Source organism: Apium graveolens, chromosome 3, assembly GCF_009905375.1.
Source record: "Apium graveolens cultivar Ventura chromosome 3, ASM990537v1, whole genome shotgun sequence".
Lineage (NCBI taxonomy): Eukaryota > Viridiplantae > Streptophyta > Magnoliopsida > Apiales > Apiaceae > Apium > Apium graveolens.
In genome coordinates this window covers 295,086,855-295,217,628 of record NC_133649.1, presented here as the reverse complement: position 1 = coordinate 295,217,628, position 130,774 = coordinate 295,086,855, and the positions used below count along the sequence as shown (strand labels likewise).

At 34.0% G+C, this 130,774-nt stretch overlaps 11 protein-coding genes and 1 long non-coding RNA gene across 16 annotated transcripts; 6 read left to right on the top strand and 6 right to left on the bottom strand.

Annotated features, from left to right (window-relative positions):
* The first annotated feature begins 11,982 nt into the window (after nt 1-11,982).
* On the top strand, nt 11,983-16,366 carry LOC141713658 (DEAD-box ATP-dependent RNA helicase 52-like). Its single transcript, XM_074517167.1, has 6 exons — nt 11,983-13,095; nt 13,181-13,264; nt 14,242-14,484; nt 14,815-14,982; nt 15,095-15,208; nt 15,464-16,366. The coding sequence occupies exons 1-6, from the start codon at nt 12,406-12,408 to the stop codon at nt 16,034-16,036; spliced, it is 1,872 nt and encodes a 623-aa protein (XP_074373268.1). The 5' UTR covers nt 11,983-12,405; the 3' UTR covers nt 16,037-16,366.
* A 1,472-nt stretch (nt 16,367-17,838) lies between these two features.
* Nucleotides 17,839-19,423, top strand: LOC141711160 (uncharacterized protein At2g34160-like). Its single transcript, XM_074513585.1, has 5 exons — nt 17,839-18,012; nt 18,244-18,292; nt 18,735-18,797; nt 18,895-18,959; nt 19,123-19,423. Exons 1-5 carry the CDS (start codon nt 17,890-17,892, stop codon nt 19,237-19,239), a joined length of 417 nt encoding a protein of 138 aa, XP_074369686.1. The 5' UTR covers nt 17,839-17,889; the 3' UTR covers nt 19,240-19,423.
* A 1,208-nt stretch (nt 19,424-20,631) lies between these two features.
* Nucleotides 20,632-24,516, bottom strand: LOC141713657 (adenine nucleotide transporter BT1, chloroplastic/mitochondrial-like). Its single transcript, XM_074517166.1, has 4 exons — nt 24,360-24,516; nt 23,394-24,006; nt 21,379-21,540; nt 20,632-21,287 (listed from the first exon to the last, which is right to left on the bottom strand). Exons 2-4 carry the CDS (start codon nt 23,964-23,966, stop codon nt 20,814-20,816), a joined length of 1,209 nt encoding a protein of 402 aa, XP_074373267.1. The 5' UTR covers nt 23,967-24,006; nt 24,360-24,516; the 3' UTR covers nt 20,632-20,813.
* Nucleotides 24,517-26,154: 1,638 nt separating this feature from the next.
* LOC141713656 (ribosome biogenesis regulatory protein homolog) lies at nt 26,155-30,417 on the bottom strand. Its single transcript, XM_074517165.1, has 8 exons — nt 30,209-30,417; nt 29,047-29,197; nt 28,460-28,511; nt 28,207-28,335; nt 27,911-28,028; nt 26,982-27,165; nt 26,773-26,886; nt 26,155-26,662 (listed from the first exon to the last, which is right to left on the bottom strand). The coding sequence occupies exons 1-8, from the start codon at nt 30,295-30,297 to the stop codon at nt 26,498-26,500; spliced, it is 1,002 nt and encodes a 333-aa protein (XP_074373266.1). The 5' UTR covers nt 30,298-30,417; the 3' UTR covers nt 26,155-26,497.
* A 6,067-nt stretch (nt 30,418-36,484) lies between these two features.
* Nucleotides 36,485-39,808, top strand: LOC141711159 (uncharacterized). Its single transcript, XR_012571251.1, has 3 exons — nt 36,485-36,601; nt 36,756-36,825; nt 39,589-39,808. It is a non-coding gene; the product is annotated as an uncharacterized LOC141711159 (long non-coding RNA).
* Nucleotides 39,809-54,764: 14,956 nt separating this feature from the next.
* Nucleotides 54,765-58,443, top strand: LOC141713654 (chaperone protein dnaJ 49-like). The gene is made up of 2 exons (XM_074517163.1): nt 54,765-55,988; nt 58,308-58,443. The coding sequence occupies exon 1, from the start codon at nt 54,895-54,897 to the stop codon at nt 55,975-55,977; it is 1,083 nt and encodes a 360-aa protein (XP_074373264.1). The 5' UTR covers nt 54,765-54,894; the 3' UTR covers nt 55,978-55,988; nt 58,308-58,443.
* A 543-nt stretch (nt 58,444-58,986) lies between these two features.
* Nucleotides 58,987-62,169, bottom strand: LOC141713655 (uncharacterized). The gene is made up of 8 exons (XM_074517164.1): nt 62,011-62,169; nt 61,312-61,424; nt 60,495-60,566; nt 60,278-60,313; nt 59,883-59,928; nt 59,669-59,756; nt 59,405-59,462; nt 58,987-59,198 (listed from the first exon to the last, which is right to left on the bottom strand). Exons 1-8 carry the CDS (start codon nt 62,087-62,089, stop codon nt 59,148-59,150), a joined length of 543 nt encoding a protein of 180 aa, XP_074373265.1. The 5' UTR covers nt 62,090-62,169; the 3' UTR covers nt 58,987-59,147.
* Nucleotides 62,170-62,634: 465 nt separating this feature from the next.
* Nucleotides 62,635-69,514, bottom strand: LOC141713652 (pentatricopeptide repeat-containing protein At4g32430, mitochondrial). 5 transcript variants are annotated; one of them, XM_074517158.1, is made up of 4 exons: nt 65,642-69,514; nt 64,464-64,706; nt 63,213-63,424; nt 62,635-63,115 (listed from the first exon to the last, which is right to left on the bottom strand). In XM_074517158.1, exon 1 carries the CDS (start codon nt 69,388-69,390, stop codon nt 67,078-67,080), a length of 2,313 nt encoding a protein of 770 aa, XP_074373259.1. In that variant the 5' UTR covers nt 69,391-69,514; the 3' UTR covers nt 62,635-63,115; nt 63,213-63,424; nt 64,464-64,706; nt 65,642-67,077. The 5 variants fall into 5 exon arrangements, with proteins under 5 accessions (XP_074373259.1, XP_074373262.1, XP_074373260.1 ...); XM_074517161.1 differs by having other exon boundaries at nt 63,213-63,418; XM_074517159.1 differs by having other exon boundaries at nt 64,468-64,706.
* An 18,398-nt stretch (nt 69,515-87,912) lies between these two features.
* Nucleotides 87,913-90,963, top strand: LOC141713651 (protein NRT1/ PTR FAMILY 6.2-like). The gene is made up of 6 exons (XM_074517157.1): nt 87,913-88,069; nt 88,190-88,292; nt 88,863-89,080; nt 89,167-89,714; nt 89,809-90,152; nt 90,251-90,963. Exons 1-6 carry the CDS (start codon nt 88,067-88,069, stop codon nt 90,781-90,783), a joined length of 1,749 nt encoding a protein of 582 aa, XP_074373258.1. The 5' UTR covers nt 87,913-88,066; the 3' UTR covers nt 90,784-90,963.
* Nucleotides 90,964-102,981: 12,018 nt separating this feature from the next.
* LOC141713650 (uncharacterized) lies at nt 102,982-105,593 on the top strand. Its single transcript, XM_074517156.1, has 2 exons — nt 102,982-103,285; nt 105,298-105,593. Exons 1-2 carry the CDS (start codon nt 103,100-103,102, stop codon nt 105,487-105,489), a joined length of 378 nt encoding a protein of 125 aa, XP_074373257.1. The 5' UTR covers nt 102,982-103,099; the 3' UTR covers nt 105,490-105,593.
* Nucleotides 105,594-113,994: 8,401 nt separating this feature from the next.
* LOC141713649 (heme oxygenase 1, chloroplastic-like) lies at nt 113,995-117,649 on the bottom strand. Its single transcript, XM_074517155.1, has 4 exons — nt 117,040-117,649; nt 114,717-114,940; nt 114,405-114,512; nt 113,995-114,298 (listed from the first exon to the last, which is right to left on the bottom strand). The coding sequence occupies exons 1-4, from the start codon at nt 117,515-117,517 to the stop codon at nt 114,203-114,205; spliced, it is 906 nt and encodes a 301-aa protein (XP_074373256.1). The 5' UTR covers nt 117,518-117,649; the 3' UTR covers nt 113,995-114,202.
* Nucleotides 117,650-122,513: 4,864 nt separating this feature from the next.
* On the bottom strand, nt 122,514-124,985 carry LOC141713648 (SPX domain-containing protein 1-like). Its single transcript, XM_074517154.1, has 3 exons — nt 124,514-124,985; nt 123,703-123,829; nt 122,514-123,177 (listed from the first exon to the last, which is right to left on the bottom strand). The coding sequence occupies exons 1-3, from the start codon at nt 124,796-124,798 to the stop codon at nt 122,741-122,743; spliced, it is 849 nt and encodes a 282-aa protein (XP_074373255.1). The 5' UTR covers nt 124,799-124,985; the 3' UTR covers nt 122,514-122,740.
* Between the last annotated feature and the right edge of the window lie 5,789 nt (nt 124,986-130,774).

The following is a 130,774-nucleotide window of genomic DNA, read 5'->3' as shown; positions in this document are numbered from 1 at the left end:
TATTTATCATTAAATCATGTTATTTAAATATTAAATGAACAAATTTAAAAATTATATTCAGATTAAAATTTTGAAAAAATTATGCTATATTATAAATCGTCCGTGCATCATACGGGTTTTAAGTTAGTTTATAACCAAGGTTAAAAGTGAACAATTAATTTGAAATAATTTCTTTTTCCCAAAAAATGAATATATAATTAAAAACGGAGGAATATAACTACTCCCTCAGTCCCGACCAATTGTTATTGTTTTTGAGAAAGTGTCTGACACGCATTTTAAGATAAATATAAAGTATTGTTCTAAAAGTTTTTTTAAAAATTTGTTTTTCTCGAATAAAAATAGAATGTTTAAACTTTTATTCAGAATTATTTTTTTAAAAAAAGAAGTTATAAAACTATAATTTCTACTTACCTTAAAATGCATGTACTGTTCTAGAAATTATAATAATTGAGAGAGACGGAGGAGTACAAGATTGAGAAATCAAGCATAAAAACATAACGCGCACGGCTTGGGCATTGCAAAGTCAATAGTCAACAAAATAGAGGCTAATTGAAATTTTTTAATTTAGACGCTTGCTGTTGCTTTTTAAACTGGTTAAGCCTTTCCTTTTTCTTGGGAAGACTGGTTTATATAATAAATCTCGTCACGCAAGATGTGACCCGCCTGAACTTTGATTTGTGATCCATTATATGTTTCCTGGATTCCAACAATTTATTAGCAATGAAAATGCAAGGCCGGAAAAATGAGTATCAAAATAATAAATTTCAAATAAAATTGCTTGTTTGATAACTTTTGACACCATAATCGAAAATAAGTTTTAATAACAAACCAAATATAATTTCTAATAAATGTCATTATTTTCTTAAAAAAACTAAAACGTAGATAATTTGACGTTTATTTTTTTCCAGTATATTTTTAATAGAAAATAAAAAAAGTAGAAAGTCAAACTCGGATTTGACCTCGAGTACTTTAAATCGAGTTTTTGCCAATTCTTTATAAAATCGTCTTGAATTCGATTACTTGAAATTTTAGGCATTATATTTCAGTAAATACTTTTTATTTTTATAACAAGAGACTGACATTTGTAATTCGTAAAATAAAAATGCATGTGATCATGAATTGTTTATCCTCGTTTAAGAAATTGATTGAGATCTATGAAAATCTAAATAGTAAATTACAGAGGCAGTGATAGAATTTATGATTATATCTCTGAGTCAGAGTCTTTCGTTTAAAAGGATAGCGGCTGCGGGTTACCTATCATAAAAAAAACACGAAAGAGGGAGTGATAATAAAGGCCAGGAACAGATTACACAAAACAGTGTTGGATACAACTAGGCGGCCCAATATGAGCGGACAAGGTCTATGGGCGTTACATATTCCAATTTCCAAACGGCAATTTACCTTTTAAACTTTTAAAAACATGCAAGAGCATGCTCAATAGTGGTGTAAAAATACGTATAGTTTTTGGTGTTAAAATAAATTATGACTTAAATAATTGGTTTTATATTTTGTTTCAAATTTTATTTTCATCAACTCCCCGATACCCACTATTTTGCATACAAAATTAATTTTTCTAGCTAATATTTTACTTTTTGATGAGGTGGGATGATATCTGAATTATAGTTCCACCTATCTTTTATTCTATATTTAACACAAATTATAGTATTGTACTACTTTAGCACAAGATATAGAATACCATTGGAGTGATAAATTTTAGTTTTTGTTCTATAATATAGGTATACAACAAGATATAACACACTATTGGACTTGCTGTTGAATAATACAAGGTACAACTTCAGAATTAAATAAAAATTGAGCTTTTTTGAAAATTATCTAAGGAGAGAATTAATTTTTTTTTTTTGCAAAAATGTTGTTAACTTTTAAAAAAAATATAAAAATACTTTTTTCTTTGCAAAAAAATCTTTTTTGTTTTTTATTTTGGCAAAAGTAGGGTTTTCTGCAACTCGATTCAACTAGATGTAATATTCGACGAGTTTCTGCAATTTCATGTAATCTCGTACAACCTAAAATGTAACAAAAAATACCCGATTCAACTAGTTGTATGTATGTTTGATTTTTGTTGATTCAGTTTTTTAACAAAAATTTCAGAAGATAGTGAAATAACAAAAAAGAGCTTTAAAATATAGCATTTTTGGTATTTATTTCAATACAATTTACGTTTTCTCGTAACTATAATATGGTTTTAGAATTAAAAAATAGGAACTAATAGGGTGAGACATGTAATAGGAATTTATAAGTTACCAGACAATTAATTGAAATTATGAACTAAAATAAATATTGGGTAAAATTGAATATTTTCCTAATATTTAATATTTGTATCAAAATTTATTATATTTAAATAACTTATAATCATAAATTGAATTTTTAAATTTAAATTAACCGGATACTTCTTTTGAATAAATTCAACCAATTATTAAAAACTGCATACACACTAGGGGAGTGCATGAGCCGGTTCAGTTCCGGTTTTATGGTTCGGCTCGGTTTCGGGATAAAACCGGAACCGCAACTATATATTTTCAATTTCTAAAATCAAAAATCGCAATCGCCGATTCGTATCCGGTTTAAAAAATTCTGATTCTGTTGTAGCCGGTCCGATTCTGGTTATAAAACCGCTAAATATAAAATTAAATAATATAACATTGTAGTGTGCCACAAATAACCTGAAGAGTGCACGTGGTGGTCTAACAAAAATAATAAAGTTAGTCTTTTACAAGACATAAATTAAAATTGTCATGACAAACCTATTCCAATTACAAATATCTTCTGTATTGTAATCAGATTAAGGCAAGGCAGTAAACAACAAACATCAAACAACAATTAATAAGGTGTTTTAGCATAATCTTCGATGTTATTTGAAACTTGTCAAGATTTGTGCGCAACGGTGATTTAGCACATACTGTTTTTAAATAGTTCATCATCACTTATGTTCCATTTCTATTTGTGTTGGATCCGATAATCGCACCACAAAATATGTACTTGGATCTTTCAAAACCTTGTAGACAACCTTTGATTTCATCGAAATAATCTCATACTTTTAAACTCCTCTTCCCCTTCTTTTCACAGTTTTTTCTCTGCTGCTCTGTCTTATCAATATGTTCTCCATCTTTTAAGTCCACGTGAATCTGTAAATGAAAATTAATATTTTAAATTGACACCACACACACAACAACTATATTAAGGAACACGTACACAAACTAGTGCTCGAATGATCACCACTTAAACGAGAACTATAACAACAATTGATTTAAATAACGTAAAACGAGAACCAATTGATTCGTTTAAGGAAACTTATGATTCAGATGCAATCGCACATATTTCAATTAATTTGCATCAAGATCACTAGTTTCTCATGTACGAATCAATCGTTAAACTATTGGGCTTGTAAACTTAAATAATCATGTTTACAGTTCAATAGTCCCCTCAGTGTCATCCCCCAGTTGATCAAAGATGAATTAATTCCCAACTCAATTAGATGAATTGTAAATATTCATTTTTCCAAAGGATATACAAACGCTATCCATTTTCCCATTTTTAATTGACAAACTTAAATTCATAAAATTAATAGCTTTAAATTACACAAAAAAATAAAATTCATAAAGACTCATATACACAAAATCATAATTTTAAAAACACAAGTATGTCATAGTCAGAGATATATACACGAAATACAAGTACAATATCAAATTCACACATATGTATAAACATATAATCATATATTAATACTTGTCCAGATGTTTGATGTTGAGCTTCTTCTTGCTGATGAGCTCCTTTTTAACGAATTTCATTCCCGGACATGAGCTCCTTCTTGAGAAATTTCTTCAGTTGTTTCTAGCGTAGCTTGTAGCTGTTACTGTGAGATCGAGAGTGAATGACCTAATCTGTAATCTGTAATAACTGATTGAACGGTGTTGGACTACTGGATAAGATTGTAATTTGGTTTGGGTTCAGTCCCAGTAATTTGTAAAACAAGGCTCATTGTATGTCTTTAGTCTTTATAAATTACAGATTGGTTTTACAATATAATAATACTTATAATTTTTAGAAAAATCATAAATAATATATGTATTATATATGTAAAATATAATATTATTTAGACTTATTTGCAGTGACGTGGCCCCAACTACTTTTTTTAGCAGAAAAATAGCTCAATTACAGAAACTATCATAAAAGTGGTTGAGCAATTATTTTTTTAACACACGATAGCATTCTGTCAACTGGTGTAGACGGACGTTAATTTTAGAAGGGTAAAAATGTAAAGTATATATAATGACAAAATCATGTATGTATACATCCCCACTTACATTACCAAACCCTAAATTACAAAATTTTATCTTGGATTTACATTTTTCGTGTGCTACATTACAATATCAAGAAGCATATCCCTTATAGTATACATGTCACCTACTTTAGTATAACTGCTTTCCATAATTTTTTAGAATTCATGACCTGAACTTCTACAACACGCCATACCTTTTTGGGCTGAGAAAAGCTTTTTATGATGAACTTGAATTTCTTTTCTCTCCATATAATAGTTTCCATATAATAAGTTTCTTATGATCGTGCTCTCAGTGTCTCCAAGATATACCTAAATCTGTCATTGAAGTTGACGAAAAGATAACTGAAGCAGCTGCTGTAACTGTTACTGAATTCGTAGTTATTACAAGTTGTAGGGATCAAAATTTATTCCCAAGGTCTTGATTAACTTTGTTGCAGACCACCCATTTTTGTACGTCATTAGAGAAATCGTACGGGAAGTGTACTTGATTTCATGTTAATACTTAATGCCATGTTAATATATGCTGATCTGCTTCAAGTCTTCTATGAGATTTCAATTTGAAATTTCTTAAGTTGTGGTAATGAATCATAGTCTGTGTTTCCCCGATGCTCATTTTTAAAGCCTCTCCCATCTTAAAGTTTGTAACATTAATGTTGAAAATTTGGATGATTATAGCCTTTTCTTCAAACTCAGATCTTTGTATCAACCATCATTCTTTGTCGAACTTTTGCAGTTGTTCTCTCCACGACAGTCCTTTCCGCCCTTTCTCTTGCCCCGACAACTGCCCTGTCACGAGCTTCCTGAATTGCTCTTTCAACAAATATCCTATTTCTTTCACGCTATCTCTCCCTTTTTCTATCTTCATAATTTTTTTCGGAAACTAACCCCATTCATCTGTGTCTAGGTCCAAGAGATGCTTTTAAATTCTTTAAAATCACCACATGTCGTCCTTCCGTAATAGATATCAGCTCCATAAAATTATAGCACATGATGTTATTCGACAAATCTACTATTTTGAGAGATGAACCACCACAGATCATTGGTGGTATTTCTCCGCTCAGTCTGTTATGAGACACATATTACAATATTGTATTCGGTGGTGGAATTGGGAGATCCTCTTCCAGCTACTTATGTTTACTACTCTTAAGCTCTTACTTTGATGAACACCCCGATTCTTTGCAATGGTTATCAGGAAGTTACTAGAAAGGTCAATTGCTTTCATATGATCACTTACATTCCAAGTCCGCTGTGGTATACCATTCAAGTAAAGAACCTGCAAATTATTCTAAAATTGAAAAAATATGGGATTTCAATTAAGTGACATGGTTATTGGAGTCACTGTGAGTGAGAATGGCGTGCTCCATATTCGGGCAACACACATTGGTTCAGAGAGTGCTCTTTCGCAAATTGTTAGGCTTGTTGAATCAGCACAGATAGCTAAAGGTCCGGTACAAAAATTTGTTGATCGCATCTCCAAATATTTTGTGCCTATGGTAAAAACTTTGTGATGGTTTCTAAAATAAAGAGAGTACACTATACACTTGAATTTAGGTCTCACAATTTTGTTAACGATTCTTAATTTCTACAGGTTATCGCCCTATCTGTTATCACCCGGCTCTCTTGGTTTTTAGCTGGCAAATTTAACGGCTATCCAAAATCTTGGATTCCATCTTCGATGTATAGTTTCTAGCTTGCGCTCCTGTTTGGCATTTCTGTCATGGTCATAGCATGTCCGTGTGCTCTTGGTTTGGCAACCCCAATAGCTGTGATGGTTGGTACATGAGTTGGTGCCACTCAAGGTATTCTGATCAAAGGCGGCCAGGCCCTAGAGAGTACCCATAAGGTCAGACTTCAACACCATTCACTGCTAGAATTTCATGATGATATATATTAGAAGTTTACATTTAACAGTATGATGAACATCAGAGAGATTGAGAGAGAGAGAGAGAGAGAGAGAAGAGTTGAATCAGTTACATTTTATTTTAGCAATTGTGCCAGCTATATATGACAACCCTCATCTAACTAACTGTCCTTTACAGTCAGCGATGGTAAACTATAGTCAACAGATTTTTATATTGACTACTTAACATCCTCCCTCAAGTTAGAGTGGGAAGAATGACAGACCACTCCTAACTTGGACAGTAAATACACCAGCTGAGCAGATGACAAAGCTTTGGTAAACAAATCAGCTGGTTGCTCATGAGTAGAGAGATGCTGAGTAGAGATAAGTCTTTCCTTAAGTTTCTGATGAACCAGGTGACAATCAATCTCAATGTGTTTGGTTCGTTCGTGAAACACTGAATTTGAAGCAATATACAATGCAGATTGATTATCACAAAAGAGAGGAATAGGAGTGAGACTTGAGATATGCAACTCAGTGCACAAAGAAGTCAACCAGGAGAGTTCACAACAAACATCAGCCATGCTATGATATTCCGCTTCTGCAGAGGAGCGTGATATCGTCTGTTGCTTCTTACACTTCCATGATATCACAGAACCGCCAAATAACACACAATATCCTGTAAGAGACTGTCTATTAAGTTTACAATTGCCCCAGTCAGCATCACAATAAGTTGTCATGACAGGATTAACTACAGTAGAGTACAGAATGCCTTGAGATCCAGTTGAAAACAAATAATGAATTAATTTCAAAATAACATACCATTGTACAGACTTAGGATAAATCATATACCGAGCAAGGACATGAACATGATATGCCAAATATGTATGAGATATAGTTAGATAAATGAGACGACCAATCAAACGTCTGTATCCAGTGACATCTGCAAGAAACGGACTATCTAAGTCTTTAAGAAGTTCATGATGTTGATCCATGGGAATGATAGCAGACTTTGAAGATAAATGTGCAAAATCCTTAAGAATTCAGCTAAGTATTTTGACTGATGCATGAACAAACCACAAATATAATGTTAAACTTGAATACCAAGAAAATAGTGTAAAAAAACCAAGATCTTTAATCTTGAAATGAGAGCTTAGAAACTGTGTGATGTGAGTCATAAGTGCAGGATTATTACTTGTCATCACCATATCATCAACATAGATCAAAAGATACACGATATCTGATCCTTCAGAGAAGACAAACAGAGTAGGATCACCACTGGTTTGCTTAAAACCAAAGGATAAAAGAGCATTACTCAAGGCACTAAACCACCGACGTGGGGCTTGTTTTAAACCATAAAGAGATTTCAATAATCTGCAGACAAGCCTTTGAGTAGGAAATTTAGACTTGATGTGATCAGGAACAACATAACCAAGAGGGAGAGACATATACACCTCCTCGTCTAAATGACCATGCAAAAATGCATTGGTCACATATAACTGAGTAATCTGCCAGTTCTTCATCGCAACTATGGACAACAATAGCCTGAAAGATGTCATCTTTGCTACAGGAGCAAAGGTCTCAAAATAGTCCATATTTGCAATTTGGGTAAAACCCTTAGCCACCAGTCGTGCTTTGAAACAATCAATTTGACAGGTTGCTAGATATTTGACTTTATAGAGCCATCTACATCCAACTGCTTTCTTTGTAGCTGGTAAAGGTACTACTACTTCCCAAGTAGAGTTAGCCTCGAGAGCAGCTAACTAAATTGACATAGCTTGACACCACTCTGGAGATTGAATGGCGTTTTTATAAGTTTGTGGTTCTTGAATCTGGGCTGGAGCACATTGAGCTGAACTAGCAGAGACATCAGCTGAAATCTCATGTTTATTAGACTGAATATTCTCTGTTTGCTGAGAAACAGTCTCTACTTGATTGAGTAAATGAGCTGGTAAACCCGTAAATTCCAAGAACTTGGTAGGAATATGTCTGACTCTTGTAGGTCTAGAGACGGGAACTTGGCTCATAGGATTAATTGAAGGTGATTCTATCTCAAGTACATGCACTGTGTCATCCTGATGCTCGGATAAAGCAGTATCCAGATTATCACCAGTACTAGGAGCAGTATCAGAAACAGAAATTTGAAGTGGATCATCCTCAACATAGGTAGGTGATGGAGGGAATAAACATTGAGGAGCCTGAACCTGAATGTCTGTAAAAGGAAAAATAGTCTTAATACATCTGACATCCCTTGAAATGAGAATTTGCCATGTTGTCAAATCCAAAACTTTATAACCCTACTTAGCATAAGGGTAACCAATAAATATTCCCTTGACTACTCTAGCAGCAAACTTATGACCCGATTGTTGAAGAACAGTAGCATAGCATAAAGAGCCAAAAACTCTTAAAATACTATAATCAGGAAGTTCATTAAACAAAATCTCAAAAAGACTCTTTCCATTGAGAAGAACTGAGGGAGTTCGATTAATAAGATAGGTTGCAGTTAAGATACAGTCACCACAAAACATAACAGGAATAGAAAAATGAAACCTTAGAGCACGCGCACAATTTAACAAATGTCGATGTTTCCTTTCTACCAAGCCGTTTTGTTGAGGTGTGTAAACACAACTTGCATGTTTGATGAATAATACCTTAATTCTGCAGAAAAATGTAGACATCCTTGTTGCAAAATTCAGTGCCATTATCTGTTTGTAACAGTTTGATGGTTTTGTGAAAATGTGTTTGCACATGTTGAATAAACTGCTTGATAAGAGAAGACACGGAGGCCTTATCAGACAGTAAATAAACCCATGTGGTTCTGGATTTATCCTCCATCAGTGTCAGAAACATATTGCATTGATCTTGAGTCTTAAATTTGTATGGTCCCCATAAATCTGCATGAACCAAATCAAATAAACAAGCACTTTGACTGGTACTGTGAGGAAAAGTAAGTCTTGTCTGCTTGCCAAGAAAACAACTATCACATACATCAAGTACCTGATTTGTGTAAGTCACAGGTAACATTTTAAGAATTTTAGTCGGGACATGTCCCATTCTGGCATGCCAAATGTTGCTATTAGTCACACGAGACACCAGTGACACACTATTTCCAATCAAATTTTGTGTAGTATCTGCTGTTTGCAATATATACAGACCATCCTTCTCTGTTCCTAGTTCAACAATCTTATCTTCAACAGAACTTTGCAAATAACATTTACCATGATTAAAACTGACTTGCCAATCAGTATTTTTGACAAGTTGAGAGATAGAAAGTAAATTGTAGGAGAATGTAGGAGCACATAACACATTCTGTAAGGTAACTGTAGGTGACATAGTGAGATTACTAGTATGAGTAACAATAGATGTTGCTCCATTTGGAAGTTGTAGTTGAGAATCACAGCTCTTAATTTCATGTAATAGATGCAGAAACGAAGTAACATGATCTGTTGCTCCAGTATCAATAATCCACTGAGAAGAATAACACGATTGTAAAGCATGAACCTGACTGATAAAATGACGTGTCATTCCTGAGAAATGTACTGAGTTTATGGAAGGCCAATCATAACTCATTCCAATTGATGGAGTTGATATATCACATGACTGTTGAGAATCACTCATGTTTTTCTGCAGCATCTGAATAAGCTGTCTGCATTGAGACTCAGACAGATTCTTATCAAACTGAGAGGAACTCTGAAAACCTGCGCTAACAAACTCAGAAATGCTACCAGATTGAATCACATTTGCAACTGAGTTTCTTAAATTCAGCAATTTAGGTTTTGGCTTTGGTTTACCAAATAGTTTATTCCAGGATGGATATCCATGAAAACAATAACATTTGTCTTTAGAGTGCCCTGGCATATGATAATATTCACAACTCACATGCGAATCAATTCCTCTTTTCTGAAGCACACTCTTATTCTGAGGCCTACCTTGCACATTACTCTTTACTGTCATAGCAAGATTTTCAGAACCAATATTAATTCCACAGTGAGTCTCTCTTTGACCCTCTTCTTGCAAAAACATAGCATATGCCTGATTGAGAGTAGGTACAGATTTCATCATTAGTATCTGTCCTCTAACACCAGTATAGACCTCACTCAGTCCCATCAAAAACTGTGTTAATTGAACACTCTGCTCCAATTCATTCAACTTGTTATTCACAGAACACGTACACAAACCACAAGTACATCTAGGTTTGGAGGTCAAGCATTCCAACTCATCATGTACTGTTCGAAACTTTGTAAAATAAGCTGAAACTGTCAAAGTTCCTTGCGTAAGATGTGCAATTTCTTTACATAGATGAAACAGTTTTGGAATATTGCTCACAACATACCGAACTTCTAAATCAGTCCATATCTCTCTTGCTGATTGAATATATACAATATTGTTCCTGATTTCTAACATTACTGAGTTTAATATCCAAGACGTTATCATATTATTACATCTAGTCCAATGAATCAGTATTGGATGATTATTAGCAGGCTTCGCATAAGTACCGTCAACAAAACCTAGCTTTAATTTTGATGATAATGCTAATTTCATAGATCTACGCCACTGATTGTAGTTGTGTTCATTCAGTATAACAGTTGTTATTTGCATACCAGGACTGTCAGATGGATGCATATAGTACGGATGATTACAATCTAGAGTAGATGACATAGTTGTAGATCCTACTGTTGTGGATGAGTAAGAAGCACTAGTTGACATATTTTGGGATTCTATCAATCAATGATACAGATCTTAACCAGAAAACACATACCGAATGATCAAACACTTTGTAATCAGCGGTGAATTAAAGAAATATACTTTGATTAGACTTCAATTATGCGTCAATTTCATCTTGATTGTATGGAACTTGACTGCTTCCTTTCGCTCTGATACCATATTAGAAGTTTACATTTAACAGTATGATGAACATCAGAGACATTGAGAAAGAGAGAGAGGGAGGAGTTGAATCAGTTAAATTTTATTTTAGCAATTGTGTCAGCTATATATGACAACCCTCATTTAACTAACTGTCATTTATAGTCAACGATAGTAAACTATAGTCAACAGATTTTTATATTGACTACTTAACATATCCCTTTGAACTTTAAACTGATATAAGATATTCTAGAAAATGCTCCTTAAGCTACCTGAAACTTGATTTCTATTATTATATAGATGAATTGCATTGTATTTGACAAGACCAAGACTCTCACAATGGGCAAGCCTTGTAACTAAGAGAAAACTTCTTAGAAATATGTACACATGTGTTTGTTTGTAAGGATACAATCTTCAAATTACGTATTTATATTTTACCCTTATGAAAATAACGTATATCTACACCAGTTGGTGGAATGCTATTGAGTATTAAAAAAAAAATCAGCCACTCCTCTAATAGTTTTTGTAGTTGAGCCATTTTTTTGTTAAAAAATAATAGTTGGGGTCACGTCACTGCAATTAAGTCTATTATTTATTAAAATTAGTAACCGATTCGGTTCGATTTTTACCGGTTCGATTACAACGTATAACCGGAAACAAGCCATTTAAAATGATTTAATTTTTTATTTTTCAATTTTGATTTCAAATCAAAATTTTCAATTCAATTTTTTTCGATTTTCTTCGATTTCGGTTTTAAAACAATTTTTTTTTCTCGGAATGAATCGGTACTCCTCGTATTATTGCTACATAACAAAACCGTGGGATTAGCAGGCAACATTCACATTTCACAACACTCACGTAAAGCTTGCTTGGGTGTACCAAACGCGCTAAATGTTTGCTATTATTTTCAATTCACGCACGTAATATGAACGTGAGTTTGTTTTGAATTGTACGGAATAAACCTGATAGGCCACCTGTCTGTCTCTCTTCTCATTTCCTACACCTCCGGACCATCTCTCTCCCCCTCTCTCTCTCGATCTCTCCCCCAATCTCTCTCTCTCTCTCTTTCCCATTATTTGAATGCAAACAAAAACAATGTCACCACTTTCTCCTTCACCTTAATTTCCCAAACTATATTTCCCTCGATATCTGTGCCCCAAATTAGGGTTTCATTATTCCTTTTCCATGCCATTTCATTCCTCCTGAATCCTGATTGCTCCCTTCACTCTTCACAACGCATCTCTCTCTCTCTCTCTCTCATATAAACACATTTGTGAAATCTCTCCAAGTCATTCTCTCCAGTGTTTTTTACTTGTCTAGCTATTTCACTTTACATTTCTCTCTAATCTCTCTCTCTCTCGCTCTCCGATCTCTCCCATCTCTCTCTCTCTCTCAAATAACAAACATGTACGCGACTGATTCATACACTACGAGTCCCCAAACACGGCGCAGTCGTCCAAGCCGATCCACCTACCTCCCTCCACATCTCCGCACCACAAACACACACTCCACATTCTCCGATCACAACCCTAACTCGTTCATCCCTGACTCACCTAGTCACCGATTCACACCGAGTCGAGGCCGAGCCTCTCTCCGAGGTCGCGGCCGTGGCCGCGGGCGAGCCCGCACCTATCTCCCCCACACCCGACCCACATTTCACCCAAACCCTAACCCGAACCCGTTCGAAATCTTCGAAAAATTCGACGATCTCGAAATCTCCGACTCAGAAGAAGAAAAAACCGGAATAAACTTCGACGTTTATAACGACATTCCGGTCGAAGCAACCGGTTCAGACATACCTGAACCGGCAAATTCATTCAACGAGATTGATTTAGGCCAAGCTTTAAATGAGAATATAAGGAGGTGTAAGTATAATAAACCAACTCCGGTTCAGCGTTATGCTATTCCGGTTGTGATGGCTGGGAGAGATTTAATGGCTTGTGCTCAGACCGGTTCAGGCAAAACGGCAGCGTTTTGTTTTCCTATTATAAGTGGGATTCTTAAGTACTGTAATGTGGGTAGTAGTGTGGATTATTCAGGGGTGGTTTCTCCTTTTGCTCTTATTTTGTCTCCAACTAGAGAGTTATCTTGTCAGGTATAGATAGTGTTGTGTATGTATTTATGTGTGTGTATGTTATATGTGTTTGATGTGTGTTTTTTTTGTGTTTGTTGTGGTGAAGATTCATGAGGAGGCTAGGAAGTTTTCGTATGAGACTGGGATTAAAGTTGCTGTTGCTTATGGGGGAACACCCATTGCTCACCAGGTTCTTTACTTCATTTTTATGTTTTGTTCTGGTTTTAGTTTTCATTTTTGTTTCAGAAGTAGGGGGGAAGAGAGAGGGGAGAGAGAGAGAGATAGGGGAGAGAGAGGGAGGGAGGGAAGGAGAGGGAGAGAGAGAGAGAGAGAGTGGGGAGGGGAGGGGAGGGGGAGAGAGAGAGAGAGTTATGCATATTTCAGTTGGGTCTAGTGTTGTTGTGTCAATTGTTGGATGGATACTGCTGTTTTGGCGTCTACTATGTAAAATGTTTGTTATGATGAAGCCTTTGGTATGTTGGTGTTTTACATTCATTGTTTGTGTTAATTATTTAAGGACTTTAATTTAAGGTTTTTGGTTACGTAGAGCTGTAGGATCAGATGGGCCTGCTAGCAAACGAAAAGTTGAAGTGTAAAATCAACACTGATATTTGTACTGTGCTTCTGTATTGTTTGATGTAGTACTATGTTGATTTGATTGTAACAACTCTATTTTATTGGTTGGACTAAGAAGGTTTTTTGTAATCAATGTATTGAATAAACTAGTTACTGGTTAAGTAGCTGTCCAATGTAATTAAGTTGTTAATTACTTATATTAACATTATTTTAATTCCTATCTTGGTGTATGTGTTTTACTATGCTGTGTTCATGCTAGTTGTTTTTTTTTGATATCCTCTTTATTCTTGGAAATAATATCTACTTTAGATAGTTTGTTCTCTTTATATGAAAATTGGTACACATGCCTCATGACATATGTGTATGCTTCCATTATGTTAGTTGTTTTCTGGTATCCTCTTTATTTGGAAATAATATAGATATTAGACAGTTTGTTCTGTTAATTAACAAAAATTAGTGCATTTTTAGGCAGTGAGTTAGCTTAATGCATGCCCCACGATATATGTGTATGCTTACATTATGTTAATTATATCTATACTTTTGCTTAAGAATATTGCTAATATCTTCTTCTGTCTCCGTTCATTTTTTTAGCTGCATAAATTGGAAAAGGGTGTTGACATCTTAGTTGCTACTCCTGGCCGCCTGCTGGATATGATTGAAAGAGCAAAAATATCTCTGAAGAAGATTAAGTATTTAGCTTTGGATGAAGCTGATCGGATGTTAGACATGGGTTTTGAGCGACAAATCCGAAAAGTTGTTGAGCAAATGGGGATGCCTCCACCAGGAGTAAGGCAGACAATGCTTTTCAGTGCAACTTTTCCAAATGAGATCCAAGTTTGTTCTCTTAAACCCTTCAACTCTTTTTTACTATGAAATGAGTTTTAGATACTAATGACATGTTAATATCTTAGTAATTGTTATGCTAATCCAGCTATAGAGATGTGATGTGTGCTTTAATAGTAAGGGGAACATAGTTTTTGTAACTATATATTGTGTATAGTTTTTCATGGCCAATGTTTTGGGCTGTTGATATAAATATATGCTTGTGCGTAGAGCTCTGTTATTTTTGTAAATTGGCTTAGATTCGTAGTGATTTCCTTCTCTTGGATGTTACCACTATCATCTCACTACGTTTCCTTGTCTTTTCAACTTTCATTTGTGTAGAGGCTTGCCACAGATTTCCTCTCAAACTACATATTTTTGACTGTTGGAAAAGTTGGTTCTAGCACAGAGCTGATTGCTCAAAGAGTTGAGTTTGTCCAAGACATAAACAAAAGAGATCGTTTGATGAATCTCCTTGTTGAGCAAAGTGCAAAAGAAAATAATGACAGGGTACGTTTAAGTCTTTAAGCAGACACTACTTTATTCAATATCAGTCATTGTTCGCACCTTAGTTCCAGTGACTATAATTTTCACATTTAAGCAACTTAATTTCATAATATAGCGTGCTTTGACATTGATCTTTGTGGAGACCAAGAGGGGAGCTGATTCAATGGAAGGCTGGTTGTGCAGAAATGGTTTTCTAGCAACAGCTATACATGGTGACAAAGCTCAGATGGTAAGTGTAATTCTGTCAGGATTGATTTATCAAACTTTGGTACTGATCAGGTATTAAATGACTTGTCCTGATGAGTAATTATGCAAACTTTTTTATTAAGGTCTACTACATTGTAAACTATGTTTTAAATTTATTATAAACTTGAATATCTTCTTAATTCTACAACGAACATCTGTTTCCATATGCTTATTTATTTATGCTATTATCTGAAGTTAACCTTACTATTCTGGCATGGATACTTTGTGACCATTGAAGGAGAGAGAACGTGCTTTGAGATCTTTCAAAACTGGAGCAAGGCCTATTTTGGTAGCGACAGATGTTGCTGCTAGAGGACTAGATGTTCCACATGTTACCCATGTCATTAACTATGACTTGCCAAAGGACATAGATGATTATGTGCATCGGATTGGCAGAACAGGCAGAGCTGGTAAGTCTGGGTTGGCAACAGCATTTTTTTGTGACAGGAACTCGCCCCTGGCAAAGTCACTTGTGCAGCTCATGCAGGAAGCAAAACAACAAGTTCCTTCATGGCTCACTCAATATGCTGAGACATCTGCATCTCATGGTAGTTCCAGGTCCTACCGACATGGAGGCAGCAAGTTTGGTGGCCATGATTTCAGAAGTGCAACAAAAATGGGCGGTGGCAGTGATTATTATTCAACTGCCTACTCCAATCAAGCTCCTTTTGGTGAACCTTGCAGAGCTCCTTCTGGTGCATTCACTTCTTACTATGGTTCTGACGCCGCTTTTCCTGTTGATGCCTACACCGCTGGTGCATATGGATATCCATATAATCACGGTTCTCTTGTTGCTGGTGCTTGGAATTAACCCATCACTCAGGCTTTTTAACTCTACTTTTTGGCACTGCTAAATCAAAAGATGGAGTAGCTGATTAATATATGCACTGATACAGAGTAGGTATTTTGTTCTTAACCCTTTAGCGGTTAGAAAATTAAACAGGGAAGAATATAGTTAAGGTAACTGATAGATTCTTCATAGTAGCTAAGGTTACAGACCTCTGGTAATCGGTTTTCATTTTGAACTTAATATCCATTGCCGGTGCTATATAACAACAATGATACTTTATCTAGAAAGAATTGTACAAACAATGTGTTACAGTTTGCTCTATTTTAATGCTGAAGTGCAAAGTCTTACCTATATCATGCTATCGTAGCCTTATTTCGTGCTGAAGATTTACTATCTTATATAAATTCATAGAAGAAATTCTGTTACAGTCATGTGAATGCTGATGTACATGTATCAGTTGCTCTAGAATGATATATAGTAACTCCCAAAATTTGTGTTATATCTGAAGGACCTGTTGGCTGTTGCATGCTGTTACTTGTTGTAAGTTGCAAGTAAATTTTTATACGGGGGTGAAAAATAAAACGAGCAAGTCCATTAACGAATAAGCCCACTAAAGAAGTAGACGAGGTTCGATCCAGTATAACAAAGGAGGGTCCCAATTGTTGGATCAAAAGACCCACTTCATCCGTTGGTGTTTCTTGATTTTGGTTTCATTTAGTCCTGGTCCTGAGTTTTAAAAATAGTTTTCCTTGGGAGGAAACAATTGAATGGAATTCAAATCCACGGTCTTTCTAATGTGTGATCATAATGTGTGATCAAGGGCATATAATAAATACTAAATTTTATGAGTTTGATACATTTTTATTGGTGGAGTTGTTATAAATGCAGGGGTCCATCAATATTTATGATTTGGTTTTTCCAGTGTGTGCCAAGGGCACATGGTAAGAATCCGTGTTTGATGAGTTGTCAAAATTTTATTGGTGGAGATTTTTGTGCATGCACAGGGTTCATCATTATTAATAAGCTTCCCACTAATAAAATTTTGACAACTCATCAAGCACGGATTCTTAACATGTACACTTGGGCTCACACTGTGCCCTAGAAAATTCGTTTATAATTAGAGGACCAATCAAAATATACCGAGAGTTAGTACTTATTGTGTGTCCTCGGGCACACAATAGAAAACCCAATAGAAAACCCGTCAAAACAAACTAGGGATTAGTGTCTTTGTCAAAATAAATAAAATATTATTGCTACTATTTTATAAAGTATTATATTTTTGAGATTTTACTATGTATATTATCTTCATCCGAAACTAGTTGTCCCGTTTACACGTACTTTAAGGTGTTTTGATTGTATACCTCTCTTGTTTTTTTTTTAAAATTTGTGAATAAAAACTTAACTCACAAAAAGAAAATTCGATAAATAATTAACATACATATGCCGGTTAAAATATCATAAATTACGTGCAAACATCAAATTAAATAATTAATTTCGGAGGCAAGGAGTACATAAGTGGGAGTCATCAGTATCACTGTCACTGTTCAACAGGTTTTTTTGCTAAGTTTATATATTTAAAAAAAATATCATTAATTTATATAAAATTGTCGCCCTATTTTATTTACATTCATTAATGACTGTACTTAAACTAGAATTATATTTACACTGAAATTTGAATTTTATTTAAAAAAGCATGGGTAAATTAAAGATTTTTTTTTGGAAAAAGGGTAAATTAAAGATAAAAACAGGTAAAAGGAGTGAAAAATATTAATTAATTTACTTTCACCGTAGGAGAAAACCATAAATACTTGTCCCCAGAGTTAGGGTTTTGTTTTACGCACAAATACACACACCAAGCAACAGCAGCTGCAACAATGGAGAAAATTACAGAGGGAGTAAATAATATCAACATAGCCGCCGGTGATTCTCTCAAGAAGAATCGAATTCAGGTCTCCAACACTAAGAAACCCCTGTTTTTCTACGTCAATCTCGCTAAGGTAATCTCTCTCTCTCTCTCTCTCCCTCCTCTCTCCTCTCTCTCTCTCTCTCTCTCTCTCTCTCTCTCCCCCCCTCTCTCCCTCTCTAACCTTCTCTCTCTCCCTCTCCCTCTCTCTCCCTCCCTCTCCCTCTCCCACTCCTCTCTCTCTCTCTCTCCCCCTCTCCCCCTCCCACTCATCTCTCTCTATCTCTCTCTCTGTATTGTGCTTAATCTGTGATGAATTATGCAGAGATATATGAAGCAGTACAATGACGTTGAGCTTTCTGCCTTAGGAATGGGTACTCTTTCTCTTCCCCTCTTTAATTCTATTATTTTTCTTCACATCTGTGTCTTATTTTATTTTTTAGATTTTTAACTTGACCCCTTGATTTACCGAAATTATCTGCTTCTGCTTCGAGTCTGATATGTCCTGTTAGCAATTAAATGTCATTGGTGTGGGTAATTGGTATAGTGTTAAAGCTTTTCGGATTTTTTTAACTACGTAACGAGGCTCGAATCATCTCATTTTGGACTGGAACCTTATTATAAAGAATAATGTGTATTGTAGTTTCGTACCGGTGTATATGTTTTTCTGTTATTTGTATTTCGTTCTAGATTTGTTGATTTATTTTGAAGTGGTCAGGTTTACGCTATAATCTGTACTATGGATTGGTTGATTTTTGTAATCTTTTACGTGTCGGAAATTTATATTCGGTGATGAATTGTTCTGTACATGTGCAGCTATTGCCACAGTTGTCACGATTGCGGAAATTCTTAAAAACAGTGGATATGCTGAGGAAAAAAGTAAGACTATTCTTATGTATACATTCGAGGGTTTAGCAATGTTAGTGTTGCATTAACTTCCCTACAATGTCCACTAAATTAATTGTTAATGTTGCAGAGATTCTAACATACACTGTTGACATTAAGGCTGAAAACAGGGTGCGTCCAGTTCAAAAAGCGAAGGTTAGTCTCGTTAACTTATAAGTTTTAGGAAATATTAACATGGTTTCACTTTGACATATGCAAGAATGACATGTGAATTTAACTTAAAAGAAAGGAGGATAACACAACATTATTGTTTGGCTATATACCAGAAGGTGATAACTCAAATTATTTTATATCTCAGATGGAAATTGTGTTGGGGAAGTCTGCAAAATTCGATGAATTAATGGCTGCTGATGCAGAGGAGCGAGAACTTGCAGCAGGAGATGGTGAAGAGTGGGAGATGGTGGCAAAGAGTTAACCTTTTGTGTTTGTGATTTGGTCTATTAGTCTTCTTGTCAATACTTATTCCAGTGGTACTAGCTTATATATTTTGATAGCTGCAAACAAGAGGGTTTTTTTAGTAGGTAGTAAACGCTCAAATCTCAATTCTTACTACTGAATTTAGTCATTAATATTGAAATATCAAGTTTCTCCTTCGTATTTGTGTCTTCTGGTATTGTCTTATGCCTTGTTTCTGCATCATAATCTTGTGCGTTTTGTTATATGACATTACGAATATGTTTTCTCTACATTGACCCTTTCAATCTAGTAAACATGCGTGGTATTCATTAGTAAACAGCTCTGTACTTTGCTTTACCGTAACTTTTTGCTGCTCTACATTATTTTGAAAATGACCTTGGAAATCGTAATAGAATTCAAGAAAAGACAAGTGTTTATCTTCTTTCTTTTTCCCCCTTGGGCCAACTACAACTATATATCTTTGGTTTAGCAGGGGGGCCAAGAGAAGTTAGGGAGACAGAAAATGTGTGTAAAGAAAACATTAATTCTGGCTAGATGGATGAGCAGAGGGGAAGAAATGAACTAGCTTCTGTCGCTATATTTGCATCACAAATCTGTCGATTCTCTGCTGATGCTTCAAGCTACTAATTATGTTCCCTACTTGAGTTGTGCAAACTCTCTGACTGATATACAAATAGTGAATCAGAACTGACTTAAAATGTGAGCAAACTTAAATCCATGCCACAAGTTTAGAGATTCATCAAACTAGTAGGGAAATATGTTTCAACAAGTATACTATTGCTAGGAAAATACTAATAGCATACCATTTGGCATTGAATGACAGCTGAAATGGGTTATGGGGCAATTTGATATATTGTGCTATTATGAAATTTTTTTGAGGCTTTGCTTATTTGGGGAAATATTTCATGATTAGATTCCATGCATTGTAATTTCTTCATAATTTTCCTCAGAATTATACTATGTTTGTTTTGAAGTAAGAAGTTCATGAATAGCTAGCTTATAATACTTTAAATTCTTATGTTGCAATTTGCTTATTATCATTTAAATTTTAATCATATGTTTGTTTTTAAAATTAATTTATTAGAAAAGGATAAATAATACCCTACTCAACGATACCAAATAAGAATATAATCATGTTCTTTCAATCAATCAAACAAAAATGAGAAATAAAACAAACAAGAATGAGATTAATATGTTAAAGAACTAATTCTTGAACTAAACCCAAATAATTTTTTACAAAACCATCTTTAAAAGGATTAAATAGAGTTTGTTAGTATCACTCACTCTCCCCTCGTTCACAGGACGTCGAGGGTTCGAACTTTGTCATTTACAAGATACGTGTCTCAGTGTGTTAAGTGTTAACTATATATAAAATAAAGAAAACATAGCCTAGAAGAACTTGGCAACAACTAATTTCAACCAACCCCTAGTTATAGGATCTGGAGTTCAATCAAAAATGGTTTAAAAGCATACAAGTGAAGTTGTATGAACCTAATATTATTGTTTTCCTAACCAAAAGTACAAATGCTTAATGCAAAAACATGCATCTTTCCACTAGTTTCTCAAAATGTCTTATAAGTTATCATCATCTTTCTCGACTAATATCTTTTTGCATGCCTCGTAGCACATGAAAGATATTCCGGCAGCAGGCACCAATTTTAAACAGCTCGGGCCTAAACCCTTGTAAAGGCCTGGAACACCTTCCTTTTCAAGAATAGACAAAAGGGCATGGAGCATGTTGTTGTACTGTCTCCCGTTAATGGCTCCGGCTTGCATATGTTTTCTAGCCACTTCAAGGGGAAAAGTTGCACTACTTGATATTGCGCCAGCTGCTGATCCTATTAAAAGAGTTGCTAAATTTTCAACTTCTTCCTTTTTGAAAACCTTCTTGTAAGCCTTTCGCAATGAATCATATGCAAAATAATTAGTAGCAGCATATGGGATCACTCCGATTACACTTGGTGTGAGGCCTCTGTACAGTTCTGCTGGTCCCTCCTCTTGCACAATCTTAATGAAGGCATCTACAAGATTTTTATAGACACCCCTCTGCCAAAACGTGTACAAGTAAATAATAATTACAAGAACACAGCTCATTTCGAAAGCATGACACTTTGATTCTACTCCGTATTTCCTTTACCTGGACAGTCAGTCGAGTTTTCAGCAACTCAAGGGGGTAGGTACATATAGTGGAGCTGATACCAGCAACAGCACCAGCAATAAGGGAAGCTGGTATAGGCTGTACAGGTTGTTCTCCCGATTTAGGCGTCAGATGTTTCTTCACAGTTTCATAGGCAAACAACTGCACACAGTTTTTAGACAATAAGATAAGACGACAAACCTCTAATTTAAAACAATTTATAATAAATTACATAGGAAGTTGACCTTGTTAATTGCGAAGGTAAAATAAATCTTTTACAACTCAAAAGTTCAGTGGTAACTCGTCTGACCCCAGGAGAGGGGAGACACTATGTCTATGTGCTGCAAACAGCTCCATTTATAATGCTGTAGTTAGTAGTTACTAGTTACGAATATTTGTAAAACAATTTATAATAACCGAGTCAAAGAACTTTGTGCTTTTCAATTCATATCGAAAACGTCCGTGAAAGCTCTTTTAATTGCATTAATTCATCTAGGCTATGTTCGTATTGGATTATAATACATACACGATAATCCCTTCAATATTATACAGAGGATTATAATACTTTAAATTGTCCAATCCTCTACTTCTTTGGAAGGATTAAGTTTAGGATTAGATTATAATCCTTTAATTCTAATCTACGTTTGTTGCAAGGGGTAACATATGGATTGGATTACTATCTTTTCATTTTCTAATTCTATGTATGTTTTACATGTGACGGGATTATAGTCCTGTAAATAAATGACTTGTTCGCAAGGATTAAATAATACCTCCTCCAACCAAGTATAAAAGATGATTATAATCCTATGCCTTACTCCGACAAAACAGACATAGGATTAATAATTTAAATGACTACAATCCTTGATCTAATCCTAGATAAGTTTTTACAAAACAAATATGGGATTAAAAATTTTAAAGGATTATAGTCCTACTCCTATCCCTACTTAATCCTATGAAACAATTAAACAAACATGGCTAGTGTATTGGTACATATGACTAAAATCAAGTTGTTCCTAAATGTTGTTGATTAGTTTGCTGGCTGCTATTTTCTAGCAATCAGTGGATCAGTAGTTACAAAATTTCAGAATTTTTTATTTCTGATTTGCTGTATGTAACTAAGTTTCAGTTCCCATAAAAGACGAGCAATATTAATCAATTATTCTCCCTTATTTTATTGTTAAGTATTATTCCCTCTTTTGTTTTCGGTATCTTTAGACATCTTAAAGAGATTTTAAAACCAAAACAATATCCTTACAATATATATACAGGAACAGAGCTGCCAAAGACTAGTTCTTTACAGCATAAACTGGGAGAAAGTAGGTCACTTTTATAATGTAGATAAGTCATAATAATGTTGCAAGGTATTTGCAGACCTTGATATTACTTGAAACTTAATTGCATAACTCAAAGACAATTGCAGACTTATATTCATTGTGTGGAAAAAGAGAATGAAAGTCCTACAAGCTTACATTACCAACTGGCTTCTTACGGCTGACAAAACATAGTAGGGGACAAGTGTTCACCAAAATGAAAAATGAAACTTAGAAGTCATATAAATGTACCAAAAATCATGTTGTTGAATGGAAGTACAGTTACATGAATTACCATTTTGCCAAAATGCCAAGAACAGGTTATGGGAACTTTGATGAGAGACATAAAAGAAAACCATATGCATATGTTCGGAACTGGTGGGATTTTTAGACTAAACAGCAATTTACTAAAACAAAGCTAATAAAGATTCCCAAAATAATTATTCACTTGCACTATTAGCTTTCTTTAACCGCAGATTCAGAGGTGAGTGATCAATAGGTTACATAGTCTATTGTAGTGCAATATCAAGTTGCTGGAGCACCAATCGCATAATCTAGACGAATAGGACAAAAATTACTAACATTACAAGAGCATTTAACACATAAATTAGCAACAATTTTCAAATTCAAAGGGGGGTCTCCTTATCTCCGAATAGCTATTGCATAAGGCACCAAAAGAAGCATAATAAATTACCCCTAAATTACCTCTATCGCCTTGCTTGGGGCAACCCGGATGACGTTGACTAAATTACCCCTAAATAAGCCCTTCCATCCTTCTGTCTTCATGATATCTTGAAACACTTCTGTGCTTGAGTGTCCACAACTTCCAACCATCAAATGTGTCCTAATGGTCTCCAATGGAGCAACGGATGTTCGCGACACTGCCCCTGCAATTGCCCCACTCACCAGTCTCCTCAACGATGGATTGCCAATCTTAACCTTGAATTTAAGTCCACCTTTCTTCTTTTTGTTTTTCAACATCCCTTCCTCTCCCAACTCCCACTCCTCATTAACCGCCAATTCAGTTGCCCCTACTGTCCGAAAACCAGATTCAGGCATCGACATATACTTATTACTATACGAAAGCTTCAATACACTCTCACTCGTATTAGAACCATTCGCAGATATCCCAACTCCCCCTCCCATCTGTCCAATGCTCGCAAACAATGCACCAGTATGAAAAGAACCATCTCGCGGACACCACAAAAACCCAACTCCAGGATTCAAGAACAGCCCATCTCCATTACTTCCCAAAGATTCAAGATTTTTCAACTCCATCTAAAAATATCGATAAAGAACTGAACTTTGCCTATTAATCCTGTAAACAAGTTCTTATTAGCCTAATGGGTACGCAAACAATACCTTAAAAAAACTTAATGGGCAAAAAAATGGAATCTTTAAAAGTGCAACTTCATATATACCCAAAAATAAATTGTAAACAAAGTTATAATCTTTACATATATAAAGCAAACCCATAAACAAGAATTAATGGATATAAGCAAGCAAGAATCAACAAAAGTGAGTGCCCAAATTCTTGAATAGCATTTTTTATTAATATGTATTGAACAAGAATCATACAAGAAACAAACAAGAATTAATAATGATGTAGTATGTTTATAATCAGAGAGAATAAAGATAAATACAAGTAAAAATGAAGGGGAAGAATTATACCTGTGTGTAAGTAGAGAACAAAGTTTAAGGAAGGTTGTTAGTTTAGTTTGTGTTGTGTCCCTTCCTAGGCAGGAGAAGCTGTATGTAAACTATGTATGTAACTGCTGTTTATAAACTTGTTTTATTTGTCTTGTCTTGCTCCTTTATGTAAAACTTACTCCAGTCTCCACAGCCCAGTGTTAACAAGTTTTAACCTAATCTTATGCCTCAAATTTGACTATTTTACCCCAGCTATGTGGGTCCAGTTTTAAAAATTTTAAAATAATGAAATATGGGATATTAATTTATTTATTTTTACTAATTTGGCTTATATACCTTACAATTGAGTATCTGTTAGTCCTAACAAATCTCGGGGGTGAGCGAGAATCGACCTTACAATTGAGTATCTGTTAGTCCTAACAAATCTCGGGGGTGAGCGAGAATCGAATCCAGAACCTGGGTTGACAAGAGATAAACTTTAACTACTTGAGTTATCTTATCGCGATCTATGGGATATTAAATTAATTAAGCCCCAGGTCATAAAAAGATAAGTGAAGTGGCAAGGATTATCCCTTGCCTCGCCCACCGGTCGGTATTTGATTTGATTCTCGCTCACCGATCAAAAAAAGTATGAAATATTAGAAAGTTATTCTTTAATACTAAATAAAAAAATTTATGTCTTATTATTTTTTTAAATTTCTTTTAACATTTTCTAAAAAAATAAATTTTATTAGATCTTGTCAATTTACTCCTTTTTTTCCTCTCTCTTGGAATTTTGTGTTCGTCTCGAATGTAAAGAATCAAACAAATTTTTGTGTTCAAATGCGAGAACTCTATGTTCGTAATGTAAACATCAAATAAAATTTTGAATCTAAACTAAAATGTTAAGAAATAAATAAGATAGAGTGTATTATGTATTTTTCGTAAAAGAAGATGTTGTATCAAAAGAAATAAATCGGAGGATTTAAAGCTACTTATATATACGGACTTTTATACACTCCGTGATTAAAAACTTTGTACTAGATAATTTTATTAATTTGATTAAACAGAAAAATATAATGACCTTTTTGGTAAATAAAAAAATTCATCTGAGTCTTACTTAAGACACGTGTACCTTTGTCATCATCTCAAAATTACTCAAAGATGTAACGAAAATCACCCTTGCTAAGATTTAAATCTACGCCAAGAAAATGACGCATTTCTCGTAATTATCAACTACAAAGAAAAATTAAATTGGTTTCTAAAAAAACTCACTTATAATACTCAAGTGCACATCTCTTCGAAATAAGCATTTTAACTTATATTTTTGTCAGCTCAGACCCACTATGTGGATGGGAGAAGTACATTTCATTTTATATGATACGCAAATCGCTACGAAAATTGAAATTAATCGATTAAGATAACGCTTAAGAATAAAAATCGGATATATTTGGTCACCTCAGCTTTATAATGTGGTATTAAGAGCAAATTATCTCCAAAACCATGCTGCTTCAGCTAGAAAATAGACGTTTATAACATCCATGATGAAAAGCCATCGGTGCAGTGATTGGACTCTTGTACTCCTTGCGGGAGGTTTAGAGTTCGATCTCTGGCGTGTGCGTGTGTAATTAATTAGCAAAAAAAACATCTATGATGAATATGCACCATAGAAACCAGATAAACTTTGATACTGACCACTTGAGCTCTTGTCTGAAAGGGAGAAGAATGTTTCATGTGGATCACACATCTCAAACCCTGGCCATTATCCTCACAAAAAATTGTTAGGATTTAGCTAATACTCAAATATATATGTGCATGTGTTCTATTGTGTGTACCATAAACCAACAAAGTAGATGCATATATAGGTATAAGAATACAAAAATAAAAACCTAACCAGTAACCAGAAATCGAGTTCATTTTCGGAGGGAACCAACTGGTAGCAAACATTGATCTCAGAGGCTGCCATATGCCTTCCCATGACATCTGATTACTACTATGCCCTTTTTCGATCTAAACTGTTAAATAACAAACATTTGAAAGTTTCCAGTGCTCTTCCTTCTTAACATTATGATTCACTAAATTTTCCCGGGGCAATGAAAAACAAGTTAAATTAGCGTATATTCTTCCTATTTGGCAAATTGCAGTCCAAGTATGAACAAACACTTCATGATGCCAGATGCTCAACTTCTTTTTGACTTCCTCTCAGATGAAGATCCTTTCTTTAACATTTTCTTGTAAGGACTTTTCTTGGATTTCAACTTGCTTGACGTCGATGAGATTTTCCCTTGATCCTTCCCTTGATGTTTTCGCTTCTTGTCCTTCTTCACATTGTAAAAGTTAACGGCCTGTATTACAAAAAAAACAGATATACTTGTAGTCATTTAAGGGATAATATGCAATGAATAAAAGTTCGATTCAGCCCAGAACCTGAAAAATCATTCAAACTATTATATACCTTGTTAACGTCAAGTATATTGTGGGAATTGGCGGACAATAACTTGTTTAGAACTTTATTGGTTTGTTGCCTTTCTAATGAGCCCATTCCTGTTCCTTCAACCACCGGTAAGAACTGAATCCACCAAAAAAATAGAGTTTACATCCAAAACTTATAAAACCTAGATACATAAAATTGGAAATGGCCTAGGATTTACAGGGCGCACATACCTTTCGATATTTCTTGTCATGTTTTGGTGGCTTCTCACCCACCAATTTCTTGTCAAACTTACCACCACTAGCGGTTGCCGTTGCAGCCATACCCGCAACATTCCCTAGTTCATCCTTGCTAATCTTTTTAGGTGCAGCTTGTGTCCCTGTTATAGGCAAGGCTGTGGCAGCAAGTTGAACATGGCTGCAGAAGAAACCCCATTCAGATCTTATATTACATAGCAAGAATAACAAATACATTGTAACTGTAGTACGGTCAAAAATCTTATCAGATGATATACAAACACGAAGAAATAGCAGAGAGCAGCATTTAGTTCTCACCGACATTAAAGAGCAGAAAACTTTTAGCACCCAAAAAAAGAGGAAAACTAATAATAAAATGAGAAATTTGTTAAATAAGATCGTGCAATGAGTAAATTTTTTACTGTTACTATGTAAACAACTGGACTATCAAACAGAGTCGTGACTCGTGCGGTATGCTCAAAATATATATTAATAGATGTATACGTAAATGAACACATATAAGAACAGACCTGTTATTATCACTATCAGAAAAGAGTGAAAGTTTCAAGAAATTTGATACAGGATAAACATAAAATTACTAACTTTTTCTATAAAATTATGACAACGTACTGAGAAACACTGTCAAAAGCAAACGGCATAAAAAGCGCCTATGTGCAAAGAACCAATTTATTATCAAACTGTAGACCACTGAACCAATCAAAATTTATGTCATCAGTTGACACCAGAAAACTTAGATGAGAGGCTTATTTGGCCCGAGGCATGAGCAGAGAGACTACGTGCAAATACGCCATTAAAATAGATAAAGGGATTAAACAAACAAAACATGTATCAATCGTCTGATGTGACATAGTTCTCACTTAGTAAACTGCAATCTAAGGATAATTGTACAGAGGAGAAGGATAAACCTTGGCAAAGCACCAACTTTGGCGGCATCTTTTAAGTTATGTAAGCGGTTTTTCTCTTGCTTTTCTACTCGTTGCTTCTTTTCTGTACGCCTCTTAGCAAATGGATCCTGTCCTGGCTCTGTGAAAATATATTTACCGTAGTCAGACAGTGAACACCAGGGAGGGGATATAAACGGCATGCAGATTAAAACAAACAAAATACAATCTCTGATCGATTTTTCCCCGGAGACACTATCATTAAATAACAAGTCCAGATATAACCCAAATAAAATAGAAGTAATTAATTCATTTTATACCATCAGTCAACTTCGCTTCGATAATCGGAACATCATTGTCATCGTTTACACGGTCATATCCATAACGACGCTTCCAGGTACCAGTTTGTTCATCAAACACTTGCTTGTCCTTCTTGTAGTTCTTGATGCCTTTGTTATCGAAAATAACATAATATAATACGGTTAGCCACATGCAGTATTGTAGGGCAAGGGTAATCACAAAGAACAGCGTACAGTTGATAAAAAAAATCAGATAATACTGTTATAAACTTACCTTTCTTCTTGGCAAACTCTTCCCATTTTGTTGGAGGTCTAGGCTTTGGCAGCTGAATTATTTAAGGCAAGTTAAAGTTATGGGGAAAACTTAGTATTTAAGAGAATGGTAAATTAAAAAATGCTGCTATTTCAAATGAAAATACAGAAGCATCTCTTCAGATGTTTTCCTATTTATATCTTCTGCTTAATTCCTGCAAAAGCTTGTGTATGATTGTTGGGACTTGGGATATCAAATTTTCAATAATTAGTTAAGTACAACAGCCATCAAAGCCGCAACATACACCCAGTTCTCTGTTTTCAAGTGTTCCACTAACCATGGAGGTGTTCATTCAAAACTACCACGGACAACAAATATGCACAGGTACTCAAATTCTCTGCATCATGTATAAGACACTTAACAAATTTGTGCCATTCATTTTAATACTACAAAAGATAGGACTTATTAGGCGAGTGGTATTTTGCTAAATAACTGTCTGTTCTTACAATGGGCATTTAAAAAGAAACACAACCCGCATATATAGGTGCATACAAAATGCTTTTGCCTTAAAAAGGTGATAACTGCATAAGAATGAAAGAAGAGCATACCGGCTTCTCTCTTGGCAATCTTGTTGTTGGTGGAGGCAACTTGACAATGGGTCCATCTCGATCTTCAGTAGAGGTTAAGCTGAATAGAGAATCAGCAATTGCTTGAACAAGTTTGGTGCCTTGCTGTAAACTCTCCTTTACTAGTTCCTCCCTAAGTATACATGTTTGTAACACGGAAAAGGAAAGGAAAATTTGTTTATATTTGTATATATTATATACAGAAGTTTCAAAGAAAACTTATTTGTGGAAAACCAAAATCCTCGAAAATGAAAGAAAGATGAGCAAGCTTTGCTTCTTAAAAATGAGCACCCATAAACACAAATACACAATAGAGTTATAAAGAACCTCTTCTTCTAGGAAAGACAATGTTTCAAGACTTAGGAGATGTTTGGTTCATGGTTAATGAGCCGGTTAACGGGAATCACAACATTAAATCCATGTAATAGTGTTTGGATTAGTATGTTAATTGTGTAGAATGGGAACCTCATTCCCTATTGGCGGGCAAATAAACCCATCATAACCCTTGGGATTCCATTTCATTCCCATTTCCGATTCTAATTCCCATTACATTAAGTTTGTAGCTAGAATCACAGGGGTACATTTCTCTGAGGAAAAGTGTTAATCTTTAATCTAACAGTATCAACAAATCTTTGTTTTAAAATATATTATTTAGTAGATGTTACCCAGAACCACTGTACTGCATATGCTTAGAAAAAGATGTTATCTTTCAAGAACCCTTGTCCAATTAATAATACTGATATATAGAATAAGCCCCCAAAGAGAAGAAAAATTAAAGAAGCTAATTAAATTGGGTGAATTGAGGCAATAGTTAAAAGTAAACATACAAGGTAATAAAGGCAGTTGAAAGTTGAGAGAGAGAGGGAGAGAGAGAGGGGGAGAGAGAGAGGGAGAGGGGGCGAGAGAGAGAGAGAGAGGGAGAGGGAGAGGGAGAGGGAGAGGGAGAGGGAGAGGGAGAGGAGAGAGGAGAGAGAGAGGGAGAGAGAGAGGGGGAGAGAGAGAGGGAGAGGGGGCGAGAGAGAGAGAGAGAGAGAGAGCGAGAGGGAGAGGGAGAGGGAGAGGAGAGAGAGAGAGAGAGAGAGAGAGAGAGAGAGAGAGAGAGAGAGAGAGAGAGAGAGAGAGAGAGAGAGAGAGAATGGCAGACCTGGAAGGTGGAGATGAGAAATGGTGGTGAGGGTCGAAAGCCATTAGATTGCCAAGATCAACCTCGAAGTTGGTGCTTTGCTCACCCATTTTAATGTCTTTTTTTTCTCCTTCTCTGCTGAAGAAAGCAAAGCGAGGAAGAGGGGAGGTTTTAACAGGGGTTTATAGTTGTTGTATACTCTACTCCAGGACTGAAGTTTAGGTCAAATGAAGCCCAATTCCCCCAATTGTTTCGTCAAAATTTTATATATATCGACTACTTTCGGTGTGACGGTAACTGTTCATGTTAATGGGTCGGGTTGCTCCGATATTATATATATATATAAAGGAAGAATCATCCGGTAACTCTTTTTATCGGGTAACTAAGTAATTCAACTACAGTCGTTAGATTGATTGTATATTGATGGTTGAGATTATCTAAGAAACATAAAATACAGTTGTTAGATTGATTGTATATTGATGGTTGAGATTATCTAAGAAACATAAAATATAAATGTAACTTAATGAACTGACGTTTTCACCGCACACACAAAATAGTGAAAACACAAAACAAAACATGTACATTACAATTTACATATTTTGTCTGTTTACTTTTCATATGTACATGTTAAATTTTAATTTTTTTTCGTCTTCTTGCTATATATTGTAATCTAATTTATCTTTTTTAAACACATCATGATCAATATTTTTATTATTAAATTTCTAATTTCTGAAATTACAAATATTACATTAACTAAAAATTTTAAAATACAATGTAACATGCTTGAAACTTTTTTAGATTATCTTTCTTTTCAAATATAAATTTTAGTAAAAAAATTCCTTTAAATTCAATATGTATTTTTTAAGTTTAAATTTTAATATATTTAATTCAAAAAAGAAAGATATATATTATACGTATATCATACAAATTTTAATATATTAAAATAAAATACAGCATTTTAAACACTTTTACATGTTTTAATGTTTTAATTGTAGAAGACATTTTATTTTTTATTTTTGATCATAATATGTTTATTTGATCCAAAAAATAAGTTTTTAGTTATAACACCATAAATTACCTTTTACAATGAAAAAAAAATATTTGTTTAACACTAATGTATTTCTTAAATTTTTATGTTGTCATCAATTTATTTTTCACATATTTTTATTCCATACTATAAAGGATTACCAAATAAGAAAAACCTAGAAAGAACATTAAATAAATAATTCAAAAATATATAATGTAAATAAATTTAATTAAAGAACATAAAAATAATACAGAACACAACATTAATAAAAATACAGAACACTAAATAAAAATTATAGTACACAAATAAATACACAACATACAAAGAGATACAAAATGCTAAAAAATTAATGATCACATGCAAAATAATTACACAATAATAAAAAATTAATTAACACTTAATAAAAAATTATAGTACATATGCAAAATAGTTAGAGAACATGTACACAATTTACTTGACATGTTTTAATATTCTGTATCTCTTTGTGTACTATAATTTTTCTTTAGTGTTCTGTATTTTTATTAATGTTTTATTTTGTATTTGATCCAAAAAAATAAGTTTTTAATTACAACACAATAAATTACCTTTTACAATGAAAATAAAAAATATGTGTTTAATGTGTTTCTTAAATTTTTATGTTGTCATTAATTTGTTTTTCACATATTTTTATTCCATACCATAAAAGATTACCAAATAAGAAAAACTAGAAAGCACATTAAATAAATAATTCATAAAAAAATACTGGACATGTAAATAAATTTAATTAAAGAACATAAAAATAATACAAAACACAAAATTAATAAAAATACATAACACTAAAGAAAAATTATAGTACACAAATAAATACAGAACATACAAAGAGATACAGAACACTTAAAAAATTAATGATGACATGCAAAATAATTACACAACAATAAAAAAATAACGAACACTTAAGAAAAAAATTACAGTACCTATGCAAAATAGTTAGAGAACATACACAAATTTTACTGGACATGCAATAATAGACGCTAGATATATACAATTTTGGAGTAAAAAAATTAGTAGACCATAATACAGAAAATATGTGTTCAACTATAATCTAATGTAATGTGCCTAAAATAACATTAGTAAGAATATAAATAGACTCGGTTACAGAACACTACACATACAAATATTGTATACACAGAATATTAAAGAACTAAAACACTGAACATTAAAAATATATATAGAAACGTTGTATAAAAAAAATAAAAAGTACAAAATAAAAGATAGAAACAACAACAAAAATGGTAAATCATCAAAAAAGTTAGGTGTAAACGTCGTTAACTAGTGAAGAACGTGTATGGTATAATATTATACACGTGGACCTATAGTAACTAGTTACCTAGTTACCTTAATAAATTAGTTACCCACTGAATCTGACCCTATATATATATATATATATATATATATATATATATATAATATTTCACGGAAATCCGCGGCCGCTACCATTCGGTGCGCACCAGGTAAACCCCACGTGTTCAAGCAATAGCCTACAAACTACGTGAATCAAGATAAATCGCATTTAAACGACAGGCTCTGACTTAGGTGGTATAATCATAAATTTTTCTACAATGGGATCGATATAATATATTTGAGAAAAATTATTAAAAATATTATTTTTGGTAAATTTATTTGTAAGTTTATTATTATCTAAAAATAGTTGTAAAATTATTGAGCCCGTTTAGCATTTTAAAAATAATAGCATAATAGCCCGTGTCTCATAATAGCCCGTGCGAGACACGGGCCATTTTCTAACAGTATTTCATAATGCATAGTGTTTGATTTTTAAATTTCAGTTTGCGCGAGTTTTGTTAGAAAATAAAATGGATTATCCTTTATAATTTATTTGAGTGATGAAATATTATGTAGTGTTTTACAGTAATATTTTTTAAATATTTGATTATTCCGATTATGATAGATATTTTGGGTTATATGTAATCTTTGGATTAAATATATGTTGATAATAATTTAAATTTGTGTAAGTCTGATATTTATGGGTGTAATGTAAATGAACTTGTTTTATTTGGAATCGATAATGTCTCCGTCCAACTCCGGTGATCTCGTATTAAAGTGTCAGTACAAGGTTGTTATATTCATGGCATAGGTATGTCAAATGAGATTTATGTATCTTAGAATATGTTATGGTGTTGATCGTGTTGACGTAGGTCAGACATGAATTTTTCCATATTATTAGGATTAATAAAACGTTATCTTATTGTTGTCAACTTTTATTCGTTAATTGTTTCTACCTTTTTCCCTATAGTAATTCAATAATATTTATCTATTTTCTAACCTGTGTCTTTTATCTAATCAGATTTGTTAGAGACCATATCGAAATCAATTGGATCTATAGTTAGTGCGGCAAGCACGCATCTTGAAAGTTTGGGTGATCAACACATTTTTTACGACTTGTGTTATGTCAAGTCCGAAAAATATTAACTCATCTTTGATCAAATTAGTAAATTGGATACATATTGGTTGTTGAATTAAACTTATCAAAAAATTTAAACACATTTTATTAATACAAGACATTACAAACATTATGTCTTATTGATCAGTTGTATTTGTCGAACTTGTAATTTAAATTAATTAAACCTACATAGTGAATTGGTTTACATAGCCAAATGACGAATATTTTTCAAAAAAAACGTACCAGATTTCGAATTCAAATAAAACTAAAGTATTTCAAATATTTTTTTAAAAAAAATCGGGTGAAATTATGATTTCGATTTCAACTAAAGTACATAAACTCTTTATAGTCGTAATATATGCGTGTGTATGTGCGTGTGTGTATATATACTGACTAGTTAATATATTATATATGAACTTATATTTAAATTAAGTTTGCTAAAATTAACTCCACAAATAATCCAATAATTACGCTTAAAGTTAAATAAAATGTATAAGTATGAGACGACACTCGCATGTTATAAAAGTCTTGCTGATTTTATTCCTTTGTTCTCCTATTATATATAGAAGAGATGTAATTATTAACTTACCATTGAAAAATATCATATAAGTGAGATAAACTAATAAAAGAGGGTTAATAATTACATATCTTTTATATATAATTTTAACCCCTTTTATAACTTCTTTTGCTTTTTCTTTTTAATTTCAACTAGTTAACTAATTTTATGAAAAAAGTTTAAACACGATAAAACATTGTTCAAAAATGGGCTAGAGCTCAATATAATAATTTTATATTATGGTCGGTCTAGAATACCAGTGTGTGAGCGTGTGTATCCAAAATCACACTTTATGTATGTATCTGTATTTGTATGGTAGGTGGACTACAACATAACCGGCATGCGTGTATTATTAACTTTGATTGCATAACTCATTTTATCTGATATAAAATATACGCCATCATTACATGCATATGATGGTGTTAGTCCCAAAGTATTGAAGGGGGTGAATGCGTTACTTATAATTTTTTTCTATTTGTTTTAAGTTCTTCTTCAAATGGACAGAATCAAAATATACACAAAACAATTCAAAAAATATATTATTTTATCAATATAAATCTTGAGATTGTTACACTTTAATCAAATAAATTATTAGCTACAATAAATTCAACAATGTTACGTTATGTTTACAAACTTAATAAATATGACCTTCAATCGAGTTTCGTAAAATAACAGTTGGTTGCTGAAGAAGATAATTGAATGCATCAAATGCATTCTGCTTCTTTTTAGTGTAAACTTTTCACACTCGATTACGTGGCTTAATTACAACCATGTTAATTGAATATGTTCCTGTAACAATGAATAAACACCAAGTACTCAGTTGTGCCAATGGGGAATTTTCTTGCCTTAGAAATTATCTTTACTTGCGCCTACAGGGGATAAAATTCCCTTGCGTTGGATTTTCAGCTCACTTGCGCCAAGAGGGACCATAAGGGCTCTTACACCAAGAGTGACTTGCATTTATGCCTTAGAAAATAAAGCCACTTGCGCCAAGAAAGCAACTAGATTACTTGCTCCAAAGAATACATATCCTTTGCCTAAGAAAACATTTTCACTTGCGTCAACTAGAGAAATAACCACTTGTAATGCAGTTTTCTTTTTATGTTGCGCCAAGAGTGGATAGAATTCCATACTTAAAATATCTTCTAGGTTTTACCAATAAACCCTAATTATTTCCCTATTATGGTTCACACTTGTATGTACCAGTTTGAATTCTTTTGTATGATATTAAATCAAATCATTTTTTGATGTGTTGACGCTTAGTGCACTGGCATGGTTCATAAATGACTAGAACTGGATTGGATTTACTCAATAATCTTCACAATTATGAACTGATACAGCCTGTTAGTCATTCATTGCTTCAAACACTGAAACCATTGATCTTCAATACTTTAAACCAATGCATTCTTTACCACAAAAAGTCTTTTGCCATTTTATTCTTCACGGATGCTTGAACATATTAATGAATTTCTTTTCATGACCTGGTTACGGACTTGGAGCATTAATTTCATGTTTTGATTCTTTATATTTATACAGTCTCCATCTTCAGGGTTCTTGTATTTTACAATCAATATTATTTATCTGTTTTTATTTCATAATGAGTTATATTTCCTTGGTTACATATTACGTTACATTATGTTTTGCACATGGATGCGATCATATGCATGCGAATTTGTATATGTGTAATAACCCCAATTTTTGAAATTTTTTGAAACCCTTATGAATAGTGATTTTGCAGATTATGCTAAATAAGAAAACTTTTCATATCACACTATGTAGGAGTTCTTTTATTGATCTTCTGAGATATTATTAGTACTCTATGTGGTATATAAGTGTATGTAAAGATCGTCAGAATCCAAATCCGAACACTTTGATTTTTCCCAAAAATCCACCAGATATCGAAAGAATTGGGTATAAGGTAACAGGATAAAAAGGATTTAAATTCAAGGATTTTAATAAAGGATCATAAAAGGAATATAATGTATTGAGAAAGGTTAAGGGAACCCAAGTAATAAGATCCCGGTATGATCCCTCAAACGATAAACGAAAACGAAAGTCAAGCGAACCGTATAACAGATCAGCGGTCATTAGGCAAGCAATAAGGAGTTAATCAAGGAGGTTAGGGATGATGATGTCATCAAACCAACAAGAAGAGGACAAGTGTGGAGGGGTGACATCACATGATGACATAAGGGAAGGAATTGTTGGATGATTGTGAGCCACACAATATTTACCATGGTAACAACCTAATTAACAAGCAAAACAAACACAAAAATCAAAAGCAACCAAAACAAAAACATTTTCTTCTTCCCCCACTCTTTGCTCTCGGCTTTTCCATGAAAAACAAAGGAGAAAATTTCAAAAATCAAGCTACACACCTTCATAATTCAAGAGGTTTGTTTCTTTAGCTTCCATAATTCATAACTAAGATGAGCCATAAGTTTAAGCTCAAGATTCCATGTTTAACATAGCTAATCAATTCATCAAAGTTCTTGGTGAATAGTGTTTTCAAGAAACTAACTTTGTGTTTTCTTATATTTTCTTCAAGATCCAAGCTTAGTAAAGATAGTTAGTGGTTATTCAAGGCTTCCTAAGTGATTCTCCACTCTACAAGGAAGGTATAACCCCTCCAAACCCTAACTTTACTTTGAGTATTAGGTTTGGTTTTGTTTGTTATAGTTCATGAGAGCATGATTCTTGTATGTTTAGAGTTTGGATGGAATTATAATGATTTTGGGTTATAAGTCTTGGTTGTTGGTTGATGAACCTTAAGTATAATTAGTAGCTCTTGTTTGAGATTGAATAAGTTGGAAAAATCATGAGGTTATGGACTGAGTTAGTAAGGTTTGGATGAAGTTTGGTGGTATGGGTGGTTATGGGTTGATTTGTGGTTGATTGGAGTAGTTTAAAATCTGGTAATCGCGTAAACATAGCCGTCGTAATGTCCGATTTATTTTAAGACTGTTTTGTTCTTAACAATCAGGACCCTTGAACTCACTGCTAGGTTTTGACCATTGCCATTATTAGATAGTTCATGTTACGAGCTTCGTTTTGATATGTGGTTCGTTTGAATCAGATGTACGGTTTAGGAGAAACGACCGTTTTAAGTAACGGCGTTTTGTGACCGAACCATTACCCCTCGCCTTACTTTGAAACCTTGGTTAAGGACCTTAAATGACTAATTGGGGTATGAAACATTTATGTAAAGTGGATTAGGCAGTTGGTAAGGTACTCGCGAAAGAATCGCCTTAAAACCCTTAATGGTTAATTTATTAAAAATGGTGGAGCCGAGGGTACTCGAGCGACTTAAGAGAATCAGTAAGCGCAAAGCGAGCGTTAGAGTCTAATTTGGTTAAAGTATAGATTTACAAGTGACTTTGGTTTAATTCCAACTTATATGTTGTTTATAGGTTACCAGACTCGCCCCAAGCCATTTATAACCCCCAGTCGCTCAGACAAGTTTTCTACCCGTATAACTGTTGTTGTGATGTATATGTGTATATGCATGATCTTGTGATAAATGCATATTTGTTATTAGCAAATTCTTGCGATATATTGTAGCATGTGATATGGTATATATGCATGCCTGTTTCGTATTCTTGATTTATATATCTGTTGGTTCAAATGCTTATTAGTTGCATAATACCTATGTTAGAGATAAGCAGTAGTGGCGTTTACCCTTAGTATATGGGACCCAAAGGTGAACATTTTTCTAAACCGGAAGTCGATGTTCCCGAGTATAATATATATATATATATATATATATATTTATATATATTTATATATATATTTATATATATATATAGATATAGATATAGTTTTCAAAACTATTAATCGAATAAATTTTATTCGATAACTTTATTAATGAATATTATTTGGAATATTCATTCGAGGACTTATGACTCCACTTATTTTATTTAATGAATATTAATTGGAATATCCATTTGAGGACTTATGACTCCGCTTATTTTATTTAATGAATATTATCTTGAATATTCATTCGAGGACTTATAACTCCGCTTATTTACTAAATAATATTCTTTATTTTATTAAAGAATAATGTTTCGATAATCAAACTTATTTTCGATTATTCAAATAAAGATCATACTTTCGTATAAGTATATCTTTGGTTATTAATATTCATTTCAAGTATGAGTTTTAAAACTTCTACTTCAATTATTTTTATAAAGATTATTCTTTATGGTAATATTATTTAAATAATAATATTCAGATATTTTTTAATATATTGGGACTGATTTATTTTATTAAATCAGCATTACTCTAAACATTCTTAAAAATGTTTTCGAGTCTTCAAAATGATTTTTAAAAGTTAGGGCGGATCCCAAAACTCATTTTTATATTTAAGATCCTCCTTTCGAAGGAGATTTAAATACTCGCTCAAAACCTGAGGGATCCGGCTCTGTGGTGTATTTTACATTCGCAACGAGGTTGATGCTTTGAGAAAACAGTTTGATTACTTGCCCAATGTTCGGGAAGTAAGCCCATCTAATTGAGTCGGCATAAGCGACAGGTCGGGGTACGGTCTATCAAAGTGTAAGTGGCGGGGTGGCAGTTCATCAACGCGTAAGAGGCCGGGTGGCGGTCCAGCACAAGGTCCTAATGAGGCCAGGGTGATGACCGGTGGGAGATTCATCCATCTACTAGTATAAAAGGTTACTTATTGGTATCTTTGCCTGATCAGCAAGAAATCAGGTTTATGCCAAGGTTTTCTCCTTCCCAAATTCATTGGATATTGCAACTCTGTTTATAATTTTCATAACAAAGGTTTTCAAGGAGTGTATGAAATGTATATATATAGGTGTGTATATATATATCAGGACTTAATGAAGTATCTCGTAACTTCATTATTTATAATGATATTTCAAAGATTGAATCTATTCAAGTCTTATCTTGTAGTCTCATCAGCGTGATGAACTTTTGAAACTAATTATAACTTGAATGGTGGTAGTTCAAGTAGTATTCAGAAAAGATATAAGTATATTGGAGTATCTTGTAACTTCATCTTTTAACTTATATCTAGTTAATGATTATCTTATGCATGACAAAGATTTTCAGAAAAACGTTGAGACAAGGTTGGATATATGAGATCACCTTGCAACGATATTTTTATACAATTATAAACTGGAACTCTGTGTATATTATACATGTCAGAGGATTTCAAAGATTGTGAAAAGTATATATGTACATATACTGAATATTTTGCAACTTGGTCGCGTTAAGATATCAACTTGGTTCATTTCTTCTTGACCAAGACTTTCATGAGTACTATGAGAATGCTCATATATTGTTAATCATTATACAATTTATTTTGGTGGGCTTGTTGCTCACCCTTGCTTTCTTCTTTCATCACACAACAACAGATAGAAAAGATGAACAGGACCAAGCTCCCAATTCGTGAGCGGATAGGAAACGTTCTGCAGTTTCCTATAGGCGTTGATGTCGCTGTAGCTGAGGTAGGAACTACCCATAGGCTAGGATTTCAACTTTTGATGTACCAGACTTATGTATCTTTATTAAATGTAATAATGGCAAAGAAATATAAATCTATTCAGAAACCCTTTTAAGGTGTAATGGCATAGAATTTTGGAATAAAATGACTCGTGTTATTTTTTGGATATTCATCTCTGAGACTATAACTTGTGGTGTGTGTGTTTATTGTGGGGTCACAGTACAGAGTAGTTGATTGTTTATTAAGATTGGGTGTTATTAAGGGAAATGGAACTCGTGACGAATATATGACAATTTTTCAAATTATTTAAATAATTACGAGTAATATTCACAAAAGTATGTATAAAAATGATCAACGTTTCTCAAAATATTCAAGTAAATCACCATAATTCTTAACAATTGTATCAAATATAGATTTGTCTACATTTTCGTTATATTTATTAGTTCTCTGGTTCTTAGTCCATGATAAAAGTCCCTTTAAAAACTGTCATTTTTAACCACACACCATGCCCACATAATTAGTCAGGTCCATATAAAATATGTTTTACTTTTTATCCAACCTTCAGGTGGTTACACCACGATCAAGCTCCAACAGATTATTGTGTGTATTTTTAACCTCATTCTTTCGTCTCCCTCTCTTACTCAATTCCATCTTAATATCATATTATGTTATCATGCTTTCATATTAAACATAGGCATAATCATCATTTCTCACAATCACTTATTTCTTCTAGGTCGCAAACTTCAGCAAAACAGTCCAACCATCACACATTAATCCTTAGTGCTTGTAATCAACACTCTTTCAGCAAATTTAAAATCGTGCATGTGTCATTCAGTCAAAAAAAAAACTAAGTTTCGCAATCTAACATCCTCCCAAAATTTCCGAACAAAGTTACATTAGAACAGGACATGCATGCAGCATGCAGTGGCGGATACATGATTTTACCTATGGCGAGTCAAATACTTAAGACATACGCCATAAAAAAACTGATTCATATAATAATAAAAGGTGCTCAAGAGTGATTACAATTGTTCTCGACGAGTTTTCATATTTTGATACCTATCTATAAAATCACTCATCTTAACATTCAAAAACAAATCTCTCTCTTGATAAGTAATCAAGCAATCATTCAACATTTGATCTCCCATGTTATTGCGTAGTTTAGCTCTCACTTGTGTCATTTCAAAAAACACTCTCTCAATACTTGCAGTTGCAACAGGAAGAATCAACATTAACTTTAACAACAAATATACCCTTTCATGAGTCACAGACTTTTCTGTCTCCACAAGTTTCATTGAAAGCTCAGCAAAATTTTTTAAATCCCAAAATCTCTCATCTTCTCAAATAGAAACGATAAAATTCTCAAGAGAATGCTCGGAGAATAGAAATTCAGTACTTGAAAATTCACTTGGATAAAATTCAGCAAGTCATGTTAATTTACTTTTATCAAAAGCAACAAACCGATTTGCAGGATTAAAGCTAGACATACATATTAATAACTCCTTACTTATCTCGGGAAACCGATTTTCAAGTTCTTGCAACTGAAGATCAATGACACTTAGAAAAACTTCAACTCAAAAATGATTAAAATTTGTTATTTGCGGGCTCTTACCTCTATACATCCTTCTTCCCGGGATAATGTAATTTGCTTCCATATTTGGAACTTCAACTCCATATTAACCAGAAAAGAAGTGACTTTGTCCATATGAAAATTCCATCATTCATCTTGCATCTTTTGTAAGCTAGTCTTAGTTATGTCAACCATGACCATAACATTTATAATGTCTTTATCATGCTTCTGCAGTGCCACATTCAGCTCATTTTTTATCCCAAATAAAGCAACCATCAAGTTTGTGACAAATACAAAATCAAATGACATCAACAAGTGGGTGATAAATTGTGTCTTATTGGAGTCAATTGCATCGGAAACTTCTGCAATTGCATCATGTGACTCAAGTATAGGGGGATATAAGTCAAGCACATTCAATATTGTTTTAAAATTAAAACCCCAACAAGTGTCACATGGCCTACCTAAACCACACTCCTGATTTATAAACTTCATGTTTCAAGTTCACCTATTGACAATGCTTCAACAACTCAGGCAACTTGTTTTTCACGAAGAAATTCTTTTCTTTTTGATGAACCTCCACAAAATTTAGGAGAGGTGCAACTACAATAACAAATAACTAGCCACAATCTGAATTCTTCTTACCAATAACAACTTGTGTTAATTGAAGATGATGTGCAAAGCAGTGTACAAAGTATGCTTAAGGACATTAATTTAATACTAAAGTTTTAAGACCGTTAATTACACCTTTCATATTACTCGCCCCATCATAACCTTGACCCCGAACTTGAGAGAAAGTAAATGAGTACTCCATGAGTAATAACTCGATAACTGCTAAAAGTGTCAATAAAGTAGTATTAGGAACATGCACAATACCGATAAATCGTTCACATACTTCTCCTTTTTTATTTACATATCTCAAACAAAGAGCCATTTGTTCCTTATCAAAAATATCAGCTGATTCATCCACAAGAATAACAAAAAACCCACCAATGATATCTTTCTAAACTATCGGATAAGTAAGCTGACAATTACCCGCAACCATTTTTAGAACAACTTTATAATATTTAGGATCATGTTCAGAAATAAGAGTAAAAAATGAAATAAAATTACCTCTATTCATTGAATTTTCACATGGCCTCCAGTTGCTTACGATATGCACTCACAACCTCCTCCGTTTGCTTTGATAAAGCACTTGCAATGCTGCCTTATATTTTTCGAATAGTTCCATAGCGATCACTGCATTGTTACGTGAACTCATGTGTTTGCCAACATGATCTCTAACTGTCCTTAATCTGGTCCCGCACTTCAAACCTTCACCAACAAAAGCATCACCACCAGCTGTATTTTCATATTTGAATAAATAACAAATGAAATAAAATGCCGCATCTTTAGAGATGTTATATCCAAGCCAAGGCCTCCAAGTTTCAAACCATTTAACATTGAACCGTTGAGGATTTTTTCCGAATAATGTTTGAGGAAATACATAATCTTCCGGTTGACAAGGTCCCCTTTGTATGTAGGCTCACTTACTAAATCTCTCTCATTTGGATGAAAATCAATCAACTTTTTTCTTTTTTCCCGGATCTTGTGGATAATTAACTGTATCAAAGTCCTGTGGAGGTACTATTGTGATTGATGGAGTCGGAGAAGAACCTTGCTGGCTGGGTTGAGTGGCCGGTGACAGAGGGATATTAATTTCCGGTTCATTTGCTTGAGCTAGAGAAAAATTTATCGTAGTCGGTTTCTTGGCAAAAAAACTTGAGATATCTCGGGTACTTGATCTTTTCATTGTACTAATATTGAAGCAAACACTAATCGCTAGAAGAAATAAGAGATTTTCGAAAAAAACTCACTGCGACATTTTAACAAACACTTTGTAGCCTTTGTTTTTCTTTAACAAATTAGAAATTTTGATGAATCTAAAACCCAGTGAATCAAAAGCCTATAACTCAACAACCAACAAACACATTGAGCCTGAGACTAGTAATATAAATGTTGGAAATTGGAATCGAGCTTCTTATCTCACAACAGTGTTCCCCCCATTTTCCTTTCTGGCTAAATTTGTGTTTTATTTTCTTGTAAATGCCCCGAGCCTTTTTAATTCTGTTTTTGTGTATGGGCTTTTTTTGTAAGTTAGGTCTATTGAGGCCCAACAATAAAAAAATCAGATTTTTTTAAAAATAATGGTGTGTCAAATGACACATCTTGAACAATATTCCCTCCGCCACTGGCAGCATGGCATATTCCGTATATAATAAACACTCAGAGTCTATTATTTTTCCATAAAAAGTATAAAGATTTGGCGTGTATGTCTACGTAACTTTAGTTATTTACATTTTTGCATGTCTATAACCAATATTCAGCATGTAAATAGTTGGGATGTCGCTATTCTAATTTTACTTAATGCGATTGGGTTTTCTGAACACTAGGTTAACAATGATTTGTGATACTTTTAGGTTTGCTTGTGCAATTAGGATCGATTGTGATATCTTTGATTTCACATTTAGTTTCAATAATTTTTTATCACAATTTCAAAATTTTTTAAATTTTGTGTGTTAAACGATCAAAAAATAAATCAACTAATTATTTTTAGTATGTTATTTTATTTATGAACCTGATTATATCATCAATTGAGGATCTATTCCGGCGGTGTTACGTTCTGAAAACATATTTCTGTTTGTAAGATAAAAATTACTTTAAACGACCCTTCTTTTTTCTTTGCGTATATAATGACTACATAAATTGTTTCCGGTGATATACATATCCCATCCTATTACAAACATGTGTTGATTGCACTTGTGGTGAGTGAAATCCCAATCAAATCAATCATCTTCTAACTCACCATTTTGGCCTGATCCGAATCATTTCCACTCTCCGATCCAACATGAATGACGTAGACGTAATCATCCTTTTTCGCATTCACGTATTTCGTACAGATCATCAACTCCAACAATGGAACATTCATTCTTAATACTTGTAATAAATATCCTTTTAATACATTAATTGTTACCACAATCTGCGATTAATACAAATAATATAAGTGCGTGCGTGCGAATAACAAATTAATAAACTGCGAAAAATAAACAAAAGATATGACAAAAACGTTCTCGAGTTTGGTCATATAACTGTCTCCTTAAAGCTATTAGGGGCCTCACCATATGTGCGAGTCGCTAACCTCCCAGGATAAAACAAGAAGACGACGGTGTTGTACGAACAGCGCCTTCGGCAAACTAGAATGGGGTAAGATTCTATCACTAGAACAGAGAGAGAGCAGGGCTTGTGTTTAGGAGGCGGTTGTATTTTTGTTAGGTCCCAATTTGTTTGTAAAAGGGGGGGGGGTTGAATGCAAACAATACCGTTTCGTCGAATAAAATGCGGAATAAAATTGTGAAACAAAATTCAAGTTAAATAAAACTTTTATTAAACTTGAAAGGTGTTACAACTACGGTATCGATTACAAGGGATTAATCTCAAATCAATTATTACAAATTTAGAATAAATTCGACATGAACTTTTTCTATTTTTGTAATTAAAAGATCAAATGCTAAAAGCGATTTGAGATTAAGTTCTAGGGATTTTAATCCGCTAGATTGATATACAAGAACAAGATAAGTAATTCTAGTGGTTTGGATTTAACATTAACAAACTAGAATATTTGATCTTGAATAAGCAGATGAATGATGAAATATTTTCTTTTGTTTTCTGCTGTGTTTTCTTGTTCTGTATGTGCTGCTCTGTTTTTGCTGAGTTATGTGTTGATATTGTCTTCTGCTTTCTTTTAAACAATCACAGCCGAAGTTGTTGAACTGGTGTGACAATCTATTTGAGCTTGAAGGACTTTCGGTGAGACAATCTATTAGAGCTAGGAAGACAATTAAAATGAACTAGCAAGACTTTCGGTATGACTATTGATTGTCATACCGATTGTCATAGTAGTACAATTGAAATTGTTTTTCTGAATACATAATTGATTTTAATCTAATTGAAAATTCTATCAATACAATCAACTGAATTAGCAAGACATTCGGTATGACTATCAATTGTCATACCGATTGTCATACTAGTACAATCAGTTGTCTTTTTTTTAGAATTATCACAGATTTTAATCAATTAACATTCTGAAAATCCTTAAGATTAATTCTAAATTAATTAATCATTTTAATTCAATTAATCAATAAATTAATCCTTGCAGATATAATTTATTCTCTTAATTAGATTATATGACTTAATTAATTAATAGAGAATTAATACTATCCCTGAGCAGCATCCCTTCTTCTGACAATCTTCTGAAAGTCTCTGAGACTTATGAATCAATTCCGTCACTTCAATGCTGACACTCGATGTACTGTCTGGTTCATGAGTGACTAACTTCCGTGACGTTTCTTCATGTATTGTTAGGTCCCAATGTGTTTGTAGAAGGGGGGTTGAATACAAACAGCACCGAATAATCGAATTAAATGCGGAATAAAAAATGTGAAACAAAATTCAAGTTAAATAAAAATATTATTAAACTTGAAAGGTGTTACAACAACTGTATCGATTACAAGGTATTAATCTCAAATCAATTATCACAAATCTAGAATAAATTCGACATGAACTTTTTCTATTTTTGCAACAATTAGAATCAAATGCTAAACGCGATTTGAGATTAAGTTCTAGGGATTTTGATCCGCTAGATTGTTAAACAAGAACAAGAGAATGATTTCTAGTTGATTGGATTTAACTTTACAAGCTAGAAATTTGATCTTTGAATTAGCAGATAAGATGAAATATTTGGCTGCTTTTTCTCTCTGTATGTTCTTGACTTCTTTTCTCTGGATGGATAATTGAACTGCTGCTTGTCTGCTTCTTTTTAATCAATAGAATAGAATTGAACTGGCAAGACAATCCTAAGCTCAGCAAGACAATCGGTAGGACAATGGATTGAACTAGCAAGACAATCTGAATGAACTAGCATGACAATCAGAATGAACTAGCATGACAATCAGAATGAACTAGCAAGACAATCCTCCTCCTAGTGTAACTTTCGGTGAGACAATTGAAAATGGCCTAGCACGACAATCGGTATGACAATCCTGATTGTCATGCTAGTTCATTTTCAATTGTCTTGTTGATTTAATGCAGATTTTAATCCAATTTAAATTCTGAAAATTCCTAAAATTAATTCAGAATTAATTAATCAATTAATTCAATTAATAAATAAATTATTCTTCGCAGATATAATTTATTTTCTTAATTAAATTAGATGACTTAATTAATTAATAGAGAATTAATTCTAGTCTTCAACAGCACCCATCCTTCTGCAGATCTTCTGAAAATCACTGAAAATTATGAATCAATTCCACCACTTCAATGTTGACACTCGATGTACTGTCTGGTTCATGAGTGACTAACTTCCGTGACGTTTCTTCATGTCTTGACTTTGTTGTTCTGATTGAATCCTTGTAATAAATGATACCTTGACGAGATCTCTGTCACTTGATTAAATCCACGATCTTGATTTATATCACTGAGGCATGATCAAATGCTTGAACTTCTTCCAGTGAATCTTCAAGTCTGCAGATGAACAATGTTTCTTTATTCTTTGACAGATGTTACTTTGTGAGATCTCTCTGATGCTTGATCCACTATTTACTTATTACATACTTATTTGAGTTGAGTCGAATCCTCGAATATACAAATAGGCCTATGACATATGACTTACAATCTCCCCCTATTTGTTTGTTAGACAATAACACACAAATACCTAGAGGATAACTCAACTAACAAATAAGAAAAAGATATAAACAGAAATGCAAAGTAAATAGTAGAAAAGTTCTGGACTAGATTTAACATTTTCCAGATTCGAAGTAGATGTTCCTCTAGACTGAACATATCTTCAAGTAGTTCCATCTTCATTTGTACAACCACATTTCCTTTTGAGAAGCCCATATCTCTCTTGCTTCTCCCCCTATGAGAATCAACTGATTAAAGAAGATCACCTTCGTTTACCACCTCTCCCGTACAATAGGATCCGCAGATAAAAACCAATGGTACTCCCCTAACAGCTTCTTCCCTTACTAGGAAATCACCTTGTGTTTACCACCTCTCCCGTACAATAGGATCCGTAGTTACAAACAACAATGGTGTGGTGTGGTGTGGTGTACATTTTTAGGATCTTTTTCTTCCTCCCTGCTATTTCTCCCCCTTAGTTGAGGAATCCTCCAAACTATTACTTAAGCTTTTATCTCCCCCTTAAAGAAGGAATGTATGCCGTCGTCTGAAGGAGTTCTCATATTTCACTTGGTTGGAAAAGAAATAACAAGTAGTTTCTCTTTCTTCCTCACTGTGAGTGTGTGATTTTGTTTAGTGTACCTCACATGTGTTTCACTCTTCTCTCCACTCTTGTTTACACTCATTCTCACAAGTGTATCCCTCTTCTCTCCACTCGTGTTTACACTCATTCTCACAAGTGTATCACTCTTCTCTCATAGCTCCATAATCCAGCTGTACCTGCAAGGAAAATCACCTTAGCCATCCTTAAGGAGGTCACAGGTGGTGCAATGGGAGTTCACAAATCCCCATCCCTGTTAAACTCGTCAGATGAATCTGAGTCATAATTTACAAGTTGCTAGTTTCCCTTTTAGGGTTCCAGATTTGAATTCTGGGAAGGTAAACAATGATCCAAAGAATTTAGCATAAAGATCAAGGTTCCCTTCTAATGTCTGTGAAGACATTTCCTTGTGACTCATCAGGTAATATCTGAATCATTATCAACAAGTTGCCGATCTGCACCTATGTCAGATCCACTATCCGCAGATGCATCCAGGGGATTTAAGCCTGGGGAGGTAGACAATGACCACTGACATATGGCTTTTGGATCAGTATCCTCTCCTAACACCTGTAAAGGCAATTGGTCCACTAACGAACCTTGAACAATCGAATCTGACCTTAAAATGGTCGAAACTCTTGTTTCCGTCAACTCATCCTTTGTGTGTGTAACCTCTCGTTGTGCATCAAGAATTGTTTATGTTTGAAGTGGTGACACTACATAGGATACCTTGGCCGACAGGCAAAATTCAATAGACTCACCCTGTTGAGAGAATGAATCTAGTAACTGTTTTTGTGCCTTTTCAGCCATTACATCTTTTTGAGAAGATGTATGGGGGCTAGCAGTTGTCTCGGTTTAAATACTACTCATCTATGTAGGAGACAGAGCTACTGGGTTGACTACAGAACCTTCCTTATGTGGTGCACTAAGGCACTATCTCCCTCACGCTCATTCATACTACATTTAGTGGTAAGAGAGTGTTGGTTGGTTCTGTTTCTGTGTTTGTCTTTACAGTCTGGGATAGACGTTGTGGGTTTTCAACCTTATGACTGTCAATGAAAGAAAGTCATTGGAGACTGAACCTGTAACACAGAACATATGGCACTATAGAGAGATAAAATGATTTACAATAGTGATTTCAAAAGATTTTACATGAAATAAGAAATCACTAATGTAGAAAGAAGTTTGATTTTGTTTTTCAATATGAATGAGTTTTGGATAAAACATTGATCACTTAGGGTAAAGTCTAAGTAATTCTCATTCATGTCAAAAGCTTACAAATATCTGCAACATAATGTTAACAAGATATCATTGACCGATACTTGTCAAGTACTTTATATACTAATTGTTATGTTGCATAACCAATATACCACTGCACATATAAAATAATATGATTGTGCCTAGTGATAAGATAGTTATTAATATGACGACTCTACTTATTCATATAAAATTATAACTTCAGTTAGAGTGCCATACCATGTTCTTGACGATTGCTTGAGTAGCACACTAGTTCATACCAACCTGAAGTGAGACTGTGAAGAAGAGATTGCATAGTCCACTAGATCTGCAGCTGCAAAGTCCATGAACTGTGGTGCACTGACTTCCTCTTTTGACTCACCAACCAGGAGTACACTTGTACACATTTTACTAGAGTCCAATTCCAAGTGTAATGTGCAGCAGGTGCCTGATATGTCGTAATATTCTCAAGTCTCATCACTGGTGCTATATGTTAGATACTGCTTCCTGATAATAACCTAGCACAATATACAAAATTTCACTGATAACATATCCAGCTTGCAAACAGCCATATCCCTCAGATAAACCTTTGCTGTTATCTCCAAAGGTAACCACTGGGCCAGCTTTCTCAACCACATTTGATAGCAGGGCTCTATCTCCGGTCATATGTCTTGACGATCCACTGTCAAGAATCCACACTACCGGTTGTACCTGTTTAATGCCCTGCAATACAAATGGATTAGAGCTTCTTCGGAACCCAAGCTTGGCTGGGTCCGGCATACTTGTAAAATTGGCCTTTATCAGGCAAAACAACATTCTTAATTTCACTATTCTCAACATTCTCAATGACTGAACATTTGACCTTTAAAACAGCCTTATCAGATTTATGTTTAGGCTTAGGCACAAATGTCTCCTTTCTAGCTTTAGGAGGACTAGCAGTCTTAGACCTATCATGCTTTCTATTATTCACATGCTGACGAGGAGTAGTCTTATCATTAGAAGCATGCTTACCATTAAAATAAGCAAACAACAGATTAAAAGCACAAGACATACAATCAGGAACACCACATGCTTTATGAGAAGGATTAACAATAGGCAACTTATGCATGGTAGACATGGCATTTGTGCTATCCAACTCATGTGTGTCTGAGTTAGTCTCAGTTGCTTTCACAACCTTGACTGGAACTTTTGACACACTTGACTTGGAGACAGCTTTCCCATTAGCATTATCTTCAGCACGGATTTCTTCTTGAATAATAAAAGAGGTCTCATCAAATGGTTCAGCAATTGATTCCTTATAGAGGGGTTCATCAACACCCTTAAGCACATGTGGTACTTCCCTGCCTTTAGCACATACATGAGGAGGGGAGTTTATGCCTAATTTTCCAATAGCAGCATTGTAATCATAACCTATTCCATGTGTTTGATTAACAGCTTGCTTATTGTAAAACTCTTTGGACTTCGAACAAGAATTAAAGTAAGCTTTAACCTTAGCCTCAAGACCGGTGATCTTGTCTTTGAGAATAGTTTCGAGTTGTCTATAATAGTCAACTCTATTCTCTAGAAAAGATACTTGGTCTTTAAGTTTATCTTGATTAATGTGCACAAGTCTTAATTCATTGACCTCTTTCTCAAGGTCTTTGATTTGTTGATTTAACAATTCATTATCACGACGAGCACAATCTAAGTTACCTCTTAGATGATAAACCATTTCAGCATCAGAAAGTTTTACCTCTTTTCTTGACGATGAGGTGCTTGCATCACTAGCCATGAGAGCAAGATTCCCAACTTCTTCATCTTCACTGTCAGTATCATCCCAGCTTCTTCCCTTTGCCAGGTACGCCCTTTCAGATTTACTCTTCTGATTAGAATCGTAAGAGTTCTTCCTTGCTTGTTTTGGCTTCCTGCATTCTGTGGCAAAGTGTCCCAACTCATTACAGTTGAAGCATCGAATGGTGCTTCGATCAACCATCCCTGTTTTATACCCACCACTGCTGGTGTTAGAGGATGAAGATCCACCTTTCTGGAATCTGTTGTAGTTGGACTTGTACTTGAACTTGGGATTCCTTTTGAATCTGACATTTGAGAATCTCTTGACAATCAGGGCCATTGACTCATCCTCCAATTGCTCCAGTTCTTCCAAGGAATAATAATCATCTCCTGATTGATTTGTAGTAGGTGAATCAAATTCTGCTACTATCACATTATCTTCAACCTTGGAAGACTGTACCATTCTATCTGACTGTTGAGATTGTTGTTGATATAGTGGTTGTTGTTGTTGTTGTTGTTCATCAGCTACCAGAGCAGTAGACGTGCTGACCACTCTTCCTTTCCCGTAAACTTCCTTCTGCTGAATCTGCTCCAACTCATAAGTCTTTAACACACCATAGAGCCTTTCCAAAGAAATCTCACTCAGATCTCTTGCTTCTCTTATGGCAGTGATTCTATGTTCGAGATGAGTTGGCAGTGTTAAAAGGAACTTTTTATTGACCTCCCTGATGGAATAGTATTTACCATTAATGTTCAGGTTGTTGATCAATGCATTGTACCTCTCAAACACTTCAGTGATTCCTTCTCCTGGATTAGATTTGAAGTATTCATACTCAGAGGTTAGGATTTCTAGTTTGTTCTCCCTAACTTCCTCTGTGCCTTCATTAATAATCTCAATAGTTTCCCAGATATGTTTAGAATCTATACAATTCATCACATGTCTGTTCATTAGGGGATTAAGGGAATCTACTAAGATTAATTGAAGGCTAGCATCCAGGGAAGCTTCTTCTATTTCAGCAGGAGAGAAGTCCTCAGGATCCTTCACATAAGTTCTCGCTTTGGTGATCACCACATCATTCTCTATTACCTCTGGTTCAATAACCATAGAAATTTTTGGACCCTTCTTCAACACTTGCAAATATTTGGGATTAGCAACCTGTAAAAACAGTAGCATCTTCTTCTTCCACATCACATAATTTTCTTTATCGAAATGTGGAATTTTAACGATTCCAACTTTTTGTGTAGTCATTATGAATTTTTGAGTGAATAAAAATTCAAGAAGTGAAAGAAACACAAAAGTCTAGGATCTTGATTTGTACGTTAATCAGAAGGCTCTGATACCAATTGTTAGGTCCCAATTTATTTGTAAAAGGGGGGGGGGTTGAATGCAAACAATACCGTTTCGTCGAATAAAATGCGGAATAAAATTGTGAAACAAAATTCAAGTTAAATAAAACTTTTATTAAACTTGAAAGGTGTTACAACTACGGTATCGATTACAAGGGATTAATCTCAAATCAATTATTACAAATTTAGAATAAATTCGACATGAACTTTTTCTATTTTTGTAATTAAAAGATCAAATGCTAAAAGCGATTTGAGATTAAGTTCTAGGGATTTTAATCCGCTAGATTGATATACAAGAACAAGATAAGTAATTCTAGTGGTTTGGATTTAACATTAACAAACTAGAATATTTGATCTTGAATAAGCAGATGAATGATGAAATATTTTCTTTTGTTTTCTGCTGTGTTTTCTTGTTCTGTATGTGCTGCTCTGTTTTTGCTGAGTTATGTGTTGATATTGTCTTCTGCTTTCTTTTAAACAATCACAGCCGAAGTTGTTGAACTGGTGTGACAATCTATTTGAGCTTGAAGGACTTTCGGTGAGACAATCTATTAGAGCTAGGAAGACAATTAAAATGAACTAGCAAGACTTTCGGTATGACTATTGATTGTCATACCGATTGTCATAGTAGTACAATTGAAATTGTTTTTCTGAATACATAATTGATTTTAATCTAATTGAAAATTCTATCAATACAATCAACTGAATTAGCAAGACATTCGGTATGACTATCAATTGTCATACCGATTGTCATACTAGTACAATCAGTTGTCTTTTTTTTAGAATTATCACAGATTTTAATCAATTAACATTCTGAAAATCCTTAATATTAATTCTAAATTAATTAATCAATTTAATTCAATTAATCAATAAATTAATCCTTGCAGATATAATTTATTCTCTTAATTAGATTATATGACTTAATTAATTAATAGAGAATTAATACTATCCCTGAGCAGCATCCCTTCTTCTGACAATCTTCTGAAAGTCTCTGAGACTTATGAATCAATTCCGTCACTTCAATGCTGACACTCGATGTACTGTCTGGTTCATGAGTGACTAACTTTCGTGACGTTTCTTCATGTCTTGACTTTGTTGTTCTGATTGAATCCTTGTAATAAATGATACCTTGACGAGATCTCTGTCACTTGATTAAATCCACGATCTTGATTTATATCACTGAGGCATGATCAAATGCTTGAACTTCTTCCAGTGAATCTTCAAGTCTGCAGATGAACAATGTTTCTTTATTCTTTGACAGATGTTACTTTGTGAGATCTCTCTGATGCTTGATCCACTATTTACTTATTACATACTTATTTGAGTTGAGTCGAATCCTCGAATATACAAATAGGCCTATGACATATGACTTACAATTTTGTATATCGAATCAATTCATCTTAACCCTAAACCTGATACGATAATATATAGGCTCGAGGGAAACGTGTGAGCTACTTCACACGTAATTATATAAAATGCGTTAATTAATAATCAAATACGTAACTGAATCAGATTATTATTACGATAAATCAATTATAATAATTCATAATAAAAAACGAATTAAGAATTTAAAACCCCAAGCCCAGTGAAAATTAAATTTAGCAAAACTAGTCCGTAATTATTCGGGCTAATTTTTTAGCTACATTCGTATCTGCACGTCTCACGCGCGAGCAAGCTTGAAGGCTTCGCAAGCCTCTGATTGCCCCTCGAAATCCCAAGATTTGCACCCCCTGCGCGCGCACGTAGGTGTTGGAGCAATACATAAGTAACACATTTGAACATTACATAAGTGTTTTACTATATAAAGTTATGCATTCTCCTTTGCAAATTCAATGCGGGACTTTCATTCTTTTACACAAATTTCCACTACTAATAGACTATCTTTTGATGATCATATCTCATCCATCTCCTAGTCATTTTGAGTGATTCAAATGTCTCGGAAAGCTCTCTCGGAGGAGAACACATTCCAAGTATCACTCGTCGCGCGCACGCAACATTCGTCCTCTTAAATTATGGCTCAAATTAACTTGACAATGTGGGATTACTACCCACATTTTCCGCATTTATAACTGCGTCTATATTCGTGTCATTTAGTCCGACAAAAATTAGGTTCTGCAGTCTAACAATCTCCGAGTACCGCTCTCCGAGTATCGCTAAGCAAAGTTGCACCGAAACAAGACATGCATGATATTCTTCGTATATAGTTGCCACCAGAAACTCATTATAATTTTCGAAAAAGTATATAGATTTGACGAGGGTTTTATATGAAAGTGTCTACTCATTTTGTCAAAAACTATCAAGTGGTTATCCGATATCCACGATCAATATATATATCAATATATATATCACTCTGTTAATCTTTAAAAAAAATAACCGAAAATTAATGGAATTCTAATTTGCAAATGATATGCGAGCCACACCGATTACAAAAAAAATATATTCTTCTCTATTATTAATTCTTCTAACAAACCATCATCGGTTCAATTAATTTTAGGTCAATGTTTTTAAAAGATTTATAATAATATAATAATATATATAGTGATTATAGTGGCCAAAACAGTCTCCGTGATAATCGGATAGTCACTTGATAATTTGTGACAAGAACGTTGGACATTTTGATATAAAATCCGATTTGACGATTGCGCGCTTAACTTGTCTCTGCGTAATTTGAATTGTTTATCCTTTAATTGTATATAAATTTGCTTTGACTTAAAAACAAATAATAATTCGTCTGATAATATTAAGGACAAAATTTGGTAAAAAATTTCGAGACATCTTGCATTACTCTTAAAAAATCAGCAATAAAAAAAAATTTTATTACTTAAATAAAATTACTTTAAAGTATCCTGCTAGTGTTATGTACATCAGAAACGACGTGTAGATTGTAGATTGCAGTTGTCGTGAATGAAACCCTAATCAAATCAATCATCTTCTAATCCCACCATTTCGACCCGACCCGAATCACCCCCACTATCCGATCCACCATGGACGGCAACAAAGACGAGGCAATCAAGTGTCTCCAAATCGGCCGCGACGCACTCGACATCGGCGATCGATCTCGCGCTCTAAAATTCATCTCGAAAGCTCGCCGTCTCGATCCTTCTCTCCAAATCGATGATTTACTCTCAAAGATTCAATCTTTAGATTCTCCGATCGATAACGAATCTTCGAAACCTAAATTTACTGAAATTGATGCTAATTCGACTCCCCGGCGGAGGAATTTAGGTACTGGATCGTCTTCGTCTTCGTCGTCGTCGGGTTCGGTTGCGTATAATGAGGAGCAAGTGTCGATTGTGAGGGAAATTAGGAGGAAGAAGGAGTTTTATGATATTTTAGGGTTAGAGAGAAGTGCTAGTGTTGAGGATATTCGAAAGGCGTATCGGAAATTGTCGCTTAAGGTTCATCCTGATAAGAATAAGGCTCCGGGAGCTGAGGAAGCGTTCAAGTTGGTATCGAAAGCGTTTATGTGTTTGAATGATGAGGAGAGTAGGAAGAGGTATGATGTTGTTGGTTCTGATGAGGTTGTTTATGAACGTAGACCGGATAGGAGGAACCGAGGGTTTAATGGATTTCACGATGATGGTGAGTTTGATGCGGATGAGATTTTTAGGAATTTCTTTTTTGGGGGAATGAATCCTGGTGCTGCAACGCAGTTTCGGGGGTTTGGGTTTGGGAATGGAGTGAATGTGAGGATGGGGAATAATAATGGTTCTGCTGGTGGTTCGAATGCTAGGACTTTGATTCAGTTATTGCCGGTGATTTTGTTTGTTTTGTTGAGCTTGTGGCCGTCTCCGGAGCCTGTTTATAGTCTTGGAAGATCTTATCCTTATCAACATTTGGTTACTACGCCAAAGGGTGTCGATTATTATGTTAAGTCAAGGAATTTTGAGCAGGAGTATCCTATAGGTAGCAATGAGCGTGCGGAGCTTGAATGGAGGGTTGAAAGAGAGTATTTGTCAATTGTTACTCAAAATTGTCAGATTGAGAGACAGCGGCTTCAGTGGGGTTTTATTAAAGAAGCACCACATTGCAATGCTTTAAAGCAGTTTCAGGCAGCAGCGGCTTGATGACTTTACAGGTCTAATTTCATTTCCATGATGGTTTTGTTTATTGAATTATATATGCATTTTAATAAATATAAATACAAACATTGTGATTTTAGTATATTCCTCAGTTTGATGCAATGTTAAATTTGTTTCTTGGTGGTTTTTTTAGATGGTTGTTAAAGTCTAGTTGAGAGTGATTTTGCATTTGATATTTAATTTAGCTGAATCAAAGTTTGTACTGTAATTATCTATTATTAATTGTATTGAATTCCAAAATTACTATTGTTGGTGGGGCACCGGATAAGTCAATAGTTATTGGTGACACCAAAGCAAGGTATGTGCGGGTAACTCTGCAGAAGAATGTTCTTATTGTTCCCATGCCAGTGTATATAGGTGTGTACATTCATGTGGCATGTAGTTATGTTTTAGCAATCATGGTTTTAATCTTATACATCCTTAGTTTGGTTTTCTTTTTCAAGTTCAATAATAGGGAGAACCATAAAATCAACTGAAACATAGCCCTCTTCAGGGGATTTAATTGTAGGTGACTTAGGCAAAGCTGAGCAGAATACTAAATTCATTAAAGTCTCTCAGTGCCTCTCTTAATGCATTTTACAAAAATTCTGAGATCAGACTCCCACCATTCCCCCTCATAAATGGTCAATAGAATAACAAGAACTTTACTTCACTATGTGGATGAAAAATTGTTGTTATTATGGTTAGTTTCTTTCTTTATTGAGAACTTCTTTTGAATTTTTAAGCAAATGTTTTCTGTTGCTATCTAGATATAAGATAAATAAATAGTAAATTAATGCTGATTAATTCAATTATGTATTAGCATCATATAGTTGAACTCCTGAAGTCTAGAATAACTTTAATAATTTGAGTTCGATTAGGAAAAGTCTAGGTTTGTTATAATTTTTTTTTGTAATTCCATATTTGAAACAATTGTTGATGCAAGTTATTGAATTGACGTTTTTTTTAATAAAAAATTCTTCTTCTATTTAAAAGTCTTATCTGCCATCTCATCATTTTTTTAAAACCTGTGCAGCATCAAATTGGTGTCAGAGCCTTAGAATCCTTTATATATCTTTCTAGTCATTTATTTATTTTTTATATAGCTCGTAACTGTACATAATTGCTCAAGTACATTGTACAAGGGATGATGGAGTGAGGATTTGAACCAATGCATAAAATGTAATCCCAATCCTGCGCCACCACAAATTTTCTATTGGATGATCTATATCAGAATGTTATTCAGTACCCCTTTACTGTCCAAAGTTTATTGACTAGTCCTTGAACTTTTACAAGCCAAAACCCCATTCTGTACTCTGTAGAATATATCTGTAGAATATAATGAAAACCAGACGTCTGTTTTAAGTTTGCAAAATTTTCTTTCGTCTCCAACAGTTGCTTTCGTTTACTTTTTTAGCCTGCAGTTCTTGACAATTTCACTTCAGCCCCTTCTGTGTTAGAGCTTATACTGTTGCCTCTGAAATCAAAAACCATTTCTACCCCCACAACCGTCAGCTGCTGTAACGCTTTAATTTAAAATAACAAGTTTTAAGTATTACATTTGTGTTAATTTTGATGGAATTCAGAAGCCGTCATATGGTTACATGTTTCACCAATTACTTCTGCTATTATATATGAAGATTAAAAAGGAGCTTTTGTACCGATAGTCTAAGCATCAAAAGGTTATCACGAAAATAGAAATATAATGCGGTATGAAGTCTATTCAATTAATTGCTCGTGTGCTAGGATAATGAAAATATTGACAATTTACAAGTATTAAAGAAAACCTCCAACATGTATTGAAGTCAAAGTGTACAAGTAACTTGGGAGGGAGAGAATATTATTCAGATTTAAGAAATATGCAATATTTTTATTTTTTTTTTGTCAATAATTTTTTTATTAGTTTAATTGTATTGTCGTATTTCATAAGGGATTATGTAGAATTGTTTTAGCAGTTTTCTCTTTTACTTAAATGCGAGATCAGGTCTAGAGGTAAAGTTTGATTAGAATTAGTCCAGGTTTACTATGAATATTAAAATGGCTGTAATCATTCCAGAATCTCAAATTGTCAAAAATTAAGAGGCTCCTGAGTCTTGCCTTGTCTTGTTCAGCTGTTAATAATTCATTTTATAATAACTAATTCTTTTGGGGGAATTGTCTAATTCTTCTATTTGTTTGTTTGGACGAGGATCATCTAATTCGTTGTTCAGTTACCAACAAAGAAAGAACTGTTTAATTCGTTTATTCGTTTGTTTGGATATGGATCATCTAATTCGTTTTAAGATTAATATTAACAAAGAATTCTTTAATTTTGAACCTCTACAATTAATATGCAGGTTATGCAGAGCCAGAATACCAATTAGATGGATTTCTGCAGCATTTGGAAGCAAATAGATGACAGAACAAATGCCGATGCACAACCTACTAGGGGTGCTGCTGCCATCTATGTAACAAACGATCAGTGTTACTTGCAAAAAGAAAGTTTATACTTTTTATAAGGAGTGACATCTTATGTCGTACCATGTTATATTATAAACATCAAATTGTCTAGATTCGTATGCAACTATTTACATTTTCAGGTCTATACTTCATACGTTTATTTGAAATGTTGCGGTGATAATACTTGTGTAATAATAGATAAGCGGCAGCGATAACCTTGAAGAACTTTCTGAACATATTTCTTTTTTGAATAAAATGATACTTGCAGTATCTTAATGTCTGATGAATTGTATTTTTAACATACAATGTGTATTTATCTCGAATAAAATGATTCCTCCAGTAAACCAGCTATATTTAAGCTTATCGCCCCATTAAAGGTGATGAACTTTCAATCCCAGAAAACTATGGTAATACAGTGTATAAAACACCTTTTAAGTTAAAAGTGTAAATGGCGTAATGGCGTAATGGCGTACTCGGTGAAATGGATTAACACAACTGTTTTTTTGGGTTATAAGATTCGCTTGCGGGAATATAAACTTCAACTACATCTCGCAGGTATGCTCGAAGGCTAATATATAGTCTCGGAAATAAATAAATTCTTTTTAATCAAGCACCGGTGTACTAATGACAGATGTATGTGTCCAAATCGACAAGTTACAACTAGGTCTTGTACCCATGCAACATAAATTCCACTACTCGTTTTAGCGGTTTAAGGAGACAAAAGACAGACTTGAAACCTACTCCTTTGATGTAATAACAAGCAGGCCTAGAGCTCCGATCAATATGTACTGCAACATACAATAAAAATTGCAACGTTAACTTATATGCAATTAAAGGCAATTGTACTTGTATATGCATTAGTGAAGCTTATGTATATGCATTAGTGAAGCTTAATTAAAATTAGTAAGAAAGGGCTGTTTAAGACAATGAAATGCAACTCGCCCAACGTTGGATTAAACTCAAAACAATTTGTCAAAAACTTAAAGATTCAAACCTTGATTATAGGCTTTTCAGTCATTATGATTGTTACCCAGCCAACGTAGGGCAAGAATCTGCATATATCATTAGAGAGAAGAGAAATTCAGATACTCAAAGAAACTTTTTGATACCAATCGCACTCATTATATTTATCTACAACTTCCAGAAGACTACAAATAACCAGTTGCAAAATGGAGGAGCCAGCTGATGGAAAAACTGTCATGGCTGTAAAAATAATCGTGCTTTAAACATCGGAATAAAAAACTGAAAATTAAGTTACCCGACAGCTCTCCCCATAATATGATGGCGTTGCAGCCAGAGTTGACCCGGAGCATACAGGAGTCTGTCATCCCCCAAATTGTTGTCACCTGATGGAACCAAGAACGAGAAATGGAAGGTATATTTGTGAAGAGTGAAAATTTTAAAATGAATTTCTATAAAACAAATAGATCCATGTTAGAAGAGTTATATAAAGAAAAGAAAACATTTTGTACCTTTTGTAAGGACATCAACTTCTCCGGTATCTGGGCGTTCGTGAACCTACAAGATAGAAAATGAAATTGGTAGAGCACACTAATTACATGTGACCACTTTCCTGTGTATAATACAATTTCTAAGAATCGCCTACTTTCTGGTCAATGTTATACATGATTACATGTAAGATGAATAGTAATATTCCCATACTAAATGGTCACTTAATATTTATTAGCATAACGTTTGCTAGCCAGTTCCTTCATCTGAAAAGTGTAGTCTGCATCCTGCTCATACTTAATGGTACAGCCCACTACTTAATAAGAACCTTCCCTGAATCTCAATTATCCACATTGACAGGTAAAGGTGGATGACAATAAACTTAATTAAAATAAATAAGGCATTCAAAAATGATCACCTTAATAACTCGATGGACAATAGGAATTTCACGTCCCTGCAAGGCAAAAATAGTGACAAAAAACGAGATTGTAGTTAATATCTTGGAAAATCAACATAAAACCTAAAAAAAATCTTATTAACAAAGTCTTGAACAGTGAGAAGAAAAACAAACATTTATAAATTTCTAGACAAACAAATTATGCACTTAAGTAAATAAACACTATCATATCACCTACATCGATATTGAACACAACAATTTCTCCCGTACGAATGGGATCCTTGCTCATATGCAAGAATAAAATGTCACCCTGCAAAGGAAGCATAGCATTATTTATAAAACACCATAAGAAGGGATATACACTTTATAACTGTACATATTTAAATTGGAAATTGACTCGTATAATTGTCTATCTTAAAGGAAGCAATGTGTCAAATGTGGTAATAATAATAATCTCAGAGAGTAATAAATATAATCTGGTATGGATATGGAGAAAACATATTATTTGACATTTTCCTCACAATTGTTTCCGACCAGATTTGCCATTGGCATATGAAAATTAGATATATCAATGCAATAATTTCACTTGAACTATATAACTTGCTTAATGTGTTCACGACATTCATATACATAAGAAGCAAAAGCAGATACTTGTTTCTAGAAAAATGCCAACTGAACAGGCATATTTTTCTTCTTACATTAATATTAAGATTGTCATAAAAATCGGGAATCGGAAGTTGATGTTCCTATCACTAATCGGTGATTACCTGGAGCAAATCAGAAGTCTGTTATTATAATATGTACTACTCGTGTTTATTATATAACATACTCTTCAAGAAGAGTTTATAGTGATTCAAAAATTGAATTGGGCCAAAGCCTTGTAATTACTCCGGAATTATAGGGTCGGATGGGGGATTTCTAGAATATTGATATAAGTCATTAACTACAGATTATTTACACATGGTGAAAACGGATCTTACCATACAGGCAGAGTTGCTAAATAATTACAAAATGAACTTCGATAAAACGAACATATTGCTAGAATGAGCACGTACTCTCTTAAAACCAGGCTCCATGCTTCCAGAAAGCACAACAACAACAGGCGACTCACTACCAGTTACACACATCAATCCTTTCCATATAATTAGCGCTGAGGTTACAATCATGCCTGTACATAAATTAAAAACGCAAGCTTAATTAATCCCATACCACAATTACTTAACAAAGACACAACATTTCCACAAGAATAAATATTTTAACATACAAAATAAAAAAACACCTCTTGTGCCCAAAAATATTTTTAACATTCTCAATAACTTTTTTTTTTTGCCAAGACATTCTCAATAACTTAATCACTAAAATTCACCATAAATTACAAAAACCCTAAAAATTTGTAGTAGGTTCTGTAATTACAAAATCAAGAAACAGAAAATCATGAATACAAGTCCAATTCAGGAAAAAAGATTAATCTTGTTAAATGTGATTCAATTTAAAAACTTTATCTTTATTCAAATCTTGACAGAAGGAGGGAAGGAGGGAGAGAGAGATCAGGAGGGAGAGAGAGGGAGAGAGAGGGATGGAGAGAGATTGAGAGAGGGGGGGAGATTGAGAGAGGGGGAGAGAGAGGGAGAGAGATTGAGAGAGGGAGAGAGAGATTGAGAAAGGGAGAGAGAGATTGAGAGAGGGAGAGAGAGATTGAGAGAGGGAGAGAGGGGGGGGGAGAGAGAGGGGGGGGAGAGAGAGAGAGGGATAACCGAGAGAGATGGTCTGAGTGATAAGCTGCCTGAACTGAATAGACTTGATTGAATCAACTTGCTCTCCGATCCACCCCATTTCTCCTCTAATTCAAACCGCCGCAGATTTCTATGTTACACTGTGTGTGTGTGTGTGTGTGTGTGTGTGTGTTAACCAGGCGTGTACTTGCTATATACCCGCTTTATGCACCAAGGTTTATGTTACTTTATTCCAAGTACAAATTGGGAATAGAAACTAATTACTGATTATTAATCGATATCGAGAAAAAATTAACATATTTTAATATTTTAAAAATGTTTAATATATTATTTTTTATTTCTAATAATTATCATTTAAAAATAATTCTCAGGAATTAATTGGATTTTAAAAATAAAATTTATTAAATATTGTTAGGATTTGATAGGAAATTAACCGAGATTTTTTAGAAAATCAGGAATTTTATCAAAAAAATTATTTATAAATCCACTAATGTAAGAGAATTTTTTTAATTTGATCTATTCCCATTTTTTTCCCTATGCTGAATTATTGATGTCAATTTATTCTTTGATCTTTTAATTGTTTTCTTGCTTATCAGAAAAACACACCATTTTTAACTTAAAATAAAAAATTGTTCTAAAGCCGAAATTAAAGTTTAGCCAAACAAGCCCAGTACAAGATTTGAAGTTACTGTGTCTCACTTTCTTCTTTGAAAAATCAACTACATTATATTTGTAGCTTTTCAGCGCCAGCAGAGGACTGAGAGTTTTGCTACTATGATCAGTTATCAGAGAACAAACTTCAAGTGACCACAGTTAGTTTCATACATTAAGTTACCGCTCGTAAGTCCAGATAGCTCACTCGAATTGGTACTTGTGTTCTTCGAGGATGGGAGTTTTTTTCCAGAAAACCTAGAGAATTCGCAGGTGTTTGCTGAAGCTCGTATTCAGATTGCTTTGTCAACTTGGAATCATAACTGCAAGTTTATGAAGACCACTCCCAGATTTTCGGTCGAAAGTGATAGCACTGGGGAAAGAATCGTCCTAGGTTGTGAAGCACCGTGTGGTTAGGTTTTGAACAATGTAGACGCAATCTCTGGAGACCTTGATGTAGTTGCATTTTGTGTAACTGCAAATTATGAGAAGTGGATTCAGCAAATATGTAGTCATAATTATCATACATGTTAATCTTCAAATATATCAAAGAAGAGAAGTTTATGTTTTACCTTTGCCTTTGAATGAATTTGAAATGGGAGCTGAGCTACTGATAAATAGTTATACAACAACAAATGCTGATCTCTCCGATTCACGAAAAAAGAGTTGCTGAAGTGGCCAATCACAAAGGATGAACTCCCATTTTTCGAATCTGGCGGTTATTTTGCAGAAGCGTTCTTTTTACAGTTATTTTTGGAGCGTTAAAGCTAGACCTGTCCTGCAACTAATATTCGGAATAATTAATACAGTAAATTGTGCTTTACATGACTGAAACTAACATAAATGGGAAAACAAAAGGATGGTAAGCATAACTTGATATTAGAACTTAGACCTTTAGGTACCAAAATATCCTTTACCATAACTGGATTAAAGAAATGGATTAACATCATTATATGAAGCTGATGAACATTAAGTCATCGGTGCTATAAAAATAGAAAATGATGTAGAAAAGCATGCCAAACTATGTTATCCTGTTCATAAAATCTCCGCGTCTCCTTACAGTTTCTGGTTCAGAACTTTTTAGTGTGGTTAAATAATTCTCCAATATTGTTCATTAGTAGCAACAGTACTTAAAAAACTCAGGCGGTTCTGTTCTGAGGAGTTATTTAAAAACCAAAAACCAGGTATTAGTAATATACACAACAATTTTATTTACTATATAAAAAAAATCCTAGAACCCCCTCATCTGAAAGAAAATTCATGTCTCACATGGCCCACTTATTAAAAAAATAAAATACCATAAAAAATAGAGCAGATTATATGTTTCTTAGTTTTTTGCCCCGGGATAGTATGTTACATAGTTTTCAATGCATCAGATTTCTAAGAATACAGGAAGGGGAAGTAAGGACTCAAACATATTTAAAATCATGTCAGTTAATTATTATGACCTGTCAACCGGAGTTTGTGGCATCAAAATGATCGTCCAAGTTATCCGGCAAAGCATTATAGCAAACCCCCATAATTAGCTTAAAGCCAAGATTACTTGGTGGATTCGGGCCTCATCATTACTTTAAGTGATAATTTCATGGGAAAACCTTAACTGGAAGTAGATTTAAACAAAAAAAAAAGGGACATAAGATTAATCTTGTGTGCAAGTCGAGTTCATTTATTGTCAGTGCAATATGTTTGTACTTAATACAGTCTCCTCCAATTTCTCTAACACCTCATCTTGTTCTGTTTTAACAGCATGAAACAATCAATCCAGGATGCCAAAAAAAATTTCCGGCAATACCAAAAATACATTTACTTTAAATAAAAAGTACCTGCCTTCATGATTTGGCGTTGGAGATCTACAACTCCATGGTTATCCAAACCAGATGCTCTGCTCATAGCATCAACTAGCTTACTTGCTGGTACAAGCAAGCTATCCCTACTGGCAAAGTTTGACATATTCAAAGTTGAAGCCATCTGGCTTACTTTGGATCAAATGTGCTCCCATGTCCTTCCTCCAATTCATCTCTTTGTCTGTTCTGTGTACAGACAAAATTAAATTTCCCATGCAGAATCTGGGTAAAATAATAGCAAAAGATAAAATGAAACTCGAGCACTGAATGGTGTGAAGATTATACGTTCACACACCCACACACATGTCACACATACATTTCTGTGAGTCTAAGATATATATATATAGCTATTATATATGCTGAAAAAGGGAACAGAGTGTCAACGATTAGGCATAATATTTAGAAAGTGTGTTATCGGTTTGTGAGATATATAAAGTTATTATATATGCTGAAAAAGGGAACAAAAGTGTAATGAATAATGATAATATTCAAACGTAGAGTTATTGCTTTGGGATTTAACTATGCTACAATAAAACATACTAAATCCTGCAGGATGGTAAACCTTGGCTTTTTTAGCTCGTGGTTACCCCCCCCCCCTCTTGGTCATATGATTTCCAGATTCAGGACTCTTTTCGTAGGTATATTGTGCAAGTATTTTTAATTTCTTGCAAAGAAGAATACAAGATGATCAGTAAGTATGGGACACAATCAGATTCCTATAAGTTCCATTTGGAAAATAAAAGGGTGATCAGTGCCAGGCTTAAATTAGGCTTTCATATTTTGCTTATCCACATTGTTTTAACTATATGTCCTTTTGCTCATATTCAGGTGGGATGTCAAGGTTGAGGTCAAGATGGGTCCCAATCCAGTGTAACAATATCATGGAAATATGATGACTGGCTTAAGCATCACAGTTGGTTGTCTACTAAAAAATCATATGACAAAGAAATAGACATGCCGCTACTGCATAATTTGTACGTGACATGAATACCGTCTAAATAACTTTTATTGTGTGAGCTTAGACAGATATTAGAGTCAACGTAGGAATATTTTAGCAAACTCACAACCTAGCCAATTATTGACTCTTCAAGAACTAACAGAGACTTAGCATGTTGTCCTCATAAGACAATAGTGAATATTTGATTGATTATACTTACAGCGATTTTCTTGGAAGCTTCGATAGAAGAGAACGGGAGCTATCGAGCCTATTTCATAATATGGTAATTTTTCTTCTAATTGCAGATGAATGACGTTGGGCTTCTGGCCCAGATGTCGGAAAGTCAGCTGTATCATCAACACGGCAAGCTTTACTGCTTCATTATATTCCCTTGGCCATGAATCCAGAGATGAACCCATTAGTCGCAACACATTGGTGGATGAGCTAACGATAAAAATCCGTATCTAACAAATGTATACATATCTATGCAGGAAAATTAACTGTCAATTCATGCCGGATGAAATCACTCAACAAAGTGCATATTAAAAGTTCCTGATATTGTGTTCTCTCCATTGGCTGCAATAAGTTTATCATGTAATGAATTAAAGTAACATTGCATACAATTCTCTAAAAGAACCCTGCAATCATTCCTTACATATTGCTGAACCAAAAAGCGAAAAGCGTAATTCGTGGTAAATTTTTGCACTTTCTATCGCACAGAATAACAAAATACACACATATGCATCTTTAACAGTAAATTATAAGAATAATGAAAATCATAGCTAAATTACCATGGTAGCAAACTCAGGCTTATCAATCTGAAGCAAAATTTAACTATCAATGCTTAGTATACATTGAAACGAAAATAAAACACAAAAATTGTAATTATAGTCATCGCAGAAGAAGTAAAAAAGATAGCACATTTCTATAGGGGAATTATAACTTGGAATGGCACAAGTGTTCTCAAACGAGATCTAGCCTATGTCACTAACATTACATCTGCAATAGAGAATAGTTTGACAACAGCGTAGTAAACACATGTATCAATTATCTCTAACGTATATTATCTCATAATCTTCAAGACATTTTTTCAAACTTAAGCAAAATACATTTTCTTATATTATTCTTTTTATGCACAGTGCTTTTATGCTATCTGAATTGTGCAAAAACAATAGGGTGTTTTTGTAGCAATAAAAACTTAACTTTTGAAGGATGCAATGGTTCCATGTCAAGGGCAAGCTACAAAATATCAACATCCGCCTCCTTGAAAACCATTAAAAATAACCTGTCATGTATCAAGTGTAATTCCATAACATACACATGGAACCTAATCATGTATTGCTATAACATATGCATGTAATCGGGTATCGAATCAGAAGGCACCCATTGTAATCAAGCAAACACCTTTTACCTTTTCAACTTGCCACATAGAGAACAGGAATACATGAAGTTGAGAGGCCGTGATATGGGGAGACAGGAGGAGAATCAGCTGTACAAACAATACATATACAGATGTGTAACAGATGGCGCTAACCTGGCAATGTTTCACAAACCCATATGTTGCAGTATTATATCTAGAATATATGCCTTTTATAAGAAATAAATAGTCAACCATTTTGAACTATAAATATTTCATTAAGATGTATGAATGAACTGTTACATTTGCAATGCAACATCTTCCCCAGCCTTTAAAATTAATTTCATTCCTAACCCTAAGCATTCTGCCATTTTGTATATCTCCTCCCATTGTTTATGGGACTTGTCATCTGATGAGAATCCATGTAAATGCAAGGAAGCATCAGTGTCACCTACATCTGCCCAACTAAAACCTATCTCCTTCTTTACACCTTTATTTCTCATCACTTTTCGTATCATTGCCACCTTCTCCCAATCCCCCTTTTCTGCATATAAGTTTGACATCAACACATAAGAACCTGATTCTTGAGGCTCCATCTGCATCAAAGCATCGGCTGCCCACCTCCCCATTTCCACGTTACCATATACTCTGCAAGATCCAAGCAAGCTCTGTAAAACAGACACTCCCGGTCCTCCTGGAATCTGTTTCACAAGCTCCTCTGCCTCATCTAACCGCCCTGCACGTCCCAACATGTCTACCATGCACGAATAATGCTCTTGAGATGGCTCAATTGAATAAACGCTTATCATTGATTTAAATAATTCACGACCTTTATCAACCATTCCCTTTCTGCCACAAACAGTTAAAACAGAAAGGAATGTAAGTGAATCTGGTCTTACATGTTCCCTTTCCATCTCTTTAAACAAATTTATAACTGATTCATAGTCTCCATGCCTTGCATAGGCTGATATAATTGCTGTCCAAGCAACCTGGCTTCTTTCTGGTATCTCTTTGAATATTTGAAGAGACTCCGAAATGTGCCCACGTTTTGCATACATGTCAAGGAGAGCATTTAAAACAACAGGATCCTTGTTCAGTCCAAGCTTCATTAAACAAGAATGACACACTTCTCCAGGCCTTATAGAAATGGACTCGGATGAACCAATTGCACTTAAAACACTGCCAAATGAGTAATGATTTGGTTGTAAATGTAATCTTGCTAGATAAAATGTATGTACAGCTTCCTGATACATTTCATTTTGATCATATCCAGATATTAGAGCATTCCAAGAGACAATTTCTCTGCACTCAAGTTCATTAAACACTTTTTTTGAGTCTACCATGGCCTTGAACCTAGCATACATGGTGATGAAGCAATTGGCAACATTCATTTCCGTTACAAAACTTGTCTTTATGCAAAACCCATGAACCATTTTGCCTTCGGACATCATATCATTCTTTGTTATGGCGTGAATTAGTCCAACACACGTAACATCATTTGGATAAACTCCATTCACTCTCATCTTATTAAATAGAGTAACAGCAATCTCTTCGTTTATAGAAATCATTGTTGTCCATGATACTACATTACGATCAGTCATGCTCCAAAAGACCAATTGTGCATCTTCTGTAACCTCACACTTGGAATACATAGAAATTAAAACATTACCTACCTCAACATGCATCTCAAATCCTCTTTTGATAGTTAAGCCATGCACCTGCCTTCCAAGCTTCAAATTTATTTCATTCCCGCAAGACGAAACTAGACTAGTAAATGAAACATGATCAAGCTCCATTCCCTCTCTTACCATCTGAACAAAAAGTTCAATGGCCTCAACTCCATAATTTCCCTCCTGAGAGTAAGCAGACACCATAGCATTCCACGAAACCAAATCTTTTTTGGGCATATCTTTAAATAATTTATTTGCTTCAACCATTCTTCCGCATTTAGCATACAACGATATAAGCGCATTCCCAACATATATTTCACCATCCATCCCACATTTCAGTACTAAACAATGCAACTGACTTCCAAAACCAAACACTCCACTACCTGCACAACGCGCTAGAACAACATTATACGTAACAGCATCAAATTTAACCCCACTTGAATTCATCTTACAAGAAAAACTCACCACATCTTCAACATCCTGAAACCCCGAAAGCATTGTATTCCAAGAAACTACATCACTAATACCAACATCGTCAAATATCGACAAAGCTTTATTAAACTTTCCCGACTTACAATACACATTCATTAAAGCATTTGCAACAGTAACATAACCAAAGAAGCCAGAAGTCACAGCATACCCATGTATTTGGTACCCATATTTCAAGTCTCCCCGACACGCCTTGAGGGCAATGGCGATCGCGACTTCATCAATGCTGAAAAAACCCAGGTGCACCTGTCTCTTAAATATGTCAAGAGCACCAGAATGACAGTTCTTACGAATCTCTGTGAGCATGGAATGGTGAATAGAGATGTTATCTGGATGAGGAATTTCATCAAACAGTTGGTGGGCATGTTGAAAAGAGTTGAGTTTTCGGGCAGTTTTGAAAGTGTTTTGAGTTGAATTTGGGAGGGTTTTGAAAATCAAATGGCGGGTGATCATCAGAATATATGAGGATTAGCATTCACTTATATTGCTCTTGTTACAGAACAATTCTCAACGAAAACAAATACGCTCTTACACATTAGTGTATTTGTTTGTCATAGCAATAACGGGTTCCCGCAATTTTTATTTTTGATTCTCGTCAGGTATTGAAAAAATAACAAAAATATCATTTTTTTTAAAAAAATTGCCCAAAAATATCATTTTAAGACACATTAGTAATACGCAGTTTAGAAATAGGTAACTAATGTTAAAAAAGTTTTTCAAAAAAATTGAAAAATGTAAAATTGTGACGTATTATCACTCTAAACATGGTGATATACGCATTCTTGTAATGCATGTCTCATTTGTTGATTTTTTTTCATTGTTTTAATTTTTTTATGCGTGTCTTATTTATTGATTTTTTTTCTTGTTTTAATTTTTTTAAATGATACCCGTTCATCAAATGCGTAGAGTTTTATAAGAAGGTTGTTTAGGCGATTATGGTTTGTTTTCCTATTTTCTAGCAATGACTTGTATTAGCTCTCTATTTAACGTTTAGTTTCAATATTAAATAAAGTTAGTCATTTTGAGAAGTACTTGCCTTGTTTATTCAGTTTATATCAAACAACGATTATAAGTATAATTATAATCCATGATTTTGTATCAGAGCGAGTGCAGACTGAGTGAATATAACACCCTAATCCTACATCGATAAGATTTGAAATTGCTGTTCGGTTTCTAAATCAAAGTACTATTATTAAGTGCACCATCAAATTATAATCTTTTGGGGGCATGTGGTGAACTTGTTGTTTATCCAAGTTGGTTGTATTTGAGACAGTAGGTTTTGACTTATTTCGGATTTGGAATCGGGATTATTAAAAAATCTCGAGATTTGACGAGGGTTATCATATCTGGTATCAGGGCTGACTCTCAAAAGTTTGATGTATCAAATTGTCGAAGGTGGGAACATTAATACCGATGGTATTTTCCCACAATGGACAGAGATTCAGAGCCTGGGATACGAAGTTAGCCGTATTATCCTATAATGGCTAGAGAGGAACGAACTGGGCCTATGAGATGTATGTTCGAGCCTGACGAGGACGTCAGGAATTTATGTAGTGGGGTTTGTAACATGCTAGTCCCACATCGATAAGATTTGAGACTTCTGTTCAGTTTATAAAGCAAAGTACTACTGCTGAGTACAACAACAAATCATAATCTTTTGGGGACCTGTGGTGGACTTATTTTTTTACCAAAGTTGTCTTCATTTGGGCCAGTAGGTTTCTGTTGGCTCAGAATCGGGATTTAACCCGATTTTCAAATTCCATCTATTCAATCTTGGAGCAAAGATCATGCCCCATACCTTCATTTTTGAGGTCAAATTTTTTGAAATGAAGAAATATTATGTATAACAAACTATTATTTAACTGATTTAGGAATGAAAATTTCATCTTAGCCTTCTCTAGCTTTACAGCTTGTAAAATAAAATGTAACGTAATATGTAATCGAGTATATATAACCCAATATTGAAGAGAATCAGGTAAATAATGTTAACTATAAATAAAGCACATGGATCCAGAAGAAAGAAGACTGAATAAATAAAAAAAATCAAAACATGAAATTAGAACTCCAAGTCTATAACCAAGTCATGAAAATAAATTCAATTCAATGATCGTGATTTCATGAAGAATAAAATGTTCAAGAACTCTCAGCATTAAAAAAGTAAATTGATTCTAGAAGATCAGGGATTCCAGAGAAGTGAAACAATGAAGCAGTCTGAAAGTGTTAAGTAATGACGTATGGTTGTGTTTATCATTATTTCGTGATTTTTCAGTTAGTATATGTTAAATTTTAGAGATGATTGATCATATTGTTGCGTATTTTATTGTATCACTACTTTTAGCTTGTATGTAGTGAATCTACGGAGTTCACACGGTTAATCCTACTTTTTAGAATTCCATGAGTTATAATACTTACCGAAATTTATTTGAGCAGAGTAATGTTACATAAATCAACAGCGTTTTGTAACTAATTTATATTAATATCACTTAACCAACATATAATATCACTCTCACTGGTCATCACATGCATTTTTAAAACCTATATATAAAATCATCAAACAAATCATTTTTTACTGTAAATCAATTCAAACAAAACAGAAAATTCTTTTAATTTTCAAAAAAAGACAAAAACAAAGAATTCTATCACTTTTTTACAAACAAATCAGTCTGGATCCAACAATTCCGGCCCAACCCAAAAATATCAAAAAAGGCCCAACTCACAATTTTCAAATTTTTAAACTCACCGGTGTCGGTTATATATATATGTGTGTGAGATTTAATCTACAGTATGTAGTTTATAAAGCTCGTGGACTTGATTAGAGTTCAAATTATAAATTTATTATGCTAAAAATTTTTCTAGGCACTTGGTCAAATTTATTATGCTAAAATTTTATTATGTTAATAAATAATGGTATAAATAAATTAAGACCCGATAAAAATCAGAACCGAACCGAAATTGGATGAATTGGATTTGGATATTGACATTCAGCTATTAACAGGTCTGGATCCGGATTCTTTTAATTAAATTTTATCTCTGTTTCTGTATAACTTTAATTGTACATGCGTGTATATAATATGATTAATATGAATCAAACATGGCATAAACAAAACTTGGACTTGGGTTTTACATTAGAGACGGTTGTCCAATTTATTTAGAGGGGAAGTTGGGCTCCTCCACTGCACTTCTAATCTGCCTAATAAAAATTAGGGCTAAGCATAAATTATTCAAACCGCTCAATTCAAACCTACCAAACCGAATTTTACGGTTTACTAACGTTTTGGTTCGTTTATGGATTGGCATCTTAAAAACCAAATTTTTTCGGTTTAGTTTCGGTTTTTACCTCCAAAACCGACCGATATAACCGAACCGAACCGAATATTTAAATGTATTAGGAAAGTGCAATTAATAATAAAATTATTATGTACAATATATGTATAAACTAAAACATATAAAAGAACTAATCATAATATATTATATTCTAATATATAAATATTCATGTATGTGTTATATTTTCACTATTTTTATTTTTATTCAATAAAAGCATAAGAATTGGTTGTATTTTTTTCGTACGTCTTCTTACCTTTTTTAATTTTTCAAAGTCATTATTTTTATATATATTCTTTTTGAATATGATTATAATAGAAAATATAATTCTATAATATGGTACAAAATTTCTATTTTTATTTATAATTTCAAGTTTAATTTAATTTCTAATTTTATTTTATAGGAAAACAGTTTAAACCGAAATCAAAACGAACCAAACCGTTTTAAACAGATTGGTTTGATTTGATTTTTTCACATAAGAGTTTGGTTTTGGATTGAATTTTAGGAAAATCGCTAATTTCGGTTTGAACCCGCCAAACCGACCGATACTCATCCCTAATAAAAACCCAAGCACAACAAAGCAACCTTCGCCTAGTAACACATTTTGCATTCCAGACTAGAAGCTATTCGCCAGTGATAGAATGATCTATTCTGTGCAACTCGATCACTACATTACAATTTACAAATAACAATTCAATATTTTGTCACTGAACCACATGGAGTCACTCAGTGTTCAAGAATAATCTGAGGTGCTAGCCCCCTTTAAGAATAATCGAAATTCGCACAAATAGTCGGACACCTGGTTAACAAAGAAAACGCGATAATCACTACGGGGTCATTTGACAAATCTGAATCATTTACATCTGAGTTATTAATGTTTCTGAATGATCTGAATGAATCAAAATTTTGAATATTAAATGAATAAAATTGTTTGGTACATAATTTTTTATGAATCCTGAATGAAAATTTTGCTAATAATTTTTCCAAAAGATAAATCTTAAATTTTACAAAATCTAAGAATCTAGGTATTTCTGCATGTTGGATGTGGAGAAAATATGTATTATTAAAATACTAAAACTTAGAATAATTATAAATTGTTAAATATAACTAATCAGTTGCAAACAAAATATATCAACGTGTTGGATGATAGATAAAATTTTGAAAAATGATAATTTTTAAAGTCAAAGAATTTTATTTATTTATAAAATTTGTATTCATTTAACAAAATTATTTTATATCAAAAAACTTATTTAAATATTAGTGTAGGATCATACATAATATGATGTCAAAATAATAGTTAATAATAAAAATATAAAAATTTACATAAAAAGGGGATAAGAAAGGAAAGCTAGCAGCTAGCATCACCCATGAACCATTATTCCACAGTTTTTTACATGAATGACTAAGAAAAATATAAATCGTTCATATGCAAAAAGGTGCCAAACAAATGAACTTAATATATGATTCGGTTAGAGGGAAGTGATTCAGAAGCATTCATGGCCAAACAAATGAGACCTATGTCACTAAAGACTTGCCTTTTGCAGAAGTGTACAAATCTATACTATACTACATACTATTATAAACAGAACATCCTATATTTGTTACTTAATTGCTCGGTATTCGGTACAGTTGTTTGATACGACAAATAACAACCGTCAGATCTAAAGTCAGAAAAACGAGAACTGTTTGATGCGATATAAAATATTATTATATTAATATTGAAACTGCTCTCATGAATTCAGGGTTCGAACCCCGTTAACAGCTAATTATATTTAAACTTTTATATTCATTATTTTAATAATTTCTACAAGTTCAGAGTTCGGGTCCCGCAAACAACATATTATATTATATTATTTATTTTCAGATAAGTCTTAAATTATTATAAAATATATATTGTTATAACTTATTATATTCTTCAATTTATTTTTATACTATTAAAAATTATATTATAAAACATATTATTAAAAACTATCGAATGTCACGGGTTATAGGCTAATTATAATATAATAGGAGAACAGTGGTATAATGAAGTAAAAAAGCCAAAAGAAGTAATTTTAAAAATGTGGTTTGTGAAAATCGAACTCAAGTTATTTCATTCAACTATACAACCTCTTACCACTACACTATATTGTCATATGTGTTTTTTATCATACACATAATATGTAAGTGTGCTAAATGAATATTTTATTTAACTTTAAAGATACTTATTTGATTTTCGCAAAAAAACATAGTTAGTTGAATATTTGTACAGTTAATTTTAAAGAATTGAATTCCAGATATAAAATTAGGCATAGTACATAAATGAATTATTATCTTATTAATTAATCATTTTTTAGTTTGAAAATATATCTCATATATTTTTAACATATTTTTTTATTATAAAAAGTAATTAAAATGTACATATATAATTTTAAAAAAAATATTGAAAATAGAATTGCTTATATATAAATAATCTATATTGTTATTACATATTTAGATAAGTTCGAATTATAATGAGTCAATGCATTTTAAAACTTGGCTCATTGTTAAAAAAATACTCGAAATTCGACTACATGACCCGACCGAAAAACATCGTCACATTCTACGTTTAGTAAATTTAAATTACAAGCTCGGCGATAATATCTTACCAATAATGTTAATTTTTTTAATATCTTATGTTAATATAAATTAATGTGTCTGAGGTCTTAATAAGATCGAGTCAATTAATTATTTATATTAAAATTACTAACTTCACTGGTAACGTATTATTATTTTTGGGGTTTGTCCCGATTTTAAGAATATTTGAAATTTGGAATGAGATCTCACGAGATTTGTTAAAACTACGATAATATATTATATCAATTTATTTTTCATTTTTTACTTTAAAAAAACTAGCCTTTTAAAAAGAATTATTTTAGATCAGCAATATTCATTGATCAAGATAATATTGTACAAATATTTTGAATTATTTTAAAATTTTGAATTATTCAAATAAAAGTTATATCTATACTATATTGTAGCATTTGATTCAATACATTTTATATTATTTAAGGAAAAAACATATATTGTTCAATAATTTGTAAGAATTAACCAGTTCAACTGATATTTATAAAAATTTATCGAACTGAAATTTTTTAATTTTAGGAGAATAGTATAAAATGTTATCAAATTATTATATGAAGAAATACTAGAGTCGTTATAAAAAAAACTTAAAAATGGTTTAAATAACGATATAATTACAATATTTTTTTTCGAATTCTTCATAAAAATCATGAATATCAATAATAAGTCTTAATAATATATAATTCACTTTTATGTTACAACCATGATTGATACTCAGTTGCGTAAAAAATAGATATGAATTTTTTGTTAGTGATAATGGGAATACCATATATAAATTATAGCAATTTATTTATTACATAATTTTAAGTTTTGAATAATTATTGATGCATGTTATTTAAGTAATCAATTGTCTCACTATATGTTAATAATGATTATACATGTACATAAATCAGATATTTAACATATAAATAATTGAAATCATCATAATTTACTAAGAGATGTAACATACAATAATTTACATGTTATAACTTAATTTTGTTCTGTTAATAGCAGTGTAAATAAAAACTAACATTTTCACGTACATACATACGTTGAATTTTAAAAACTAATATTTTTTATTAAAATCAACTTTAATATCAACAATAATGTAATTTTTACATTATTGTATATTATAATTGCAAGTCATTCTGACTTCGATTATGAATTTTTTTATCTTTTTAAATTGAGTAAGTTAATTGTAAGTTACTAGTGAACTCAGTAATAATATAGAATAGTACATATAGTTTATTTAAATATAAAATTCAAGATTTTGGTCAACTCTGTATTCAACATATATGTTAATTTTTAGTTTTTTATTTGTAAACATACAAACGGCATTTTACAGATTAAGTTTAATCGTTTCGTTTTAAACGTACACTTACTGTCCTGTTTATTTTCATTCATTAAATATAAAATAACGTGTAAAAAATATAATATAATAATAGTTGATGGAATATTCACTCCTAAAAGTGAGGAAACATTCAAAACTCCTAAAGTTATAGAGGGGACATGAAGTTTGTTGGGGAGAAATCTTATCTCCATTTCTTCAATATAATTGCATGATGTATAAAAAAACTCTAGAAAATGACCCGTGCGAGACACATGTTATACTAGTTATGATAAATAATTGTAATTACTTATTTACATTGATCATTTTAAACTTCAACAAATATTACTTCTTTGAGTTTTATATAAAATAACTTTACAATATGGGGTCTTCATTATATTTTTATATTAATTTTAAATTTATAATAAATTTCTTTTTGCATCGTTATTTTATTAATATATTTATAAATAATAATATAAATATTTGTTATTGGCAGCATGAATTGTTAGTTTATAAATAATAATATAAATATTTGCTGTTGGTTGAGTTTGAATCTGAGAGCTTTAGCGGTGGAAGTGTATATTATTTTGATATTTGGATCTAACAGTCCTGCTCACTGTTATAAATGATGATAATCAAAACAATAAAAAAAGTATACTAAATTATACCACATTCTCTTATCGTAGTATTGTATAGATTTATGTATATGATCATTTTAGTTGCACTCGCAAATATGCAAATATATAATCTGTACATCGCTGACTCGTTGCACATATATAGTGTAAACATGGTTGAAATATTTGGATGAGCATGAAAGCAAGAAGCCAGAAGACGTCTAAATTATTGTCCACAAGCCCAGTACAGCTCTGGATATGATTAGAATGAAAGCTGAAAAGTAGCAGGATCCACATGCAGTGTTGAGTTGACAAATCCAGAGCTCAATTATTGAGGTCGAGGATGAACTCTCAAATGATTCAACATCTGGACGGTGGTGCAATGATCATTCTGTTTCAATACAAAAGTTCAGATATATACAAATTTATGTTGCGTTACAGCATTGCTTAGTCCGACATTTGTCGTAACATTGTGTGCTCAGACCCATTCTTTGCACCCCAGTAAAATATCTGTACGCACTTCGGAGAGTGGAGTGCTACCATTTTTGGATCTACTCCGAGATTAACGGATTACATGTCGTTAAGTAATCGGTCCGTCTAAGATATTATGATGCTAGAAGAAGTTTTAAAGAGGATCTTTTGATATCAAACACTATTTCTCTTCAATTATACGTTTCGTACCGATTGAACAGAGAATATTCATAATCAAACATATAATATTAGTAATCAATAATCAATGCCGATACTAATCTAAGACATCTTATGATATGAAACACTCTTCCTATTCAATCGTATTTCGTATTGATTGAACATACATCATACATAATCAAACATTTATCAATACCGATATCAATAGGGGTGTAATTCAAGTCGGGCGGTTCGCGAGCTCGACCGGCTCAAATTCGTTTAAGTGAGTTCGACTCGGCTTGTTTAGATCGTTTAACTAAACGAGCCAAATTCGGGCAGAGGATCCGGCTCGTTCAAATTAACAATTCGGCTCAACTCGACTCATGAAATTAAGCGAGTTGAGTTCGGGTAGAGGTTTAAGTCTCGATTAAGTTTCAAATTAAACGATACGGCTTGCCCGACTCGTTAAAACTGGCTCGTTTATTTATAAGAGTCGGCTCGGCTCGAATCGTGAAATTAAACAAGTGGAGTTCCGACAGAGATTTATGCACGATTAATTAAACGAGCCAGCTCGACTCGACTCGATTAACCTCGGCTCGAAACTCAGCTCGAAACTCGGCACACTCGACCCGAATTAAAACCCTAGATATCAATCTAAGACCCTCACTAAACCGAGTTTTGAAATCACATAAGTAAGTAATCCATCTAAAATTTTAGTATTAGAGTGACGGGTTGCTTAATACACATCAAGAATAGTCCTTCTAAAATTTTCACTTATCCATAAACAATCATAATTGAATGATTATTACTAATGATTCTATGTTAGGGACTAGTTGCCCTGATACATTGATACCCACAAGGAACTTTCCAGCTAGCACGTTAATTGGTGCTTTAAAACTAAGTGACAAATTATAAACTAAGCAAAGAAAGATCGAATAGGATAGCCACATTCATAACTAATCCAATAACAGATGCCCGCGTTTATACACTAATAAGATTTAAGATCCATAATCTTTACATAAAGTATACTTGCATGCCACTAAGAAGAAAATCTGATCTGATTAAAACAAGTGTTCTCAGAGGGCAGTCTCCGGGGTTAAGACACCGGTCCATTTTTTCACATCGGCTTATAATTGATGCCTATTGACGTTTTTGTGAAAACAATCTGCGATTAATACAAATAATCAAACAAGTGTGTGCGTGAGTAAACGAAATCAAACGGAGGAAGAAAAGATATAAACAGAAGAGAGATCCTCGAGTCCAGTTGAAACTGTCTCCTTAAAGCTATTTCGCCTCTCACCGTATGTGCGAGTCGATAGCCTCCCAGGATAAAACGAGGTAGCGGCGGCGTTACGGATAACGAGCACCTTCAGCGAGCTTGAACGGGCACGAAACTATCACCGAGAGAGAGAGATTTGTGTTTAGAGACGAATATGTTTTTGGTGTGTCTAACCCTAACGCCTTAGAGGTGTTTATATAGGTGTAGATAGACTTGTGCGCTACTCTTTTCCATAATTAAATATCATTAATTATGGAATCGGTGTAATACTTGCAAGCTACTCTATTTCATAAATAATCTGAAACAGAATCAGATTGAATATATCAAGACATACACCATATCAATTAATCTGAAACAAAATCAAATCAATTTATGCCATAATATTTGAGCCAAATTCTAATGGAAAATAATAATTTCCATTATTAAGAGAATATCATCATATCTCACACATCTTTTAGTCATAATACTCAAAAATATGACTTACCAATATGGGACTTATACCCATATTTTCCAACAATCCCCCACATGGGTGAGATTGGTAATCTTAGTAGCACACACCAGACAGACAGACAGACAGACACGGAGTTTGACTTGGTGATAGTTTCTTCGATCAGATATAGCATACGATAGGTAGAGAATGCTCCTTGAACCTTCGCTCGAGTAAGCATACCGACTTTACTGGTAGACAGTAGACGTGCTTGTCCTTGAACTGTTCGACCGTTTATGTAAACGATGATATACTTATCACTATATCGTTTCTGACTCGTTCAGCTCTCATGAGTATGTCCATTTTGGCCATGGAACATCGTCCTGGTTCTGCAGAAGTTTCTAAAGAATTGTGCCTCGCAATTCTCCTTTGAAGCGGCCCCACTTCTCTCCCACATAGGTGATCTTTATCTTATAGAGTAACCCGCGTTTACTCAACTGAATTCCATGCGTTCACTCCTGAGCTCCACGTATTCATCAAAGATCATTAAAGGCTCAAAGCTTAACCTCGTACCTTACGGGTCTCACTGTTTCCTCATCATAGGAACAGGCCAGGGGTTACCCCCACAGTGATTTGGTCATCATGATTTAGTTGTCCCATTGAACCAAGTTCTTGGGATCTCCAGTCAGCAATGGTTGGGTGTCCACCATGATGCCGTTAAGCAATAGGCTTAAGGCCCATCCCTCTCGATGATTTCTCAACCACTTCTCTTGATAACCCTTTGGTTAGTGGATCCGCGATATTATCCTTTGACGGTATATAGTCAATAGTGATAATTCCGGTTGAGATCAATTGTCTAATGGAACTGTGTCGTCGTCGTATATGACGAGACTTTCCATTATACATCGTGCTCTGTGCTCTGCCAATAGCGGATTGACTATCACAGTGAATCCCTATTGCAGTTACAGGCTTTGGCCATCTTGGAATATCCTCCAGAAACTGACGTAGATATTCAGCCTCTTCGGCGCATTTATCTAGTGCCACAAACTCAGCTTCCATCGTGGAATGAGTTATCACCGTTTGTTTTGAGGATTTCCATGATATTGCCGCTCCAGCTAATGTAAACACATAGCCACTCGTAGACTTAAGTGCTTTCTTGCTAGATATCCAATTTGCGTCAGTATATCCTTCTAATACTGCTGGGTATCTGCCATAGTGCAGTCCATAGTCTCGAGTTCCCCTCAAGTACCTTAGTACCCTTATAATCGCTTTCCAGTGATCAGCTCCCGGATTACTCGTAAACCTACTCAACTTGCTAATTGAGTATGCAATGTCTGGTCTTGTACAACTCATGAGGTACATCAGACTACCAATTATCCTCGAGTATTCCAATTGGGAAACAGCTACACCTTTGTTCTTGGATAGGTGCAAAGTCATATCTACAGGTGTCCTAGCTTTCTCAAAGTCATCCTTAAGAAACTTCTCAAGGATCTTGTCAACATAATGTGGTTGACTTAATGCGAGACCCTCTGATGTTCTAGAAATTTGAATTCCCAGAATTACATTTGCTAGTCCCATATCTTTCATGTCGAACCTTGATTTCAACATGTCCTTTGTAGATTTGATAACTTTATCATTGCTTCCAGCAATAAGTAGATCATCTACATATAGTGTCATCATGACATAGCCATTGTCATTCTCCTTGACATAGCTGTTCTCGTTATCCTTGTAATAGGCACAGCTATCACATTCATTGATTTTAAAACCATTGGCCAGCACGACCTCATCAAATTTTTCATGCCATTTCATAGGCGCTTGTTTCAAACCATACAATGATTTCACCAATCTACACACTTTCCTTTCTTGTCCTGGGACAACAAACCCTTCAGGTTGTTCCATATAGATTTCTTCATCTATGTCTCCATTTAGGAAAGCTGTTTTCACATCCATTTGATGTACAGTTAGATTACGCATTGCAGCAATAGCAAACATCATCCTTATGGACGTTATTCTCGTTACAGGAGAATATGTATCAAAGTAATCAAGGCCTTTTTGTTGCTTGTATCCTTTAATTACAAGTCTGGCCTTATACTTATCAATAGTGCCATCAGTTTTCAACTTCTTCTTGAAAACCCACTTGCTACCTAATGGTTTGCAACCAGTTGGCAAGTCCACTAATTCCCAAGTATGATTTTGCATAATTGAATCAACTTCATTCTTGATGGCCTCTTTCCACATAGGTCCATCAGGTGAGGTAACCGCCTCCTTATAAGTTTTTGGGTCACCTTCTTCGAGCAAATAGGTCATAAAATCAGACCCATAGGATTTCTCCGTTCGTTGTCTTTTGCTCCTTCTCACTACCCCCACATTTTCGTCTTCACTTTCGTCACTCTCATTATCGTCATCTACAGACTCATGAGATCGTTTAGACGTCGTAGGTTGTTGGTTTCCTGGATTACAGGGAAACATCGTCTCAAAAAATGAGGCATTTCTTGATTCCATAATGGTATTCTTTTGAATATCAGGAATCTTGGATTCATGAACAAGAAACCGATATGCAGTGCTGTGTGGAGGATATCCGATGAAGACACAATTCACAGTCTTAGGACCTATCTTCACCTTCTTCGGTGTAGGGATCAGTACCTTTGCAAGGCACCCCCACACTTTCAGGTGTTGGTAACTTGGTTTCTTTTTCTTCCACATTTCATAAGGACTTACATCCTTATTCTTGCGCATCGTAATATTTAAAATATTATTTGCGCTTAAGATGGCTTCTCCCCACATCGATTGTGGGAGCCCAGAGCTTAACAACATCGCATTCATCATCTCTTTCAGAGTGCGATTCTTCCTTTCAGCCACACCATTTGACTGAGGGGAGTATGGTGCAGTGACCTCATGGATTATACCATGTTGTGAACAGAATTCCCCAAACGGTTCAACATATTCACCTCCACGATCACTTCGTATCGTTTTGATTTTCTCAGTTTGTTGTGTCTCAACTTCTTCCTTATAGATTTTAAATTTATCTATAGCTTCGTCTTTGCTTTTCAACAAATATACATAGCAGTATTTTGTACAATCATCAATGAATGTAATAAAATACTTGTTTCCTCCTCTTGTTGGAGCGAATTTTAAATCACATATGTCGCTATGTATTAGGTCTAGCACTTTGGTGTTCCTTTCCACACGTTTAAATGATGATCTCGTTAATTTTGCCTCAACACAAGTCTCACACTTATGTTTTGGATCGATAGTAAGTTTAGGTATGTATTCTTTTGCACTTAAACGTCGTAAAGTGTCATAATTTACATGTCCTAATCTAGCATGCCATAAATTAGGAGACTCAAGCAAGTAAGCAGAAGAATTCTTCATTTCATTATCGTCCTTAACGGACATTACATTGAGCTTAAAAAGCCCATCAGTTAAATAACCCTTGCCTACAAACATACCACTCTTAGACAAAATAACTTTATCTGACTCTATTACAATGCGAAAGCCATGCTTATTCAACAGAGAACCAGACACAAGGTTCTTGCGAATATCAGGCACATAAAGTACATTCTTCAAAGTCAGATTCTTCCCAGAGGTCATCTTCAGGATCACCATGCCTTCACCCTCAATGGTAGAAGTTGCTGAATTCCCCATGTAGAGTTTCTCACCAGCATCGGAAGCTTTGAGGCTAGAGAAAACCGCCTTGTCTGAGCAAACATGCCTAGTAGCACCAGTATCAATCCACCATTCACGTGGATTAGAACCGACCAGGTTCACTTCAGAGACCGTAGCACAGAGGTCTATGTCACCCATCTCCTTGGAGATATTCTCTACCATGTTTGCTTCTTTCTTCTTGTTGGGCTTCTTGGGCTTCTTGCAGTCAGAAGACCTATGACCAACTTTATCACAGTTGTAGCACTTCCCTTGAAATTTCGACTTCGAAATCCCTCCCTTGGGTGCCAGCTTTGCCCCTTTACCAGAATTAGCCTTCTTGGGCTTGGAGCTTTGAGCATGCTCCACCATGTTTGCCTTCTCAGTGGCAACGTTAACTTTCTTCTCGGACCCTCTGTTGTCTTCTTCAATACGAAGTCTAACAATAAGATCCTCCATAGACATCTCCTTTCGCTTGTGCTTAAGGTAGTTCTTGAAATCTTTCCATCCAAGTGGAAGCTTTTCAATAACAGCAGCAACTTGGAAAGACTCACTTATGACCATTCCCTCAGCATGAATGTCATGAATGATCACCTGCAGTTCCTGCACCTGACTGACCACCGTCTTAGAGTCTGCCATCTTATAATCAAGAAAGCGGCCAACAATCCACTTCTTTGCCCCAGCGTCCTCGGTTTTATACTTATGGTCAAGTGACTCCCATAAGACCTTAGCTGTTGGCTTTGCGCTGTATACGTTATACAACGAGTCAGACAAACAATTTAACACATAGTTCCGACAGATGTAGTCGGAGTGCTTCCAAGCATCAGCAGCATACACAGTCTGCATGTTACTCTCAGCAGTGAGCAACGGTGGTTCTTCCTTAAGGAAGCGATCCATATGCAACGTGGTCAGATAAAAGTGCATCTTTTGTTGCCAACGTTTGAAGTTCGTTCCGTTGAACTTCTCAGGTTTTTCAGCATGTGCAGCAGGCACAGTTGGCATAACAGGTGCAGCAGGCACCACGGGTGGAACAGATGGTACGTGCGTCTGTACTACAGGTGTATGCACACCAGTAGGCACCGCAGGTATGATCGGAGGAGTGAATCCTGCCGATATCTGTCCAAGAGGAACACTAAACTGTCCAATGACAGTGTGTCCCACAGGCACATGTCCCGAAGGCACATGTCCCGAAGGCACATGTCCAACAGGCGTTTGACCCCCATCAGATCGTACGATCCGTGCGTTAGGGTTAATCGGCTGCTGGTGAACCCCATCAGATCCAGTGATCTGTGCGTTGGGATCAGCCGTCATGTTCATCGAATCGTTCACAGTTTGGTTCTCCATCGATCTGTTACTCAACAAAACAAGCAGATACAGATGTATCAGTCACAGATGTATATAAAATAAATAGCTTTAAGATTGTGAAAACAATCTGCGATTAATACAAATAATCAAACAAGTGTGTGCGTGAGTAAACGAAATCAAACGGAGGAAGAAAAGATATAAACAGAAGAGAGATCCTCGAGTCCAGTTGAAACTGTCTCCTTAAAGCTATTTCGCCTCTCACCGTATGTGCGAGTCGATAGCCTCCCAGGATAAAACGAGGTAGCGGCGGCGTTACGGATAACGAGCACCTTCAGCGAGCTTGAACGGGCACGAAACTATCACCGAGAGAGAGAGATTTGTGTTTAGAGACGAATATGTTTTTGGTGTGTCTAACCCTAACGCCTTAGAGGTGTTTATATAGGTGTAGATAGACTTGTGCGCTACTCTTTTCCATAATTAAATATCATTAATTATGGAATCGGTGTAATACTTGCAAGCTACTCTATTTCATAAATAATCTGAAACAGAATCAGATTGAATATATCAAGACATACACCATATCAATTAATCTGAAACAAAATCAAATCAATTTATGCCATAATATTTGAGCCAAATTCTAATGGAAAATAATAATTTCCATTATTAAGAGAATATCATCATATCTCACACATCTTTTAGTCATAATACTCAAAAATATGACTTACCAATATGGGACTTATACCCATATTTTCCAACAGTTTTTCTAGTAGTGCATACACGTACACGTTACAAACACCAGTTAAGATTTAAATGGACGAATGCCCCGTTATTACTTAAGTAGCTATCTCTTATCAGAGTCTGATAGTGCAACTGCAATTGTTGCTGCTAAAGAAAGTGATTTGGTCTACTTCAATAGGGCTGTAATTCGAGCCGGACGAGCTCGCGAGTCAGCCGGGCGAGCTCGTTTAAGTGGGCTCGACTCGGCTTGTTTAGTTAAACGAGCCGAGTTCAGGCAGAGGTTCCGACTCGTTTAATTACTAAAGTCAGCTCGGGTCGACTCATGAAATTAAACGAGCTGAGTTCGGGTAGAGGTTTAGGCTCGATTAAATGTAAAATTATACGAGCCGACTCGCCCTACTCGTTAAAACTGACTCGTTTAGCTAAACGAGCCAGCTCGACTCGACTCGTGAAATTAAATGAGTTGAGTTCAGACAGAGATTTAGGCTCGTTTAACTAAACGAGCCGGCTCGGCTCAACTCGATTAATCTCGGCTCAACTCGATTAATCTCGGCTCAAATTACGCCCGGCTCGAAATTCGGCTCGCTCGGCCCGAATTACAGCCCTATTCTTCAATGTCATTTCATAGTCGAATCTTTGGGTACGTTTACCTTTATTTCACTGGTTATCCGAATATTAGGTGTTGCTAAAAACCTATCTAGCTTATAATTATCTGCATTTGATAGTTAGGGGCATAAGCTCCTCACAAATTACTATTGCAGCACAAATTACTATTGCAGCATACCACAAACCTAAATTTTTTCGTAATAAAAATCTTATTTTGCATCGTACTACGTTTACGTTGTAACAATAATTTGCTATCACCGGAATTCCTTATATCATGCATAGATAAATATAGCAAGCACACTAGCTCATTTTAAATTTTAAGGTGTCGAAATAAGGCCCAAACACGATTTTATGTTATTCAACATTCTCTCAATCGTACGATACGTTTCGTACTGATTGACAGACACACAACATATAGAACCTGATACCAATAAGGTATATAATCAAATTATCTAAAATCTTAAGGCGTCAGAGTTGACTCATACAGATCTTATGTTATTCAACACGTACCAGTCTTGTATAGATGTTAGATACCACTTATAAAAGACCAAATCTGTAGTAGCTGACTTCTTTGTTTGTTCGTAATTTTATCAAGAGAAGAGCACTGACTGATGATACAGAGGTTGAGCTCTTGTTTCCCTTGAGAAAGTTCAAGAGTTCGACTCCTCAATATATATAATACTTTCTCCGTTCCAATAGATTTAACACTTTCAATGTTAGAATGTCACGTTCATTTCTCAACCTTTCGTAAAAATAACATATTTAACTTACGCCCATTTTTTCATCTTTATTAAACTTCGTATCCAACAACGATGTTAGTAACCTATCGGTACAGAGGGAGAATCAACCAAATACCATTTGGGAATACATGCGGTTCAATGTATGTGAATGGAAGGCAACTGAAAGTGATACTAATAAAAATAATATACTGATGCAAAAAACTTTTGAAGGCATAATTTAGCAAAATTTGATGCTAGGGAAAAAGAATATCATAATTTAGTGGAAGCACTGCTTAAAATTTCATAAAGATACTTCTCCCTTGTGCTGGGAGCTTAAGAATCAACTAATCTAATATTTACTTTTGGAGAAAAAACTTGTAATTTATGTTAAAGAAAATACTAGTGGAGAAAACAGGGCGAAAAGATCATCATGCAATAAGAATGACTCGAAAAGATAGGATCTTAAACAGTTATTTAATATGCAGTAGGGATAGTTGCTCATGTTCTATGTTGCAGTAGTGGTTGATGGGCATTTCTGGTGTGCTGGTGCATTATGGTCTGTACACCTAACACGACACACGCTAATGCGATGTATGTGCCTGTGAAGTGATCACTTTAGCTTAATTACATGAACTAGGGAAAATCGCGAGGTAGCTAGCAAGAAAGCAAGCGTTTTGTTTTCAGAAGATTAGGACATAATGAGATGTTTTCAACTTTCCACTAATTTTATTCTGTTTTCAGTAATTACGATTTATGGGTGTTTTTTGGAAGATGAAAGGGATGAACAAAATGAAAGACATCCCCACCAAGCTGACTTCTGTTTCTGTTTCTGGCCATTAGTTATGAGTTTACATGTGATAATCGCGACCACTTTTACTAACTCGGATGTATAAGAATATGTAGGGCTATCTAAAGATGCTGAACTATGAGTGCTGCAGGTGCATGTTGTTGGACAACAACATTAATCAGGCTATTACAGAGAGTTTTAGACGAATAATCTCTTTCATTTTCGTTTAGAATGACTTTTGTTGGATACGTGGAAGCTATTCTGTAGAAAGATAGTTTTATCTGCTAGAATTCACAAAGCTAACATTAAGCTTGCTGTTAAAGCAGAGACACAATTACAACATCAACTGAAACGTGAATGTTACTTCTCCGAGGGAAAGGTGAATATGATGTAATGAGGGAATAAAAAAGATATTGTGCTTATCGCGGAGGCTTGAAAAATTGAGCAGGAAGTTTCTGCACAATATTGCTGACATTTACTTGTTAACTTGGCCAATTTGACACTACTCTGATAGATTCATTACTGAGACAACAAAACCGCCCTCATACATTCTTGGAAATGATATACGACTCTGTAATAACATGTATTTCATGTCGATTTTTTGCAAGGCCTTTAGGATTGTGTGATCAGGCTAGTGTAATTTGAACCTTGTTCTAATGTCCAGTATGGTCTATTCAAAAAGGAAGCAAAAGGGGGTTCAGAGGTGTTATTTGTGGGGCAAAAAAAGCACTTAAAACTCATAACATATGGTGTAGAAATGTGGTTCACAACTCCATAACAAATCCTTACCATAGAAGTTATTAGAGGTGGTAAACAAGCTATTTGCTATTGCATTAATGCATACCAAGAATTCAATCTACCTTTCAATTCACAAATCAACATCACCTTGTGGTTTTCTTATTATCCTAAAATTTTAGAATAATGTACACAGGCTAAACTTTCTGTGCAAAATGCGGTAGGCCTAATCTCTGCCAATCAGTGCATGTCCCAAGCCAATAGTGGAGATTCACTTTATGTTACAAGAATGCCTATAAAAGGAGCAAGTTTCCTCAGTTGAACAAGTAAGAAAGCAGAGAGAAATATCACTGACACTGAGTAGTTTTCGAGTTTCCTTGTCAAGTATTCAAGGCTCTTTGTTTTGATCAGGAGTCTGAGAAATGGTTAGTTAACTAGTAGCTCATCATCTCTCCCAGCTTGTGCTGATTAGATAAAATTTCTGTTTACTTTCATAATTTACTAGCTATCTAACATATATGCAACTGCTTGTCTTTGTCTCTCAGGAGGAGAAGATGAGTTTGACAGTTCCTGATGCTGTAGACTATAAGGGAAATCCTGCTGATAGGTCTAGAACTGGTGGTTGGGTGCCTGCTGCACTTGTGCTAGGTTTGTTTACTTGCCTCAGCCTCATTGTACTAATATTTTTTACGAAAAAGGTAGTGTATTATACGTACTCAAGTTTAAATCTCAAAACTAGATGTTCATGATGATACGACGGTCTATTAGCTGAACTGCATTTCAATCAGCCATTGCTGCATTCGCGCTTTTTTAACATGGAAGTGATGAAGATAGATCAAATTATTCTCTTTTCGGTTACCTTTCTTCGTTAGGGGTGGGAGTATTAGTGGGGCCTTGTATATCAAAACTCAGTATAAATGCTTTGTTCATGACATTCCTTCTCTGGTTAACACTTCATGTCAGATATTCTGATACGCTTATCCATGTATAATACTTCAAAGATTCTCATTCCCCAACATTTTCCGGTTATTTTCCAAGGACCTATTACCTAGTAGCATCTCGGAATGAAGGGCCTATACAATTTTTTGACTGATTTATGTTCTTTTGAAAGTGAATCTATCTTTGCTTTTCACTAAGAAAACTACGATTAATCAACACAATAATGTGAATTTTCTTGAAAACATACTAAGAACAATACTTTGTGATTCTTGCTAACAGGTATTGAAATATGCGAGAGGCTTTCAACAATGGGAATAGCTGTAAACCTTGTGACATACTTGGGTGAAGTAATGCACCTTCCAAGTGCAGCTTCAGCCAATATTGTTACAGATTTTATGGGCACTTGTTTTCTTCTGTCTTTACTTGGAGGCTTTTTAGCCGATTCTTATCTTGGCAGATACAAGACCATCGCGGTCTTTGCAGTAATCCAGACACTGGTGAGCTGTAGTTAAATCTAACTTCTATTTTTTCTTGCCCTGAAGCATGCTTCTATGTCAAGAAGCTGATATTTATGATGTTTCAGGGTACTGGTGCTCTAGCATTATCAACCAAACTGAGAAAATTTCGCCCACCACCTTGCCATTCTACTGATCTGAACAACTGCAAACAGGCAAATGAGTTCCAAATGGGAGCTCTATACATTGCTTTGTACTTGATTGCACTTGGGACTGGTGGACTAAAGTCCAGTGTTTCGGGATTTGGAACTGATCAATTTGATGAGAATAATGAGAAAGAAAAGGCCCAAAGGGCATTTTTCTTCAACAGGTTTTTCTTTTTTATTAGCATGGGAACTTTGATGGCAGTCACCGTTCTTGTATACATCCAAGATGAAGTGGATCGAAGCTTGGGATACGGTCTTTGTTCAGTCGCAATGATAGTAGCAATCCTTATATTTTTCTCAGGAAGTAAAAGATACAGGTATAAGAAGAGTGTTGGAAGTCCCATAGTCTGCATATTCCAAGTTATTGCAGCTGCTTCAAGTAAGAGGAAGTTAGAGCTTCCCTACAATGTTAATTTTTTATACGAGGATTCTCCCGAAGCTACCAGGATTCATCACACAGATCAGTTTCAGTAAGCCTTCTAAAATTGTCTGCACATCAAACATACGTTTGATTAATAAAAGTACGATGTTGGCTAATCAGATTTATATGTTGTGTTGCCACAGTTTCTTGGATAAGGCTGCAATAGTTGCAGAGGGAGATTTTGATAAAAGTTGCCCTACTTCTGCTCCAAATCCATGGAAACTATGCTCAGTAACAAGGGTGGAAGAAGTGAAAATGATGGCGAGACTACTACCAATTTGGGCCACAACCATCATATTCTGGACTGCATATGCTCAAATGATAACCTTCTCGGTTCAGCAAGCATCCACCATGGATAGATATATAGGAAATTTCCAAATCCCAGCAGGCTCTCTTACCGTCTTCTTTGTTGCAGCCATCTTAGTTACGCTTGCATTCAATGACCGAGTCATCATGCCAATCTGGAGAAAATGGAAAGGAAAGCCAGGTACATCTTCACATCCTTCATCCAAAAAAATGAACACATGTCTAAGTATTGTTTACTATTGTCGACTTACTTAAATAACGCTACTTTATTCCCTCCAGGTTTCAGTAGTTTGCAAAGTATTGCAGTAGGCCTGATCATGTCCACAGTAGGAATGGGTGTAGCAGCACTAGTTGAGATGAAAAGATTGTCAGTTGCAGACGATGCAGGGCGCAACACTCCAGTCCTGCCAATAAGTGTGTTTTGGCTGATCCCGCAATTCTTTCTTGTAGGTTCTGGAGAAGCTTTCATATACACGGGTCAGCTTGATTTCTTCATAACTCAATCACCTAAAGGAATGAAAACAATGAGCACCGGGCTATTCCTCACCACACTCTCTCTCGGGTTTTTCTTGAGTAGTTTCTTGGTCTCAGTAGTGAAGAAGGTGACAGGAACTAGTGATGGACATGGATGGCTTGCTGATAACATAAATTTCGGAAGACTGGACTATTTCTACGGTCTCCTGTCTATACTTAGCGTGGTAAACTTTGTGATATACATTATATGTGCAATGTGGTACAAGCCACAGAAGGCTAAGCCTGTGATAGAGATGGATAACATGGGGAAGAATATCATTGCAGACGACAAGTGTTAGTTAATACATGAAAAGGCTAGCTAGAGTAAGTGCGAGCTAGCTAGCTAGCTAGCTATGTTATTTACCTGATGATGATAAGCGTGTACATTATATGTGGTTTGGAGTTTTGCTGTTTTGTTGTTCTCTTCTTATCTATCAATAGAGTGAATCAGGGTGTGATATTTCACAACCTTCCTCTTCCTCGTACTTGTGAAGTAACTATCGAGCTCTAATACCATGTTAAGCAATCAGTCCATCTAAAACCTTAAGGTAGTAGACGAAGGCTCCAACAAGATCTTATGCCATTTAACTGTACTTTCAACTGTTATCAAACACATCACCTTAATCCTACTAAACCAACACTTAAACGAGTTTCTGCAAAATTAAGCGGTTAAAAAGTCCGAGTACATAAAGAACATACAAGAGCCTTAGCATGCTAATGGATAGAACAGTATCAGCCAGAACATATTCCACATCTGGAATTTTAACATGCAGATACTGGACCATAATGCCACATGACCTTAGGTTAGTCTATAAAAGTAACTGGACTTTACAGTTTTTCAAAAAGTTGTCTATTATTCTGTGGGGAGAGCCGAGAGGTCCTTGGTTACAGGACCACAAAGGAAACAAAGTTTAAGCATTGCTTAAAATTTTAAGAACTGTGTGTACAACAAGATTGCAAGCTTCTATTTGTAATTCTGTTAAAACATTGATTGTCTAAATTGAGAAGTTACTCCCACAAGCAAGTTCAGGCCTTATGATTTACAAAGTACAGGCAGACAACAAATGAGAAATGACACTTGATACCGGTATATAATTTTAGGGTTTTAATCTCTAACATCCGGGGACCGGATAAGCCTTATTTAACACATTACTCCAGAACCCTTACATTTATATTTTAAGAGTTCAAATTCGATCTTTTTTTAAAGTTCCGCAGATATTTTTCACGGAAAAGGTTTTTTGCTTTCCGCGGGGTTAAAAAAAAGATTGAATCTAGACCCTTGAAATATAGATCTGACGCCTCTAAATAGTGTGTTAGATAAAGTTTATGTGGATGAAGGGAACAAGACCCATATAATTTTAAAGATGAATGCACAGCTTATGCACAAAAGCATTGTACAGTACGGAGCTTGCAATTCTTGTCGTTCGTATACTTTCGTGTCAAGTACTTTCGTGTTTCGTATAATGAAGGGCAAACACATATTCGACTCGTTTAGCATTCGTGTATACAAGGGTAAACACATATCCGTAAGGACTGTAACTCATCGTTTCGTGAACATTTCGTGTATAAAAATAAATAAATTAATTAATAAATATATAAAATATTATATAGTTGGATATTATTTTAGATATATATTTATATATAGATATACATATAACGGTAAATTTTTGGATATATTTTTATAAAAATATATGAATTTTATGTATATATACATATAATATTAAAGTAATATGTATATTTATATAATTGGATATATAAATATTAATAAATTATTAATAAATTTATTATTTCGTGTACTTTCCTGTCGTGTCGTGTATCCAAGGGTAAATATATATCCGTACCCGTTTAGATTTAGTGTTTTTTCGTGTAGTGTACTTTCTTGTTCGTGTAGCAAAAAGCTGAACACATATCCATTTATATCGTGTCGTTTCGTTTTATCGTGTCGTGTTTGTAACGTGGAGAAACAGTTTTAGAGTCTTTTTCAGTCAACTCCAACTAGTCCTCAGCATGTTTTCCTGTACAAAAACACTTCAACTTATTTAACACCTTTTTTTTCTCATGCTGAGCTCTAATCAGTCCCAGTGTCGCTAAAAATTGTTCCTTTTTCATTTCCCAAGTGCTTGTTTTTTCAAGAATCTTACATGGGTTGAGCTCTAATCAGCTATATTGTTGCTAAAAATTGTTACTTTTTCATTTTCTTGGTGCTTGATTTTTTGACATTTTTTTGGGCTGAGCTCTAATAAGGTCCAGTTGTTGCTAAAGATTGTAAAGATTGCAACTTTTTCCATTTTCTTGGAGGCCCATTTTAATGTTCTTGCAGAAATAGTAGTATAATCAGAGTAGGGGTTTGAATTTGTTGCTAAAATTGTATCTTTTTCAGTTTTTTTGGAGGCCCATTTTAATTTTTTTGCAGATAGCAGTATAATTAGAAACGGGGGCTTGAATTTTTTTTAATTTTGTTTGAAGATCTTTAATTTTTGTAACAAATATAAGTTCAGTATGGTGGTTGAGCCTTAATGAAGATGAGGAGCCAAGTTAATGCAAATGTCAATCAAGCCTTTTTACATGAAGCTCCAAAAAAAAGGTAATAAAAATCAAGAACCTAAAGAAATTATTGGAATTCTTTCTTTTGAAGTTAACCAATGTGGTGTCGAAAACTGTTATTTTCCATAAGTCTCTTGTTGATAATGAAATTGTTAAGCTTAAAGGTGAGATTTTTAGTTTTGATGGTGTAAAGGCCTCGGCGTCAAATGATGAGGCTTTTCAACGAGAGCAACTCCAATGAAGGGTGTCAATGCCATGTGGCATTACGTGGCTTGACATCGGATGCTAAATGAGTTGGCATGGGATGTCAACTTGGGGTGTCAAAAGTTCGCATCCCATAAACTAGGGTGTCAACTTTATTTGTGGTCCCAATGATGTATAAAATATCAATTCTCTAATATATTTATATTAAGTATTTTTTTTATTAAATTAATAAAGTTGACATCTTGGTGTGCCAACCATTGGAGTATTTTTTTAAAAAAAGATGCTAAAAATAATATGGAAGAGAGAGAATTTAAAATATAATATTTTTGATTATGTGACGAAGTTGGCACCCTTTCAGGGGTGCCAACCATTGGAGTTGCTTTTAAACCATCTTCAATCCAATTCTAGAAATGCACTTTTACGTTATTTTGATGTAAAACTCTTTTCCAATCCAACTCTAAAAATTGCACTATTTTGGTATTACACCAAGTTACATCAAATTTAGTGTCACTCTAAATTTTTAGAGTTTTTGTATATTTTTATATTTCCATTGCCCTCCTGTACTTGTTCCATTTATATCCTACCGCTTTATTACTTTTAACTTTAATTTTATACTCTAGTAATAAAATAATGTATATAGTACAAAATAGTGTAAAATTTGTTGTTGGTGGGTTGAAGTTGAATTTGAAAATAATGTAATTTTTACATTATCTTAGTGTAAAAATTAAAGCAAAATAGTATAATGGATGGAAGATTATCTTGGAGCCTCCCTTGGATGAAAAACGCAATGAATTAAATCGAGTGGCTGAGGTGGTTTCGAAATCGGGGAGAAAGTGTTTTGTGCCTGCACCGCAAGGGTTTGAGTGTGTTTGGGGATTTTGTAAGGGGGTGATTGAAGTGACAGAATGGGGTTTTTGGTGAAGGATACGGAGGGAATGATCCATAAAATGGAGGAGTATGATGTGACAATCCGGATCAAATTCCGAGCATTTTTTGAAAATCGGGTCAAGTCCCTGATTTCGAGTCTGAAATAAGTCGAAACTTACCTGTCCCAGATGCAGTCAATTTGGATAAACAACAAGCCCACCACATGCCCCCCAAAAGATCACGATTTGTTGGTGCACATAGTACTAGTAGTACTTTGCCTTAAAAACTGAACAAAAATCCCAAATCTCCTCGATTTGGGACTGAGGTGTTACATATGTGAATTCGGCGGCTAAATTATATGGTGAAATTGAGGTTTTTGGGTGAGTTGGAATTGGAAATTAAGAAGTTTCAGCGAGTTGAATTTGAAGAAAGTGGAAGGGATTTTGAACAAAAATTGGTGTGTCAGAAGCAAGATGTGAGACATCTCAAGGATATTTCACTTTCGAACCAGAGTTATGATAAAGTAGTGGAGTTGTTAGCAAGAACTGTGTGCACAATATATGTGTGAATTTGTCATGTCTTTGGCTGCCCTGTTACGGGAGGAGAATTTGCTAGTGGTGCAATTTCAGGGCCACAATTTTGTTCAAATGAAAGCTCTGCTCATATAACAGAAGAGCGTGGGATGAAATCAGGTTAAATTGATGTACTGTAATATTTGGGAATTCTGGTCTAATTAGTAAAGCATAAAGTAAGACTTATAGTTATAATTATAACGGCTCGTGTGTTTTTGAATTATTTAAATATGTGATTATTACGGAAATTATTAAAATAAAATATGTGTATTGGTTTTGACCACTAGATGTTGGTTGATTATTGTATAGGTGTAATTTATAATATACCGGGTTGTTCGTGTGATTAATTATGGAGTCGTATTGGATTGTTTTTATTTTCCAAAGTGGATTTGGTGCAAATTTATTTGCATAAATATTGGGAATGTTTCAAAAATTATTTTTATGATTTTATAATTACAATAATTATTTTTAGGATTTTATAAAATTGAGAAATCAATATTTCATTAATTATTTATCTTTAAATGATTTTCTGAGTATGTTTATTGGTAAAATCCATATTTAATTCTAAAATTCTTCAAAAATTATGAAACTCATATTTATTTAAGTTTGGAATATTCTGATAATTTTAAAATTATTTTGGAAATTTTCGCGATTAATTTTACCTGCGCGTTGTTTCGTTAATTGTTAAAAAGCGGGTATAATTCGCGCTTCAGAAATTATTTTAAAATTTCAAAATTTACGTTTTTATTTACTTCGGGATATTTGTAACATCTTAAGATTGTTTTCGTAAATTTCTAAATTTATTTAAAATACAGCTCGATTCGTTAATTTTGAAATGGGATACGAGTTACATTTCAAAAATATTTTAAAAATTATAAAAAATTCTATTTCATTAGTTTCGGGATTTTTTAGAAAATTTTAGGATTATTTTAGGTACGGTTTGGGTAATAATTATTTGCAGATTTTACCGTTAAAATCGATTAAAATGATACGAATCGGTTCGTAATCAGCCAGGACACGACACGTGTCCATTAAACGGGACACGTGCCGTGTAATTAAACGAAACAGAGGAGTGAGTCGTTGGAGATGGTAAACATCAATCTGTAGTCTCTCAATCTCTCATCTCTCGTCCTCTCTCTCTCACTCTACTCTCTCTCCGCTCTCTCTATTATCAATCTCTCTCAGTCTTTCCTTTCTTTTCTTGTTGTCGTTCCTTCTTATTACTCCTTATGCCGGTAACTACTTCCAGCCTTTTTGTTTCGATTGCTAATCGATTCATCTATGATGTTATATGTATATGTATACATACGTGATTGTATGTATGTGTATTGATGTGTGTATACAGTTCGTGTATGTGTGTGTCTATGTGGGTGAAGTTTGGGTGCGTGGCTTTGAACTTTCCGGCCGTCCCTGTGTTCTTGATAGCTTTGCGATGTTCGTGTTGTGGCGCGTTGTGCGCGTGTAACCCTGTTCTGTTACCTTGTTCTGTTGGTTGTATTCCGGTTCAGTAATTTGAATTAATCCGTGTAATTATTTTAATTGCAGGGAATTATGACTACGATTCATGATATAAATAATTTTGTGCGATTGGTTTTAACTGAATTAATTGGTGGAATTTTTGTGTTGGAACCCGAATAATTGGGTGCCCCGAAAATTTTGCCGCCGTCGGCGATGAGCCTCGGCGAGCCGACGGTGGACAATGATGAATCGTTTCTGAGTCCTACAAATAAAAATATAAACATGCGGGTAATAATAATTAATAACTAAATTGTATCGGTGATTGGAATTTGTAAGTTATAACTGGTTGTCGTGGTTCGAATTGGATTGTGATTTGTGTTATTGACGTCGATGATGTTTCGACGAGTAGTCCGATAAACAAAGGGGACGCTGTCCGATTTCCGGAAAATCAAACTATGAAAATACGGGAAGCGTATCCGAGGGTTATCGGGACGTCGAGCGAGTATAAGTAAATACATATACGTAACCTGATTGTATGTTGTGTTGTATGTTTTGGCCAAAACAGAGTAACCCTAATTTCGTAAAATGACGAGTATACGTATTTTCTAAAAATGAACACTGGATCGATTTCGAGAATATGAACCCTAATTGTGTTTTGTGTTATTCTAATATGAATAATTATGAGTCGGGTTTGAATATCGTTGGGTAAGAATTAGTATCGAGAATATGTCAAGCATACCTAGATGTCTAACGTAGGGCATTTCGACCCTGTAGGTTATGATCGAGAACCTGAAAGTGGACGATGGACTAAAGATAACCTAGTGGTCAATTGACGAGTTCAGTAGAGTTTCAACAGGAAGACCTGAGTGCCAAGGTCGAATCCAGAGTGACATAGTGGTTGGACGTAAAAGCCTAAGCGGCAGAGTTGGTCCAAAATTGATCAGTAATAGTTATAAAGCCTTGTAAGGCAAGTATTTCTGAACTTTGCTTCAAGATATATATTACCAATGTTTACGAACTGTTTCATAACATATCGCTATTATTCAAAATAACTCTTGTTTACATTGCAAGTGCATTAACTATTTACCCTTGAATCCCTGATTTTTCTTGATCTTGAGCCGTAAGCCTTGTTCATTGTAAACCTTCCTTTGTTGATCCTCAGACACCAAACCACACAAATATGATACTATTTCCCAAATGCTTAACTACCAAACACCAAACACCAGAATAAAATGGTTTGAAAACACAAAAAACTTTTATACCCCAATCATACTTAGTAAGATCAAAGAACCATATCCTGAAAAATCATTACTGGTTTGATACCTGACCCTTGTACAAACTGAAAACCGTTTCTTATACATACCCTGATATACCCTTGAGATATCCATGAGTTTTCTTATATTTTATGCAAAGGTTTAACCATCATCGATTATGATCTTGTTTTATTGAATCATATTGTTATCATATTGAACTGCTTTAGGATTGGATAATTTTTATATATGTGGACCAGATTCGTGGTCAGACCATACCAATGGTCAAGTTAGGCCAATGTGTGCCTTGGATCCAGTAATTAGAGCAGTGTTGTGTGCTTGCTCGGGGTTAGTGCGTGACTGATCAGCAGCCTAACCTTAATTTTTAAAACTTAAAAATGAATATCCAATTCTAATGATGAGTTAAAAAGCAACTTGATTCCTTTGAATCATTTCAATTGATCATTGTTTAACCTCATTTATCACTATTATGACTTGCTGAGCTAGTTAGCTCACCCTTGCGAATCTTTTATATATTTTACAGTTGAAAAGAATGTGGATGATAGTGAAGTTCCTCAGTCCAAAGTGCGGGCTAAGGTTCCAGGGAGTTGAATCAAGCTAGCAGAAGCTTCATGCGGTATAGAGATAGTCAGATTGTAAGAATGATTTTATTATCAATTGTAAGTTAAATTAGTTGGGATTTGGTACGTTGTAATAAAAGTTAAGGTTGTGGCTTGTTTTCATACTTTAACCTGTTGCGATCCGTGATTTTGTGAAGCAGGGTCATTATAAATAATATTTCTTATACAGGTTGATATATTGTGTTTGTGTTGTGGACCCCAAACTTCTGACCCGGTTTTGGAGGGCGCCACAGGTTGGTATCAGAGCTACAGGTTATAAGTCACTGAAACAAGCCTAGATTGTCGGGATTGGGTAGAGGGTTAGGATTAGGAATAGGAAGTAGAAAGATAAGACATTGTGAGATTGAGTGCGATGGTATAGTAGGTCTCCGGCATAGTTCGTATTGCGATTCGGGATTCTCAGCTTGTGACGTGATTTCCAGACAACGACAATGGCAGATCCTGATTTCCTGATGTCATTCGATCGTTTAGAGCTTTCCGTTCGAGGATCGTCATCTTCTTTCAGATTGGATTTGTACCTTGTTCCTCCACCAGCATTAATGGTACTACCTTCTGTTATAACGATTGCACTTCTTCAAGCTATTCTACGCTACTTTTCTACCTCTTGATATGAGATGACCTATTCAAGAACCTCCATCTGTTTATTCCTTTGACTATTAAATAATGCACATATTTGATGTTGCCAAGAATGACAACTATCATACTCAACCTATCATTCCTCTATAAATTTATCTATTTTTGTTATTTCTCAAGTCTTGCTTTGGAACAAGGAGTACCATCAACATTAATATTGTCACCATGAGTTTGATTATAGCACAAATTGCAAATATATTGTTTTGAATCAACGGCTTCTGCAATGTAGTACTTTGCATTTCTTTTGATACGAGTAAAATAAGGCGTGCAGTAAATAGGTATATGCTCAAAATTAATCTTTGTTATATCACATAACTAGCAAGGACACTCGGACATTAATTGCTCTATGGCTTGAGATTTTCCTATCTTTGTTTTACTCTACCCCACCCACTGCTTGAGACTTGAAATATGCTTCTGAACTTGGTCTGGATTAAACAATTCAACCAACGATACTCCATCTATTTTTGGCTTTTAAGCTTTTTTGCACCCATGTACCGAGCAGGCACTGTCACACTTAAATTTTTAGCAGTGTCGATTCCTTTCTCAATAGTTATTAACATAGAAGAACCATCAATCATTAGACATTCCAATTAAGTTATTATCCGCAAAGAGCGATCATTTTGCAAGTCTAGGGGGATTATTCATCTCCACACAAGTGACACCGGATATTTTGGGATAGCCTTGTTGCAGAGTATGAGGATCAAAATATGCCTATGATTGGGAAGTACTTTCATAACCAGGAGGTATAGACTGCAAAACATGATCAATTTTTACGCGCTTTTGAAGCATATTTATATCTTTCCTAGATACAACTGACCGACTCACTGAGACATCCCTAGTTTCGTAAGTTTCATTGATAAAAGAAAAAATATCAGGGGTAGACGCTTTACTTTTATATTGACTATTTCTAACATGAGAACAAACAAGACAATCTAAAATATTGCAGCTCCTATAATGCTTAATAAACGCGTGTGTGGATCTACAACGAGGATACGAACTACTTGGATTAATAGATGTCTTAATATGTGCAACAAATTTTTGTCCATCATGAACATGAATCGATTTTTTCATATTGCGTATATCATCATGAATATTCTTTTACAGCAGTATTTGTAATTAATCTATTTGTTTTATTTTCATTAAGGACTATCCCACCCTCATCATCTTGTTCTGCTGATAAATAAAATCTTCAACAGCGTCAAAAAATAGTCCCCATCAAAATATGGAAGTCTAATTGCAATAACTTTCACTTTACAATCAGCAGAGCTGCCACCAGAAATAAAGAAATGATCGAATTTTAGTTACCTCAACCATAATATTTTCCTTAACAGCTTTCTCCAACATTGTTATATACCACTCACGAAGCTTATCAGATTTTAGTGTCTTTTGCCAATCTGGATGACAATGAAATATATAATCATCACCCTTGATGGGAGGACATGCCCATATGTAGCAACCCGTGAAACCATGTTTTTTGTAATATTCAAGGTATCCGATTAGTATCTCATGGTAAACAAATGTGTGAAGAGTAACTACTTTGATTTTTGGACGAAAGTACTTCACATAATCCATTTATGACAAATATACACGTTGATTATTTGGTTGTTGACAGTTTGCTTCAAATTCCTGAAAAATCATGGCATATATGAACATATTCACTCCTTCAATATCTTGAAACAACAACTTGACCTTTGGTTTGTTCGTAACTCATTAGGATAATTCACTTCCTTAAAAGTGTCAAAATTTTGTTTTTTCACTTTTAGCTTTTTGTCTATTGATGACACAACACTGACAACAAGACATTCTTCTTTAGGAATCTCAACAAGGGTTTTACCTTCTCATGTGTTAATTTTTTAACTACTTTGATTTTTGGACGAAAGTACTTCACATAATCCATTTATGACAAATATACACGTTGATTATTTGGTTGTTGACTTTGCTTCAAATTCCTGAAAAATCATGGCATATATGAACATATTCACTTCTTCAATGTCTTGAAACAACAACTTGACCTTTGATTTGTTCGTAACTCATTAGGATAATTCACTTCCTTAAAAGTGTCAAAATTTTGTTTTTTCACTTTTAGCTTTTTGTCTATTGATGACACAACACTGACAACAAGACATTCTTCTTTAGGAATCTCAACAAGGGTTTTACCTTCTCATGTGTTAATTTTTTAAACAATCGTTCCTCTAAGTGATTGTTGAGACTTGTTCTTGGCAGATCTTTTACTCCAAGTATTGCACTATGTTCCAAAAGCATAAACTCTCATATTTCAACTTGAGCAATATGGCAATATCGAGATGTGTAATAAGCTTGACCACATTTATTCCTTCGGCTATTAAATAATGCACATATTTGATGTTGCCGAGCATGATAACTATCACACTCAACCCATCATTCCTCTCTATTTTTTTTTATTTCTGAAGTCTTTCCTTGGACTAAGGAGTACCATCAACAACAATACTGTCACCAGGAGTTTGATTATAGCACAAATTTCAAATATGTATGTTGTTTTGAATAAACGGCTTCTGCAGTGTTGTACTTTGCATATCTTTTGATAAGAGTACTGTAAGTCATGCAATAAATAGGAATAGGCTCAAAATTAATCTTCGCCATATCACATAACTAGCAAGGACACTCAGACGTTGGTTGCTTCATGGCTTGAGGTTTTCTTGTCTTTGCTTTAATCTGCCCCAATTACCACTTGAGACTTGAAATATGCTTCTAAACTTGGTATGGGTTAAACAGTTCAATCAACGATACTTCATCTGCTTCTCGCTTCTTAAGTTTTTTTGCACCCATGTACTGAGCATGCACTATCACACTTAAATATTTAGTATTGTTGGTTCCTTTCTCAGTAGTTATTAACATAGAAGAACCATCGATCATTAGACATTCCAATTAAATTATTATCAGCAGAGAGGATCCTTTTGCAAGATTAGAGGGATTGTTTATCTCCACACATGCAACATCAAATATTTTGGGATAGCCTTGATGCAGAGCATGATGATTACAATATGCTTATGAATGGGAAGTACTTTCATAACCATGAGGTATAGACTGTAAAATATGACTGATCTTTACGCCCTTTTGAAGGGGATTTATATCTTTCCTAGATACAACTGACTGACTCCCTGAGACATCCCTGATTCCATAAGTTTTATTGACATAAGAAGAAATATCAAGGGTAAATGTTTTACGTTTGCTTTGCCTATTTCTAACATGGGAACAACAAGACAGACTCTTGTAATGCTTAATAAACGCATGTGTGGGTTTACAATAAGGATACAAACATCTACTTCCATTAGTAGACGTCTCAATATGAGCAACCAATTTTTATATATCATGAACATGACTCAATTCCTTCATATATTGTCTATATCATAATGAAACCCTAAATTGCATTCTACTCTTCTTTATATTAATCCTCTTATTTTGAATATTAATCCTTTTCTTCAGAATATATGATTCCAAGGGCAAGGGTTTCAATGCGCTATATATAGGGATGACAACTCCTAAACCCATTCTAGTTAGTAGTAGAAAAATAACAGGGGTACAAAATGGTTGCCAAAATAGTTACAAAATGTTACGTACAAGACTTATATTTGCTAAATGAAAATGGACTCCACACATTCACAGGAATAGCATCAATTAAATGATCTATAAGCAAAATATCTTAAGATACATTTTTAGAAAGATGTGCTTGATCAATATTATTTTATAGCATTATTTGCAATTAATTTATTTGTTATATTTTCATTAAGGACTATTCTACCGTCCACCTCTTGTTATAACTGATAAATATATTCAATAGCACCAGATAAATCCCGGACAAAAAAAAGCTCAGATAAAAACGGGCCAACTTATTTTTCAAAAGGCCGGCCTTTTTAAAAAACGGACTTTTTACGGTCTGGATAAATTACCATATACATTTATTACCACTAATCCCCAATGATTTAATCACAATTGAACATGGAGTTTCCAAATAAATATAAATCAAATTAATTTAAAATAAAATTGTAAGAAGTAACACAATAGAACTTAAAAAATAGAAATAAAGCTCCTAGTAAGCGCGAGTCATCAGCTCGCGTTGACTACGTCTCTGCCCTTTGTAAGAAAAAAAAAACTTAGCAAAAAAAAAAAAAAATAGAAATAAAGCAAATGTCAAATTGTAATATTTGAAAAAACAGAATGGTGGGCCTAAAAAGCCCAGAAATTTACGGGCTTGAAGAAAAAAAGAGCTTAAACCCTGAAAAGCCCGGACCCAAAACACTGTTTTCAGCTCGCATCTTGTATCGGCCACTGTAGAGAGAGAGAGGGAGGGAGAGAGAGAGAGAGAGAGAGAGGGGAGGGCTGGGAGTCTGGGGGAGAGAGAGGGTGGGAATCTGGGAGAGATTGAGCGAGAGAGAGAGAGAGAGAGAGAGATTGAGAGAGAGAGAGAGGATGAATAAGAAAGAAGTGTTCAAGTTAGCAAAAGGGTTTAGAGGGAGAGCCAAGAATTGTATAAGAATAGCTAGAGAGAGAGTTGAAAAGGCACTTCAGTATTCATATCGAGATCGTCGGAACAAGAAGCGTGATATGCGTTCTCTTTGGATTGAACGCATCAATGCTGGCTCTCGTTTACATGGAGTTAGTTTTCCCCATTATCCTCTTTTTATTCCCTTATTTAATTTTTAATTTAAGATTATGTGTGTATCTTTTAAATGGGTTTTGTTGTTTCGTGAAAAGTTGTCGATTTTAGTGTTACATTCTTGATTATGTTATGCATTTTTTTAACTTATTTTTTATGGAATGAAATGAAATGTTTAAATGATTTTTGGGTATTGGGGTTTTGTTTAATTTAGAGTAATTTTGTCTAAGGATGTGAAATTTTCGAGGTCTGGGAATATTTTGAAATGATGAAATGCTATACATAAAATTTATTTGAACATGTTGGCTAGCTACGGACTGTTGCTTTGTTTGTATATTGCTTAAATTTGGATGGATTCATTTTATGAGTGTAAGGGGAGGGGGGATTTGGGAGCTGAAGGTTTGAAGAATTTGGTCCGAGGGGAGGGAGGGAATGTGCCCTAGGCTATTAATAGATCCCTAACTAGGTGTTTTTTTTTTGTTTTTAAGTGGGAGGAGAATAGTGAGCTAGCTAGCTAGCTATGTTATTTTACCGGACAATGATGAGTGTGTACGTTAGATTTGGGTTGGAGATTTTCTGTTCTGTTGTTCTTTCTTTTCTACTAGTAGAGTGAATCAGGATGTGATATTTCACAACTTTCGTCTTCTTACAGTTTTTTTTTTCTCGTACTTTCAACTGTAACAAAACACATCTAAACAGTCTAATGACATTGCCTTAATTCTACTAATACAACCTTAAATGCGTCTTTGTAATATTAAGTGATTATTAAGTGATTTAAACAATCCAAGTACGTAAAGAACATATAAGAGCCAGAGCCTGAGCCTGAGCCTGATACTGGATAAAACAGTATCAGCCAGAAGTCAGAACATATTCCATTTTCGGGATTTTAACATGTAGATACTGGACCATAATGTCACACGACCTTAGGTCAGTCTATATAACTGGACTTTAGGAGTGATGCTGATGCCCTTAGGTTAGTCTATAACTGGAGCTTAAGAGTGATGCTGATTAGTACCCTTTATTCAAAAAGTTGTGTATTGTTCTGTGTGGAGAGTCGAGAGGTTCTTCGTTACAGGGCCAGAATGGAATCAAATTTTAAGACTGGTTACGATGCCAAGGATGACAACATTGTATGTTTGTAGAATATTATCACGATGCGATGCAAATTACACGACAAAACATGTATAAACTCCATTTTAAAAATCGGATATGACTCTTCTGATTGATCGGAATTTTGTCGATGTCATTTAGTGAAATGACAAAACTTTAAGTTGTAAGAAATTAGTAATTTTTTCCTCAACGCCTCTAGTCAGACACTTAAAATAACTAAGAACTTTGATTAATAAATAAACTACATCAACTGCTATGGCATACCTAACAAAGATGAAAGAGTTGTTTGTATTTATCAGTTATCGATTGCGCTAAGGGGGGCTATCGATCATACTCAACTCAACTGATATAGTGATATGTCATGTCGTACAAATATGGTCTGCAAAACAAGGATCGAAGAATTGTTCGTACGTACTAGGTTATCTCTTGGGCTGAGTGTTATCGATCATGTTCAACTAATAGTCGTGTCGTACTGCGTCACACTGAAGATTTTGATTTTGGGTATTACTCGATCATTAGAGACAAACATGGTGCGATTTAAAACTCGGAGTTCTCCAACAAAACTAATTACAGAATTTAGTAAAGGATTTGGACAATTTGGAGTTAGTTATCAGTGAGGCTAAGAAGTACTCTTAGTCATTAGCTCGTGGTATGGGTCATGAGCTTTTGATACTGCTCATATTCGGTCATTTGAGATAAACACAATGCTATTTTAAACTCAAGACTTCCCCATTAACTAATAACAAGCCATTTTTAATTGTAGGAACCGGAACCAAACTTATAAATAGAACAGGCGTGCTTCTGTCAAATTTATATCCTAAAAAACTTCCGGATCATGTTTGTCGATATTTTTCAAAGTTAGACTCTAATGTTAATATGTTCTTTTTTTGTCAAATATCAGGTGAATTATGGTAACTTTATGCACGGGCTGATGAAGGAGAACGTCCAACTGAATAGGAAGGTACTGTCAGAACTATCTATGCATGAACCATATAGTTTCAAAGCCTTGGTTGATGTATCACGCTCAGCCTTTCCTGGAAACAAGAAAGCAATACCAACTCCAAAGAAAGAAGGCCTCCAGATGCTTGTTTAACATGTTTATCTACTTCCGTTTTGTAGAGCTTAAACCGTAACAAATGGATTAAGTCATTTGCAAGAACACGCGAATCCTTCTAAATGTTATCCCAGCTATTTACATGTTTTATGTTGGCAGTTTTTATTGATTCAGTGCTTACATTACATCTATTGATTTCATTTTGTGTTCCACATGTTCCGAGTTCTATCTGACATGGTATGTGCCCCAATTAACTTGATATTACACAGAGTTCTTCTTCGCGTCTAATCGTTGTGAGTATATAATCAAAAATCTTTAATGAGCAGGAAGCAAAAGAGCAACTCAGACAATGTTGCAAATGGTTGTACGGATGAGGTGCTTCAGAGCATGGATCAGGATATGTTTCGTACTCCCCCCAGAAAATCTGGCACCAATGAGCATCAAACTATTATGGCATCTCTTTGCGAGAATAAGCAAAGAGTTAAAAGAATAGATTTAAATTTTAGTTGAGATAATTCAGAACTCCATGACTATAAAGTCTATTGTGCTCTTTCTTACAAAGGCATATGTGCTTTTGCAGACAGACAATAGGACACTAAAGAGAACTAGTTGTTCTTTGAAGATAACAAGACACCAAAAATAAAATAATGGAACAGACAAGAGATATGGCTCTGAAGATAAGTATGTCTGAAAAAAGGCTTACTATCCCGTGGGGTACTACTCACACGTCATAATGGACTCTCAAGAATGGATACAGTGATTATACTCTGTATTTTTCGATTCTTTTATTGATAATATAACTCTTCTTTTATAGAATAAGGAAGAGAGTCGGTACAAAAATAAAGTCGTAATTGCTTACAATTTTCTGCACCTTTATTAAAGTAGATACCCTACTGATAGTAGATGTTATTTTTTATATAAAGTAGATGTTTTCCACTTTAATTATCCATCACTTCTTTTACGGTTGCTTTGTTAGTGGCGGAGCTGTAATTTGGACATTCAAACTAAATGCCAAACCTGTTTGTCTCTTTTTGTTTTTTCTTACAAAAAATCTCTTGTTGTGATCCTGTGATCCAAGAGCATCTGTGTGCATCTTTGCGTAATAATTGTTTCCTGAAAACTACAATCTTGTTGTAATCTTCTCCACTCATTCCTTTCTGAAAATAGGAAGTCATTAAGGCATGGGTTGTTGTTAAATTGACTTTTAGCTTATCTTCTTTCTGAATGCTAAATAATTTATTGATTAGAATCAATAACTTATTTTCAGCAAACTCCCTTAAATCGTATTTCTCCAAAGTGGATTACATAGCTTGAATTAGAGAATAGATCTTTTCTTTAGCAGAACCAACCTGAACATAATGAAATGGCTGATTTGCTGGACAATCATATTCTTCTTAATTTTCCCAGCATATAATTGTGCTAGATGTTCTGATGAAGATATCGATTTCTTGTCCTTCAAGACAATTGTTTTTGAATGTCTTAGGGGTCGTTTGGTTCGGCTAATTCTGGTATCAGGTATGGGTTTCGTTCATTCCAAACCCATACCTGGTGTTTGGCTTACTGTTTTTAAACCCTGATACCCATTCATTATACCCGCCTGGAATCAGATTTGATACCCTAGGGGGGAGGTGGGTTTGAGAGAGGGGTATGAGGTATCAAAATAAATTTCATTATTTCATTACTTATAAAGTTAAATACAATCTTAAAACATATATTTTAAATATCATATTTAATTTTAAATAAGTTATGCTTATTTTTAATTAATAAAAAATAATAATATTTTATTTTTATTTATTTTAAAAATTATAAATTAACATTAAAATTAAAAATTTTAATTTTTAATCACTTATATTTAATTATTTTTTATTTGTAAGTTGTATAACAACTTAAATTCGACATATGCAATATATAAAAGTTTAATTTAATCAATAAATAAAAAATATTTAAATGAAACATATTTCATTCAAGTACCGAACCAAACACATGATATCAGGAATGATTCCTCAACCCCATACCAGCCTAACCCGATTCCTTATTCCTTATTCCAAACCCATACCGTCTTCTGAACCAAACGACCCCTTAATGACTTTTCTAAATTCCTTGGGGAACTTAGATATTTCTAAGAGGTTATTAGCAGGATAAATTTGTGCTAATAATCCATATTGATATGTCTTGTAAACCATGTCTGGATCGGTATTTGGGTAAAAGTTGAAATGGCTAACATTTTTCTTATCTGAAGTAAAAAAAATGTTCACTAACAAACTCCTTTTATGTGGCCATTCTCCCAAATTGATAGAGATAGTTGAACCCTGACTAATATGTTTCAAAGGTATCTTCTTCTGTTTGTATCAACAATTGTTGAGTTTTTGGAATATATCTTAGAACATTTTTGCTCGAGGATTCCTTTTTCTGGGTTAGTGCTCCTGCATAAGTTGGATGTAATGCTTCTGCAGAGCTGATTAACTGAAGAGGAGGCTTCAGTTCTTGAGTAGTATAAATATTTGCTGCAACTTTTGCTTCCGCAAATGATTTATACTTTTTGTGTTTGATGCATGAGAATCATTTTACTGCTTTCTCAGCTATCTCCCAAGTAGTGTATATTCCTACATTAGAACCGTTAAACACTACATTATAGGCTTTGGGACCATGTATCCGATAGGGATTGCTGAAATTTGATCTTCAGTCTTTTTAGGGATTGGAGTTCCCCCGTTAGGCCTCAAATTTAAATCAGAGGGTTTTACTAACATTATGGAGGTCTAAACCTCAATCTTGCTTTCTGGCAAAGCAACAGCCTTTAACGGATGTGTTGGTTCTTTACCTGGAGCCGTTTGCTCAGGAATAGCCTCATCTTTGTTCATTTCTGAAGAAGGTGATGAAATGACCTTTTCTGTTTTGCATTCTGGCAAAGTAACAGTCTTTAACAGATTTGTTGATTCTTTTCCTGGAGCCGTTTGCTCAGGAATAGCCTCATCTTTGTTCATTTTTGAAGAAGGTGATGAAATAACCTTCTGTTGTTCAGGAAGAGAATACTTCCTTACATATTCCATTTCTGCAAGGATGATGTCTCTCTCATCGATTAGCAGCTGAATTCTTTTTTGTAAAATAGCTTGTTTTAGAGCTAGTTGCTCGTAACTATTTTCCAAGGAATGATCCATGAAATCTCAAAGAAAGAGATAAAAAATTTTAAGGCCAAGAAGCCTTTTGTTTCTTTTGAGAGAAACTAGTTTGTTTATGAGGATGGATTCGATTTTGGTTGTGATTTCTTCATTCCTCCTTTCTGTATTTATAGGCATTTTAAAGCTTGACATGCCTGCAAAAAGCAACTAAATGATGCATCTAGTGATGTCATTAGTAGTATTATTGTTGATATTCTCTTGTCAAGAAATCTGCCAAACAGTTCTTGACCCCTTCGATGTGTTCTACATCAAAGTTGTATCGACTTAACCATTGTTGCCAACGGACAAGTCTTCATTGCTTATTATTGTTAGTGTATACTGAAAATATTTATTTGAAGTATGTACATTTATTTCTGGCCAGTTTATTTGAGAATTATTTGAATGTTTACATGTTGTCTAATCTTATATATTGTGAACAATCTAGTATCAAATGGGATACAGAATATTAGATTGTTAAATACGGTAATATAATATAATAAGGTTCACAGCACATGTGGTGTTGGACAATCCACTGGTATGGCTGTAGTATTATTTAGATTAGTTTATATTGACTAATAAATAATACTAGTATACTTTGTGTATATTGAACAGGATTAAATTTAGAATTGTTCCCTTAATACTGATTAAGAAGGAGAACTAAGATTCTATGTTATTATTAATGCTTAGGTTCCCTTCGATCTTGTGGGTTGTACTTCATAGGTCGAACCTTGATTATTGTCTCTGGATCTTTGAGTTTAATTACCGCCCTCATCCATTTCTTAGTTTTTGTAAGATCTAATGGATTTTCCGAGCAGACAGAGTCTAATAATCCTTCGATTATATCCATTTTTCTGTTTCAAGAACTAAATCATTATAAGCATTATTTAATTCTTTGAATTTTTCAATATTTTTCTTCCCCTTTTGTAAAAGAAAGATTTTATTTGAGTTGATGTTGATGGCATCGGGTTTCTTGATCTTTGAATTCTTTTTCATTGAATCTAAAAAACCTGGAATCTCAACTCTTCGAGATGTTGTTATTTTTCTGATATATACTTCTTGTCGTGCAAGCGTAAGTATAATTATTTTTGTATATTGAGTGAAAGGTTCATATAATTGACAAAAAATATTACCAACTAAAAAATTTATTCCAGATTCTTGTTGATAAACAATAGGAATATGAATTATTTCCCTGCGATTAGTACATCAAGGTTCTTACATACCTTATTTATTGTAATGGTACTTTCATTAGCAATTTTTACATGTATAGGTCTTTCTGCATTAACCCAATGTTCTTGTGGGATAACGTACTTACCTGCAATGCAAAGGCTTGATCATGTATCAACATAACAATGTAATTATATTTGATTATATCCTGTAAACTTAAATTTACCTGAAAGGTAGATTGAGTTTGGATTAGTGATGTTGGTCATTACTATTTCTTCAGTCATAGTCTGAGGAAGACGAATCATTAGAATCTGACTTTTCTGGTCCTGGGTCTAATTCTTCAATTGAATATACTTCTTGTGTATTTTCAAGAAGATCTTCAATAGGAATGTAACCTAAAGAATAAACTTGTTCTATCATTTGGGCATTTTCTTCATACTTTTTTTCTATTAGGGCATTCGTTCGCGTAGTGCCCTTCTTCATTGCAGATCCAACACATGTAGTTTTTCTTACCTTTTAGGCATAACTTTTGCTTATCTTTAGAATTTTTTTTAAAAGAATTTTCTTAAAACATTTTCCTGGTTTAAAAGGTTTCTTTTTCCTGGTAAACCTGTATTTGGTCATACGTCTATATGACTTCTTTTTGTAGGGTTTATAAGAAGATTTTTTACACTCGTATTCATATGATTTCTCAATAATCTTTTCACAACATTGTTTGCTAAAAGATTTTAATTATTTTTATTTCTTAGTTAAATCACAAACCTTGGTGATTTCTTGTTTTAAAATTCTTTGAGCATGAACTAAACTATCCTCTGTTGGTCATGTAGCTTCTAGATTAAATCTTTCTAAAGCTTTTAATCCTACCAGAAGAATCTTAGGGAGATAATCTTTGACGTATTTTGCATATTCTGTCTGATCGTGTAGCTAGTACATATATTTTTCATACTCACAATAAAATTGATCTAGAAAACATATGTCACAAAGGTGCATATTAGTGATCATGGTTTTTGCTTTTTTTTAATTGTAACTCCTGAAATTTATCAGAGGATTGATTTATTCCTAAGAACATGGTATAGATAACGTCTAAAATATTTTCAAAGGTTGTAACATGACTCATAACTGGATTCCAATTGGTGTTTTTAATAAATGAATTAACAACCCCTAAAATCTTATGTTCGACCAATAACAAAACTGTGTTTTGATCATCATAAGATTCTTTGTTAGTCTGAATAATCAAACTGATTTCTTTTGCCCAAGAATCTATAAGTTCTTTTATGTTTGGTTTCCCATCAATATTCAAGATACCACTACCAAAGATATTAGTAGTTTCTTTTGTATCAGGGTTATAAGGATAGAAATTACCTTTTCTTTTTCTGTTTTCTTCGGTTTTAACTCCTGATGTTCCTCCCATTTCTTGCTTTAGGGTAGAAGGAGGAAAAGTTTGTCTGTTTGTTTTGAGATTTTTTGTTTCTTCATTTTCAAAACTATCAGCTTCCGTTTCCTGAAAATTTTCCTGTTCTTCGGAACTGAAACTTTCAATAGTGTTAATAATATCAAAACCAGATAAGGATTTTAATTCATTACTATTTTCTATTTCTTGGTTGGCTTCAGATTCATCATCTAACTCCATTAACCTGATTGCTTATTCAAGGACTTCGCAATTTTCATCATTCACCTGCAATTCTTCTTCTTTCATGCTATTCTAGAAGATTTTTTTTACTGTCTTTATGTAATTCATTCTGACCTTTTATCAGAACCGAATGACCATGTTAGACTACTAGGATTTTTCCCAGTTCCTAGCTCCTCGTTCCCGACATTATAGTTGGGATAAATATATTTCCAAGGTCTTGATTTGGCCGCTGCATTTTCATCTAGGGTGATGACTTCTTTTCCTTTTTCCTTGAGGGCCTCTAAGATCTCTTTATTGCAAGGACAATCTTGAATTACTGTTTTTAATTCAGTGATTATTTTTGTTGCTGCTTCAATGTTGTCTGTAATACGATTAGCTTGCTGCATTGTAAGCAATTTAAGAATTTGTCCTATTTGGGGTTTTTATATTTTTCTCAAAATCCTCTAGTAAATCCTTAATGCTCATCCTAGGATTTTCTTAAGGTATTCTTCTATTTCTTTAAGCTTTAAGTCAAAAACCTTATCTTCAAACTTCGCATTTCTAAGTTGTGAGATTAGTGCCTCCAATCCTTCTTAGTATTTTGTTTGATTAAGAGCTTTTTTATGTCTCTTAGAATTTCAAATTCTATGTCGCTGCTTTTTCTAACAAATGTGGAGTACTTGTTGTAGATACTTGGTGATTTTGAATGTTTTTCACTAGGATCTTTACCAAGTCCAAAGTAGGATAGTAAATTGTATATTCCTAAAAGACATCTTCCCGAAATCTGATTAAGGTTATTCGTAGAAGATATGATCCTACTATACCACTAAAGATGTAATTTCTGGGTTCAAGGTCTATTCCTTCATTTAACTTTTTAAATTCAAGAATTTTGCTCTTATTATAAATATGAGGATGTCTTTTTGAAGGACTATTATGCTGAATTCTTTTTTGTAAAATAGCTTCTTTTAGAGCTAGTTGCTCCTAACTATTTTCAAGGAATGGTCCATGAAATCTCAAATAAAGAGATAAAAAAATTTAATGGCAAAGAGCCTTTTGTTTCTTTCGAGAGAAACTAGTTTGTTTACGAGGATGGAGTCGATTTTGGTTGTGATTTCTTCATTCCTCCTTTCTGTATTTATAGGCATTTTAAAGCTTGACATGCATGCAAAAAGCAACTAAATGATGCATCTAGTTATAGCTTGCCTAGATCTACAGAGCATTACGAAGAATAGGACTGAAATTTGTAAGTAGAAATCTAGCGCAGTACAGCTACGAGATTGATTGCAGGCACCGGTTACTTCATGATGAAGCATGATGCATGACAAAGAAAAAGAAGGGGAAGGGAGACCAAATAAGTTTGGAGGCACCTAATGTTAAAAAACCGGTCACTCTAAAATCTCAAATTGTTAAAAGAATACCCAACCGGAGCTATATTCTAACACTCCCCCTCACTCGAGAGCCTATTTTATGGTCGAAGAGTGGATCACGGGCGCCCATCTTTAGCGCAGGGATCGAACCTGAGTCATCCCGCTGTCTGAGCTCTGACACCATGTTAAGAAACCAATCATTCTAAAATCTCAAGGTGTTGGAGAAAGGACCCGACTGGATCTATATTCTAACGTCTAATTCATCATGACAATTTGATCAAGGAAAGAAGGCTGGAAATCAACAATGAATCCACAGAAATACTATAGGCTGTAACTGTCAAATATAAAGTATCAAAAGTAAGTTCTGCAGAGCTAGCATTTCATAAGAGCAGCAAATCAAAAGGCCTAACTTACAAAATGTGAGGGTCCAATATTGTTGAAGACCTCAGTAAACAGAGGGTTTCTCAGAATCAAAGAAAGCAAGACAATTTCTATTAAGAAATATTATCATCGTGCATACAAAATGGTCGAGTACAAATTTCTCCAACCCGAACCAGTGATCTGTCATTTCTTAAGAAGACAATAAATTACTACAATATACCATATCTTGTAATATTGAAATATATATATATATATATATATATATATATTTTTAGGTGTATATGATAGGGTGGTAAGTCATATGTCTATCTATAGTAATTTGTTTTTTCAAGTTCTTTTTAGTCAACAAAGAGAATTATCTTAGCTGACACCCTAACTGCGGCGAGGATGTGATGGAATCTGATTTATGATAGTTATCGGATCTCCGGTACAATGACAAAGGACTACTGAAAAATAGAAAGTCGGAAATGATGTAAAATTCACTTTCCAGTTCGCGGAAATTAAGTAAAAGAAATGTTACTCTTAATCGGAGCTTCAGCCAATGCACCAGGCCTTCTGTGTTTTGCGAGAGCATGAGAAACGTGATAGCGACTGATTGAACTGTGTCTACAACAAGATTGCAAGAATCTATTTGTAATTCTGGCAAACATTGCTAGTCTGAATTGAGAAGTTACTCCTACAAACAAGTTCAGGGCTTTGTATCGATTTATAAGATTATACCTAATATATTGACTTAAATGGACTATACCTAATACTTAACTTCTAGTTAATCTAAAGGAAACCCAGACGCATATTTGCTTCTTAAATCTCTTTTGGTTAACTTCAGACGAGTATATACATGTTTCACATATTTACATGTACAGGCAGATTCAAGAAAAACTAAACTGAAAAGCCAACAAACGACACTTCGCGTTAATTTACATTTTAAAAAGATAAATGTACAGCTTATGCACAAATGCTCTTACTAAAAAGAAACAGTAGCAGACCTTGATGAAGCAATAAGAAATTATAGTATAGTTTCCAGCTTATACTCGGACAGTTGAGACTTAAGAGTGCTGAGTGCGCAGTTTTGGCCATTATGATGACAATATGAGACGGAGAATATCCCCAGAGTACTTGAATGATTTTTCAGTTTCTTCCAAACAATGGTTCTTCTCCTCCCGAGTCCAGCTCTGAACAAAAACAAGTACTATATTTTGTTAGATTTAAGAACCATGAAGGCTAAAATTTTGTAATGAGGAACGATGTTGGGAAATTTTATAAGTCGAAGAATATTACTTCAGCAACTCTGTTCAACTTCTCCCTAACATTCTGCAACAATTGGGACAATTCACCCTCCCATTTGTAAAATTCCAACTCTTTGCCGTTGAGTATCTTCTCAGCTACCTAAATACAGTAGATAGAAGGATATTTATTAATCATGTATCTATAGTAGTATAAACCTTTATTAGTTACAATTTTGTCAAGCCATATCTAACAAATAGTCAGGGACGTCAATCACAAGCACAATTCAAGCATTATTTCCCCATTTAACAAATGGTTTCAGACAACATAACAAAGTAAGTTACAGCATTAAAGGCTAAGGCTTACCTTTCTTCCAATCATTCGACCACCAGCTGAGTGGGCAAAGTAGATGTTGTAAAAGTGGCAAATGAATGCTTGAGGGTCCGTCTTAGATAATTCTTCAAGTTTTTGTGCATATTCGAGACCTGGTGAAGATGGCTCGGGAATTGCATGACCTTGCTCCTCGAACCATTTCAAATCTTTTGCCAGGCCCTCTGACCTTTCCAATCCCGTGTTTCTGAATTCAGCATCTGTGACAAATAAAAGAGTGAATCAGGAATTTATTAGATTGTTACTAACCAACTCCGCTTGCTTCATTAATTGGTAACCCCTGGAAACTCTATCGATGCCATATATTAAATGATTCTTAACCAATCCGGTTGTTAAAGACACTCGGCAAACTTGTGCAATGAACACGATACAATTTAAATAATTAACTTGAGTTCAATTAGTATCCAAAAACTTACACTTCCTGAGATGAATAGGAAGAAAGGAATAGAACAAAGAAGAGACAGGGTGAAACCGAAATTTGGTTTATAATCAAGACAGATTCGGGGAAAAGAAGACTAATTTGTGTGCTGATAGCAATATAACTAATCATACTAAGCCCACAGAAGAGGACGACACTCTACTGCCTTCGAACCGAGTAACATAGAAAAAAATTAAAAGTCTACACCAATTACTGGATTGTTAGTTGTTACTAATGTAAGGAGACCTAGAGAATGTACTAGTACATAGTACCAATTAAAAAAGAGATAAATCGATATTATATTAATCATAAGTTATTGCATGATTTTGTTAATATCATAGTATCACGTATACAACTGACTTCATGAACAACAATGAAGAATTATAATTGACAGTACCTGTATAGTAAAGAGCACTATAATCCAACAGCACCACTTGCCATGGAAATCTACTATCTCCTTATTTATATCTATCATCTCCTTACATATATCTACTATCTCCTTACACAAAACTACTAATTTTATTCCGTTTTCAGTAACAACAATTTATGGGTGTTCGTCAGAAGATGAAAGAGATGAACAAAATGAAACACAGTCCCACCAAGCTGACTTCTATTTCTGGACATTAGTGATAGGGTTACTTTACTTGTAACCACGACCGCTTTTACCAATTCAGATATCTAAGAATATATATAGCTACCTAACGATGCTGAACTTAAGTGCAGTTGAAAGCTATCAGTGCATGATGTTGGACAGCAACATTGATGATGCTATTACACAAAGTTTCAGATAAATAATCGCTTTCATTATCATTTTCTAACTTCACTAGTACTCACACACTTTTATTGGATGCGTGGAAGCTACTGTGGAGAAAGATAGTATTATCTGCTAGAATTCACAAAGCTAACACTGATATTTCTGTTAAAACAGAGACAGAATTACAACAAATGAAATGTGAGTATTACTTCTCTAAGGGAAAGGTGAATATGCTATAATGAGGGAATAACTACAAAAAAAATACTGTTCTTATCACGGAGGCTTCTTGAAAAATTGAGCAGGAAGTTTCTACATAATATTGCTGACATTTACTTGGTAACTTAGCCAAATTCACACTACTTTGATATATATATTACTGAGGCAACACAACCGCCCTCGTACATTCTTAAAAATGACAATTTATTTCAAAAAGATATACAGGCTCTGTAATAACATGTATTTCATGTCGAAATTTTACAAGGACTTCACATTGTATGATTAGGCTAGTGTTGTCTGACCCTTCTTCTATTTCCAGTTTGGTCGATCAGAAAATATTATATCATCATGCCTAAATATTCAAAATTTAATGGGGACAGGTTAAGCTAGTTGGAACTTGAAAGCAATTCATTTTTTGCATATTCAACTTTTATCTTTCGGATCTCTCTGGCCTGACTTAGTTATAAATTGACTGATGACAGAGATAAGAATAGGATCCAGTTAAAAAGTCCCCCACCAGTATTAGCCCTATTGCTCATCAAACAAATTTTCTCAACTAGGGGTAATTACATAACTCTACACCACACTTCATAAACACTTAAAATCGATTGCCTAAAAAATGTTATAATCCCTTTGCTTTCTCCCTCATAAAACTAACAAAATCACAGTGCTTACCAAACAAGACATAACATAAACAAATAAAACAAAACAACAAGTATCATCATCAAACACAATTGACAATACATATACAACAACTGATAGATATTAACAAACCAAATCACAATGCTTGCACAGACAAGACACACGACATAAACAAAAGAAACAAGTTTCATCATCATCATCATCATCATCATCATCATCAAACACAATTGACAACACATATATAAAAACTGATATAAAAAAGGACTTACATTCAGGAAAATCAGCTTTATCAACAATCCCCTCAAGAGTATCATAAACCAACTTACTATCCACCAAGAACTTCAAATACCCATCAACCCCAGGTTCCCATTTAGCCACAGGCTTATCTTGACTCTCTTTCTCACCCTCTTTAGCCTGATCTTTAGTATGCAATTTCATGGCCACAAATCTCATCTCCTCCACAAACCCTTTATTCTCTCCAGGATACCTTTTCTTGGGCTTCTCAGCTGCTGTTGTTGCTGCTTTTATCACCATCTTGTTCAAAGTTCCAATCTTTAAAGTCCCAGCCTTCAAAGTTACAGTCTTTTTTGGGAGAGAAAAGAAAGTGGTAGAGAGATTCTTGGGAGAGATGAATTGGGGTTTGGTGAATTTGAGAGAGAAGAAGGTGGTAGAGAGATTCTTGGGAGAGATGAATTGGGGTTTGGTTAAATTGAGGTTTGATGATGAAAGTGAAGAGATTGAAGCCATTTGAAGTAATTTGAGGAATGGGTTGAGTTTCAATGGAGTGAATGAACAAGTGTGGCGTCTAATGGATGTTCACTTATTCTTCAAGATACACAGTGCCGTGTGTGTACTTTTTTTATGTTTGGATTATGTAATATAGGTTTCTTACACGTATTTGTAGAGTAGGGTATTGGACTAAATGGTCATGGCCTTATGGTGATAATTTTTGTTGGATGGAGAAATCATCAAAAATATTATTTTATTTAGTTTGTTTGCGATTTTATCATATTTTGAAAATAATTGTAAAAATATACTTTGCAATTAAAAGTAAGCATATATGTAATTTTCTGAAAATTACTGATTTTTTTTGTTGCATTTGAGTTTGTACATGATAGTAGCGGGATGCAAAATCGTATTTTTGTAACAAAAATTGAAAAATCTTGTTTTTGCAAGTTAAAACTTAAAAAATCATATTTTTGTAAAAAACGTCAAAAATAAATTTTTGGAATATCTCTTTTACATTTTTAATTTTTTTATATTTAAAAATATATACCTCAGTATTCCGAATTCAATTTTGTTCAACCGATATTTATTACCGATATTTATTAGGAATAAGATATATACTACATATATAATTTATTCACTCCTCACGAATAAAACTTATATGTCTTCCAATTAAATACATAATGGGATGAATCAAGGCCTGATCAAGTACGATAAGAGATAAACTCTTATTGAATAAATAAATATATATATATATATATATATTTCAATTAAACGCATCAAACCTGATAAAAATCTTAGTACGATAAGAAATAAACTCTGATAGACATCTGCTTATTTTAGTAACAAATAATATACAGAAGAAAAAAGGTACGAAAGTATATGTGACGCCCTCAATCTCGGGGTTAGGAAATGAGGATACACGCACCATTAAACTAATATAATAACATCAATTATAATAAACCCCGATTAAACAATAACAAGATCTAAACATGATAAAGTATGAGACACGATTACAACTATCAACCAGAATAAATATATTACAACCCTGATTAAATTTAAATTCATTCGATTCCGACATGGAACCGACAGATAACCCACTGTATATGACCCAACTTATACATTTCTTCCAACTATCGATACTTGCTCACACACACTGCTACTTGCTCTGGCATCTGGAAACCTAAGACACGGTAGGGACCTCCGGGGACGCTTTTGCGAGCGGTGCGCCTAAGTCTAAACATCTTCTTACTTAAATATCATGGTTAGATCAAAGCAGATAAATGAGCACAAAAGCTTAACAAGTAACTATATAACAGTTCTATAATTCAATAACATTAGGAATAGCGATATCTGAGGCATTCTACTTTTAAATTTTCTAGGTGGCAGTTTTCTAACTTTGGCTATGCAAAGGTTATGAAGAAAGGTTTGGGCTTTCAAGAATCAAAGCTCAGGATAGGGTGAAAGCCGACATTCATCACAAATCATTACCAAGACTTTAAAGTATTTCTCAACAGAAGGAAATAATCAATCAAATTTCGAAACTTATCATTAGCGTAAAGTGACAGGGTTCACAACATTACAACCAAAACGAGACTCAGGTTGTTCCATTACGTTTTACTTCACTTTTAAAGAGAAAGGGGCAAACTGCTCAAATAATGTAAACATTTTCTTCTTTAAGATTATAAAGGAACCCTTGATTGGGATACATATCTTTTAAATATAATACGGGCGATCAGCCCGTACCGACCTCCATCTTGTCGTCATGGTACCTATGACATTATAGCCATATATTGGACCAGCCCCGCTAGCCTTTTACGTGACTGGACTAGTCCCACTAGCCTCTTACGTCTCTATCCAATCCTTTAGGAATTCATTTGGAAAACCTTGGTGTTGGAAGAAGGAAAATTGTTGATTAAATTCATTTTAACATTACCAAGAATGCGAAATCACATGGACTCATTCAAGTCGAAAATCATTCTTAGGTTCAAATAAATATTCCAAGGGAAGTGAATGAATCGAACGTAAACAGAGATCAATACTAAGGAACTGGATCAAATGATAACAGGGTGTACCAGTTCCAAGTTGAAATAGTTTCAAAGATCAACACACGACAGGGTTCATTGGTTATTTGCAAAATCCAATTGATCAAGATATTATATAAGGAAATTCATAAAGGTTCTTTTAGGGTTTACGGGATCATAAGATAACAAAAGGAATAATAACGAAATCAGGGTGCAAATCAATAGGGTTACCATAAAGGATCGAACAAGGTTTGATATCAAGTTGTCACAAGAATCAATATCAGGGTTTCTCATAATCAATAACAGGTATATCACAATTGCAATAAAAAGTCACTACTTTATCATGGCATCAATAATTTCCTCTCTATATTCAAGTTATATGAGAAGGCGGAGTTACTTGCCTTAAATCATTTTCCTGCTTAACGGGTATAGAGCTATTGCCACCTAGAGTGTCCTTCCATTTCCTAGCCTGAATACCTCTGTTATCCGAATCTACAATCCAACGCATAACCCCTAATTGGATACTCATTTGCACTCGACCTTCCCTGAACGTCTAACGATTATCCCAATTCGCATTAACGCTTAACTTATATACACTAGTATAAACACAGAATACTCACATAGCACATAGTATGTTACCTTTATAAACCAAGTTTATACTTAAGCAAATAATTGCAATTTGAATAACTCGACAACAAAACCACTTACACTTTCCTTTTTAACCATAAATTCGAACTAAACCCCCAAAATAACACAAGTACGCAATCACTTAACTTGACATGCATCTAGCCAAATATCTTATTAACATTAAATCAATCTTATATAAACCATATACTTAGACTCGAGAATTAAATCGATCAAATAACTTGAATCCACTCCTTCAAAATCATGTACCATTCGGCCTTTTCAACAAAACCAAAAACAAATTATCAAATATCAACATGCAAGGTTCCATTTACAAACTAAACCCATCTTAATCCAAATCAATCATGTTCATCACAAAAATCGAACCAAAAATCATATAAACCGAGAGTTTCATTCGAATTTTTTGGAAAACATGACATGCATCAACAACATTGAGGTTATAGACTCTTAGAGCTCAGTTAACACATCATGGCTTACCACCGGTTCACCGGAGTTCATCACCGGTGGGGGCAAGGGTTCGAGATTGCCGGATTCTTGGCCCCCAACTCGAAACCTCACCGATTACATATAAAACTTTGACATGCAACACTTAATCATCACAACACTTCAAAGATTCAAGCCAAAAACCGAAGGAAATCAAGAACTCGGGCCTCACTCCGATTACCGAACACAGCACACACATATTCACATACCAAAAACCCACATGCAAACATATACATACATATATATAACTTATGGAACTCAAATATTAACCTGGGATTGAGTTTTAGTGGTGAAATTGAGAGAAAGATGGTTGTACCGAGAGAGAGGAAGAGAGAGTTCGAGGGAGAGAGATGAAGAGAGACGGTGAGAAAAGAGGAAAAATGGGAGGGGAGGGAGTATATTTATAACATTTTAGGGATAAAATGGTAATTAACAAAGTCCTCTCTTTCTTTTTCTTTATATCTGCAATTCTATAAATGTCTTTAGTAAATATAAAACATCCTCATAATATTAAAAAAATATACTCAATCCTATTTTTAAAATAAAGAACATACAATTAGCTCTTCACTAGTATTTCTAAATAATTTTTTTGAACAAATAAATAATTTGTTATGTATTTTATAAATAACTCCAAATAATATAAATAAATTCCATAAAATCATTTTAAAATCTCAAATCATTAAAAAAAAATCCGACTATTATTTAAAAAAAGTCCCTTGGACTATTTTGAAAGCAACAAACCGAATTTCATATCTTAATTACATTTCTATAATTTTATAAAAGTGTTTTAAGATCAATAAAATCCTTAAAATCCTTTTTTAAAACATTAAAAAAAATAAAATTGATCTTGAATTCAAACATGTACACATCAAATAGCATGTAAACACGTAGGATCATCACATACATTTAACATTCACTCTTTTAAATATTTTCATCCTTTGAATACGGGTTCCGTTCAACTTGACGGTCCGACGACACAACTTAATCCCTTAGCTGACTCATCAAATTGGAACGAGTTTCTTTTCATTCTCGGTTACTATTATACAACGATAATTGACCACAAATTCAATTAACCTTTTATTATTCACATAAATTCACAATTATAACACAAAATTATATTTTATTCACTTAATCACGTCGCAAAATTCTCAGTCGCTGCAATATACGATAGTTGCTCATAGTAATTCCCAAGATACTATTTTTTAAAGTAAATAATGTTGATTTAATTCCATTATTTTTTACCGTGTCGGAGTAAATCTAGCAGAAATTTAGTAGCATCTTTTTTCATGTAAAAAAAGAGTAGCACTCAAAAGAAGCCCAGTTGCAAAGATTACATGCATCTGGGAGGCCCTGAGAACAGTCCAAACACCTGATGACATACTGGCCCAAAGGTTATTTTTTGTCAGGACTGGCCCAACTATTTGGAACAGAAATGATTGGGAAACAAACTCACCGTACAAACTTCAAATAGAAGCTCCGCTATACAAATCGGACGATTTTTCAGAAATCTTTGATAAATCGCTTAAAAATCGACAAAAATTATTTATTCAATTTGACCGAATTCTGATAGATCATCCAATTTTTAAACATTTATCTGATAATTCACAAATCGGTACCTTAACCGAACAATTCCGATTTCCGAAATTTGTAACACCGCTTACAAGTCGTTTAGTATGCAATTATTAGACAGCAAAACTTATAATAAAAACCAAAATAATTTTCCAGCCAAAATTACTTGTACAAAACTGAAATGAAGCCTGAAAGTGTATGTGAAGTCGTAAATATACGGCAAGAACAAGGATCTTCATCAAAGTAATGCTATCCTTGCTTTCAAAAAGAAAAAAAGAAACACTAAATTAAAAACAAACAATAATGCCAGTAATGGTTTCAACTTTCAAGCTCCCAAGCCTAAAATTCATGATTATGCATGCAGTAAACAAGCTTTTGTATTCCTTTGAGATATCATAAACCTATGAATTTAAGGCGTGTTAGTATCTACTAAGTACATTATACATGTGCAAGAAGAAAGATCACCAAAGGTACAACATCAAACTTAAAGACGAGCGATCGAAGACTAAAAACTTAACTTAAACTATTTCGCTTCTTGTGGAAGAACTGGGGTTTGGATCCATGCATCTTCCCTTCCGCTGATTTGCAGAGGTGGCAAAGAAAAAGCACTGACAGTGGAGCTCCCACTCCGAATCTCTTTCAAAGATCGTAATGCTGAGATGGTGCTCTTCATATACAAACTCTTCATATACTCGATGTCGGCGAGATCCTTAGCGATTCCGGCTGTATCATCATTTTTGGTAGGAAGAGGGGTTAATGTATCATCCTTGTTAACTATTTCGGATGAAGGTGGCAGTTCAGCCATGGGGAAGAGGCCGTCTAACATTGCTTCACACTCCTTCACAAGCTTGTAAAGCAAGTCAGTGGTGAAGAAAGGTTGTTGCACAACCTTTTGGATAAAGGGCAAGCGAAGAAGAGCACCGGTCCTTTTATCGTATTTCTTCAGTATCTTAACCAATCCTGTTGTTAAAGGAACTCAGTAAGCTTGTGCAATGAAAACAATAGTACAACTTAAATAATTCAGCGAAGTTCAATTTGTATCCAAAAACTTATATTTCCCTATTTGACTAGGAAGAAAGGAACAGAACAGAAAAGAGATACGAAATTTGGATTACAATTAAGAAGATACGGGAAAAAGAAGATTAATTTGTGTACTGATAGTGCTCTAACTAATCATACTACGTCCTGACAAAACAAAAAAAAATCATACAACACCCACACAAGACAAAGACAATCTACTGCCTTGCTAACCGAGTAACATAGAATAACTAAACATGATGCTAAACCAACTACTAGACTGTTACTAAGGTAATGAGACCTCAAGAATGTACTAGTACATAGCACCAATAGAAAAACAACAATTTGCACCAATGAAAAAAAACGATTTAACAAACTTAAATTATTTACAAGGTCCTGCATGATTTTGTAAATTTCGTGCCTACAACTGACAAATGAACAACAATCAAAACTTATGATTATCAGTACCTGTATAGTTAAGAGCACTATAGTTTTCCAAAAGCACCATCTCGCCATGGAAATCAACTATCTCCTTACGTACATCTATCATCTCCTCACTCCAATCTTTAGCACTTGCTACTCTATCCCGCAAATCCTATAACCCAAACAACAAAAAAAAGAATAAAAAAAAATCAGTACCACATAATCAAATAATCTTAATCATTTGCACACTATACAATCTCACTCACTTCCTCAAACCCGATAGCCAGTTGCTATGTCAGGATAACCACATTCACACAGACAAATAGACGATTTACAAGTATCCTATACGCAAAAGTTCAGTATCTGCCATTCCCTTGTAAATGTCATGAGTTCGAATCCTCACTCCCTTTTATACTAAAACAATTGCATAAACTACCAAAAAATATTTGCAATAATATAGAAATCAATGATTTTATAGCTCAAAATTTTTTAATCACCAGTTAGTAACACTAATTTTAACGGTATCTCAATTAATTTATCGAGATTATAATTGATCGAGGTTAAATATATATGATAACTTTTAATGTTATTAATTTAAACGATGTCTTGCCTATATTCATTCCAAGCAGCCATAACAACAATGAATTATATTACACTAATTTTAACGGTATATCTATTAATTTATCGAGATTATGATTAATTGATAACTTTTACCGTTATTAATTTATCGAGTATTAATTTACGGAGGTTCTGCCTATATTCATCACAGGCAGCGATAACAACAATGAATTATATCAAAAACAAAAACTACAAATATCGTGATAAATAAATAATGACGATAAAATTAATATATTACCTTCAATCGAATGATGTATTCTTCTTCCTTCTCCACGAAAAACGAGTTAAATTTCTCGAGCTCATCTTCTAACAAATTAAGAAAATCAATCTCCTCATCGGACATGTTTTCGCCGGCGGAGAATCTCCGGCGCTTCTCCGGCCTGGTGGAATCATCGACGACAGCCGGAACAGGAGGATTGATAAGCTTCAAACGCTTTTTGAGTTCCTTGTAAGACAAGAATTTGTCTCGCCATTCAGGTAATGTCTCCTCGATCTGGTTGCTCAGGCTTTTCCCGAACTTCATGCTTTAAAGAGAGATTTGAGAGAGAGAGACTGAGAGAGAGTCAGAGAGATGTGTGTGTGAGAGAGTTAGTGAGAGACTGGCAGAGATTTGAGAGAGAGACTCGTAGAGATTGTAGAGGGAGAGAGACTGAGAGAGATTTGAGAGAGATTAAAGGAGAGAGACACAAGGAATGAATGTGTAAATAAAATCAAAGTTTTACGTGAGTGTAGGATATATAATAACGGGAATATGCGGAAGTTTGGGTTAGGAATATTCTCTTTTTGTTTACCAAATTTAAAAATTAACAAAATCTCCCAGTCTCCCACTGTTATTTCCCTTTCTTTTTGGTTGGAGGATTTTTGACAGGTTCATTTATTTATTTCTATGCGGGTACAATGTGGAATATGCCACATGAATGAGTCGATAGCCTCACGAATAATTCGGAATTTCATTTAAAAAAGATCGACTCAAATCAAACATAAATATAATTATAAGATTTATTTTGTAAATGAGAGGAACTTAAGAATAATACAGTACGTCTCGAAAATACATGAACAGATTTATGAATAATGTTCGTAAACACTCGTTAATATGACTCGTGAAATAAATATATGAATTGCTATTTATATATGCTCATAAATATGTTATGAACATGTGTTTATGACACAATATTTAACAAATACTTACAAAATTTTTAATTCATTTAGTATCTTTTATTAAATTCTAAAAAAAATGTATATATTTAAATTACAATACATGTTAGAGGAAAAATATATAAATATTTTTTAACATGTGTTCAACATGTTTTCTTATATTCAAATAACCTTATCAATTTTTTAATCTGTTTATTATTTTTTATTAAATTCAAATAAAGAATTATAGGATTTAAATTACAATACATGTTGAAAGATAAATATATAAATGTTTTCTAAATATGTGTTCATATATTCAAATAGTATGTATGTATCATTATTTGAATAAAAATAGTGTAGTTAATCAAAATTAGAATGTTAAACACTCAAATTTATATTTCTTGTCTAGGGTTTTTAAAATATTTATTTGAAACTCGTATAAAAATTCGAAAATCGTGAAAATAAGTTCGTAAATTTAGTTGTTTAAGGTCAAAATTTCATGAACAATATTCGCGAGCTGTTTCGTTTGAACATAGTTCTGAGATGTTTGTGAACATATTTGAGAATAAATTTTTACTTAATAAATCAATACACGCGAGTTCGAGTTCCAATAATTTTTAACAAGGTGAAATATGAACACTTAAAGAGTTCGGTTCGTTTACGGCCCTAGTTATTTATCTTTTTCAAATTTATGTTTATATTTGGATAAAATTTTATAACACTATGCTTTTCTGTTTAAAAAGGAATGAAAAAAAAGTAACAGAAAATTAAATGAAATATTTTTCACTCCTACAGTCCTACTGCCATGCTGACTTCCCAGTCTTTAATTTTAAAAATTCGAATGAAAAGAAAAGTAAGTGATGTGATTAAATAAATTAATATTATGAATACCAACTAGTTACTTATTACGTTTTTCTACATATGTGATGGAATTGTAATTGTATAATTATTTATACATTTTACTTCCAATTCGTGAGCATATTAATTTCGCTCTTTAATTTTTTAATCCAACAACCAAAAAGATATAAGAATAAAAAATTACTTGACGATGATAAATATATTAAGTAATCAACCGATTAAAAATATTATTTAACCGCACTCCCCTCAATTTTTTGGTACATTTAATTACAAATGATTGACAGCAACAAAAATAATAAATATCAAAAATTGTCGGACTGTAAACGAATCGAGTCTAATCGAGATTTTTCTTAACGAGTTCAAGTTCGAATTTATTCTTATCGAGTCGAGGCAAACTTGATAAGTTTATTAATCATATTTTACCATTCGAAGTTGAGTGGGTTAACAATCAAGTCGAGTTTGAATTATTAACGAACTTTTTAAGTCGGATTGAACTCAAATCGAGTTCGAGTTGATTAATAAATTTTTTCCCTTAAGTCTTGCTTTCGAAATAGAACCTTATTTTTTTTGGCTAAATAATAGAGCCTTGTTTTCAAGTATATTTTTATAAATGATCCACTCAAACTTGACTCGTTAAACTCAACTAATGAGCTGTATACATAAAAAATTTGTAAAAAATACTTATTTTCAAGTATATTTTTTATGCATACTGTTTATTGAGTCGAGTTTAACAAGTAGAGTTCGAGTGGAGCACTTATAAAACTCAGGTCAACTCGATAAATTTAATGATCATATTTTTTGTTCAAACTCAATTACTTAGGAAGCTGAGTTGAGTTAAATGAGTCGAGTATAACGATCAATTCAATTTATTTACAACCTTAAACACCAATAACAAGAAATATTTAAATTAAACAAATAAGAATGAAAGGACTCAGACTTGAGTAATTTCCTAAACCGGGTTCTAATACCTTCTTAAATTACCGGCCGGTCTACAAATTATGATGTCAGTGAAATGTCCTAGGAGGATTTTATACTACATCAAATATTGTTAAATAAAACACATCTTTAGCGAATTTCAGTTAAATTGTGTTTTTCAACCTAAAATTCTTGTCATATTTGACAATTAGCTGTTAGCTTATAGCAGTTTAAAATAACTATTTTGACTATCAAATTTAGTTAACTGTTTTGACTACCTGCTTAAATTTAGTCATTTCGATTAAAATTGTTTGGTAATTAGGAGGTTAAGTTAGTTTTTTTTTCACTTATTTATTTGGAAAACACCTCTTATTAGCTTTTTTAGAATTTATTTTTTGAAATGAATTTAATTTTAAAAAAAGTTGTGCCAAGAAACTAACTTACAAACACAGCCTATATAATTCAAGTTTTAAGAATGTAGATTGGTTAGTTGTCCATGGATCTCTCCACTTGATGGGAGCAATGAATACATATATAAAATCTTGACTTGTGAGTTGAGAGAATAAACAGAGCATCTTCAAAATAGATCCACTTGAAGTGGAGGCTAATAAACGAAACAGATGAAGTATGTAGGAGGAGGATGGCATATTCCAAATAAGGTTCTTTTGTGCCGTATTATATATCTTTGTTATTTCAGGCCCACCATCAGGCATCGGTCCTTCCTTTTCCCTCCTATATATTCTACATTATCCCCTCCCCCACAACCCTTCCGGGCCCGCTCGGGTTTTCCTGTTAGGGTTAAATATCAAAGTAGATCACTTGATATATTTGTCTCGGTAAGGAACTGTACGATCTTTTCCCCTATTGTATTGAAAAAAAAAGAGGTCAGTGCATTTATTACAAAACTGACTCAAATGAGTCACTCATTTAAAAATTTGTATCAAAAATATCACTCTATCGTTAGTCAAAATTCTTAAAAGTATTATATATTAAGTTTCACGCATTTTTTGTGAATGATATTACATCCAAATAAAAGGTTCCGAGTTATACTATTTTTGATAATATTGTTAGATTTTTAAAAATTTATCAACTTTTTATTTTTAATTTTTTGATTGTTTTATTTGATTTAAATGAAAATAAATAGTAGATAAATTTTTAAAAATTTAAAAATATTATCTAAAATACTAGAACTCCGAATCTTTCATTTAGATGTAATATCATTCATAAAAAATGTGCGAAACTCAATATATAATATTTTTAAGAATTTCGACTAACGATATAGTGATATTTTCGATACAAATTTTTAAATAAGTAACTCATTTGATTTGAGTCAGTTTTGTAATCAGTGAGTCGCTTGATACATTTGGACGTAATAAGTGATGTACTTAATATTTAACCATTTTTTATTATGTAGTCGATACATTTATAGTATCCATTATCCAGAGGTATAATTTGGTTTATGGGTTATTTCTTAATTTTGGTTATAAAAATAAAAAAATAAATAGTGTTATATATCCCCTAAACTACTAAATTGTTAAACTACTAGAAACAGTATATTTATCCAATTAAGGACGACCACAACATATTCCATTATTAAAGTTAAATAAATAGTGTTATATATACGCTAAACTAAGTCTACTTATTTTACTAAAGTTATCCTATTATTTTTATTATAAATATATAATTATTATTCTACTAAAGTTATCATTTTATTTTTATTATAAATATATAATTATTATATATTTATAAAAATACTTTCAAAATTAGCGGGATAAATAAAATTTTTAAATATTAATGGGAACCCGTGCATCGCACGGGATTTAAGCTAAATCCCAGTACATTTAATATATACAAATATATATGTATAACTTTAATTTTACATTTCCGAATTTACCCCCGACAAAACTAACGTCTATTAAACTGATTTGACGGAATGCAATCGTCGGTTAAAAAAATTAAAATATATTCATATGGGTGCCTGTTATTATATATGAGCCATTTTTGTGCAAAAAAATTAAAATTAAGGTCATCACACTCTTTTAATAAATAAATGTCAACATTTGGACAACAGTTATTATCCATTAACAAATGGGCCTTAGAATCTATAAGATTAGACATGAGAGAGTCAAGAAGATGTAGGCTGACTATTATAGGCTTTAGCCTATAACCACGCATTAGCAAATTAACGGGAAATTATCAAAGCCCACTAATAACTGATGATAATAACTGGGTATTCACCCTGCCCCAAAAGAGATGGAATGTATCGTCCTCGCATTATTCTAACGAGCGGAAATCGTATTATTCAGTAGAGTAATCTTTCAGCGATTAATTGGATAATTGGTGATTAAGCATACCGATTAATCGAAACGTTAATCGGGTGTATTTAGTGAAATAAAAAATAATTATATTATTAAATTAAATATACAAATTTAAGAAAAAAATGGAGTGATTAATTGGATTATAAAATCGAATCGGCAGAGCATGTTGAAACGATTAATCGATGAAATCGATGATTTTTAGAACCTAGCATCCTGGATATGTCCCAAATTCCCACTGCACACATATTTAAGGTGGTAATTGGAAAATGAGTTAGCTCGAACTCGACTCGATAATATGGGTTCAAATCGACACGAATTCGTTTTATCCAAACAGGATTTCCATGTTTTAAGTGCTGATAGTTGAAACTGTTAGAAAATTAGGATTTTAGAGCTTAATTTAATTATGTTCTTGATGTTAATCCTAAAATCTAATGATTGGAAATTGTTCAATGATATTTGAACTTAAATTTTCATGTATGGTTTTAAGAATTTTCTTAATGAAATCCATATGAAATGAGAGTTGAAAGTAGCTTGGAAAAGCTTGGAAAATTTGAGAATGTTTGTCCCACATTGAAATAAATAAAGGGGGGTGTGTGCTTTATATGGTATTACCCACATGAGTAGTATACAACTACTAAGGTGTGTGATGGTCCATTGTGTTGTTGTGTGCTTCACGCGCACACACACACGCGCGCCCCGCCCCGCCCCGCCCCGCCACGCCCCGCACCGGGTCGGGTCGAAGGGCGATTTGGGCGAATGTCTCGGCGTCTCGCGTACGCGAGGCGACCTGGGCGAGGATTTTATTTATTTGAGAATTATTTTAATTCGAATTTATTTATCGGTGACTGGATTATTGGGCTGGGTTCTGAAATAGGCTAAGTAGTCTAAATATATTAAACCTGCAAATAATCTGATATGTAACAAGTTCTGATATTAGAATCAGAACTTAAGAACTGATGAATAAAATCAGAACTTAACAAGTTCTGATATCAGAATCAGAACTTAAGAACTGATGAATAAAATCAGAACTTAACAAGTTCTGATATCAGAATCAGAACTTAAGTACCGATGAGTCAAATCAGAACTTAACTTAAGTTCTGATAATAATGTGGGTGTTAATGTGAAAAGCTGTTACAAATAATTTAAATTCAAAAGCTGTTCAGTTTTGATTTTTTCATTAATGAATTCAAAATCTGATCAGTTTTGATTTTTTCATTAATGGAGCAGTTTAATTCAGACATTAAGTGTGTGGACAGTTTCATTTTTTTCTCTCC

Bases quoted from the DNA above. Each gene is read 5' to 3' on its own strand.
- LOC141713650 (XM_074517156.1), top strand. From the start codon at position 103,100: ATGAATAAGAAAGAAGTGTTCAAGTTAGCAAAAGGGTTTAGAGGGAGA. The intron at 103,286-105,297 runs GTTAGTTTTCCC...GTCAAATATCAG, and splicing joins CTGGCTCTCGTTTACATGGA to GTGAATTATGGTAACTTTAT.
- LOC141713648 (XM_074517154.1), bottom strand. From the start codon at position 124,798: ATGAAGTTCGGGAAAAGCCTGAGCAACCAGATCGAGGAGACATTACCT. The intron at 123,830-124,513 runs GTAATATATTAA...TTTGGGTTATAG, and splicing joins AATACATCATTCGATTGAAG to GATTTGCGGGATAGAGTAGC. The intron at 123,178-123,702 runs GTACTGATAATC...CTTTAACAACAG, and splicing joins TAGTGCTCTTAACTATACAG to GATTGGTTAAGATACTGAAG.
- LOC141713651 (XM_074517157.1), top strand. The intron at 88,293-88,862 runs GTTTGTTTACTT...TCTTGCTAACAG, and splicing joins GCCTGCTGCACTTGTGCTAG to GTATTGAAATATGCGAGAGG. The intron at 89,081-89,166 runs GTGAGCTGTAGT...ATGATGTTTCAG, and splicing joins TTGCAGTAATCCAGACACTG to GGTACTGGTGCTCTAGCATT.
- LOC141711160 (XM_074513585.1), top strand. From the start codon at position 17,890: ATGGAGAAAATTACAGAGGGAGTAAATAATATCAACATAGCCGCCGGT. The intron at 18,798-18,894 runs GTAAGACTATTC...TTAATGTTGCAG, and splicing joins TGGATATGCTGAGGAAAAAA to AGATTCTAACATACACTGTT. The intron at 18,960-19,122 runs GTTAGTCTCGTT...TTTATATCTCAG, and splicing joins GTCCAGTTCAAAAAGCGAAG to ATGGAAATTGTGTTGGGGAA.
- LOC141713652 (XM_074517158.1), bottom strand. From the start codon at position 69,390: ATGATCACCCGCCATTTGATTTTCAAAACCCTCCCAAATTCAACTCAA.
- LOC141713656 (XM_074517165.1), bottom strand. From the start codon at position 30,297: ATGGGTGAGCAAAGCACCAACTTCGAGGTTGATCTTGGCAATCTAATG. The intron at 28,336-28,459 runs GTAAGTTTATAA...TCGATAACAAAG, and splicing joins AGAGTTTGCCAAGAAGAAAG to GCATCAAGAACTACAAGAAG. The intron at 28,029-28,206 runs GTATAAAATGAA...ATATTTTCACAG, and splicing joins CGAAGCGAAGTTGACTGATG to AGCCAGGACAGGATCCATTT.
- LOC141713655 (XM_074517164.1), bottom strand. From the start codon at position 62,089: ATGGGGTGGATCGGAGAGCAAGTTGATTCAATCAAGTCTATTCAGTTC. The intron at 59,929-60,277 runs GTGATCATTTTT...TCTATCTTGTAG, and splicing joins TTGTCCATCGAGTTATTAAG to GTTCACGAACGCCCAGATAC. The intron at 59,757-59,882 runs GTACAAAATGTT...TGGTTCCATCAG, and splicing joins AGTTGATGTCCTTACAAAAG to GTGACAACAATTTGGGGGAT.
- LOC141713658 (XM_074517167.1), top strand. From the start codon at position 12,406: ATGTACGCGACTGATTCATACACTACGAGTCCCCAAACACGGCGCAGT. The intron at 13,265-14,241 runs GTTCTTTACTTC...TCATTTTTTTAG, and splicing joins GAACACCCATTGCTCACCAG to CTGCATAAATTGGAAAAGGG. The intron at 14,983-15,094 runs GTACGTTTAAGT...TTCATAATATAG, and splicing joins CAAAAGAAAATAATGACAGG to CGTGCTTTGACATTGATCTT.
- LOC141713649 (XM_074517155.1), bottom strand. From the start codon at position 117,517: ATGGCTTCAATCTCTTCACTTTCATCATCAAACCTCAATTTAACCAAA. The intron at 114,941-117,039 runs GTAAGTCCTTTT...TATTTGTCACAG, and splicing joins TAAAGCTGATTTTCCTGAAT to ATGCTGAATTCAGAAACACG. The intron at 114,299-114,404 runs GTAATATTCTTC...GTTTTTGTTCAG, and splicing joins AGTTGAACAGAGTTGCTGAA to AGCTGGACTCGGGAGGAGAA.
- LOC141713654 (XM_074517163.1), top strand. From the start codon at position 54,895: ATGGACGGCAACAAAGACGAGGCAATCAAGTGTCTCCAAATCGGCCGC.
- LOC141713657 (XM_074517166.1), bottom strand. From the start codon at position 23,966: ATGGAGTTGAAAAATCTTGAATCTTTGGGAAGTAATGGAGATGGGCTG. The intron at 21,541-23,393 runs GTAATTTAGGGG...AACTGTGTGCAG, and splicing joins CCCCAAGCAAGGCGATAGAG to TTGTTTGCCTATGAAACTGT. The intron at 21,288-21,378 runs GTAAAGGAAATA...ACGTTTTGGCAG, and splicing joins AAACTCGACTGACTGTCCAG to AGGGGTGTCTATAAAAATCT.